A 144179-nucleotide genomic window follows, 5' to 3' on the forward strand; every position below is an offset into this window, starting at 1 on the left:
TAAAGAACTGTTTTGTACATAAACGTGCTTTACAAAAAAAACTTGCCTTGCCTTATCTGAAGCAGAGCAAGGACCGACATTAGGTAAACAAACAAAACAACCCACTTTTTCAGACTGTTCTATATTTTGAGTACTTCTTCCATGTAGTAGTAGAAAGTTAAAAAAAAGGTAATGGTTCATGTACAAGAGTTGTTGTGAAACACCACTTAGCTGCACCTTATGAGCACCGTGTCCCTAACCATTTGAGGATGCAAGCAAAGTGCAAAAGGCACAAGTGTGCAGGAGAGGAAAAAACTTATTTTGCACATGATGACACTCAAATAAATTGTGTTGCTTGGAATGGTCAGTTACCTGAGACTGTCCTCTTCCTATACCCTGACTAAGGTGTGTACATGACTGTACAAAGATGCAGGCGAACATGACAGTCTAGTCTCACATGTAGAAGAATGATAGCAGATGTTGAATGTCAGTAGAGTAACAATTCTGTTGAAATGCACTGAAAAGACATTGACAATACACTGAAAACACATTGAAAAGATGCTGAAAACACATTTAAAGATGTTGAAAAGACATTGAAAAGATGTTGCAACGACATTAAAAGGCATTGAAAAGCAGCTTTGCACAAAATCTAATCAATCTACTTTTTCATGATTTGGAAAACACATTTATTTAAAGAAAGTCTCTCCATTCACGATTTCCAGGTTGCAGAGCATCATCTATTGTTCCATCACAGAGACCAAAAGGAATTTCACATCCACTTATTAACACATGGAGAACCCCACATGTTTCTGGAATATGTGGACACATCCAACCAAACCAAGGCTCAAATCAGTGACTCTCTAATTACAATGATGATGGTCACTGCATCGCTGTTTAAAGGATTTAACTGCACCGCCATTTTGAGGATAATTGTCCTCCAAATTTACATATTTTTCACAACTGACTAAAGATGTTCTCTTAAGTTCTTTTCGGCAAATCAAATATAAGAAAATATATACAGTACACAAAATATAGTACAATATTTCAAATATTTGATCTTGGATTTTTTTTAAAAAGGAAAATCTAATAATCTATATCTTATACTAAATAAACAAAAACAGATTTCCAAAGAGATTTTCATGAAATACATATATATTTAACATTTTTTCCTTATAATATTATTTTACATCTGATTACCTTTAGAAAGTGTTTATCACCTTTTCCACTCACTGTTTTCAAGGGATAATTTAGCTTTATGTAAGTGGGTTTGAATGCAGCCATAATGGGCAGTTTGTGTAGTACCTGCAGCAGACAGTATTCAAGACGCATTGATCCAATTTTTGTCAGATGTTGAAACGCGGCCCATATTTCATTGTCTTTTTAGACTAAAACAAAGGCTTCAACATACTGACCTGATTCATCCATAAAAGCAACACCCACAGATGTCTGGTGTTTGATGTGAAAGTTGTCTTTCCATATGAACACCAGGTAAAAGAATGAAAAATGTAGTTTTCTTTAGTAGTGATTGGTTCGTCACCTGTCCAGCATCTATCCTGTCTCTTACCTGACATGAGTTGGAATCAGAACCAACCCAAAGCTGTTATGGCTGTAGAATAATGTTACTACACCACATAATCTACCAGATATTTCTGTCAAAAAGTGGCTTACAGATAAGGAATGTATTGCTGTGCAATGCAGCGTTCAGGATCTTGCCTTAGGACACATCGACATCTGAATGACGGAAGCTGAGGATCAATCCGACAACCTTTAGATGGAAAGACGTTCACCTTAGCTTCTAGCCATCCTTATGAGATGAAAAAAAGCTTATGTTCATGTTTTATTTTTCAGTAGTTCTTGCACTGCTGGCATTTTTGGCATTGGCTAATGAAAATCGTTCTGGGATTGTGGGGGAGAGAGAGAAGCGAGGGTAAAGGAAAAGGAAATGAGAGAGGGGGAAAGAAAGGAATGCAGAGTGTGCACTGATGGAGGAAATGAGCAGAGAGGGAAGAAAGAAAAAAAAGGAGAAAGACTGACATAAAACACAATTGTTCATTATATTTGTCTCAAGTCTCCTTACAAAACAAAAATTGCATAAAAGGGCTCTGAGACTCTCCATGGAAATTATATAAACTCTTCATTGACGACCTTTTAACTTTGTCCTTCCTAATCAGATTATGCATGCAGGAATAGTTTTCACTTGATAAGAATAAATATATAAAGCCTGTTCTAAGATGTCTTGAAGAGTAGCATCAAGTTTTAAAGTTCACCAACATATTACCTTTTAACTCAGGCCACATTATGAGGACATTGTCCCTTGTTACTTGCAAGTGAAAAAGGTTAAAAACTGTAAGATATTCTAAAAGAAAATTAGTATTAACACCCCCAACCAGTTCAGCTGGAGGCTGAATTATCCTACCGGTGCACATTTCATTTAAACAGGCCTTAGTGTGTTGCACAAGCTCCCAAGTTCCATATTTTTTCAATATTACTTTCTTATTCAGTCTTATAAAACCAACAGTGTTAATTACAGTATTTAACATATGCAATCAACATCTCCCTTGAGAATATGGTTTTATTTATTTTTATTTGTTCACTTTTTATGATGTAACCATATAACGATCAATAGTCATGCTAACAACACAGTATAATAGTCATACCTGTATACAAATAATATTATCCTTATTATGGCACATTATCAATAAGCTTACAGTAATCAGTCACAGTGATAGAGTTATACTACTACAACTACAACTACAACTCTGACTACTACTACTAATAATAATAAGAAGAAGAAGAAGAACATTAACAATAAGAATAACACGAAATAAATTAAAATAATTAGAAGTATTATGACCTCCCATGGACACATGTATATCTAGCAGAATGTCTCGAACATTGTTCACACAGCATCCTGTATAATGGATAAGACTACTACTAATAATAATAATAAAAATAAGAAGAAGAACATTAACAATAAGAATAACACGAAATAAATTAAAATAATTAGAAGTATTATGACCTCCCATGGACACATGTATATCTAGCAGAATGTCTCGAACATTGTTCACACAGCATCCTGTATAATGGATAAGAATTATCCATACAGGTCAAACCATAGTTCAATTGTATATCTAATCTTTCTGGGTAAAGTTATTTAGTCTAAATAATATTGACTATTTAAGCATTTGGCTTATTTATCAGTGCTGATGGGACATTTTGTAAAAACCTAATTAGCAGAATGTGGCTCCAGGCATGGTCATGGCTGCATAGTCGCCCACTGACACATATGACATTCCATGCATGAAGTCAAGGTACTGTCATGTTGTTGCATTCCTTCGTCAGTTTTCTATACTGTACATCCTGTCCATGGCTGTCCTACATATTGTTTCAGATAACATTAGGTATTCTCTTTTTTTTTTTTTTTTTTTTTTTTTTTAATAATGCAGTGCAGCACCTCCTACTATCTCTTCAATCATCCTTAATGGGTCTGTGTTTATGTGCATTTTACAACTTTAAACCTAGCTTTGTTTGCAAACACAAACAGCAGTATTAGTTTTAATATTTTTCTTTGTGCAGTGATAATCAGCCACTGTGTCAGAAGCCAGTACAAAATGGAAAAGGTGGATCTTGGTTAGACTGAGAAATAAACACATATTTTAGATCATTAGTAAACAAACAGAGATGATAAGAATTCTCATCCATGCAGATAGCAAAAGTCAGTGATTTAGTGAAGTTTTTCTGCTGCAAAATGAATCATGGGTTTAATTTTCAGCTTGAGAAGGCAGATTGTTGGTCTGCAGGTGGATTTCAGCAGAACATGAACTTAAAATTTGTCACAGTCACACAGATTTGTTGATGTTGCAGTCAATTGTTAGTTAAGGCTTTATTTCCAGTACACTGGCCTTATTTTCTACCTCACACGTCTAAACAGAAAAAAAAAGGTAATATGTTTTTAAATCCCTCCTTGCCTCATTGCATGTGATATAAAATAGAAATAAGAAATATTTTTATTCTGTACTTTTCTCTCATATAGCTTTTTGATATATTCTAGTTAAAATGATGGATCTGAGGATGCTTATTATCTCTGTTTTTTTGTTACTATTATAGTTTTACAGTAGGCGTCAACTGCTTCCAGCAAACACTGCAGTGATCATATACGGTCTATGGTAGTGATGCACTCCACATTCACAAAAGGCAAGGCAAGGCAAGTTTATTTGTATTTCACCTTTCATGTACAAGAAAATTCAAAGTGTTTTACATGAAACATTAAAGGCATTACAGAAAAAAAAGCATAAAAGAAAATACAAATATCAAAATCATAATAAAATCATAACTTATATTAAAATACAATGCGTAAAGTCCAAAGATCAGTTTTAAAGTATTAAGTTTTTCTCATATTAGAAGAATAAAGAAAAATAAAACATTGCAGATATCATACTGCAGTGACTAAAGCATTTTAACAGCACTCCAACTTTCTGGGGGATATTTCAGATTGGCACATCTCGATTTATGTGTTTTTGCATGCTTCCCCTCAAAAATGTTCTATTTGGATTCAGGTCTTTGCTCTGGTTGGACTTTTACAGAACACTGATCTTCTTAAAACCCCGGTCCCATGTGAAGCAAATCATCCCCAAAGCTTGATGCTGCCACCACAGCACTTCACTGAGGAAATGGTCCTCTTTCAGTTGTGTTGTTTGTTTTGTGCCAGACACACCTTTTACAAACAAAAAACTCCAACTTTGTTTTATTGAACATGAACTAATTTTCTGCATGGTTTTAGGAAACTGAATGTAATTTTCTTTTAAACTGTGTACAGTATGTTAGGCCATAGCTCATAAAGTGTACAGGAGACTCTTTTTAAATGTATTGAGCAACTACTGACTGCATAGTCCTTGTTGTGTACGTCCTATTGTGTTCTTGATACCATAGCAATTATACCCTGTTTTTCTGTGTTTATAATTTTCCTCAGCAGTTGTATAATGACTCCCTATCCATTATATTTTATTTTCCACCAGAGCAATTTGTTTTTACCAGCATAAATTGTAGAGGTGGATGTTTTATTAATCCTCTCCAAACTTGATGGCTTAAAGGTTGCCAATATTGAAGAAGAACACAACGTAGAGATGCAACATACAACAACTGTTTGCCTGTGTATCACAATTTAATTAGTTTAATCTATTCTGATCTCATCAAGGTGATTCTGTTTGTGCATTGTGGTTGTCTGCCGAGGCACAGAATCCCTCCACAGAAAGAAGTATGTTCTTTGCCAGTATAGCCCTGTGCTGGCAAATGCCATGACCCCTCAAAGTTCAGCGACCCGGCTACAGGCAATGGGAGCAAGGCCAGTCCATGATGCAAAGCACCAGGAGGTCTGCTGCAAAATGGTAGAGCTGCTTGCTGCTCTGCTGATGATGCGGACATGGCTCACCAGGAGGCTGATCCACAAGCCAAGCTCCTCTCTGGCCCCGATGAGGAAACCCAACGGCAGACTGAGAGTCTGACAGCTCTGTGAGACTCTCAGTCAACTGAGAGACAGATGGTGAAAACGAAGCGACGTTTTTAACATCGTACTGTCCAAATAAATTATAGTCCTTCCACAGATTTAGCCCAGTCTCCTGATTTGGAGGCATGCTTCTTGTCATGCTGTTTTCTCCCTCCAGTCTTCAGTTAGCTTACTGGACAAACCTTGAGGGATGCGTTGTTCAGCTGTATGTCAGGTCTTGCTGGAACTTTGGCCCACCATAATGAGGAGCACACTGCATGTCTCCATTTCTTTGTTTATCTCCAAGGAACACAGCTATGGACACCTAGCTTTGATTGCCCAAGACTGCACACGAACAAACTGGATCTGTCAATGCACTTTGTCAGTGCAAACCTTTACTGGCATGAAAAGACTTTAAATAAATTCATATTTAATGCATTAAAACTATAGTGAACTATATGAGAAATTATATGCAATAAAGAATACACTGACTTTTAATGTCTTTATTATAATTATTATTATTATCATTATGGAGCTTAATTCAAAACAATCAGTCAGATTTATCCAATGTATAGGGTATAAATCAACATTAAAGTTTTGCATTGAATAGTTGCCTGTTTATTTAGCTGTGGTCATTTTTTTTTTTGTTGTGTACACGGGCAACGTTTGAAGACTGAGAATTCCCCGAATATATACACAATCAAAGTCTGTAATTAAATTTAAGAAAAAAGCTATTAAATTAAATCAGTATGCACAGCTGACAACTGTCACCCACAAAACATACTACTGACAGCAAGCAGTTTTCATCTGACAGATATCAAACCAGTTGAGTCTTTGATATTTTTCACATAGTGCAGAAAACAAATGTGTTCCAGGTTTTGATGCAACATTAGAGGAGCTCACAAACAATTTGCTTGCAAGGGGCATACTTTAGTACAAAGGATTGATTGTACTTGGAACAAAGCCTAAAGGTCCAAAAAAAACATCCAGTAGGTTAGATAAAAATATATATATTTATAAATTGCTGTGTATTTACTTTCACTTTTCATGTTTGCCATATTTTGCCCTCTGATGAAAGAGAATTTTTCAACCCCATTTTTTTCACGTAGCAGCTGAACCTTGAAGGCCTTTATAGATTGATCATATTTGCAAAGACTCACAAGAGATGCTAACAGCTCGGCGAAGTAGAATTCAAGAAAAACTGACATCATATTCAGCCCTTGCTTTAGGTTGGGAATGCGTTACCTGTGCCTCGACTAGTTATTGATATGCTCAACTGTCTCTGTATTTTAATGCAGAGTATGTGGGAAAATCAAGGTGCAAAAACCTAGATATCATAACAGAAAAGCGGAGCGAAATAAACCAGTTCCAGCAGCAGAAACACGTTCTGGCAAAAAACTAACTTTCAGATGTGATGCGCTAATCTAAGTTGACTACCTGTTGATTTAATCCTTTTCCTGATTTGTGATGGTGAACAATATGTGTTTATTAATTTGCCATTGGTTTAAATAATTAAAGAAATCAGATACACTGAACAGCATTTAATGCATTTTGTTGATCTCATCATGTGAAAATAAGAGTGTATAAGGATATGTATGCAATAGACTCCAAGAACAGGAGAGAAATTTGAACGACAAGCCTACTTTTTTAATCTTGGAGTTGCTGTATACTCACTTTGACTCATTATTTCTGTTTACCCTTACAAAAGCATGAGCTGAAATAGAGTGCTATTTCAACATCACTTCTTCTTTTTTTTTTAATCAAGGTCTATAATGTGGCTGAGGTTATTAAATAAACACAATGGCTGTATGCCATTACAGAGTGAAAAATGCCAGTGACAGAAATATAGCTCCTGACGAAGTACGGCATGATTAATTACAAAAGCGAAACCTTTGGAAAAGGTTTTTAAGACATCAAGACTATGCCGTCAGTGTATTTACAAAATAAAATGAAGAATTACCTTATAAGTTGTAAGAAGTAAAATATTTCAAATTCCTAAATGTTGTCTGCTGTTTTAAGCAATATTAAAATATGTGAAAGTATTTTTTAAAACACTGGTTGCAAAATAAAGCAGATAAAAAACAGAATGAACTGATGTATTCATTATTTAAATCTTGGATTTAACTGAAAATCATTCAAAGACTGCATATCAAACTTGCAGTAACGCAGACATTTGTCCAGATTGTGTATCAGAGATAATAAGTTCCCGTCATGCCTTACCATTTTATGTTGAGAAAATCGTGAACACATATTCTTTTCGAGGGGAGTTTTCATTGCCGTCACAACTCTCTGGGATGATTTTGCTGTAGTCAGACAAGTTACTGGCCTGCTGCAAATTATTTGGGAGATGCTTCAGGTAGTTTTAGGAATAAGAGACAATATGACAACTTTTAGCTGACAAGTGTGCAAGCAGCTATGGCAGGCATGGCAGAACCAGAGTGAACATAACCCACACATCACCGTCAGCTTAGTTTGCTGCTAGTCTCCCACTTACATCAGTCTTTGTGCCTTGTTATCATGCAGAGATGCTGTATCACAGATTTCATCTGAACCTTTTCCCCTTATTGTAGTTGATGTTTTTTTTTGTTTTTGTTTTTTTTTTTTTTCAAAACTGCATACCAATGCTCTGGCCTGCTGGCATGCAACTACTCCACATGAGCCATGACACTGAAATAAAACAGAAAAAAAAATCTGTAACTTGGTAGGCTATGAACATGGCACGAGCCTACGTGGCTCTTGTACACAAGGATGTTCAAACTCAGTTAGTATTCTATTCTGTTCTATTCTACAGTCATTTATTTAACAAAACCGGACTTTTTAATATAACCCTCTTATTCCTAATTATCGCACTACTTTTATAAGCTATTTTGTGAAATTTACTGGGTCAAAATACTGGGGCAAATGTTTCAGTAAAAAGGATCTGAAAGGGACCTATGTATTCTTATAAGCCAAAAAGTTCATTTGTTGAATGTCACTTGAAGAAATTGTTAAGACTGACCCTTTGCAATGCATACTGGTTGAGTCAGTAAAATGTTGTTACCCAGACTCCCAACAAGACCATCTGGTTTTAGTGGTTTATTTATCTGTGCTAGATGGGCTCGCTTCATCCATGTACATGTACAGCCCGCTGTCAAAATTGCACGACGAAAGGAAAACACCTAATTACTGCCTAGTTTATTTCCTTTTAAGACCTAAAGTACGTACACAACCACTAATTGAAAAATATATTTTAATATGATTTAAATATGATCTGATCCGCATGCTGTGAATCGCTGGTTTACATATTTACTCATTTGCTCCGCCAAATTAGTTCGTTATCGGTATACCCTGGAATTTATAAACAAACGCACCCCACAGACGTCATGCATATGACGTCAACGCGCTGCAATTCAAACTTCAGGAAATGAAAGTGTCGGTCAAACAACGGTCTCGACACAAATAGACTAATTTCAGTGAATATCTTCAACTTTCTTCAACTGTGAGTTTTATGTATTTTGTCTTTATCTGCGCCAGTAATGTTTTGGTAAATAGTACGTACATTAGAGTATTTTTACCTTATTACTTTATGTTAGGTTATTCACGAGGAGGGTTGACAGGAAATTAATTCTTGCGTTCGTAACTGAGCTATCCAGTTTTCTTTTTAATTTTAAAGCACTTTATGTTGTATTTGAGTACTAAATTAATTTGCCAATTTTGACCTTTTGGGGTGAGAAATACGAATGGTGTTCATTTGGTTAAGACGTGTGTAAACAAATGCCTTGGTTAGATATGGGTGTGTGTGTCTGTGTTGTTGTTTTTTTCTGATTTGTTTATTTGTTTATTTTCATTTATTTATTGTACTATCCAGATCAATAACTGCACATGCAGTGACCTGAATGGACAATTGTCAGACATGGGACAACACGCAGATGTTGCGTAGCAGTTTGTCTGAGCTGAAAATATTGGAGTTGAGATGAACAGGCAGATTTGCTCATTTGGGTTAAAATAGCTCTGAGGCTACTTTAAGAATCTTTGCTCACAAAAAATTTGCATATTTACTTCCATTTCTATCACGGTTGTTGACTTTTTTTCTGTCCAGATCATTTTATTCCAACTGAGCCAGACAAACCAAATGTAAAATCTGTCCCTCTTTGAAATTGCCTGTCTCCGTAGACCACTCCATTTTACATTATTTAGTACCAACAAAGAAACCCATGACGTCTAAAGGTGCCAAAGAGATCATTGTCTCCAAGTTGGGTTTCAAATCCAGCAGCTCTGCCTCTAAGGCCGAGGCGGAGCTGGAGAGAGTCAGGAAGGAGAATGCTCACCTGAGGAGAAAGATTGATGATCTGGCCAAGCGACACATCAAACCACCTGACTCAGACAAAAGCAAGCTGCTGGAGGTAAATATGTGTTCCCAGCTACATCAGGGAATTGCAGTCCCTTATGACTGTTTTTGTGTGTTTACATGTGCATTTTGTTTGTTTGGGTTTTTTTTTTTTTTTTAGAGGATCCTTTCCCTAGAGACGCTGCGAGAGAGGAACAATCAGCAGTTGCTGGTTAAAGAGCAGGAACTGGAAGCTCTGAGACAGCAGCTGTCAGCTAAAGGAGGAGAGGTATGTACAATGACACCTCTCTGCAGAAATATATGGTTCAAATTTACATACGTGGTCAGCTATCCATCAAGAAATGCCCTGTAAACAAGGGCACATCCAGCTCAGAGTGAAACCCGCACAGCATTTTCCTCGATAGTACGTTTCAACTTGGTAGGATTTGTTGCACTCTTGGTATTTTGTTGGTGGTGTATGTGTTGCTGGCAGCAGACAACTGTCAGAGAAGGGAGGGGAGAATCGTACTAGAATCGCAATGAGCTGCCACAAACAGTTGGAGGGAAATGGCTTCTGTCCCGTTTTGACAGCAGCTCAGCAAAGCGAAGTTTAGACAACCAACAGAAGCTGCATTCTAACACATGGTGTTATGTGCCATTCACTTGACATTTATAAACTGTTTGTCAGTTGTGGGTGTGTGTGCATATTAGCATTCATGACTTGTTACTGTTTGACACTGGTGTAAAAATTTATGTTATCTATTTGCAGCCGTTGCTTATCCTTGTGTAATCTTTTTTTCTATTGTTGCAGAAATAGCTCTCTAATTTAGTCTAGTCAGAACAGCAGCGGGCCAAACTCGCAGATGACATGCTGGCACATAGAATATCAGCATTTTGCTTTGCCCAGACATTAATCACGCTTCCCTCCTCCTCATTAAGTTTCATCAGCAGAGGTGCTAAGTGGGCAATGCCACCTGACTTCCAGCCATGTAATGTCAACTATGTGATGAAGATAATTGTGTGGAAGACATGAAACAAATTTTCTTTGCAAATTACTTGTTTAAACAAAGACAAAAGGTGGCGGAAAAAAAATCAGCTTAACATAGTTGTTACCGAAACGTCATTTAGTTGTGCATTTCAGGTGGTAGCATCGCTGCAGGCCCAGCTGGACCAACGGAAGAAAGACATAGAGCAGAGAGACGCATTGTTCCAGAACTTGTCACAGGAGACGGAGAATCTGAAAAACAAGCTGACCACTGTTTCTGCCCGATGCCAATCCCTGGAAACGCAGGTGGTGGTAGGTTGACCTTCCAGCCTTTGTACCTGTCAGGAGGTTATAATTAGTCTGGGGGGAAAAAAATAAAAAGTCTCTTCTTCTGCATGATCTGTGGCATTATTGGGAAGCGGTGCGCCTCCAATGAAATAGCTGCTTTTAACGCGTCTGGCTACACCTTTGTGCAGGTGATTAAAAATGCATCACGGTTATTCTGCCTTTGATTATATATGAATAACCCAGTGACGTCATGAGCAATTTTATTTCAAAATGTGAGGAAATAAGACAGATGGAGGTTAAACCTGGGTAGCCACTCCCTCTCCTTTTTCTGCAAGATAACAATGTGGAGCAAAGTGGGTTGAGTCGTCATATCCCACATCTAACAGCATATCCACCTTCCCCTCCCCCTTTGTTGGAAAAGGAATAATTCTTTCACTGGTTTTCTGTGCTCTGCTTCCCAGTCTTACATCCTCTTACAATTATTTCCCTTTCTGTGAGCACTCCTCTGCTGTACTGCAATATTTTTGACAAAAAACAAAACAACAAATCTGTTTCAGGAATCATTTGTCTTCTCACATCAGAGAAATATGGTTGAAAGCAGCAAATGCTTAAATCATGATTTGTGTGATGGGTCAGTGGACCTTCCTGCTTTTATTGTACATTTTCATTAGTGTAATTTCAACACATTTGTTGTTCTATCAAAGCCTTTTAGTTTCATTTATGTAGCTGTGCAGTTGCAGGTCTTCCTTTGCCCACCAGGTGGCAATGTTTAATCTGTTTTCTTAAACATCTGACATTACCTTCCTCGTTTAGCAGCCCAATCAATCTGTTCTAATGGAACTTAAATTCCCAATATGCATTTTTATTATTATTATTAATAATAATAATAATATTTATTATTATTATTAATAATAATAATAATAATAATAATAATAATAATGATAAAGACATGAGCAAAAACACTATATTAGTTTATGCTTTTCCATGTTCCTTTTTCATGTTATTACCAGGACAGTGCTATGCTGCTTATTGAATCTTTCTGTGTCAGATGTATAGTAAGATTTCCATCTTTATCAAAATGATAATCATAAGAACTTTTTTTTTTTTTTTTTTAGCCACTTTCCTCTCAAATTTAAAATGCATTTTCTTGCACTTGGTAGACCACTGGGATTTTTGTATTCTGTAGAAGCTTGAAAAGCTTAACCTTACACTCGCCTTTATGGACAAAATAAATCTATTATGGCCCCATTGATTAGTTCAGTTTGAGGTGATATATATTTATATAATGAGGAAAGGGAAAAGGTTCTCATTTGTTTATATTTTACTTTCTCATTATGTTTATTTTTTTTTAACTTTTTTTTAAATGATTAGTCCAAATAAAACACCAGGCCTATTAGTCATTCATGTGTAACAGTTAGTTTATGCAAATCTCGTTCACTGCCCTGCTCTCATTGTGGATATATATCTGCATCAGTGGAGGCTAGAACTTAAAGAAAATGGGAGTTTGAATAAATTACAGATGTTTGTTTATGTATGCCAACACTTTAGGTACTGTCTTAGAATGTAAATGTTCTTAGCTTTTTTGACGTTTGATTTTAGATCCAAATATTCGATTTCTTTTTTTTTTTTTTTTTTTTTTAAGTTTTATGGATATGGGATGTCATCTGGTAATACTCGTCTTTCTTCCAGCCTCTTTCATACATACAGTAGATGTAGCAGTGACAGAAAATCACAGTATGTGTGAACAATAGTTCTTACAACTCTGATTTTGTCAGATGCTTCACTTGGCTGGTAATGCTGGGGCACGTTCCATAAAGCAGGTTATGTTGAAACGTGTATCTTAATCCTGAGTTGAAGAGAATCTGGGTTTTCTCTTCAAGAAAGAAATGCAAGACTCACCCCAAGTCTGTTACTATGGTAACTGAGTCCATAAAGTAAACCTTGTTAGCAGGTTTACTATAAAGAACTCCTGAGTTTCTACATGTCTCCTCCCAACTGAAGTATGTTGTTAGACATGGGTTGCTTGTACCAACACAATTCCAAATATTCAGACATGCCGACTTCAGGGTAAGGGTAGCAGAACTGTGAATTGAACAATGGTTCCTGTGGGATAAATAGTGTTGATCTTTCTCCAAGGTTTGTGTCATAGGTCAGGTAGCCAAGTCTTTGAAAAACACTGCATAGATTGATCACTTGCTCCAGTGTGTTTGTCCTGAATTATTCAAAATAAGTTTGAATAATTCAAGTCTGTGTGACTCTGAGCCTGTGGCAGACCTGCAGTTGTGTGTGGTTGTTGAGATTTTCTAACAAAAACTGAACAGAAATGCACAACATGAACACAAAGTAGCTTATTGTAAAGGTAAATTAGTGACTTTTTTGTTTATGAGTAAATGCCAAGAGTTGGATTTTTCTCTGAAGTGTATAGAGGTGTATGCACATTAACAAGGAGGTAGAGATGCTAAGAGCTGCACAATGTTAGGACTGGTTCATTTAAACTCAGTCATCCAAAAGGAAGTATTTCTTTTTATTCTGAAGTTTTTGTCACAAAGTGTAACACCAGTACTTATCTTGTATCGTTTCAAAACTTTTCTTCTCCTCAGAACGGACAGGCATCTTCTGCAGACTCGGTATTGTTGCAGGATCAGCTGAGAGATGTAAGTCCAGCTAAAGATTTGCTGTGTTTCTCTGTGAATGTAATTTAACCAGATATTCCTCCTCCTGCAGAATACTGTTGTTGTGCACCATCACTGTGAAACTGAAAGCAGGTGATGGTGATGGATTGAAGTTTTTTTTTTTTTTTCACAAGCTGGCATGATTTATTGGAGTCTTAAAGAAAAGCTTGTGACATGCGTTGGTCAAAATAATGCAGACACTGCAGCAGCTCTTTTTTTTTTTTTTCTCCATTAATTTATACCTTTTTTCTAACAGATTACTGTATTGTAGGTGCATTGAGTGAGCCATGATTCTCAGTCTACCCATTTTCTCCTCACTTTATGCTTCTGTCTGTAGTACCTAATAATACTGCTAACATGTTTTGCCCCACAAAAGTGTGTATAGTACATGCATTGAGAGCTCAGACACCAAAAATGGCAATTAAATATCGATTCCTTCTCAAATACCTTCTTTTTCCTCATCTGCATTCTGAAGAAGATCGGCTGGTACATTACATATCCCATTTTCAAATGCAGTTCTCTCAAAGTCTCAGACTGTTCATTAGCATTTAAGGGGGTTATATAGCTTCTGATTACTTTTAATGTACTTGCAAACCTGAATTAGACTAAGTGGCTAAGACAATGGATGGATTTTTTTCATGTTAATGTTTTAATTCACCACCATGAATGTAGAATCAATTAAAGTTGAAGATGGATAGCTCCAGAAGGAGGTGGCTGGACAACCGTGTAAAGTTTTGCGTCATTGAAAGACATGCTTTCAGATATAAGGGCCCAAAAAAACAGCAGGTCTATGTTTTTCTGAGTTTGGGCATGTCACCACCAGGCTCTTGAAAAAAACCAGCAGTGGCTGGTGTATGACCAGCAGAGAGAGGCCTACGTCCAGTCTGTTGTTGCCCGTACACTGGATCTGGAGCAGCAGCTGGCTCAGGCAAAGCAGCAGCAACCCAAAGCAGAAGATATTTCAGGGGGTAAGAATACCTGACATCCTCATGTTGATGATATAAAAAAAGCTTTCAATTGAAGGAAAAAGAAATTAAATTAAATTTACTGTGTGTGCATACAGCATGAAATGTGAAAGGGAGGAAGTCGGGAAAAGATATGAAATTTGATTTAAATATGTTTTGCCAAACCATTAATTATTGATAAGGTAATAACATAGTTGTTATCTATGAGGAACACACTGAGGCAATATGACCTTTAATATCTTTTCTGGGGTTATTTTTATATATTTATTTATTTTTTAAGGTTGTTGTTTTTGTTTTTTGTTTTTTTTTTTTTTAGAATGTTGCAATTGCAACATTGAGTGAACAATGATCACTGTATTTCCTGACCGATCGCCAGAAATACTGCAGAACAATTAGGTGCATTAGGGGTGATGACAGAACTGTCCTTTAATCTTCTACTATAATACTACATAAAGATGAGTAGCTAAAAGTTTGTTTTGTTTTGTTTTTCCCCTCTCTCTTTCTCATTCTTATATCCAATGTCTTTGGTTTGGTTTGATTTGATTAATGATGCTTCCTGTCTCAACTCCAACAAACTCTCCAGCTCCTGGAAAGGAATTTGAACTGAAAAGCCACTATGACCAGCTTCTGTCAGGAGTGCAAAAAGACCTGGAGAGCCAAAGAGATCTTACTGCCAAAGCCCAGCTGGAGCTGAATGTCCAGAGGGAACAGGTAAATGATGATAAAAAAAATAAAATAAAAAAAACATTATCATTGTTTTTACTCATATGTACCTCACTATCTTTCATGTGGAAGAATTCTTCTTATCTAATGTGTTGTAATGATTCTTACATAGTGCATGTTGCGGCCTGTGATGCATACATTAGTGGCAAACCTTGTCCTTAGTCTCCATCTGAAAGTGTGAACCAATTCATTGGCATTCCCTCTGTTCAAAAGGTTGGTTCAGTGCTGAATCAGTATGCAGCTGAATACACACAGTCCTTGGATTCAGACATCTTTATAATTGATCTGCAGAGCTCGATTGAAGAACTGAGTAGACGGAAAGTATAAACAGTTTTGCAATTTTGTTTTCATCGGCTGAACAGACCTTGAAAGCTCAGGCTGAGCTGCGGTGTCAGAAGGAGCAGGCTACCAGAGTCCAGGAGGAGATGTTGACGCTGAAGAGAAGGTATGAGGACAAGTGCCGGGAGTTGTCGGCCTTTCTGAGGAAGTATGAAGAGAAGAGCAAAGAGCTGGAGGAGGCCAAGATGCAGCTGCAGGCAGAGCGAGCTGGCAACAGGTAAAAGAAATCTGCCGTGGTTATTATTGAACTCATGGCTGTAAGATCAGCACAGTCGCTGTATATCCATAAATCTGGCTTGTGCAAAGAAACTTCACAGACCTGTGTGCTTTACTTCCATGAAATACTTCTGTAATTCGATTTAGCATTAGAAACAGAAGCCATAACTTATTTGTCTTTTTATATGGATCATGTAAACGTGCAGACATGCAGCGAACGAAGAAAGAAAAGCATCATCTGAGCGGACGGACAGAATGAAAGCGGAATTTGAGAGTATGAACACCAGATTGGAGGAGGAGAGGAAGAGATCTGCTGAGCTTCTGTTGCAGGTGACTCTCCTGTCATCTGTTGGCATTTAGCTGCTCTTCACTAATGTGCTTTGAAAGTAATTTATCAATAATACATGAAAAGAAGTCTGCCAATGGAATGCCTCATCAATCAGTGATTATATGGGACAGAAAAAATACTGTTGATTAATAAAATATAATTCCAGGTATATTGGAGGGGAAAAGAAGATCTGAAAAGTGCATTTGTATTTTACGCTTTAAAAGGATCCCAAAATGCTTCATCATGTTGCTTCACAGGTAAACGTGCTGCAGAAGTCTCTTCTGAGCCAAAATGAAGAGCAGAGGAGGATTGCAGCACTGGAACAGCAGGTTACATTCAATTTCCATATGTAACTCACGGCTGTGGCAATTGTTTTAATGATTGTTGGGTATCTAAGATGTTCCTGTTTGTGCTCTCCTAAGATCCAGCTGTCTGCCAAAGACTTTGAGAATGAAAAAATCGATCGGCAGAGCATGCAGCAGCAATTACACAAGGTGCTGAAGGAGCTCCGCAAAGCCCGCGATCAGATTGCTAAACTGGAGTCAGCAGTAAGTGCTTTGTTTCACATCTAGAAGTTACAGGTTAGAGTAGCAAACAGTGGCTTCTTGTCATTAAAGAAGAGTCGGTGTCAAATGAAAATGTATTTGTTCTTTTCCACTGAAACTGATATAATTCAAAGTCTTCCTTTGTGTTGCAGAAGCAACCAAGTGCACGCTTCTCAGAGCCCAGCTCGTACAATAAATTTGAGTTTGAGCGCCTTACTATTGATGATCATCATGGACCGACATCCCCGTCTAAAGTCATCAACCTCTTGGATGAGAGTTTCCTGGAGTGTCCAAAATGTCATGCTCCTTATCCAACCAGTCGCCACAGGGAGCTCCTGGCACACATTGACTACTGTCTGGCCTGATCTTGCTCTAATCAGTTTGGCAAGCTAGACGTAGTCTTACTGTCCTCACTCCAAAAGAAGCATCAAACACAGATCTAAGAATAAAGATAACTTATTTTAAACTTTTTTTTTTTTTTGTCTTTTAGATTAAAGGGAAATGAGGCCTTTATAAAACTGCATGTTCTCCTGCGTTGTAACGGTTTTGTAGAGCATCAGAAAACTTTCCTGCCTCCAGTTATTTTTACTGTTAAAGCATCACCCGGCCTGCATCTTCATTTTACACTTTATGAAGCTCTTAGTGTGTTTTGTATATAATTTGTCTGCATTTGATCTGAATATTTATTCTTAAGTTTTAAAATGAGCTACTTCCTTTTTTCTTTTTTTTCTTTTTTTTGCCCCTATTTTTTAAACTTTTACCCTCCTTTTGTGACTTGTCTGTGTGTGTATAATGTTCTGCATTTATGGTGGCATTTGGATAATCATGGGATGTTCATTTTTCTTTTTTTTATTCCATATGAAAGTTTACAAGCCTGCATAATTTTTTGTGTCGTTCGTTAAAACTCCTGTAAACGCACCATGTGTAAACTTCTAGTTTCAGTAACCTCAGTAACATTTTCCTCACTTGTGCATCGTTCTGTAGAAAAACACAGAGCAGTGGTAAATGACTGTTTTAACAATATCGATGTGAATGACAAAATCAGATGAATATTTTTGTGCTCGAGCGCTCTGCTTTCAGTTACAGTAAAAGGCACTCCTGTTTGCTGACAGCTATCTGTTGCATATTACATTACCGTAGTAGTATGTCACAGTTCCCCTGTCTACCATGTTTGGATCAACTTTGCTGAATCATGTGATTCTAACCATGACTAAGATCTTTTGCTTTTATTTTGTTGAACTTAACCAGACTTCGAACATGCATCAGTGAAGAGCTTAACTGGTCACATGTGGCGTGTAGACTTGCGTATTCTTCCCATCCATCTCCACCTTGACTTTTTGAGCTTGCAGTCCTGTAAGGCTGGAATGAGATTCCATGAGTTAATTCCTTGTACTAAACTATTTACAGTGGGGATTACCTGATGTCTTCTTCGTAGGAGAAAGGGGTTAAGGTGTCTTTATTCCTGCAGCCTTGGCAATGTGACTAGGTAGATTTAAGACTGGTACATCTCACCTTTTTCGTTTACCATTTTACCTTGGGTTGTGTGTAATTGAGATAAGTACGAAAACGGGATTATTTTGATTATCTTTTAACTTTTTTTTTTGTTTTGTTTTACTCCAATCATGTGTTCTAAAGCTGTTTTGCTGTGCTGTGTACTGTACAAAATGTGTGCAATAAAGACATAGATCTCCTTCCTGCGCAACACTTTTTGTTTACTTTGTCATATCACTGTATTTCAAGGCTAATTGTTTATTTGAGTGGAGCTTTGAGCAAATGTCAGCATACTAACATGCTGCTGTTCAGCAGGTCTAATGTGTGTTTATCTTCTTAGTTGGAATGGGATCATTTGCTAATTAGGGATACACACACAAACTGCGCTGAGGCGGATGGGGAAGTAGTTCAGCTGGTATTAAGTAATGTAACAGGCAAATTAAAGTTTCAGTGGGAGAGTGGTTGCTTGGCTTTGACAACATGGAAATGTGAATGCAATCAATCAAAACAGCAGATATTTAACTTTAAACTAAAAACACTCAAAACAGGATCACAGGAGATAAGAGTAACTGTAGGTGCATTAACACAGTTTGATAGCAATAGACTGAAAATAACCATTAATTGGTCCTTTTAAAATATTACAAGAATTTATTTTTTTCCTGCTCCTTTTCGAGCATGGTGCTCTGAATTCTGTTTTTGTACTGTAAAGTCTTGTTTTACCTTTTGTATGACCATGAGAGAAATAATGGGGGAAAAAATAGACTGAAAAGCTGTCAGTATATTTGACTAAGTGCAAATTGCTGACATTTTTCAAGTGGGGATAAATAATGAAGCTACATTATTTAAGGCTATTATGTCGTCTACGGAGCTGTGCATAGCTGTCCCGGTCAGTGTGTATATATATATATATATATATATATATATATATATATATATATATATATATAAAGTTGATACAAGAAGTTCATCTTATATCCTCCTTTTGTTCCTTACAGTATTTTTATGTTTGTAACCTTATGAGTTGGTTTAGCTTGTGGTGAATGCTGATCATTTCAAACATTTTCAAGAACTGAGTCAGTGTGGTTTGAATGTTTTATTTCAAAAAACTGAATCAAGACGTATACATCAAGAAACATGCAGCAGATTAAGGTAAGACTTGTAAGGAGTTTTTGACAGTGTTGGTCAACAGAAGTCAGATATTTCATGTGACTGATGATAATTTCACATTTCTGTTTGAGTTTTAATCAAAAGTAATCCTTTTTTTCTCTCTCTCTTTCTATCTTAAGATATAAAATAAAAAAAAGAGGCAGCAGAGGTCAGGAAGAGGTGGGATTCAATCTGAAACCAGCAGAGGGGAATACAGTCTTTGGTATGCAAACTTCAAGAATCCTGAGGGCTAGCAGGTGGGTTGTTCTCGCAGAAACCTGCAATAAAAAGAAGAGGAACGTTTGCGTTCACCTAAAAGAGCATGGCGTCACACATTCACCGTTAATGCATTGCCTTAAAAGAAATAAAAGTCTGACTGTAACCACCAGTAAAACTAGCATTTTCGATCGAAAGTTGGACAGAAATCACAAATATTTACACAACTTGAGTTAATTATTTACTTGCTCTTTTCGAATGACGCACATCTGACAAATAATCCTGGATCAATAAAGAACAGTGTAACCTTTAGGTTTTCAGTGGAAGGTAACTTACCATTGTGTGCAACACGTCTGTATTTGCCTAACAGACAAAGGTCGATCTTTTTCTGGGTGATGATGACTTGGTCTTCTGGCCTCAGGCCAGTCGGATGTCGGGAGAACACGAAGGAATAGCTGTCTAAGCAAGTGCCATCATCATTTTTTAGTCTGCAGGAGTAGTGGATGGCGTAGTTGTCATAGTCAGTGTCAACAACCCAGTGTTCATCATCTGAAAGCGAGCAGAGTGCGAGACGAGTTAGCTTCAACCAAACTACCTTTCTAGACTTTATGAATAACTAAAACTTACAGACAAAAAAAAAAAAAAAAAAGTCAGAAAAAGAACGTTAATGAATGCCTAAAAGTAAGTTGAAAACTGCACATTTACATTTTGAGAGTTTTGAATGATGTATATGGTCGTGGTGGGGATGCTCATTATATGAATAATTCTGTTAAAATGGAGCTACACTTCTTTTTCCTGTGAAAAAGTTTTACTGTCTGAAACCAACAGTGAAAATAAAACATAATCTGAGACTCACTATCCTTATTGTTCCAATAAGTATACTTAGTCTCAGTGTGTCAAAGCCTAAACAGATCCATGTGGACCCTGTTTCCAGTAATCATCTAGCTTGTTTCAACACAGGCTTCAACAAAAAGCATCCAGTTTAGCACTATGTTATATCAGCAGTTAGCCTAAGGCGCATATATATATATATATATATATATATATATATATATATATATATATATATATATATATATATATATATATATATATATATATGTGTGTGTGTGTGTATATGCAAGAAAGTAAAGTTCTGCTTACTCCCAGTCTGAAGGTATGAAGCAGCTCCCCAGTACTTCATCCTAAATTTGGCTGGGTTTTCAGTGTCTTCAAATGTGGCAAACATGTGGGCACACATTTCCCAGTTGCTAGGAGCAAAAGAAAAACATGAGAAAAGATGCCAGATAAATAGCTGAGCAACATATCAAGTGGTATATGAGCGGGCCTCCACAGGACCAAAAGACACCTACTTGAGGATGATAACTCTCCCCTTAGCAGTGGCGGTCATTTTGCCATCTTCCTCCACAACAAATTGGGCCACGACATTGTCAAGTAAAAACAAACCCTCTGGGTCCTTCTTTCCGACAGCGTACCAGGTTCCTGAATACTTTTATTAAAAGATAAATAAATAGAAAAAAATAGTATGTCTGCTACCATCATGATGCTCTTCATTAAACATGGAAAATATATTTTAAAAATCATGAAAGCTGAGACACACTTTTTTTAAAATCATTATTATTTCCCTAATAAGCCGTGACTGACCTAACTGACTGTCTAATAATATGAGGCTACTTTTAAGGATGATTGAGGAAGTTAACAAATTTGAGTCGTGTTTCATTAATATGCAGATCTAACACTTTATTATGTGTCCTGGACCTGTGTATGTATGGTTTTTTTTTGTCTTTTTTTTTGTTTATGGTGCTTGTTCCATATGTGTTTTTTGTTAATGTGTATAATATAAAATAAATAAAAAGTTGATTTAAAAAAAAAAAAAAAAAATTCACTAATAAATTTGAGACCCACAATCTAAATAATGCAACTTCCAGTTCTTTGAGCAAATATAATCTATTACTAACCACAAAATTCCCAATAGGGTGAAACGGGTCTCTTAACACCACCAACTCACCCTGGTTCTATCAAAGTCCTGCTTGACCTGGAAGTTGTCTACTTGACAGTCCTGTGCCCAGGAAAACGCCAGAAAACCGAGGAAAACAGCGTACCGCAGCATTCTGCCTCAGGAAGAAAGGAACGAAGAAGAAGAAGAAAAGGAAGGACAGAGAAAACATGAGGTGCACAGCAAAGACAAATGGAGAAGACAATTTGTCAGCAACATTTTCCAATGATTTCCATTAATGTCCTCAAGTAAAGCAAAGTCTGATCAAAGTCCATCACAGAGCTCCAAAACATTTTTCAGTACGTTTCAGAAAAAGTCAACAGATTTACGAAAAATGGAGTATGTTGTTTTAAATGTTCAAAATGTAAATGAGAAAACCCAATCCGCTGTCAGCGCATACCTTGTTACAAGAAGGAGCCTGCCTACAGAAATCCTCGCTGTACAGGGTGGGTCTGGCCTTATATACATCTGGCCAGTATTGCATAATAACTTTGGGGGGCCTGAACCTCCCCTGCTCTCCCCACAGTTAGCCTGCCCTGCATCGCACAAACATTTACGTAACTGCTGGTTCCAGTCCAATTGATTTGTGTGTTTTGCAAAATTTAGTTGACCACCCCTTTGTATCTTCCCATGAGTGTTTTAATGTTACCCTCTTAGTATTTCTTAGCCGTATGGAACCACAAGCAAAGTCAAGAGGAAGCTTCAAGAGTGGGTTCTGTCCTTGGGCAGTGATTCAGCACAAAACTACACCAAAAAATGCTAAATGATTTAGTTTTTATTGACCAAAAACTTATCTGTTTCTGCACTTTCTCAGTTGATTTATCTATGAAGTGTCACGGCAGTTTTGAAGACCCCCTGTAATCATCAATATGATTGCATCAGTGCTGTTTTATCTCCCAGCACACTGTTTGCATCAAACAAGGGCAGAGTCCACCTTCTACTGATGTAATGTCATTTATTTAAGAACCTCAGCATTTCCCATTTAAAGATGTTCCGTTATACTGGGTCTACCTCTAACCTTTTTAAACCCAATGTTTGGTGTTAGCAGGGATAAATGTTCACCAGCATAAGCAAGGTATAAGAAATGTCTTCTCAGCTCTCCAGTACAGATCTGTTTTTCATCTGACTTAAATCTTCAGTCCAGATTCCTTATATATTGATGCAGCTATTTTGCAATGGGATCATATAACAAGTCATCTGGGGGATAAAGAAGCATAACAGAGCCAAACATCTGCAGCTTGCATAACCAAACTCTTGCTCAGTAAAAAAAAAAAAACAGCACTTTCACTCCTGAGCATAAATAACAGAAGTTGGAATTTAGCCAGAGGCAGTGAAACATTTCACAATCTTGAAACCAGGCAAAAAAAAAAGAAAAGAAAATTTGATGCTTCACTGCCAGGTTTGTGTGTGCATTTAGCATTTTGGGCAGTTTGTTGGCAGCAAGAGGCAGATGGAGTGTGACGATCGAATTATTCAAGATCCCCTTAAACTGCGGGTTGAATAATATGCCTCGTGGCTAAATGCAGCTCTTTTACCTAAAACTTGCAGCTACCTTTGACCTAAAATAAAATCAATTCAATTGTTATTAACCTTTATCATTAAGGTGTAAAACAAACATTTATTCTTGTCTGTTTTTCTTCTTCTGCACACTAACAAATAGATGATCTTGCTGAGAAATTGGCTACTTTATTTCAATAACACACACACCTTTCCCAGTACTGCCTTTGTAAGCTCATCTAAGTCCTTGCAGCAAAATCTATTCGGGAAATTCTTCCTTTACCAGCAACTAACTAGACAGTGCATCCCGGTTAATAACAGACACCCATATATGCTTAGAGCCATGTCTCAGTTATCACGATCCCAATAACTGGCTGGTTTCCAGTACCAAGACTTTCCAGGTAAAACTGTGATGATGTCATTTAGGGGGCTGCTTCTACACAGAGAACATTCATGCTGCCATCATAGCTCTGCAAGTGATGAGTGCTGCTGAATGCAAGACTTTGCATACTTCCTTCACTTTGATTACAACAAGAATGATATAATTTGGGCACTAGCCAGTGTTGGTTTGGTAGGGAAGTTATTTTAGGCCAAGGAAGATCCTATCTCTTGATTGCCAAGATTGTTTGAACAAATAATAGTGCACGTGCATCATCAAGGAGCTGTAAGAGACTGCTGGTTTAAGTTAAGTCGTTGGCTTGGACATTGGAAGCCATTTGCTGTCAAGGGCTCACACTCTGCCAGGAAATAACAGATGAAAAGCTTAAAATGAGTAGAAATCACTCTGAAAGCATGCCTGAGGTGATTGCTGTTCGTATGCAATGCTTATTGACTGAGTTTGTATTTGACTACCACATGGATGCATTACTTTGGTGGGATCTGGGAGTCTGGACGAGCCTTTTTGGGTTTAAAATTTATAGAATTGTACAAAAATGCACAAAGCAGTTAAAAGAAGATTTGAAATTATGCAAAAATGTCGAGGAACTAGAAACTTCAAAACTTTTATAAATAGATATAAAATAGCTATTCAATCATTTCATTTTCTATACCAGTTTATTTTATTGCAAGTTTCCCGAGGGCAGGAGCCTGTCCCAGCAGCTACCAGGGGAGAGATAGGATACTCACTGGACAGGCTGCCACTCTATAGCAATGCCAAATACAACAGATAAGAGAGAGATTAAAGCTGAATGCGAATAAAAAACACTTCAAAGAAGGTCAAACTAGCTCAAAATGAAGACAACAGTACACCAAAAATGAAGCTGTTATGCAATTAGTCGTGAAATGATCATAACCATAACATAAATGGGCACCAAAAAAACCTAAATGAATCAAATTCAACTGAGAGATCTACTGCAAAACAATCCTGAAATCACTGCCGGGACATGCAAACACCTCTGAGGGACTTGGAGAAGCATGCCCATCCTTGCCATTTGGTGTTGCTTTATCTGTCTTCCAGTATAGGTGACCTGCTACAACAGTATATAGGAGGATGTGTAGGCCTTTACAAGTGTGTGTGTGTGTGTGTGTCTTGGGGCCTGTTTGACTATAATCCGCCCATGCTGTAACAAGACACTTAAGCCTCCACAGGTCCTATGTGGTCAGACTTCTCTGAATTACAGCCATGTAAACTGAAGTATGTTTAAGTTTTGTTGTCCTCCACCATGTTGCTGTCTTAACCCCCCTCCATCATATCATTACTGTGCCGATGACATTCTATACCAGTACGTAGCCCAGATGTGCCACCATACATCTGATCTGTCAACAAGTAACTTTCCTTGAGTTGGGTTGGACTGCCTCATGCACAATGTTCAGCGTTGGGATTTGCGGGTTAAGGATGCTTAAAGAAGGGGTTTTAATGTCATGACGTCACATTAATTAGCAGCCACTTTGATCCTTTCAGCCTCTAAGCCGCACTCTGCCCTGTTCTTTCTGCTGGTGGACACGGGATGTGTCTCTAGAGGAGGATGCACATCCGATCAAAGGGACGCTGCTGATCCAACCAACCCTGAGGACCAGAGCACAGCTCACATCTCCATTTTAACATTTCCCTGCAGGTGATGCTTTGGTAAGAAAATCCATACAGGGAGGACACATTTTGAGTTGAAAATGGCAGATAAGGATAGCGTGGAGAAATACCTGGAGAACAATCCGCAGTTCGCCAAAGAATACTTCGACAAGAAGGTGCGCGCGGAGGCTCTGACCGCCGCTTTCTCTGCCACCCTTGACATTAAAGACACCGCTTCCTTCAAAGATGTTAACTCTATGCAAGAGGCCACCATCATCTTTGAAATGGTCCAGGAGTTGCAGAAACCAGGAGAAATGGAGAAGAGTCTCCACAAAGTGTTGCAGAGAATCGCTCTGATCCTTCAGGCAGATCGGGTTAGCTTCTATATGTGCCGCTCAAGAAATGGAACACCCGAGCTGGCCACTTCCCTCTTTGACGTTACTCCAACATCCAAATACGAGACAAACCTGATCAACCCACAGGGGGAAATTGTCTACCCAATTGAAATGGGCGTTGTGGGTCACACAGCGAGTACCAAAAAGGCGCAAAATGTTCCGGACGTCACAAAGGTAAGAAAGTTCCCGCTCTTTTTTTGAACTTGACTTAAAGGAAAGCAGGAAAAATGAATGCAGCATGTTGTTTAATGGGTTCAGACTAGACCCATACAAGGATTAGCTTTCATAAGGTGCAAAATGTGCAAAACAAATGTTTGTCTGCACCTGAGAAACACGTTATTGGAAGGTGTAACTGCTACACATAAGCTAGTAGTCAAAAGTTATTTCCGTATTTTTCTTTGTAATTCAGTTCAGTGGTTTTTACAGAATTTGGCATGCATGTATATTTTATTTAATTTTTTTAAATTGCTATCCCTTACACAGACTGTATTTCATTCAAAGTTAGCTGGGAAGTGCAATAATAAAGCTGATTTGAAATACAGAATGGAATTCATTTACCTAAAAAAAAAAAAAAAAAAGAAAATTGCGCTCATGAAAAGGAAATGACCAGTGAAAGTTTTGGAATCGGTACACATTCTATTCATTTTCTTTTAATCCAGAATTCAAAGTTCAGTGACTTTGTGGACAAACAGACTGGATACAAGACCAAGTGCATGCTCACATACCCTCTGGTGGCTGATAAGGAGTGTATTGGTGTTGTCATGGCACTTAACAAAATAGGAGCTGATTCCTTCTCTGCAGAGGATGAGAAGGTAAGAATAGACACCTAAACACACACAGAACATTCATGTTTATCCGTTGGAGCACAACCTTGGTGTGTTTTGTACACGCTGCTGGTATTAAGCAGTTTGTCTGACAATCAGAGATGCAGGAGCGCTAACTGCCTTAACAAACCCTCTCGCTCTCCTCAAAGTCAAACACACACACTGCATTTTGCAGAAATTCTACTTGCCACATGATTTCCATCATTTCTTGCATGGCTCTTAATTTTAAAAGCTTGCACTCAGCCTTTTGAAATGTTCAGCTGAATAGAGATCATCACTGTGATTACGTCTATCAGTAAGGCATAAAACACTTGCATTACGTCAGAAGGAGCCAATCCCATCTGCCTGGCTTTGAGTGTTCGACCTGAAAAGAAGCTAAATACTTCAACAAGGAATATGTTATTTCTGCAGCGTGTATCAGAGCATATTCCCTGCAGCTTCTGAAGTTGTCAACACAAACTGAGGCACAGTCCCCTTAAGAATAAAAATGAGTCTGATGGAAGTTGACTGTCAGTTCATAGATTCAAGGAGAGGGGCCAGTAGTGCCTTTAGCTGCTTAGTTGCTATAAAATATCTGCATATGTCTCTATAGAGTTATTTACAATGTTGCATATTTCAGTTTCAGTATTTAGGAGGAGACATAATTGCTCACCTTAATCAAGCATCAAAGGGAATAATAATATCAGCCGTTGTGGAAATCTATCACAGAGAAACCTATAATAAGATGCACATCTATGTATATCATGTGAACATTGTGTAAAAAGATTGTTTGAATACTTGATTCATAGGGAGCAATTTGTTTAAAGCCAGTGTTTGAATCTTTTTAATGTCAATGTATATATGTGTAGCCAGAGGTTGGGTACATAGAGCACACTCTCTATTATTCCTCTGCTGCTCCCGAACCAATGTCTTTGCCTGAGGAAATGTATCTAAATGCTATTGTGCTCAGAAATGGCCCTAATGCTTCTTTAATCCACTGCTGTGTTTAAATAAACTCTAATCTGTTTTGGTCTGTAGCTCTTCCACAAATACATGACCTTTGCTCAAGTCATCACCCTGCAGCATCACACAGCCTACATGTACAATGTGGAGTCTAGGAGGAGTCAGGTAAACTCGACTGGTACTATTTATATCGTAAAGTGAAGTAAGGAAATGGCAGAGTTGGACAGGAGAGTGGAAATACAACACAGTCCCTCTCATCAGAAGGCACTCTGCTGCTAATTGCCGACATTAAAAATGGGCTTGTTCCCACTTTCACAATGGTTTTCCCGGCTCTAGGTGCTCCTCTGGTCCGCCAGCAAAGTGTTTGAGGAGTTGACAGACATTGAGAGACAGTTCCACAAAGCGCTCTACACCGTAAGGACCTATCTACTATGCGACCGTTACTCAGTGGGCCTGTTGGACATGACCAAAGAGAAGGTTGGCTCTGGGAGAATTGATTCAGTTTTGGATTTTTTTTTTTTTTTTTCATTGATGGCTACAAAACAAACTTTTTATGTGTGTATACTTTTTTTGTTGTTGTTTTAACCCTCAGGAATTTTATGATGAGTGGCCTGTGAAACTTGGAGATGTGGAACCCTATAAAGGACCAAAAACACCTGACGGCAGAGTGAGTGATTGTTTTCTTTATTCCATTATTTGTGACACTTCCAGTATGATTTTCTTTGACCATTTAGTGGATCATCTTGCAATGGATCAACGATTTATACAAGGCTCCTGCTATTTACACAGGAAATCATCTTCTACAAGATCATTGACTACCTCCTGGAGGGCAAAGAAGAAATCAAAGTCATACCGTGAGCAACACTGCTGCAAACACAAGCCAGTACTTTTCAAAATGCTTTTTTTTTCCAGTTGCAGTCAAATATGAAACAGGCAGGTCAGCAGAGTTTAGCGTTCTTAGCATCCCACCTCACTTTCCTCCATATCTTTTACACTTTTTTCCAGTGGTCCACCTGCAGATCACTGGGCTCTGGTTAGCGGGCTACCAACCTACGTCGCGGAGAATGGTTTTGTAAGTTGCTTATTTGTGTAACACATAATAGATGTACACAACAGGTAAAAGAACATACCAATCTACACTTCTGGCAAACAAATGAAACCGAGAAAAAAATTTTTTCTATGTTCTCACTGCAGATCTGCAACATGATGAACGTGGCTGCAGATGAGTACTTCACTTTCCAGGTGAGCTTGGCCACATGAAGTGCACATCAGTGTTTTTTGGTCTTTCTTGAGGATCACATAAAAAAAAAACCACGGCATCAGTTTGACACGGTCCTCTCCACTTTTACAGAAAGAAGCCGTGGATGACACAGGCTTTGTTATCAAAAACGTCTTGTCGCTGCCGATTGTCAACAAGAAGGAAGAAATCGTGGGAATTGCAACTTTTTTCAACCGGAAAGATGGCAAACCGTTCGACGAATACGACGAACAGATCACTGAGGTTAGTCTTCTGACTCATACAGCATGTGGCATGTTGCATGTTTCCATATTTTTTTGCCCCCAGTAGAGTTTCCTAATTCTTTCTTGTTTGAGTTGCATCTCTCTTTTTGTGTTCCTCACATTCATTCTGCTTGCACCAGGCCCTGACACAGTTTCTGGGGTGGTCAGTGCTGAACTGTGACACCTATGACAAGCTGAACCGTATGGAGTGGAGGAAAGACATCGCCCAGGAGATGCTCATGTACCAAACCAAATGTACCACAGATGAGCTGCAGTCCATTCTGGTCAGTACCAACAGAACTTTTTTCCACGTTTTCCCTCCTAGAGCACACCTTTGATCTCTTCACAATTGCTCAAGAGGCAGTGAAAGCAATTTCAGGTAACACACTGAATAGCTTTTCAAAAAAAAGCCGTTATCCATTAGCAGCTTTAATGGAAAGTCTGATATGTTTACGTGGCAACTAACATTTTAAAAAAATGACATAGAAGTTTACAAGGTTACCGTAGGAGGACTTCTTTGCAGTCTCGGAACACATGGCGGGATATCTGTGCTATAAACTGCTCTATATAACTACAGCATGATGGATGCAATGTAAATGTCATTTTAAATGACTGCTCTCTCTTTTATACCCAGAACACCAAGGAGAAGTTTGACGCAGACCCAGAGGACTGTGACCAGAAAGAGATGTACAAACTATTGGTACGATGCCGGAAACAAAACATAAGTGATGTCTTTTTTCTTTTTTTTTTTTTAATTAAAGCATGATTCCAGGATGCCCTCCATCTGATCTGGGTTGTGTGTTTTTGTTCAGAGAGCAAACTGCCCCCCAGCAGACAATGTCGATGGAGAGAATCTGTACAATTTCGGCTTCAGTGACTTCCCTGTTTCTGAGCACGGTCTCATCAAAGCTGGCATCCGCATGTTCTTTGAGCTCGGTGTTGTTGAAAAGTTTAAAGTTCCTGCAGAGGTGAGCGGCCTAAGGTGTCACTTTCAATGAATTGCCTCTCACAAGGTGTTTAAGGGGTTTTTGGTGGTATTCTCTGCCACTTACATCTAAAATTTTATCAGTTTGCTTGTTTTTTGTTTGTTTTTTTGTAGAAAAAAAGTACTTTTGTGTGTGTGTGTGTGTGTGTGTGTGTGTGTGTGTGTGTGTGTGTGTGTGTGTGTGTGTGTGTGTGTGTGTGTGTGTTTTTATGCTTGCATTTTAAGTAAATTGAAGCTTCAGTACAGCAGGCAGACAGTTTTGGCTGTGATCGCTGAAGGAAGTTGTGCTCAGTGCTCCGTAGAGTGGCTGTTGAAGCAAATGATGAAGCAGTTTCCATCCTTGACATGCTGTCTTTTGATGTTTTTCTCTGAATAATCCACCATGTCCCTTTCAGACGCTGACCAGGTGGATGTACACTGTAAGGAAGGGTTACCGTGCCATCACCTATCACAACTGGAGGCATGGTTTCAATGTAGGCCACACAATGTTCTGCCTGCTGCAGGTAACGGTTTTTTTTTTAACTAAAAGTACACTTTCGTTGATGTTTACACATATTTTGCATGCATTCTGCAAAGTCATGATTTACCTCTGTGCTTTGCTATAGACAGGAAAGCTGAGGAAGTACTATTCTGATCTAGATGCCTTTGCCATGGTGGCTGCAGCTTTCTGCCATGATATTGACCACAGAGGGACCAACAACCTTTACCAGACAAAGCAAGTCAAAATGCTTAATATATGGATGGTTTGTATGCATCTAAAAAAAAAAACAAGAACTTAATTTACTTACTTAAACCATTTTTTTTCCTCTCTGTAGGAGTGCATCTCCTCTGGCTAAACTTCATGGCTCTTCCATCATGGAGAGACACCATTTGGAATACAGCAAGACACTCATGGGAGAGGAGGTATGACTCATCATTGACACATATATAAATGTAAAAAAAAAAATTCTCTTATTTAAACAGTGCCTGATGTGAAATCATCATTTATTTTGACTGGGTTTTGTCATCTATCCCTTTCAGAGCTTGAACATTTTCTGCAACCTCCAGAAGCGTCAGTTTGAGACTGTGCAGCACTTGTTTGATGTCTGTATCATTGCCACAGATCTGGCCCTTTACTTCAAGTAGGTTCACAATAATGAATGAATGAGTGTGTGAAAGTATATATAACACGGCTTTTGCCAAATAAGAATGAAAAAAAGATATGAACTTCAAGTTGCATCCTCGCTCAAAGGCAGATTCTGTTGCTTTCTTGGCAACGAGAATTTCCCATGTTGTTCACTGCTGTTTAAGGTTCTGTTATATATATTTTTTAAAATAGCTACATATATATAAAAAAAAACATGAAGGACTTGAAAGGCGAATACAATTAATCTTTTCTTTCACTGCTTTTTTTTTTTTTGTAGTTTTAATGGAATTAGTCTGTGTATTTGTTTGAATTTAATCAGTCATCTGCTTGTCTTTATACAGAAAGAGAACAATGTTCCAAAACATTGTGAATGCCACAGAGCCAATGACAGATGAAAAGGAGGCCACTGCTTTTGTTTCCAACAACCCCATCAGGAAGGAAATTGTCATGTAAGTAACTGTTTTCAGTACAAACACCAACTGCAGAGAAAAGCCTTTCCAGCTGACTCTGTGAGAAGACTTCTGACACAACAGAACCTTGAAAGCTGTCAGCATAACTAGCAAAGTGTCATCTTCTTTAGCCTGACTGTCTGTCTCGAACCTCCAGGGCCATGATGATGACAGGCTGTGACTTGTCAGCTATCACCAAGCCATGGGAGGTACAGAGCAAGGTGAGTGGCCTTAAGATGAACACTGCAAAAAACTTTTTTTTTTTTTTTTTTTTTTAGAGCCTTTAGTGAGCTCTGCAACAAAAATATGCTACTAATTTTTTTTTTTTTTTTTTTTAAGACAACCAGATAGGAATTTTATGACTGTCATTTGTTTAAACCTACCTGTTATCCTCTTATCAAGCTTTTAAAATGTGTCCAGTTTGGCAGGACTTGTCTTTGATTTGTTAAGAAGTGTTCATGGAGGCAGCAGTCTGTTTTTAGATTGCCTTCTACTTTTATTGTGCCTGTTGTTATTTTGAAGTTTCAAGCTGAAGCAGACAGATTGTAATTTTCGCATTTATAAATGATAAACACAGACATGTAAACGGTGTAGTTTTCGAGGACTGATAAAAGACTGATTTTTAAGTTATATATCCTCCTGACTACCAGTAGTTCAGTTTGTCCTCTGTGGAGGACCTTTGTAAACCTAAATATTTTCATCTCCCTGAATGCTACTGAACTAACACTTTTTGGTCTTTAAAGAGAACATTTAGTGCTTTTAAATGGTACCTCATTTATGGGGTTGGGGATTTGTGAACTTTCTTTCTCTCTTCAAGAAAAATGGCCTCCATTGCAACAAGCATGTTTTATGGGAAGAGCAAAAGTGCAAAATACTTTTCTTTGTGCTGATTTTTACTTGAAATGTTGTAGTTATATTTTCATTGAATATCTTATAAACACTTTGAATAGTTTCTTAGATAAATATAACTATGTTTTACCACAATATTTAAAAGTTTAAGCGATGTCCTCCGTAGTGGACATTTGTAGTTACACATTTTTTTTTCCTGCTAGTCAGGAGGATATATATATATATATATATATATATATATATATATATATATATATATATATATATATATATATATATATATATATATATATATATATATATACACATAGGTATACAGTACATATAAATATTTTCCCACTCATTTGACATGCTTGCCTTCCCTTTTTCTGTTTCTTATTTTCCATGTCCCATCCTTTGTCTCCCTGTGTGTCTGCTCTCTCCAGGTGGCTCTGATGGTCGCTGCTGAATTCTGGGAACAGGGTGATTTGGAAAGAACTGTTTTGGACCAACAACCAATTGTAAGAGCTGCACTCCTTTGGTGTACCCCCCACCCCCTCCCATCCCCCACCAACCTTTTTTTCCACAATGTTTTTTCAAGGTTCCAGAGGGCTGCTTACTCCTCTTTTTTTCACATGAAAATCTCTCCTCTGTCCCTCTCAGCCCATGATGGACAGAAACTGTGCCGAACAGCTGCCCAAGATGCAGTGCGGTTTCATCGACTTTGTCTGCTCATTTGTGTACAAGGTAAAAAAAATATTTTTATGTTTTTAGAAGGTGCAAATGGAAAGGCAGATATGATAACTCAGAGGGGGGGGGGAGAAAAAGAAAAAAAGGAACAAGCAGATTTTGCAATGGAGACTCTGCTTTGCAATACTCGGCTTGTCTGTTGAAATTCAGACTCACAGTATGATCCATCACACTTCACGCTGCATTTTCAGAAAAGTTAAACATAGAACATTTTGACCGATTAATATCAGCAATTCCAAGCATAAACTACACTAAATTAAAACTGTTATCCTGTGCCTAAGTGGCATTTGGCTACTTGTAGCTCACCCTCCTCCAAGTCAATAAATGCTTGTAAAGCCATTGTGAACATTTAATTTTCAATTATTAATATTTTTTCTGAGATTCGGATTTAACTTTGAGAGGGAAATAACAAAACCTGCCAGTCTTTCAAAATCATTTCTCATGCAGACTCATTATGAGCTCGACAGAGGTGTTACTGTACCCCTGTAAACATACAGAACTCATGCTTCACCAGCGCAGCAGTTAGTATTTGGACCAGCACTCACACAGAAGGCATATTTATATAAATGTAAGTTTCTGCTGTTCCTGTGGATGAAACCTGTGAGAGACATACCTTATTACAGAGCTAGGAATTAAAACGATAAGCAGCCTGCAGCATGAATAGATATACAACCCCAATTCCAAAACTGTTTGTTTGGATTTATTTGTAAAGCTCAGAAGCCAATATTTTACTAACATAAATTCTGGAAGAAAAGAAAGTTTATTGTAAAGTCAATGGCTGCAACATAAAAAGGTTGGGAAGACAGCAAAAAGTGGTTAGAAAAGCAAAAAAAAAAAAAAAAAAAAAGTATCTAAAGTACAAGTTGTAAATAATCATGTTAATTGTCACAAGTCATTGACATAACTGGGTATAAAAAAAAAAAAAGAGCACCTCAGAGAAGAAGAGTCTCTCAAAAGTAAACGTTACGAGATGTTGAGCAATCTGCAAAAGATTTTAGTGTTTTTTTCAAAGTCAAATTGCACAGATTTTAATAGAATATTCATCATCAGTACAATACACCATTAAAATTTTCTGAGATTTAAGAGGCATCTCTGTCCACACTGGACATAGTTGAAAAGCAATATTGGATTCCCGTGATCTTTAGGCTCTATTGCATTACTGCACTGAAAACAGGCAGAGTCATTCTGCCACATAAATCCCAGTATGGGCTCTGGAGTAACTCCAGAAATGATTGTTTATGAACTCAGATCACCATGCCATCCGCAAATGCTGGTTGAAGCTCTCCCATGGCAAGAAGAAGCATGTGGAAATATGAACCAAAAGACACAACCGTCTGTCTGTTCTGAGCCAAACTTAATTTAAAATGTTCTGAAACAAACCAAATAACTGTTCTGGGGTCAGATCATACAGATAAATAGAAATTTGCTGTTATTTTTGGAAATCATGGACACAACCTCAAAAGCCGGCGTATCTGATGTTACGGCCATGATTGCCTGTGGGACTGGTAACTTGCACATCCAGAAAGGTAGTTTCACTGCAGAAAGGACATCTTTGTCAGGGAAAGCCTTGCATACTTTTTTTTTTTTTTTCTTTTACCACGATAATATTAAACGAGAAAGTGAAAGTACTACAACATCAAAGGCTTCGTAGCAGATGAGTCCAGGTCAGCTAGAATCTTACATCCGACAAGGAGAGGATTTCTCTTTCAAAGTATGAACATCTGATCTTCTTACTTCCAAAATGTTTAGGGATTGTTATGAACAGGATTGCGAAACAGCATAAAGAACACTTTTACACACATTTCTGCTCTCAAAGTGAAAATAACCTCTTTTTTTTTTTAACATTCGATGTTTCCTATTTTCAAAAGTGAATCCAAATTTATATTTGATATCACTGAGTCACTGTATTCTGTCTGTGAACTTTAATCATCCCAACTGTTTGTGGAAATGGGGTTGTTTGTATTGGTTGAACTTACCTGTTTATTTTTATGGGGGGGATGTGGGAGTTTAGGAGTTTTCCAGGTTCCACAAAGAGATCCAGCCCATGTTTGATGGTCTGAACAACAACAGGGCACACTGGAATGAGCTGGCCGAGGTGTACAATGCGAAGATCAAGGCAATTGAAGATGAGAAGAAGAGACTAGAAGAGGAGGAAGCCAGGAAAGGTATGAAAAATGTGTCTTTGCAAAATCATCTGAGAGCAGGACAGATACTGATCACGTATCTTACACATCTTTCTCTTGCGTGTTTGTTAGCTGGCGGCGGGGGAGATGGAGGGAAGTCAAAGACCTGCACCATCTGTTAGGGTCTTCTGATGCTTGGATCTGGACTAAAGGAGTCTGATTAAGACGGATCATTACTGGTCTTTACTGGTATGACACGTCATCTTTTGGATCTATCCCTTGGTCTGGTTTCCACCCCACCACCGTAGTTCACTGGTTATTTTCTGGTCACTTCTGGGTACTCCAGTTCAACCCTGGGTGGTATGGTCCAGTTAAAGTACCCAGCTAGTCATGTGTAGTCATGGCCTGGCCTGCCATGCAGTTTGGAATTTCATCAGCATTTCTTCAAGAAGGAAGGAAGACACTTTATCAAGAGGGAATGTCAGGACTGCAGAAGATGTTTGACTGCGAAGATGTGACATGTAAAAAAAAAAAAAAAAAAGCTTCCCTACTCTGCTTTGTACAACGCACAGCCAGAATGTAACATATGCATTTTAATCCCCCCCTCCCCCCCTCAACACAGATTCAGCTCAAACATCTAAAATATTTCTTACATGGTTTGACATCATGGAATGTCTATGCTAGTCATGCTAAAAGATATAAATTTCTTAGTTTACGAAGTCAAAATAGGCGTAGCGTGAGCTTTGTGAAGGTTGTAAACATGCCAAAGAAGTTTCATTCAGACAGCATTCTTATTAGTACATTAGCACATAGCAGTGCTGTGGCTTGCTGCTGTTGTAGCAGCAGCAGCCCTGAGCGAAGACAAGGAGGGAGAATAACAGTAAAGTGGAACGTTAAAAATGTTAGTTTTGTCTCACAATCAAAGGGATGTGCATTTAAAATGTGAAAAGACTCCCCTCAGCACATAAAGAGGGAAGGATAAGGAAGTGATATTGCTCAACAAATAGAGGCTGATGATGTCTTGCCTCTAAAGTAACTAATGAGTTGTGTGAAGGTTTATTTATTCCAATATGCAATTTATCTATATACTTTTATTTAATTTTTTTTTTTTTTTTTTTTTGAATCTTTGAGTATTTTGTACTTGAACTTTGTTCATGAACAGAGAGCTTGAGCGTTGACGGAGAATGTTCTGAATCTGCAAACTACTCTGTGACTGTATAGCTTCCCATTCAGTTGTGAAACTATATTGTCAGCTTTGATGAACACCTTGAAGCTGTTTTAAACTGGAGAATCGTGTAACATTTACTGCAGTATTTAGATCGAATTTACAATTCCATATTCCTTTTCATAAATCCACATGTATATAGCTGATGAAATAGAAATTGTAAAGCGTAAATTGTGTGAACTTGATTAAAAACTGAAGCATTAAACTACTATGAGGGTAACTTTTGCTTCTTCTCAGAAGGCAAGAGTCAAACAGTTCAGTAGACCTACCTCTCCTGTAAGAAGCTTTGGTAGGATTTGATTGGCAGCCAGTGTTTGAGATCCACACAGCTTTAGACTTTAAGCACCCTTCTTACAGAGGAAGCAAATGAGGCAACACAAACCTAATCATATGTATGTGCAGACAACGTGTTCGTTTGTCAAGAACAGCTGTTTGTTCCATTGATTGTACGATGGCATGAGCAAAGTTCCCTGCTTCTCTCATTCATCAGCTGAGTGTGAATCAATACTCTTCTTTGCAAAACTAAACTGAAGAGACGTGGTCAGGTATCGGAGCCTACAGTGCAACATCAGTGCTCCTTCCGTCCCACCAGGGAAAAGCAAGCCACTAATTTCCTCTTACGTAATGTCATCTCCTCTAATCAATGAGGGATCAATCAGAGGCGTTTAATCCTATCAGCATGGCTTTGGGACAACGTGGAATCTCCATGTTTGCTTCCTGAGGTGAAGTTAGGAGCTGTTGTAATCACTGGAGCCACAACTGTGCAAAACCTTTCACACAATTCAGCTCCGAGTAGTTTTTTTTTTCCCCAAATATTTAACCCCATTGTTGCTGCTTTGCATATTTTATATTAATAGTGACACCTCCAGTTCTGTCTCCAGTGTTAAAAGTGGCTCCTGACTTTACCTTCTGGATCTTGTGTGATATAATGCACTATTTGCTTTCTACTAATCTCAACCATTGTCATTGAGACATTAGAAAACTGTCTTTTGATGTATGAAATTACCACAAATGTATGTATAAACCATGAAATGTGTGTAAGCAAATGTAGGATGTCATGGAGGTGTAAATAAAAAAAAAAAGTATCATATCACTTTTTCTCATTATAAAAGTCTCGCAACCAGAAAAGTGTCAGCTTGTTTTGTACTCCTGCTCATGCATATGAAGGTTGGACAGAAGCTGGGACCGAACGCAAGGATCTCCGGGCTTAGCTGCGACAGCGCGCGCTCTCAGCTATATATCGTGCAGGATCTTAAAAGGCTCCAAAGCTGGATGAGCCTGTGGGGAAAGAGGATCAGTGGATTGATTTTCATCCCTGCACGATTCAATGCTGCCTGGCTGTGCCGTTCACTGTTGTTCGTGTATTCAAATGATTCTGCATGCAGAATAGTGGAGATTGCACCATGCTTGACAATCTTTTTTTTTTTTTTTTTTTAACAAGGATAAGAATAAGGAAATAACCCAAATTGTGTTTTGAGTAATAATGCAGCAGAGCTACCCAGTATGGTCATTATGTACAGACAGTATGTTGTTGTTGTTAAACCAAACAAACTCCAAAATGTTTTATTTTGTTTGGCAAGAAATGTTATACTACACAAAGCAGATGTTAACATGATCCAACAATTGTGAAGGCATGCAAGTGCATAAGTCTAACCTGGAGATGGATTGAACCCAACCTGCATGCTGGTTTTGGTCAGTGTATTATATTTCAGCACCTGTTAGTTTCCACTGCAATGAATCATACAGTGGAAGACTGGGAAAACAAATCAGAGTGAAAGCAAGACAGAAAGGGACATAACAGGGAAACTAACTGTCTTTGCTGAGATCTGTAATCTCAAAACAACCTCATGGAAATTTCTTGACAAGTCAGTCCTGCTTCGGTTTCCCAGTAAAACAGCTCAAACCTAATCCTTGCCTTTATTTTATCCTTTATGTTTTAAAGATCTTTAGATGAAAACGCTTTGCTCAGAATTATTGTCACATTCAAATGTAAACACAATCAATTATCAAGTGGAATAATTCTGTTAAACATGAATATTGAAAGAAAAAGTGCTCAAAATTACTGAAGCTTTAAAATTCAGTGTAACCAAAAGGAAAGAGGATTCTATATAGAGAGAAGAAAAAAACTACAACTCGTTGTATCCTTTACATTCACTGCAGTCACTTTGTTAAAAGAGCGGGAGAAATGACCAATGTGCAGTTTTATTTATTTATTATTCTGTATGTGCTCAAGTGAATTTCTAAAATTTTGAGGTTTAAATGAACAAGTAATGGAAAGGCATAAAAAAAAAAAAGAAATGAGTGTTTGAGAAGAATTATTTTTAAAGCAGCTTATGTTTGTTCGTCTACTAGTAAAATATTCCCTGTAACAACGGCTGCAACACAAACATGAAGCACAACTGATCCAAACCCTCAAAGGCATCAGAGTCTGCTTTTTCTAATGAAATACTCTGAAAACAGCCTTGCTCACGGCCAGTTCCATTTTCTTTTCAGCCCACAGCCCCTTTTTTTCCAAAGACAATCGGGTTTGTTCAGATATTCATTTGCAACTTGTAATGCTGAAGTCTGTACTCAGAATGCAGGAATGTTTTACTTAGATGACGACCATGAAACTGCCACTATATAGCAGGACGACCAACAAAGCATCTCTCAAATCTAACATCTTTTGATGTTAAAAGGATGGTTTTTATAGGCCTTCTAAGATCCTTTTATGCCCTTTTTAAGTCTTTTTTTTTTTTTTTTTAAATCAAACCACATATTGAATGAATTACTGGATGAAAATGTCTTTAAATTTCAGTATAGTTTTTTTATTATTATTATTTTGCTACTTGGATAACAATGTATTTTAAATTTTCAGTTTGCTAGTAGGAACCAGAGCACATCATTCATCTGAACCAGATGTTTTGAACCAAGGAAACATCTAAAAAAAATTGCAGGGCTGCAGCTCTCTTGCTTGTCCTACAGCTTGTCCTAGCTATTAGTGGACAAGACAAGTGGTGGAAAGTAATTAAGAAGTCAAATCTCTTGGGGTGATTCAAAGCTCCACAGAGCTGACTTGTTCAAACAGTCATTTAAAATGATTTTGCATCATTAGACATAAAATGACAACACGCCCTAAAACATGAGAAGCTTCTTTGCTTTTGTTTCTTTTTTTTTTTTTAATGGTTTTCTATAAAATGACAAATTCAGGTTGTGTCAGGTCAAATCCTGACACAACACGTCACACAGAAACACTTCAGCACTGGATATGGATTTTAGAAGCCCGAACGGATCAAATGATGTTGGCAGCAGTTGTAAAAATAAAGCATTATTCAAGTAATTCATCTCAAAATGACACGTATTTTGTTTCTTTTTTCATAGCAATCAATCAAAAAGTTATGGATAGTTTTCATTCTGGATCATAACTAGTCAGACTTTGCCTTCCCTAGAGCCATGCTGTCTGAAACTTCTTTCAATTATTCTCACATGATGGTGGGGAAGACTGAAACACAGATGATGCCGGGCGTGTAAATAAAAGACTGATAGGTACAGGCAGGATAAACATTATGTTTATTTCATACACACAAGACTCAAAAAGAACATACTTAATGTCAGTGGGATTCAAAAGAAATGTAGTCACAGCAGGGTTGCCGCTGACACCAGCAGATTCAAAGAAACATGTCTTCAAAGTACTCATCAAACTCTTCCTCCCTAAACAGATAAAACAACCAAAACACAGAAATGTCAGTTCCTGTCATGCTCAGTGCTGACATAAACGATTGAACGCTTCACAAGGGGAAAGACCCTGAATAACTCTGGCAGTGTCAGTAATCCACATGATATAAACTGATGTTGACTTCCTAAAATGACGAACAGCACAAAGAGTAAATAGCGGGGAGCAGAAGGAAGATAAATCTGACTTAGAAAAAACTTAAAAAAGCCAACAGACCTCTTTAAGGGTAAAGGTTTTAGTGGCTTGTCTGATCTGACAGTTTAAAACAGCTTAGTGTGGGCTAGGCATGTAAGTGGTCCAGTATGCTGTTATACAGACAAAAATAATCCATGTTCACTGAGAGGTAACAATTGTCAGTGATGGTTTTACAGGAGCTTACGGGTGAGATTTAATAGAAATTTTCACTGTTAACCTCACCTTGACTTTTCTTCCACAGCAGGAGCGGGTCCCCGCCAATGGTCAGCTTCTGATTGGTCCTCTGGCTCATCCCCAGCGTCTCTTTCTATTCGGACAGAGCCAAACAGCGGTCAGTTGCACATCGAAGACAGAAGACTCACTTTTAGTGTAGTAATTTTCTGTGTGGGTGTTAAGAGGGTGGGTTTGTTTGGATGCACTGACAATGGTTTTTATTTTTGACAAATTTTTTATGAGTTTTGGGAGTGTTTTACTTAATATTGTATTTTGATGTATGCATGTGTGTGTGTGTGTGTGTGTTTTGTATGTCTGTGTATATGCACAAATGTATATATACTTTTTATTCTTTTGCATTGTAATGTACTGTGTATACTTATTTGTCCAGTGTAAAAACCTAACTAGGGACAGACATTGGCAAAAGTGCTGTTGTACGTGATATACACAAAGCATGCTTGTTCCTATCAAATGAAGAAGTAAAAAATAGGAAAAAAAGCACCATTGCTATTTGAACAACATGTACTTATCAGCCTGACTTCGATTTTGTTTTGAAATTTTGAGATCTCAAACACCTGATCTGAAAATCAGTTTCTATTCAGGCAGCAAAGTGGAAACTAAAACAAAAAAGACGGAGATATGACTTGCTCTTTAATTATATCATCCTTTTCTTAGTGTACACTGATTTATTAAAAAAAAAAAAAGAAGAAGAAGTGTGATAGATAGCTCAAGATAGTTGATAGTTGAGGCACACAAATGAACAGTTTCCATTAAAAGCCACATGCTGTCAAAGTTTGCAGGTCAATGGCAAATGTTGACAGCAGTTAAAGTGATGAATCCCAGAAAGAATCTTTGTTCTTTGTTGAAGAACAAAAAATTTCAGCTCTTAAAAAAAAAAAAAAAAAAAGTAAAAGACTCAGGTAGTTTGCTGTTTGCAAAAAAATTTATATTTTTGCAAATATGAGTGGAGATGTTTGGCCAGAATGCACAGCACTGTGTTTGGTGAAAAGCAAACATAACACAGGAACCCTTCATACCAACTGTCTGGCACGGTGGTGGAGGGACTTATGATGGACACCTTACAGCAGAGGTGTCCAAAGTCGATCCTCGAGGGCCGCTGTCCTGCAGGTTTTCAATGTATTCCTGCTTCAACACACCTAACTCAAATGAAATGGATCCAACAGCCTATGAACTTCAGCACAACACTTTGAGTCAGGTGTGTTTGAGCAGGGATACACTGAAAACCTGCAGGATTGTGGCTCTCACAGACTGGAGCTGGATACCCCTGCCTTCCAGTCACTGAGTCCACTACTCTGTTTATCAAAGTATTCTGGAGATAAATGCAAGACTGTTTTATAGCTGAAGCTTTGCTAAAAATGGATTCTGCAACAGGACAGTAATCCCAAACACACCAGTGTTACAGAATGATGTTACAGCAGAATGATGGAAAAAGAAAAGAATGAAAGGTGCCTCATGTTCCAGTCACCTTGTCAAACTAAACACCTTTAAGTTAATGGAACTTTGTAGCAGGACCCTGAACAGAGCTGGGCTTATATGAATGCCTGCAAACTTTAATGGCTTGTCTTTATTACCTACCAGTCGTAGCCCAGATGTCTCATTATATCCAATCATAATATACGACGGCCCAACCCCATCCCCTCCTTGGTGATATTCACAGCCTATAGATTTTGAAGTGCTTCATATGCGAGATCGTTCGTGCATGACTCTTAACGCACGCTGAGCTCAGAGACAGAACTTCTGCGCAACAAGAAAACCGTTTCTGTGTACACCTCCACCTACTCACCCATTCATCAAGCAAGACCCTGGAATGAAGAAAACAAGCTTATGAAGCAAAGAGATGCTTCACTTCATGCTGCTCACAAAAACAAAGGAAGAAAACAGACCTGCTGTCAGTCTATTAGCATCAAAGCTGATGGATGTGGTTGTCAGGGTATTTTTATTGCAGAAGTTTAGAGGCTTGAAAACTTAATGTGTAGGAAAGAGACCCGAAAAATACTTTGCAATGTGCAGGGCTGTTTAAATTAGTGAAGTACGTTTGTGTGTGTGTTTATTAGTGTTATTTACAGTACCTTTGTCTGAGTTTTGTGACTCTGAGCCGCTGGATGAGGTAGAACGATCTGTAAAGAGTTCAAATTAAGTGGGAGTCGTAATGCAACCGTTTAATTTCCAATAGCAAAACGTAAAAAATAAAGAAAGCTGCTTCCAACAGCCTTAAAGGGGAGGACGTTCAGTTTGGAGAGGACAGAAAAGGCCTTTTACCTCTGTGCTTCTTGTGTTTGTGCTTCTTAGAGTCAGAAGATGATCTCAACCTCTTCTTCCTCTTCTTGCTCTCCAGTGGCTTCTGGTTCTCCTCCGATACCCTTTCAGCCTTTGTCTTTGTTTTCACTTCCTTCCTTCTGAAGAGTCACAAATTGACCACACATGAAGCTACAGCATATATAGCCAGCTAGGAACATCACATCACAAGATGTTTTCCATTATAGTAAATATGAAGCTTACAAAGGGATTTTGCTTTTTTTCTGTTTGTATTTTGGTTCTTTTCTGACTTTGCTGTGTAAGTACTGCCACCTTACCCAGCTTAAGGTGCATGAGAACATTTAAGTTAAATAAGTTAAACAAGAAATAAAGGCTGAGATCAAAAAAAAAAAAAAAAAAAAAAAAAAAAAAAAGACTTAACCAGTCTGGTTGAGTCAGACTGGTGTTACAAGTCATGGGTAAAATTTCTAAACTCCTGCATCTCTCAGAATAGTGCAAGCTCAGTGTCCATGGTGATCTGCCCTACTTTCAGCAGATAAGTGCACACTCTGAACAGCTAAGTAAAAAAAACATGCAATTCAATGCAAAAAAACATGGAATACAGTATAAGTTGGCTTACTTGTGATGGTAGTTGAGTTTGAAGGAACATTCAGGGCACAATCCTAAAACAGAAACAATACTGTCAGGTTTTCCGCTGTCATCAAAGCCATCACCAGGGTAACAAAGGGTTCACTCTTACAGTTCTTTTACCAGCTTTATGAATGAAATGAAAAAATAATATTTATAATTTTTATGTATATATATATATATATATATATATATATATATATATATATATATATATATATATATATATATATACACTACTCACAAAAAGTTAGGGATATTTGGCTTTCAGGTGAAATTTATGGAAAATGCAATATGTTCATGCTACAGTGATATAATATCATAAAAGTAAGACATTTAAGTAGAAGGATGCACTACTGATTTCCTCATCTCAAAAAATTCATTCAACACAAAAGGTAACAACAATGGTAGTTACACCACAACAAAAAATTTGAACGTCTCAATATCTCGTCATGTGCCCTTGAGCATCAATTACAGCTTGACAACGACGTCTCATGCTGTTCACAAGGCAACTTATTGCCTGCTGAGGCATGGCATCCCACTCTTCTTGAAGGGCAGCCCTCAGGTCATTGAGGTTCTGGGGTGCAGGGTCTCGAGCCTCTACACGACGGCTCAGCTGATCCCACAGGTTTTCAATGGGATTCAGGTCTGGAGAGAGGGCAGGCCATTCCATTTGAGGTACACCAGTCTCCAACAGCCATTCCCTGATGATGCGGCCTCGATGAGCAGGAGCATTGTCGTCCATGAAGATGAAATTAGGCCTGTGCTGTTCATGTAGGGGCACAATCACTGGATTAATGATGTTATTCAGGTAGTATGGGCTTGTCACTGTACCATTCACAAAGTGTACAGGCAGTTCTGTACCAAGTGGACACCCCTGCCCACACTGTAACACCGCCACCACCAAAAGCTCGCCTGGTGACAACAGTGGCTGATGCATAGCGCTCTCCCTGACGTCTCCAACATCGTTGCCGGCCATCATTTCTGCTCAGTGTGAATCGACTTTCACCAGAGAACAGCACTGAGGCCCACTGGTTCCTCGTCCAGCGTAAATGCTCCCTGGCCCATGCAAGACGATGATGCCTGTGCCTGGTGGTGTGGTCAGGTACCCGTGCAGGTCGTCTAGCACGCAGACCACGCTGATGGAAACGGTTTCCAATGGTCTGACGTGACACTTGGGTGCCTCTCACCTCTCTCAAACATGCCTGGAGTTGAGTGGCATTCATCATCTAGTTTTTCAGGGCAGTGTTCACAATGTAGCGGTCATCAGCACGGGATGTGGCCAAAGGACGTCCACTTCTAGGCCTTTCTGTGACTCTTCCAGTCTCTCCATATCTCTGTTGCAACCTGCTGATGACACTCTGTGACACTCCAAGCTCAGTGGCCACTTCTGTCTGAGAACGTCCTGTTTGAAGCATCGCAATGGCAAGGGACTGTTGTTCCATTGTTAGGTGTCGTCTTGGTCTCATGATGTCAAAATGTGAACAGCATGATGAGGACAACTGTTTAAACAGCAGCTCTAATTGAACCAGGACATTTATTGGTCAATTCAAGGATCACACACCTGCCGTGATTTTTGCCGTTAAGCTCCTTGTTAGAGAACAGCAACTTGTGCAAAATTTATTGAAACATTTAACAGTTGGACATTTAAAAACTTAGAGAAGATCACATTAAGTTCACCTGTACAGGTTTGAATGCATTTTAGGCTTGTTGTGAAATTTCACCCAAAAGCTGAATATCCCTAACTTTTTGTGAATAGTGTATATATATATATATATATATATATATATATATATATATATATATATATATATATATATATATATATATAAAAAACTATATATATAAATGTACATAGTAATTTTGCTTTTATTCTTTTTTTTTTAAGTCAGTGACTAAAAATTTTGTGTTTGTCAGGGGAAATGCATTCATTTGTTTTACAAAGGCCAAATTTCAAATGTTAAAACAGAATCATTATTTATGTTATTAACAGTTTTTTTTAAATAAACAAGATGAAAAGGTTTTATTTTTTACCACTCTGTTGTGTAGCAGAACTCTGCAAGTCTGACTTTTTCTCATTCCTTGCTCAATATAAGATTTCAGTGCTGCAACTGTCTGGGGCCTACTTTGCCATCATTTTTTTTGTTTCGTAATGTGATTAATGTTTTCAGTGGGTGACAGGTCTGGACAGGCGCGCCAGTTTAACATCTGGAAATTTTTACTTCAGACCTGTGCTTGTAAAAGGTGCAGAAAGTAGTCAGACCTGTTGGCTGACAGAAGCACGCCTCACCCTGAAAAAGATCTGCAACCCAGTAACCCCAAAGGTGCTGACAATGTCCCTGTCTTGACTGAACAAAGTATCCTATTTTGGACATTAAAAGAAATATAGATTTTGATCCATTAGACGAAACGACAGGTCTCCATTTCCTCACAGTCCATTTTAAACCCACTCTTTCAGGCTCTTGTTCTCTACTTTGCACTGAGGACGTAACGATTACTTAATGTCACAATTAATCACGGCATGAAACGCCACGAAGATTCATCAATATTATTTCCCATTCAAGACCATGTGTGAACCATAACAGCAGATCAGTATAATAACCTGCACATGGTGCCAACCCCTAAATGTTAATGCTTGAAAACTGTCAAACTCTCCATGATTAAGGAAAACAAAATGTTTTTTGGTGGATTCAGAATCTAATATATATGTATAAAATAAATTTGCCTCATCAAGATAATACCAAATTTGGATTTTCACTATAGCATGAGTAATAACTTTGTTCTGTGTGCATTATATGAAAAAGAAAAATGTGATTTGTCCACAGATGAATCTCTGCATTACCATGTTCTTTTGACAGCACCTACTTAAAACTTAGAACCTACAAGGTTCATGTAATTTTACACATTTAACATATTAGAAAAATTAACATAAAACAACTGTGGTAATCAGAAAATCATGATAATATCTCTAAAAAAAAAAAAGAACCTATAATCATAATCATTATAGAAGTGAGAGGCTTCACTGGGATATAAATCAATCATCTGTAAAATGCAAAAGAGGAGTGGACCAACGAGGGTGACCTGTGGAATGCCTGATTTATTCTGACAAGAAAGACAGAGTTTTTGTGTCTATAATGAAATGAGGTTTATAGAAAAAGAGGAAGGATTTGAGAATCTACAAAAGCTTAAATACTTATGCAATTAAATTACATAAGAAAATCACAAAGGGACATTTACTGAAGCACGTAAGCATCACCCTTATCCACTGAATTATTTCAATCAAGCAACGGGTTGCCAGGTCTTGTTTCATTCCTGTCAAAACACTGGATTTAAAATTAGCGCAAACTGGGAAATCTTTATAGTTGAGGACAAACAATGTCTCTGGAGGAGACCTGTCGCACTTCCTTGTTGAGCGAGACCATTATTCTCCACTTGACTGACTTCACTCTGACTGGTCCTCAAATTACAGTGATTATCCTAACAGGCTCTCTGCAGTCTGTTACATAAAGTTGGGTGCAAAGCCACATGCATATGTACAAACATTCCTCACTTAGAAAAGATCATTTAGAAAGCATGACTTGTTTTTATCTTACTTAGTTTGACCAAAGCGTTCCTCTTCTCCCCGTGTTCGACATAGGCAAAGTTCACCTCCCAGCTTTTGAGGCCATCCTCCTTCTCACAATGTTTGTTTCCACACTGAAACTGACCTGGAAGAAAAAAGAGCTTTCATGCAGCACCCATCCAACTGCTTTGCACCACTGTTTACACTTAAATAGTTTAGCTACGTATCCCAACTTCACTCTCTAGAGATAATTGTGCAGCAGGACATGAAGATCAAACGGCTTCGGATGTCCAACAGCGAACATGCTGATGCTGTTATAATTATAAGCAGAAAACAAAGAGAACTGCACAGACACGGAGACAAAAGTTTTATTTTAGGAGAGGGGATTTCAGACAAAACTCCAAACCCTGCAGCTCTCATTAACTCATCCTCCCCCCAATCTCTCCATCCCTTCATCCTCATCCCTGCTCCTTTTCATTTCCTTTTTCTACATCTCACCTTGTGCCCTGAGGCAACCTTCCAGCCACTTGCCCAGCCTGACTATTATCCCCAGAGGAGCTTAAGGTTGCACTGATCTGGTCTCCAGGGTTCCTTCAGATTGTAACAGAGGGAGTGAATGCGTCAGCGCAGACCATTCCTGGCTCAGGGACAATAACTGCCCCCCCGTCAGGGGAGAGGGAAGCTCGCTCCACCTGCCAGGCCTCAGCACTCTGTCAACATCCAGGTGAAGTGATGCTGGCCGCTGTGGCTTGCAGGTCACTTGTGGCATAAGGCAGACTTTCTCTGCACGTGCTAGCTTAACATCTGATGACGTCAGTTAAAAAAAAAGGCACTTAAGGCTCCAGCCGCTGCTCTAACGAGGTTCCCAGGATTTATGCGCAAAGACCTGATACTGTATTTAAGAAGCAAACAAACAAAAAGGTTAGGTTAATAGTTGAAATTAAATAAGTTATACATTATTTTACAAAATAAAATGTGAAACTAAATGGATACCTATTAATACTTTTGATTCAGTTTTGTATTTTGAATTTTTCTGATGACGAGCTGATTTTTTTTTCACACCTTTAACAGTCTCAAGTGTGTAAATGTGAAGAGTTTGTAAACAAGTAAACAAGACTGCAGCCATTGAAAGATAAAAAGATTATTCTTTTATTCATGTAGGATGAGTTAAAGGTCACAACTAAATATAAAGCTAGTATCAGCATACCGATATTATCCGTTGATAATGGCCTTAAAATGCAATATTGAAAATTATCGGGATTAGTTTTTACTTTTTTAATGACACAACTTTGACACAACAACACATAATTATGTATATATACATACATATATATATATATATATATATATATATATATATATATATATATATATATATATATATATATATATATATGTATATATACATACATATATACATATATATATATACATACATATATACATATATATATATATATATATATATATATATATATATATATATATACATATGTATATATATATAAATACATATACATATATATATATATATATATATATATATATATATATATATATATATATATATATATACATATACATATATATATATATATATATATATATATATATATATATATATATATACATATATATATATATATACATATATATATATATATATAGAGAGAGAGAGAGAGAGAGAGAGAGAGAGAGATAGATAGATAGATAGATAGATAGATAGATAGATAGATAGATAGATAGATAGATAGATAGATAGATAGATAGATAGATAGATAGATAGATAGATAGATAACTGTGTTTCCTCTTACTCAAAATGACAAAATATTAGAGTATAATTTTCCAGTTAATTTTATTTGTTTGGCACAACTTGCTCTGAAAAATATTGGTATCGGCTGATATCAGTGTCGGAAATTAATAGTTGGACAGAATCTGTATATCGGACATTGGTTTAAAAAAACAAAACAAAAAAAAAAAAACACAACAACATTGAACGTCCCTCATCACAGAACCATTAAAGTTATCACAACTCACAATAACTTCTGCTCCAATTTTACCAACCTTTGTGATATAACAGTCAAATCCACAGCATAAAAGCACAAAATGGTCTCTACAAACAGAAATCTGTGTGGATATGGGAAATCTACAGGCATTCATGACTTAATCAATTACCAAAGTCATCAAAAACTCAGGGGAGACAACATCAAAAACTATCCAATAGAAACTGAAATACTTCAAGACCAAGTGGTGACAAAGCAAGCAAACAATCACTGAGGACGCTAAAATTAAGAGGCAGTCGCAAAAGTTTTTTCTTCTGTGTCATTTACCAAAAAGAAATACCTCTTTTGAAACATAGTACTTGAATACTGAAGATGTTTCTAGTAACATTTAGACAGTTTTTGGTCTCTTGTCTGTATGAAATCTAAATATTAATCATGGATTTTAATGAGAAACAACCACTCTAAACAGGAGAGTCCTCCATTTCCTCATTCGTATCTCAATGGAAGTCAAAGTGGTACTTCTGTGCTTAGGGTCACATGAATTTGGGGCTTTGGCTCATTAATCGGAATGCTGTTTTATTCATTAACGGATTAACAAATGATTAAACACCACTGAAGGTTCTGAATCCCTTCAGTGCTAAAAACAAGCAGTTCAGTGTGAAATATAAAAGATATATTATGTGATATATTCAAAGGTTACACCAGTGTGGGTCTGGACACCCTCAAGCTACATATAACCTCAACCCTGAAAAAGTGGAATTAATTTGACTTTGTTTGTAGGCAGTTTCTTCATCTAAATAAATGCCAAAAACTAAATATGATCAAGGCCAGAATCGCTCGCTTATTTCTGACAGATTTCAGCCCCCAGGCCCTACAATGCCTCATATGAAAGCTAATAAGAACAACTTCAGTCGTTGGTTCTCTGTTAAAAGGCTTTTTTTGAGAAAAAAAAAGGATAAAGGGCACGTCTGCTTTACATAATAAGGTTTTGACTTCTCTTTGGGTTCCTATTCAAAGAAAAAAGGGGAAAAGAAATTAAATCCGCTGCGCTTTGTTGACATGCGTCAAGTCAGGTGAGCCTCACATGCACCGTGACAAAAAAAAAAAAGCCGACAACAGGCTGGCTGAGTAAATCAGTTAAGAGAGGAAACTCCTTTCCTCCTACGTCAATGGTTGATAATACCAGCAGCCAGCAGCCTGAGATCAAGATGGGTATTTACCATTCGACAGGTGGTAACATGATTAACAGTCAGTGGATGAAGTTAAAGGTCTGTGACCTGAGTCACCATGCATTAACTTTCATTCACTCCCAAATAAGTATTAAAGTTAATAAAAAGGATTAATTATAATAAAACTAAATTATGAATATGGCTCATTTTTCTTACAATGTAGCAAATTACCAAAAAATCATCCAGGTTTAACAGGAACATTTTACAGATAAATATTTTTCCACAGAATATCCAACCCCATTTTGAAGTCTAAGATGCAGAATAGAAACCTATTTGCTCACCATATTATATTAGCATAAGACGGAAGAGCACAAAGTGAGACACAGCACCTCTACTTAGACTTACTTTTAATGATTTTTCACCTTGGTCGCTATATTAAAGAAAATGAGCTTTTGCAGTGAGCGCTGATAACAAACTGAATGACCTCTCTCCTCCTGAGCCCAAAGCAAAGAGAGCTTCAGATTTTTGATTTCTAAGACCAGAGGACAGGTTTCCACATCACCCCAGTCCATTCATTCATTCATTCATTTTCTAAACTGCTTAATCCAATTCAGGGTCGCAGGGAAGCTGGAGCCTATCCCAGCTGGCTTTGGGCGACAGGCAGGGTACACCCTGGACAGCTCGCCAGTCCATCGCAGCACCCCAGTCCAATTATTTACAATCAGGAGGGGAATTTCTGGCCTTTTTTCCTTTCATTTACTTGCTAACATGATAAGTTTTGCTGGATACACAGACCTCCAGTAGCTTTTAAAAGTGTGTTTTTAAAGCAAGACTGTTTCTAATACTTACAACAGCTTGAGGATCGCAGGTTGCCTTCTAAGGCTGTGACGATATGCTTTTGTCCCGATTCGATTTGATTCCGATTTTTTTTGGGTGCCGATTCGATTTAAATTGCGATTCTCACAATTCTTCGATATTGCTAATTTTTGTAGATTAGAATAAAAAAAAAAATTTACAAAATTTTTGGGGTTTTTTGCTCATTATTTTTCCTGATTTCAATTAGGAAAAACATGGATTATATTCATTTGAGAAAAATTTTTTTTTTTTTTTTTTTTTTTTTTTTTACAAAAATTTGATTTCAAAATTTTGAAGCAAAAAAAAAATCCCGATTTTTGTAACAGATTATATGGGATGATTTTGCTAATTAACTTCAATGTTAGTGAGATGTTTCCCTATGTGGTTTTTGAGCATTGCCTGCCAGCCCCCCCCCCCCAGCTGATCAATGGGATATTGTTGTACTTTTACCACAGTTTGAAGCATATTAAAATAATGCATTTACTTATGTTTTTTTATTTGCTACAATGTCTGTTTTTTGGAAATGAGGTAAATCTTTGGGTAAACTGGCCTCGCTCTGTCTGCCTGACAGATACAGAATCCAGCTGAAGCCTTATGTGTCATCTCACAACACTGTGAAGCAGCGAGCGGAGTAAAAAGTCACTAAACCCTGCAAACATAACACCACAAACTGTATTGTTTTATACAATGATGTAAAACCTAAGTGTATATTTAATCATGCAGGAAGAGGTGCCGGTGAATGGATTTTACAGCAGTTGCATGAGATCATTATGAACCTCATTGTCTTGCTCTCAGTTAAAAGCATAAAAGCAAATAACCCAAACTGCTGAGCTGCTCGTATCATGTCATGGTTATCACAATGCAGCCCCGATACAGTCATCACCTTCGACTGTTAGCTGATGTGCAGAACGATGCCTCATTGCCTCATGCCGAACATCTCAAATGCTGGAAATGCAAGTGGCAACCAAATGGGCTGCTTCTCCAACACACAGTGTTGGAGTGGAACAGATTTACCTCTTTCATGTCTGTCTCTTACGCCGAGAAGCGGTCGAAAATGTTGACCTGAAGTTCATCCCTTTTTTTTGCAGATCAAACAGCATCACACACCGCAGATTACATGCATTACAGCTGTTGCTGCTGTCGCCTCCATAAACCATTTAGAGACACTCCGGTTTTTTTATGTGCATCTTTTTACACACTCGCGAATGAACAGGAATGGTACCACTCGCAGTCTCCGCTGTTAGTCTGAGTAAGTTTAAACGCTTTGGAAGTGTGAGCCAGTAAAGCAATTACTTGCAATGCTTTAGAAATACACCCAGTTATTTGTGTGAAGATGAAGTATTTTGTCTGGTAAGAGGCAAAAACAAACTAGGCTTGAACACCTCATCCTCTAAAGCAATCCTCTAAAGAATACATCATCTCCCCTTTAACTCTCCGTGTCACTTTTATTTGACTTGAATAGATATCCAAAAGAAATCGGACGTGCATCATCGCTCATCTAGTTGTGGACAAATTGCTTTCTATGTCAAAAACACAGTCTATCTCGTGCTAGACTTGATGTTAGAGGCCCAAAATGCTATAAATTAAGTGGAAAAAGGTTGAAAAAACCATAATCGTGTCAAAAACGGACTTCTAAACAACAAATATCAATAAAGTCAGCAAGTCAGTTAACCCATGAGAAGATAAATGTCACTTTGTACACCTGAAGTGGCTTCGTGCTCCAGCTAACAGCATTTAGTCACTCGAAGGCAGCTCTCAAAGAGTGGAAGGGAGCATGTGATAACATTTTTTTTTAAAGCAACAGGAGTTACATAAGCCGAGACCCCCTCTACTTTATACCCCACTTACTTTAACAAGAGGCCCACGTGAAGGGAGTGCAGCCCCAAACACCTTTGCCCTCCTTCTGACTGAAATACTAAACTTAAATTTATACCAGAAAGAAAAGCCAAAGTTAAAAAAAAAAAAAAAAACTGCACTTGGAAAGAAGCCTGAAATGCCTCTACAGCACAGAAAAACAACTGCTCCAACTCATCTCAAGATATGTTTACAGTCTGGATCGCTACGTATGACTAAATAGTCGTTACCTTAAAGCACTTTGTTATTGGGTCTCTGAAGTGACCATATCCGTATTTTGCACTGTACCTTGGTTTTATATCTGTTGTCGGGGCAACGGTCTTACTCTGCTTCACAGGTGGGAATGCATTTCATGCCAACAAGCAATAATGAAGATAAACTAGGAGGATCTTGCAAGGGCTCAATGACAATCACGCTGCCTAGCACTAGCAAGGACAAACACAGATTACCATTTCTGTGGATTTTCCTCCTTGGACAGCAAAGGAAGAAGTTATTTAGAGCAGACACAGATGTTACCTTCATGCTCTTGGATGTGTTGGTATTTGCAAAGTACTTGCCAAAGGCTGTAATGCTATTAAACTGTCTTCACTTACACTGGAGTCACACACCAAATGTCTTTTGTAACAAAGAAAAGACTAAAGTTCTGCAGTTTTGCTTTATATTTAATATCCTTATCCAACGCAAGACTTTCTTGCACAGAATGCACGGAGAAGATCACTGCAGCGTCCACGTTTGAAAAGTGAAAATGACCTTAATTATTACTTCATGTGATGGCTGAGTAAACACTTCAGAGTTTAAGCTCTAAATTCTTAGTTTCAAGTCTGTTCTTTAAACATTTTGATGTTCAGTTTGCAAATAAAGGAGGTCTAATCTCTTATTAGACCCTGTAATGTGTCCCCGTGTCGTTCACAGGGACACATTTTCATGAATAACTTGTTACTAGCATGGATGCTTAGTCTGTGAGTTCTTAGACACGTCAGTCACTCGCTCATATCATCCTATTCGAAACCTTAAGAAAAAAAAAAAAAAAAAAAGTCTTTACATCCACACACAAATCTGTACACACAAGCAAACATCACAAAATGCTATATCAGTTCCTTGCAAAGATCTTATGTAATCTCTCTCTGAAGACCATAATACACAGAAAGCAAAGGCAACAAATAAGACAGCTGTAAGGAAAAATAGGTGGAAATAGAAACTGGGTATTATTAACAATAACCCCAAACCCCTAATATGTAATATGCTGCTTTTATAAAAAAATAAAATAAACAAAAAAGGAGGAACCAACATGGTGTAGAATTACATCTCATTCTTCAATAACTCCATAAAACATAACCAACATGGTGTAGAATTACATCTCATTCTTCAATAACTCCATAAAACATAATGAAACTTGACACCCGAGATGACCCAAAAAAAAAAAAAAAAAAAGACAGTTTTTCCCATTTTAAAGAAGACGGAACAAACTCTTTGGGTACAGCACACTAATTGATCCCATATCGGTGTGGCCATGAAACGAAGGGTCAGAGTTCTTAGCCGTCCACCTTATTGGATGGAATGTGGTCGGTATTACCTAATACTACCATGACCTACAGTGCACACACAGCAAAGATGATAAGGTAGGTGCTTACAGCATAGCTGATGTGTGGCGCCCCCTTACATGGAAATAAAAGATAAGGTGAAAGTTCGAGTTTTGTGCTCATTGATTTGCTTTTTAAGCACCTGTAGAGCGAGGTTTATTCTGGCCATTTAACAAGTGCAACACGTGAGTATGGCCTGACAAGGTTTAGTCCACATGGAAGTAAGCTACCAATCCTTTTTATTGATTACTTTGACATGTTTCTTGTAAAAAATAAATTCCATTTAAGTTCTTATTTTTGTTCTATGTGAGCTTATAAATCAAATCAACCTGATCGAGCACTTTTAAGCCTCAAGTATCTCCACATCTGAATGGTAGCGATACATCTACCTCACATACTCCAATTAGTATTGATTTCAGTGGAGAGCTCAGTGTCCCCAACAGCACTTCAGTGTCTCTGGGAATCATTAATGCACACAAATCATAGAAGTAACAGTTAAAGTGAAGTTCTTCTAACCTATCTAATCCCACTTCCTGAGGAGCATTGCAACGGGGGATGAACTGACAGAGACCAGGATTACACTGTCTTAATCTGGAACAATATATTGGCTTAGTCAGCTTTCTCAGACAGACCACAGCGATATAAACATAACCAAACTAGAAGACCTCAGTTGAGGTCAGCAGCCTTTTTTTTTTTTAATATCTTCGCATAAAAAGAAAAAATAACTTTTTTGTCCAGATTTCCACCTTGTTTCATGAAATTCTGCAGAGTAGAGCAGCTATTTCAGAGTCTTTCTGACAAACAAACCTAAGCAAAGGAATTATTTAAATGCAAAACATATCCTTTTTTTTTTTGTTTGGTTTTTTTTTGCCCGGGCTCAACGCATATTAATGAGCAGTCAAGGCAGGTTTACTCTCTCTGAGCTGCCGGTATTGTCCTTCCCTGGAAACCTATAAATATCTGCCACTGCCAGACGGAGCAGAAGTTGACAGAGAGGAGGTGTTATGCTAATCCTTAACAATTAATAGACAGTAACCATCAAAGCTCCTCCAAAATGGCTGGTGTGCATTGAGGATAAGATGAGAGGCTTAAACATAGAACTAAACTGTTTAGTGTGAGTCAACATAGCAGGTAAATAGAGCTTTCACTGAGACTAGGAGCCACAAAAGCCAAACAGGAAACAAAATAAAATCAGAAAACAGATAAATAACCTACAGAAGAGAAATATATGCAAAATAATGATGGAAGCCAATAAATCAAAATTGTTCTTTATGAGGACAGACTTGTAATGGGGGCGGTTATCAACATGTTGTGTACAGCTTTGTTGAGACTCTTTATCTTTGTCGCCATCTAGTGGTGAAGTTTTTCACCGTGGGAAAGTAAGTGATGTCAAATGTTACATAAGATGGATGATGGATGGATGGATGGATGGATGGATGGATGGATGGATGGATGGATGCATGATTTCTTTTAGCTTTATGTATTTGGATGTTAATATTCTCAACGCTTAACTTTGTAAACCTAAGATGTGCTTCAGTTTTCATTTAAGAGAGAAAAGATTTTCTCCTGCCAATCACGGTATATTTCTCAGTGTTTTTTACTTGTTTGACCATGAACTTAAACATAAGAGCCAGTTCCTCTGAGAACTGCACAATCTGACAGCTGGGATGTCTACTGTAGAATGATAGACTCCAGACTGATTACAAAGGCCTTTATAACCCTTCCTCATTTAATAGATAGCAGTAGCTGTTTCTATAAAATCACTACTGATGCCTTTGCTTGGCATTGTGTTAACACACCTAAGAGCTCCAGACAGGAAAGGGACTAAACATTTACCTTCATATGAACCCTGACACTTACTTAGAATCAGTCAGCATTTGAACAGGAGATCCTCACTGCTGTTTCTTTTTATTATTTCTAATTCATATGGAAGAAGATGGGGTTAACTTAGTTTTCTCCACAGTGCTTCTGGTTTTTTGCTTCGGTTTTGTTTAATTAATAACAACATAATGTGATTTGACATGTGCTTTTGTTCATCCAGGTTTGTATTTCCTAAAATCTAACACATGATTAAAATAGCTTTTTTTTCCCACATTATGTCTTTATACTCCAAACCTTACAGTTGGAGTTAACTTCATGTTTCAGACGACAAAGAATCATTTTATTTTCTATAAAGCCGTCACTGTGTTGTTGTTATGGCTATTGATCATGATATAATTCCATTATGAAAAGAAAAACAAATTCTAAAAGATGATATTAATTGCATATGTTTATTATTGTTATTAGCACTGTTGTTTTTATGTAGTACATCGTAGTAACTGTGATAATGGTTTCATGTCTGAGAATTATTGTGATTACTAGAGTAGGGATATATAAGCTTATGCTTCCACCCACTCCTTATGCACTTTTTGTGCTTTTTTTCTTCTTTGGTCGTATGATTTATTTCTATTTTTGTTTTTATATCTGTCATTCTCTCCAAATAAACTTTGTCAATAAATAAAAAAAATGGTTTAAATGTTTCACCTCCATAGCAGGAAACACAAAGGAGTCAGGTGTACCTTTGCCAGAGACAACTTCATTCTCGGTTCGCCAACGAAATCCAAACTATTGGGCAAAGATTGAGAAAGATGTGTATTATTATTGTAATGATAACAATCAATAAAAATCATTTCATAAAATTACACAGATTTTTTCTTTAAGATAGTGTTCATTTAGGAAATCATAACTTAGTTCATATACAAATGAGAAAATTGTTAAAAATAAATAAATAAATAAACAACTATATTTTAGTTATGTTTTTATATCATTTGGTTGTTTGTAGACTCATTTACAGTCTTAATGCATCACTATTCAGTCATCTGTTTTTATGGATTTATAACTCAATATAAGATCCTATGATATCAAAACAGTCTTGAAAATAGCAAAACGAGTTCAAAAGAGATCTGAATTAAAAAACTTGTCAGCTCCAAAGTATAAAGGAGGGGGAAGCATATTTCCACTAAGTTTAATTCACATGGACCGACTGTAATAAAACTTGGCTTCAAACCAGAATGGCCCAGTGGCCACTAGAGAAACAGAGAGCAGAGCCAAAGCACATCATTCCACCAACTTTTGTCTCCAGCAGACAAATGATGATGCAGATTAGATTGAGCTAGCGGATATTAACCTTTACACTCGGCACCCGCAGTGGGACAGTTAGCGTAATCTTTCACAAAAACTGGAGCAGACCATGACGATGGATTACTCTGCTGTGTCCCGGTAGAGATGGCTGAAGAATTTATAGTTTTATTTTATTTCCTTGTGTGTGCTTGAACTCGTGTTAGAGCTTCTTTAAAATTGTACTTGTTAATCTCACCTTGTTTTCTTTGTATCTGCTGAGGTCAGCTATGCAGTACTCCTTAAACAGCTTGTCATAATACCTCTTGGCGAGTTCTTTTTCCCTGGAGGAGAATATTTTGCATAAGCCACTCATGGTACCCTCTTCCAACGTGCATGTTTTCCCTACACAACAGAATACGTAGAAGCAAACTGAAAACTAAAGCTGTGCACGTGAGCAGCAGACTTCAGATGATCACCATGTCATGTCTTCCTCGTCTTCATCCCTCCAGAGGAAGCGATGATTTTCCCGCAGCACGTCCAGATCTCGTTTGTCTTTGGCGCTGACGGAAAAAAACGGCCAAAAAACACAAAGTTGATGAGAACTGATAATCAGACAAATGTGTGCTGTTATTAGCTGTAATTAAGTATTTAACGGGAGTAAACAATGGGGATCCAGAAGCTCTCAACAGTTTTGCCTTTGCTGACAGCAGCCAACAGATTCGCAGGCTGTGAGACTTAATACTCACGTCGAGCGTCTGAAGTCGGCCATCTGTCCTCCATAGTACAAAATGTAGTCGCCGACAAACTTCTTATGACGCTCAAACTGCAGTCGTTTGTTTAGGAGCAATCTGTCTTTTGCACACTGTGAAATGCAACAACTTCCTTAGTTTGAATGTCTTCAAAACAAACAGATTTGTGTTCATTAAACGCAAGTCTCACTTGAGGCTGAAGTTATTAAGAAATGAGGTAAAAGGATACAGCATTCATTGATATCAGATGGGCTCTTCTGCTCCTGGATTCCTCTCTGAAACACAACAAAGCATACGCATGAAATGAAAGGTGGAATATTTAGGTAAAATATAGGATGCTTTTCATACAGAATGTTAAAAGATTATACATAACTGTGGTTTGGGAGTACAGATGTCCGATATTATCGCCAATGTCAACATTAAAGTGCAATATCAGAAATTATCGGTTTCAGTTTTGACTTTTTAATGGAAACTTTTTTACACAATTTACACATTTTATATATCAAACTCTTCAGCTACGTCTCCTCTAACTCGAAATGACCAAATATTCTTATTTGGTACAGCTCATTCAAAAAAAGAGCAGTATCATTATTCAGTATTCATATCGATGTTGGAAATTAAAAATTGAACAAAATCGGTATATTGGATACGAGTAAAAAAGCCTACATCAAACATCGTACATTTTAAGTCATCCTTGCTCATTTAAATCAATTGGTTAATGTTTTGAATATTTGCTTCTCTAAAACACAGATCAAAGGTAAAAAGGAGAAAACACTCAGATTTTGTAATGAATCTATACAACCATATTCTCTGGATGGAGAACTAAAGCTTGAATACAATTTAAACTACAAGAAAAAATCTCAAGTTTTGACATTTTTCATTTTAAAAACAACAGGCAAATGTTGTTTACTGCAGCTAATATTAAGAATAATATGTAAAGCAGTGCAAGTGATTGAAAAGAAAAAAGCACATTTTAAATGCACAAAAAAGGAAGAAACTTTTCCACACGAAACAAACAAATTTAATTGTTTACTGCAGCAATACTCTACCTGTCCACTTCATCAGAATGAAAGCTGCTATGAGCAATCTTGGAGTGTCGACCTTTCTGGAAAGGCTTCTGCAAGATTTCTTCCTCATGTTTCCTGTCAAACATATACAAGAATCCAGAAAGCTTGTATTAGGCTGTCATCTCAAAGTCATCCCAGTTTAAACTACAGGATAATACTAAAATAACAACTTATTTTTTATTCAGGATATATTATCCTTAGTATTACAAATGCAGTTAACATATATTAGAATTTAGTAAGCACACATGCACGTGTGTGAGTAAATGATGTCATTCTTTAGACTTTTGCTCGACCTTTTAAGAGCTCTCTCTGAGGGCTCCCCCTGTCCATCATCATCACTGAAGTCAGAGTCATAGCCACCACTTCCATGGACCTGAGGAAAGACAAGAACGCATTCATACAAACCGAGTCAACTTCAAGGGTCATTATGTATTGAGAACATATCTTCTAGATATAGAATGTATAGGTAGAGCTTAGTTTATGTGTTCCTACTGACAGATCAGAGACCTTGCTTTGGGCTGAAAACTAAGATTTTATACACTGGGCAGTACATTTCAACCTACTTCTTATTACTGTGACATCATCATTCCTTTGATATATTATCTGCCTTCACTGCAGGCAACAAAATGGCTCCTTGTCATAATCATGCATATAAACAAGACAGCACACTGACTTAAAAAACAGACCACAACTTTGGTTCAATCAGTTTATGAAATAGTGTCCTGGAAATGCACTGGATTATTGGGAATCTTTCTTGGTCCAGTGTGCAGCTATGGTAAAAGTGGTAAACCATTACTTCAGACTGATCTGGATCAACATGGAGCATAGTTGGTGTTGTTTCTCTCTCTCCCTCTCTCTCTCTCTCTCTCTCTCTCTCTCTCATGCATTTTCATCATAAATCGACATGGATTTAAAGATCTTTGACAGTAGCAATGTAGCTCGTGCATTGAATGTTTTGGACCAAAATACGTTTGGCTTCATCACCGAGAAATAAACATGAAAATCTATTCGTTTAAAGCATATAATCAGTTCTGCACCGATTGTCGAGAACATAAAACTTTAACTGCGGCCATTCCGACCGTGTTTTCAGCATGTCCAGACATGCCAGTTTATAAATGGCGATGTATAGTAATGTAGCCTAAAGCTGTTAACTAGATGTGATATAAAACTTGATTAATAACCCGTCCTTTTCTCTGAACTAATGATACAGGAAAGAAGCCACTGAGAGGTACACAAACTGGAAGAGATCAGCTTGTTGATGTTTTACATTATCCTGTCACGTCTTTTATAAACAGACATGGGCATAAATGAGCCCGTGTGATAGTTAGATTTACTGTAGTATTCATCAATAGACTAATCTTGTAGATAATAGGTTTTATTCTGGAATATCTTTTATTAAAGAATAACTGTAACCATTAGAGCAGTCGGGAAACTATGCTGCAATGCCTTTTCTTTACGCTGACGTCTCATGCAAACTAAAAACATATTAGAGCACTACAATATTAAATAAAACATCTCACAAATATGTGAGATTATAGTTCACCTTCACAAGATTATCCATGAAGTTATTTGCTGACAGTCGCTTCGATTCGAAGTGTTTACAAAATGAAGTGAATGTCGCGACAACATCACGACGCAAGTCGCATGATGATGACGTAGCCTAGAAGATTCGAACGAATATATATATTTATATATATATATATATATATATATATATATATATATATATATATATATATATATATATATATATATATATATATATATATATATATAGATAGATAGATAGATAGATAGATAGATAGACAGATAGATATTCTTGCTTCAAGCTGAATTCTAATTCATTTGTATATAACCTTGTTTGTCTTATATGTATTGACTTATTGTACCTATTTCGTTCAATATTGTATATTCTATCATGTGGGATTTTAATAAAGTTTTGTTTGATGAAAAAAAAAAAATAATAATATATATATATTTATACACACACACACACACACACACACACACATATATATAGAATATATATATATATATATATATATATATATATATATATATATATATATATATATATATATATATATATATATATATATATATATATATATATATATATATATATACATATTCGTTAGTAGATTTGTTGGGTTTCCTTTTCCTTTTGACAGTGGACTGGTTGATTGATGATATGCAAATCATCTATCCAGCCTTTCCTAATACTGAGACCAGACAATGATCACATCACACACAGCTCAGTGGGAAACAGCATATTGTGAAAATTACAGGGGGTTAACAGGGAGCTTAAACATCCATCTCGGAACAAATAGCCCAATTACAATGACCAGTTGCATTGTTCCTCTTCATATCGTTCATCTCCACTAAGGAATAAACAACCTAAATGCTTCTGAAGTGTAGATTGAAGATAAAGAGAGTATTATACCATTTGCACGTCTGACTATAAGTCAGACCTTGGATTATGATGAATTGCAGGAGCGAAAGTTCACCACAGTCTGGAAACAGAAGTCCAGTGTTTCATGACTTTCAACTGGACTTAACAAAGGACTTATAGTGTGGTTGCCGAAGAAAGCAGAAGGAAAAAGGAAGGAATCCTCATTATTTATTGTCTGAAGAAAAAACAAAAATATTCATGAAATTCAGTGCTGTGTTTACTATGTCTCGTGTCTCCATCTTATTCCCTTGAAACCCATCTTCTTTTCATCACTAATGTCATTATCATGCCAAAGCAGCAAAGAAAGGAGGCGGCATTTAAATGAGTGGGGCAGGTGCATTTGCACAGAGCCTGATGAATAGCAGCTTCCCATTAACCATCCACGGCTCTGAAGCGCGCATAAATAATAGCTGGCAGAGCTGATAAAAAAAAAGCGCACCTTAGGGGCTCTCCCCCTCCTCCCCCATCCCTTTCTTTCTTCCTCTCCCTTTCTCTCTGATGGGTTTTTTCTTTCTTTTATGAGGACGACATTTAGGTTACAAGGCTACTTCTCTGGAGGCAGTAAACTAAAAAAGCGCACGATTTCTTTCTTTCATTTGTTTTATTTATTTATTTATTTTCTATTCTTGTCTTGCACTTTTCAAGGATGAGATCATTTTTTTTCTTGCCAAAAAATCTAAGATGTTATCCGGTCTGATGTCCCGTCTGCCCCGCATTTGTAATCCTGCGCCTTGCAGAACAAATCTGCTGGAGTGGTGCCTTGCTGTTGAGACGCAAGCGGCATAGTGACAAGCTGCATCAAAGCTTATCTGCTCAATTTTTATTTTCTAAAAAAAAAAGAAGAAGAAGAAGAAGAAGAAGAGGAGAAAAGGGAGGGAAAAAAATCTTTGTTGTTGTTCGCGATCGTCTGCAGGTTTGTTCTGGAAGTTGCGCGTGCAGGGATGACAGAAGTAACGGGATACCCGGGTAGAGGATGGAGAGGATGGACGCTTCTGGTTTGGGTCGTTTCTCTCAGCTTGGTGTTAACAGACGGACGGAGAGTCAGGCAGCCCCGATGTCCCACTGGATGTACTTGCACTAAAGATAATGCCCTGTGTGAGAGTGTCCGATCTGTGCCTCACACTTTCCCATCCGACGTCGTTTCGCTGTGAGTGATGCTGAGCTCGGCTCTGGATTCCTGAGACTTGCTTTCTTTGTGTCAAGTATTACCAACTAGCAGAAAGCTACGACATTTTTTAACATTTACTACTTCTTCAATATTCAATCCATTTAAATAAGCTCTCTTTCTCCAATTATACAGCTCTTTTGTCAAGTCCGGATTCAATGAAATCACAGGAAGTAGCTTTGTTCACACACCTCACCTGCAACTGCTGTGAGTATCTATCTATCTATCTATCTATCTATCTATCTATCTATCTATCTATCTATCTATCTATCTATCTAGAACAATGCAATGGGATGTCTCTCCAAGGGGCTCTATAGAGGCTGATATGCAGATTTAAAGGGGGATTCTCCATAATGGTGTCATGATTATGCAATAGACCACATGGCTAGAGCAACTCAGCAGGGGGTTGGTTACAGAGGAACAGTTTGTATGTGTTTGGGGTGGGAAAGGGAAGAAAAAGACATTGAAAAAACAATAAGCTTGTTATGGATGATGTTTTAATTTAGAAACATTGTTCTAGGCAATATTATAGGTTTATTAAGCAGTTTGACAGTGCAAAAGTATAATCTGATGGCGAAGGCTTAATTGTGCTTTCACACCTTGCAATGTACATCTTAGCAGGCTCAGCATCCCTTTGTCTCAGTCAAATATTTGTCTTAGCATCAGTTCCTGTCTCTTGCATGAGACTGGAGACTGAATAGGCTGGGAATTTTAAATGTGATATGAGGAAGCATCATGCATCAAAAAAAGGATTGACACTTTTTTGACCCTTTGGTGCTAATATTTGAAAAACTTGCGTGCAAATGCACTACAAAAAAAAAACAAAAAAAAAAACAAAAAAAAAAACTCTGCAATTCATCCGAAAATGTAACATGGTAACATAATGATGATTAATTCTGTCACTCAACATCAATCTTAAAAAAAAAATCGCAAACACACAATTTCAAATTACATTAAAGTTTCTCCTTGAATCAGTCAATACAACTATGTCCCAATATGTGAGATGATAAAGAAGTAAACACAGATTTATTCCCATAGTCTGCTGCTATATTAGTTTTTGTCTGTTTTGATATCAGAATAACATTTATCTCAGCACATGTCCCTTAAAAGATCTACCACAGTACATCACTAATAATGTTTTTCTTCTGGTTTACACATTTAAATTCTACACAACACAGTTAAGAAATATGAAGAAGTGGTTGGGAAAAAATTGTCACTCTTTGTAATATTTTGGGAACTGTGCCAAAATCATGAACTGCACTTTTGACTTAAAAAAAAAAAGAATAAATAAATTTAAGATTTTCTTTTCAGATTATTCACAGCAAACTCTTTTGACCTGATTGACGAGGATGCATTCCAAGGGTTACCACACCTTGAATACCTGTAAGTGTTTTCTTTATCATGTATGAACAGTTAAAATATATGTTTTAGATTTTATTATCAAGAATATGAATGCCATGGCAAAACTGGGCCTTTAATGCAATCTTTTGTTCTATTGACTGAATTTCCTCTATGATGTCCTGCCAGTGGTTGAATCCAGGTGTGGCCATCTTTATCCAGTTTCTTAGAATGGTTTTCTTAGCCAAGAGAGATAGAGTTGTAAAGAGATGTGTCTCCTTCATCAATTAGTTCTTTTGGTATCAGTCTAAGATACAAATACCAGGGATGATTAGGAATGTTGTATCCCAAATAGGGATGTTCCCCATTGGCATTTTTACCGATCTCTGACATACCAGTTTTGTCAAAATCTTAATTTCCGATACCGATGTCAACTGATACCAATACTTTTGGAGCAAGTTCTTCCAAACAAACAAAGTTATCTGGAAAACTATCCATGACATGTCTTATATTTTGTTATTTTGAGTTAGAGGTGACAAAGTTGAAGAGTTTGATTATAATATGTGCATATTGTGTCAAGGCTGTGTCATGAAAAAAGTTAGAACTGACACCAATAATTTCCAATATTGCATTTTAATGCAGATATCAGTCAATAATGTCATAGGCCAATAATATTTGACATGTCTTGTCCAAAAGTTTCTTCTATATGTCTGAGGACCCCTTCCCAAAATGATTGTATTTTTATAAATAACCATACTATATGAAAGCGGTTGACTCTCACTTGTCCACATTGTCTTCATTGTCTCCAACTGTTTTTTCTTTTTATTTTTTGGTGTCATGAAGAAGCCCATTAAATTTCTCCAACCAAATTTCTCTCTAGATGATAATTTGTGTTATGTATTGTTCCACTCACATTATAACCCAAATACAGGCTGCAACACCAAAATACCATGATAGCACCTCTATGTGTTGTAATTCTGTTGCATTATTGTGGGTTATAAAGCCTAACTTGTACACAAAGGTCAGATGTAAATTTTATTTGATCTTGGAGATGTTGACTTTTAAATCAGGGGCTTCAGTGACACAGCAAGCAGCTAGAGTGATGTTTTTGAAGCTTCTAAGTCATGTGCTTTGTTGTATAAAATATTATTTATATCTGTTCAAACAGTTTTATCGTAGGAATGACAGTCAAGGTCTTCTTCTGTGTTGTTATCAAAGTGGTTTCACCTTCAAACTGCTTGTTGTAATGCACATTTCCTGACTTGTGTGAAACAACAACCCTCTTTCTCTCATGTGCGCTGAGCCTCTGAGACCTCCCCATCACTATTGTGTGTTTTTTAATCCAGCAAGGACAGTTAAACCCCTTACTGAAGCAATCAGAAGCAGTAAATGATGGACAGCAGCAGGAACATAATTAACTCTGGCATATTTACATGTGATACTTTGCATATTTTGATCCTGTATTTACTCCAGGAAACTCCGCACTCATTTAAAACTCTATTAAAAACCCCTGAAGGTCTAATGTGGTCATGACATTCATGTTCAAGAAGCGTATATGTAAACCTTTGTGCAGAACTGTGGATATGTTGATTTGCTGAAGAGCCATCAGATTTTGGGGAGGAGGTGCTGCAGAAAACTGCAATTCACGACAAGGCTGTTTGAGCACATCTGCATACATGTTTTTACTTATTCAGCTCAATTATGGAAGGATTTTTATTAGTTCCAAATTTATGCTGCATTAATATAACTCCCAGCTCAACACCAGCTCAGGCGGATAAGCTCAATTAACTGAAAACACCTGCATTTCCGTCATGCCAGTTTCATATGACATTTTCCATTACATATACTGCATGCCGTATTGTATGTACATCAGTGCTCCATATATGTTGGATGAGGATGCAGATGTTAGGGTCACTGTGGATGATATATAGTTATATCTGTACAGGATCATTTGAAAGTGTTTATTTTTGCTGATCTGTTGAAATCTTGCTTGTCATTTACAGATTCATTGAAAACAACAGAATTGCATCCATATCCCCTTTTGCATTCAGAGGCCTGAAGGCACTGATACATCTGTAAGTAATTTGTCTTTGCAGATGTTAGGTTGGAAAAATGTAACTTCTCTGTTTTCTCCCAAACTTTCTCAGTCTCTCGAAAGCAGCAGTGCGAAGAAATATTGTTGGGTGGTCAGAATATCTTAAAACAATCTGTGCGTCACTTTCCCTTTTCTGTCACTGTATCACTTTGTGTCTATCTGGAATGCAAAGGTAGACAGACAAACTGCTGTCGGGGCTCAGCTCACAAGGTGACTGCTGGATCACGTTGCAGAGGGGCAAACCTAATGTCTCATCGCTTAGAGCATCAGAAATCTGTCTGTAAACAGGAATTATTCAGTGGTTTGCTGCATTTTCTCCCAAAGCCAGTTATTATTGTGAACAGATTATCAAAGTATATGTTTAATTAATTACAAAATAAGCCAACACACGAATAAAAGTGAGAACACTAATGGAACTAGTGTCACTAACTCTGATTTTGCGTGGTGTGAGTGCCATAAATGAAGCACAGGACATCATTTCCTAACAGAGAAATTCTGTTATTGAAAAATAATCAAAGAGGAAAACTAAATATATATATTTTTTATGCTAATGAATTGCAGAGTATAAGAGTAGCTGGGAACGTGAGGGACTTGTATGTCAAGTCTAAAAATAGTTGTACCGTAACCATAGACTGGGTGACCTATAATCTGTCCCTGACTCTAACAGGTTGTTCTGAACATGTTCTGAGTGAGCAGCATCAGCCTGCACCAGATATGAATAGGTGGCGTTTCATAGCTTCTTTCAGAAAAAGTAAACTTAAGATGGCAAAACACTAAGAAGTTGATTTATTTTGGGAACAAAAATAGCATTAGTCAACCAACAACTGGTGTCCTCAATCATCAACATTTTTTCTTATTAAGACTGGGGTAGGTAATGTTGGGGAGGAAGCCAGATGTGAAAGTGGCACCCTGTCTTGGCTCCTCCCCTTTTGGTTTTGCTCTTTGCGTGATCCAAGGCTTTTTTTAATATAAAAAATGAACAACTCCATTTCGGTCCGAAAGTTTGGATTGGTCAGAATTTTTACAAATTTACAGTAAACTGAGGGGTCTAATGATATTTCTTCTTGTTCATGATTACAAAATGTATGGACTACTATCAGGACAAGGAACCACTTCCCCCTGAGTAAAACAAAAAAAAAATCTCTGAGTAAGATTACCTCCCCCAGCTTTAATTTTGTATGAAAACCTGTATCACTGTCAAAACATGGTGGTGGCAGCACCATGATCTGGTTCTGCAGAATGAATGAGACAACTGAGACAGAGGACTATGTCAAAAACTCTTCTGGAGACTAATGACTCTGAACCCTTTTTTTCCTACAAGCAAATTCCCTACTTTTATCTATATACTTAAAAAAAAAAATAATGGAAGACGCCTTCCTGTTGCCAAGCTGATAGACCCGGGGTGGTGCTTCTGAACCTGGTTCTCCATTCCTGGGTCTGATAACGTCATCTTTACAATTCCAAACTTTCTCTTGTCTTCTCAGAAATGTTGCACTTCATGAGGTTTAATTCAGCATCCTTCATCTACTTGTCAGCAACATTATATTTAAGGTTCTGTGTGCTTTTAAAATGCAGGCTGCTTCTTGATGGGATTCTTTTCTTTTTTTTTTTTTCTTTTGGCAAAATAATAAAATGCACATAAAATGTCCATACACACAACCGTAGCATCGTTTCATGCATCTCATGTTCATTCAGCATTTGATAATCCAGTAAAGGTGTCAAGATTTTGTACAAATCCAAATGTAATTTGGAGAGGCTTTGGACTCCATGTGGTTTCTGTTGGGGAACAAAATAATTCAGCTGCAAGTTAGAATTATAACAGTTTAGTGCTCCAGCCCAGTGTCTTCAGCATGTTCCACTGTATACTGTTTACACAATATGCAAAAGTAAAACCTTTACAAAACTAAATGATGATTTTCACTGTCTATGAGCACTTTAAATACAACCACTACAGTAAATACATTATTAAAGGCCACAGGCAGGGTTTTTGTTCCAACTCACTCTGTTCTAACCCATCTGTTTGGAATGGGCTTTCTTGCTCAAGCTCAAAGCAAAAATGGTCTCTTTTCCCTGAACGGCAGTCTTTCAAATGAATAATTCAGCTTTCATCTCTTTCTGTTTTGCTGTTTTGGAGTTGAGTTCAGTTCTGAAACAAACCATATCTGTGGGCCCTGTTTGTTGGCTGGTCTTAAGTGTCTGAAAGAGATGCCATTCACTCCAGAGCACTTAGGCTGGCACTGTTCTAGGTGGCTGAAAGACAAAACAGTGGCACAGATTTTTAGTACAAAGTGTGAGCCATAGCAAGAAAATTCTGTTTCCAAAAAACACACCTGCACACTGTGCAAAATCTGTGTAACAAGTATTGTGTTGGAATATTATGTTCCAAAGAAGTTGCAACAAAAGCTACATTATCACTTTTCTGCCTCAAACCTTTTTTTTTTTTTATTTTTTTTTTTTTTATACCATTTTAGATGATAAAAATGTGAAATGACAAACAATAGTTGTGAAAGGTTTTGTTATTTTTATTTTTGCAATATTTGCTCACTATGAAACTGCAGTCAATCATTTGTCATCATGTTTGGATTCAGGTCTGGGTTGCCCGTCGACCAATCAAGATCTTTTACCATATCAGAACAGCAAGCTCTTCTCTAAATATTATCTGGATATTCTCTGTATTACTGCAAAATAATGCACCCTGATATCATCACCGATGCTGACTTTTTACTGCACAATGAAATAACACACCTGTTGGTATTTTTTCGATTTTCTAAGTTTCCTGATATGGATCTCATGTATCTGGTTTTCAGAAATACTCCATAGTGCACGGGATGATTGCTTTTTTATTTTAGTGTTGCCTGAGTGAAGCACAATATACATTATCATATATTTCTAGCAAAACCTTTAAATTCTTAAACATTTTTCAGCTACATTTCATTAAATGTGCTGATTTTTTTTGCATCTTTCCATGGAACACTATATTTAAAAGATTTACAAACTTCAAAGTTAACATTTTACAGTGTTCCAATTTCAGCTCTAATCTATAAATTGAACAGATAAGGAGGAGAGTGTAATCAAATTTCCCATCCTATTTAGCATTTATCAGTACACATATTTTACATGGCTGTGTGTCACATGAACACTGTCAGACCTCATTATTATGGAAGCATGCGGTTGCTTTTTTATCCTGACCTTTTTAAAGCCACTTTCTGAACAGCCATGCATGGATGGATGGATGGATGGATGGATGGATGGATGGATGGACATGTCTGCTGTCCAAAGAGGTACAGTTTACTTCTAATTCAGTTAGTATACTTATTTGTTCCTCTTTGGTAATCAGGAGTCTGGCCTACAACAACCTGGAGACGCTGCCAAAAGATGTTTTCAAGGACATGGATGCTTTGACCAAAGTGTAAGTCTGCATTTCATATGTAAAGTGTTTTTGTATATATCTAAAGTAACTGTAATATAGTTTCACTTACTCTTTCAACATGTTCAGATTATAGCTTATGAGCCGCATGAGTGCAGCAAAAATCTAATATTTTTCGAAGGTAGTTGTTGTTTACAGTATATGATGAGTGATACGTCCATTTTTTTTTTTTTTTTTTTGGCCATAGTGCTGAAAATACAATGAGAGGTGATGAAAAATATTACGTAAAAGCTCTTCCACATTATAATAAAGGGAATACAAAGGAGGATACAATACTGAAAGAAGCAAGGGGACGCTTGGGTTAGGATGCCAGAACATCCGAGTAAATGGTAAAGAAATCATGGAAGCAAGAGGTGGATCCTGCATTTGGTCACACTGACATAACCAGCTGGAACAACGCCTGTGTCTGTGGGTTCAGTACTCTCATCCAAGGTTAATAGCTATTCAGACTGTGAGTGGGTGATGAGCACAGAGTACTCTGGAGATAGGACACTTGTGGTGGCTTTGTTGGCCAGACGCCATAGTGCAACTGAGTAGAGAAGAGGCAGGGATTACAGCAGTGAGCTGAACCTGGCTGCACAGTGGCTGGAAAAAAAAAAGCAAAAGATGCCAGTTTTAAGGGGAAGTACTGATGATATTACATTATTATATTTGTGCATGCAGGGATCTGCGAGGCAACAATCTCATTTGCGACTGCAAGCTCAAGTGGTTGGTGGAGTGGATGCATCATACCAATGCCACCCTGGATCAGATCTACTGCAGCGGCCCCCCCATTCAGCAAGGGAAGAAGATCAATGACCTGCTGCCACATTCTTTTGACTGCATCACGGCAGGTATCATCTTCTAACGTCTGCCCCTTTTTTTTGTACAAGAATATTGTCACACAGAAACCAACCACCTGGTATCTCTCATATATCCTCGCTCTCCTTATCCACAATTTCTGTGCTGATGTTAAAGTAAAGAAAGTGCATAACAATGCTCTTCCTTTGTGTTGAAACAAGAATTTGCAAGCATGAATCAGTTACTTGAAGGACAAAATGAACTGTTGTGTCATACTTTTCAGAGTTTGCCTCCTATCAGCTGCTGAAGTTTGAGTCAATTTCAGTGGAGGCCTTCACCTTTGATAACGAGCAGTACGTTGTGTTTGCCCAGCCCTTTGCTGGGACATGCAGTTTCCTGGAATGGGATCATGTTGAGATGACCTTCAGGACTTATGACACCATTGAAAGTGAGTTTAAAAACAAGTGAAAACCAGACAGCACACTGGAAACTTTCCTGCCTCAAATGACACTATGTAATTATTGTTGAGGGCATCATTGACAGTCAGAACAGTGGAACAATCTTTACATCAATTTAAACATACTTAAATCTGAGTGTTTGCGTTACTTCTCACTGATAAAACTGACATATTTATTTCAATTCAAGTTTAGCTTTATTTGTATAACACAACTTCACTACAATGTCAACTCAGAGGACTTTGCAGACACATCAATTCCAGTCAGTTCATAGTAAATAGCCTAGTTTAAGAAAACCAACAGGTTTCATTGACTCGAAGACATCAATCAAATCCCACATCCAGAGCATACACAGAGTGACAGTGGTTTAAGAACTAGTTACTTTCACATCTATACTCAATAAATATAGTAAAACAACACCTCAGAAAAACATGACATTCCAGTATGTATATATGTTATGTTTGTACCAGGAATGTAAAATGAAACAGTAAAATGCAGTAGTTATAGGTTCAGAGAATCCATGGAAAATCTCTACAAAAGATAAGAACAGAAAACAAAACTCAGCAAGTAGCTTCAGTAAAGATAGTCTGTTGCTGCATCTTGCAAAAAAAACAAAAAAAACAAACAAACAGACATAAAACATTGTCAAGAAAAATCACATTTTGTTCGCTAAAACTCATTAAATATGTTCTAAATGAGAAGCTGAACACTCACTTTGTAAATCAACTAAAATCTAAAAATCTTGAAGCAAAATGTGGATACTTTCTCCCCAGGCAAGAGAGTAGAGGGTTCAATCTGAGTTTGCTATCATTAATGCATTAGTGCACATGGCATTTTTAACTTGCAAGCATGTGAAAGCAGAATGATTAATATGGATTTTGGAGAAGATGATGCTAAAAAATTCTTGACATTAATTACAGCCCTGTAACAGATTCTGTCACCCACCGAAAACTTTTTTGGGCCTTTTTAAAACAGAAAACATGACACAGGAGAAGCAGAAATCTTACATGGAATCATATTTTTGCATTTCACAATACATATATGGGTATCATTTGCCAAAGACAAAAACAGATTACAGAGGTAAATATGTACCTGCCCCAACTCTTTTAAAAAGCATAATTAACATCAAAGCGATACAATTATATAAACTTCATTTTACCCTCACTGTCTGATAAAATATCCTAACTCATTTACTTTTATTTGGTGAGCTTTTACAAGAATTCATAAGTTTAGATTCAGACCACTGGATTAAATTGATCAACTGTGCAAAATTACTTACAATTAACTCCAAACTAACAACCAATAACAGTAACTTAGTCCTGATGAGGAGGAAGCTATAATATGTTGTTTCATCACAGTCTTTTTTTTTTCATACAATCATCCTATTTTAAAGTTTGCTGATGGTTTTGCCCTTTTATTTTTTAATACAAATCTTTGTTAGATATTTTCTTTTTCATTAATGTGTACCATAATTCAATTATAGTGTAACTGTATCCTGCGGCAAATATTTTTAAGTACTCTTTACTGTTGCAAAACAAAGTCTAGATTACTTTCTGCCACTAATGATACTATTATTACCAGCTCTTTTCTTTCTTCTTCATTTCTTATTTCTTTGACTTTTAAGGCACCTCCACTGTGGTCTGCAAGCCCATGGTGATTGACAACCACCTCTTTGTCATTGTGGCCCAGTTGTTTGGAGGCTCACACATTTATAAACGTGACTCTTCTGCCAGCAAGTTCATCAAGATCCAGGATATTGACATCCTGAAGATTCGCAAACCCAATGACATTGAAACATTTGTGATCAATGGGGAGTCTTTCTTTGTGATCGCAGACAGCTCTAAGGTTGGGCTTTTTACTTTTCTTCTCCACACTGAAAGAAAAAACTGTTTTGGAGTTAAAACATAAACATTATCTGACATTTACGGACCGGTAACAATTAGGCCTTCGCATTTGATGCCAATATATTGCACAGATGTTACTGTGTCCCCCGTGTGAATAATGTCACAATGTCTGCCAGTTTTTCTCCCTTCTGTTCTTCTGTGCAACGTGTTGTCTCACGTCTACTCCTGCTTAGGTTCACATTGCCAAATCTTTGCACATGCTTCTACATATGCTTTGGGGACACCCTGGAACATGCATGCTTATGTTTAACTGTTTAGTAATGTGTAATATTAGTCTTTAAAAGCCATTCTGAAAAAATGACTTTTAAAGAACATTTTTTTTTTTTTTTTTATGAAAATTATTTTGCATTAAGGACATGCTTTGAGGGAGACTAATCTGAGGTGATATATGTGTTCCTTTTGCAGGCTGGCTCCACAACTGTGTACAAATGGAACGGCAATGGCTTCTACTCCCACCAGTCTCTCCACCCGTGGTACAGGGACACAGATGTAGAATATCTGGAGATCTCCAACAAACCCCATCTGATTTTGTCCAGCAGCTCTCAGAGGCCTGTTGTGTACCAGTGGAACAGGAGCCAAAAGAAGTTTGACCGCAGGACTGACATACCAGACATGGAGGATGTCTTCTCTGTCAAACATTTTTGGGTAAAAGGTGAGAACTGCAGCTTTTGACAATTGAAACTATGAGAAGACAATGTACAGTGTGATTTCTTTCTCCAGATGCTAATAATTTAATCCTCCAACTGAATGAGACTGTGGTGTGTCATAAGTCTAATATTTCATGTGATGGATTTGATTTAATATTAATATAAATGTGTCATGCTTTAAATGTAATTTATGACAGTAGATTCTCCTTGCTTGGAAATATTAAAGAGCGGGTTCGCTTTGAAGTTAGTTTTATGTCACTCCCATAAAACCTTCACATAAATAATTGTTGTGAAATATGACCTATACCTTTTCCTTTCTTAAAGTGTGATTAAATTATAGGGGGCTCTTTACTGAATTGCTTTTGAAAACAAGCAATGAATTATTTTTTAATTACGTAAAGTGTTTTCTAAGCTTTTCTCCTGCCCATCCACATTTAGTTGTTGAATGTCTAAACTTTGTCCTTTTCAAAGGTGATCTGTTCATATGCTTGACAAGATTCATCGGGGACTCCAGGGTGATGCGCTGGGACGGTGCCATGTTCAACGAGGTCCAGACATTTCCCTCCCGTGGCTCCATGGTGTTCCAGCCAGTCTCCGTCGGCAACTGGCAGTACGCCATCTTGGGCAGCGATTATTCACTGACACAAGTCTACCAATGGGACACTAAGAGGGGCCAGTTTGTACCATCTCAGGAGCTGAGTATCCAGGCACCTCGAGGGTTTTCCGTTGTTGCCGTTGACAACAGGGTGTTTCTGCTTGCATCCAGCTTCAAGGGAAAAACTCAGATATATGAGCATCTCATGATCGATTTGAGTAATTAAACACAGTGTTTGTTTGTTGAGCATTGCTTTTCAGATGGCTTGTTCTATTATTTTGTCGGACTTTTCAGTCCTTTTTAACCCCCCCCCAAACTTTTTTTGATCATATAGCTCAAACAAAATGAGGTTCCAGGCTAAAACTGAAGGGATTTCTACTAATAATATCTGAACTTATTTTTTATCGGTTGTGATCATCAAGTTTATTTTGAGATGACATGACCCCTTTTTTTCACAGTTCCTTATATGTAATACTGGCAGCTTGTTTAAACTTGTTGATATTTCCTAATATTGTCATCATTTTTAAATTCTTTAGTCACAATTCAAAAAATTAATATAAGTATTTTTCATGATAAGAAAGTCATGAGGTTGTCACTTCTATCATTCAGACCACAATTGCTACTATTGTTTAATGTTTAATTTTTTCAGAGCCATAAATTACTTTCTAGTAGGACTTTGTGATAGGAAAGGTCTAAATAATTGATGATGTTGATCAATGCTTGCTAAAGAGGAAAATATTTCTTTTAAAATGAAAAGGAGGGCAGTTTTTGTTGTCTTCTTTAACTCAGCAGTTTGTTTCAGAAAAATTAATTATAGTGTAAAACCAACTGCTGAGTACAGATATGTGACAATTGAAAGGAAAGTGATGTCGTTGTATGATGTTGGGCAACAACTTCAACACAACTTGTTTTTTATAATGAGCAAAACACGTTTTACCTAAGGTGTTTTGAGTTTTGATTATTATGATAAATATGACAAAGTAAAAGGCCAAAGATAAGACTTTTGAGTACTTGGCATAGACTTTGTTCCTGTTAAGCTATCGAATTCAACTAGTGATAAGCCAGCACTAGCTTAGGGATGCTAGTCGTTAGCCTCTCCAAGCTAATGCACCGACAACAATGTAATCTAGCATGTATCGATTCTGGCTTATCATTTGCTAGTTACATGACAGTCTTACTTTGACTGTGATATAGAAGAAAAGTTTCTGTCTAACACATTGTTTAAAGCTCTTCCATACTGTAATATTCCTTTGGATTGAAATGTTGTGACTGGGAAGGCAATAGCCTTTGATTCATACTACTCATTGATCCCTTGTGAAGACATTGTGAGGGCAAAAATTTCATCCTGGAATTATCCACTTCCATAAAAACATTGTACAATGTTATCATTTGGATTTAAGACAATCACTGTGAATAATTTATTTGCAGTGAGCTTTCCCTTTAAGGACAATTGGACAAGAACACTATAGTCCAAAAGATCATTCAGGTCCCTTCTTCATTTGGGTCAAAGTTTCCAGTTTTCAACTTTGTTTGGTCACATTTTTGGATTTGTGTTTAAAAAACTTACATTGCCATACTGTAAGGTTTATTATTATTATTGTTATTGCTTACAAGAGTTGAACAGTTCAAGGCTTTCTAAATACCTGCTGAATGACTGGAAGTCACAGTCACATATCTTGCATAATTTTCCGTGGCATTTGATAGTACTGGGCAAATACAAGTGTACAAATAACAAAAACAAATTCACCTACATTTTAAAACAAATAGTTTGCAAAACTACGGTTAGAGTATCAGTATAAGAACTAACTTGATAATACATGCTTCCAACAATACAAATTAACAATCTTAACATCCTTGACAATAATCAACATGCCCTCCTCCACTCTTTACTTATTATTTACACCTGATAAAGTGTATTCAAAATATGAAAAAACACTGTGAGAAACTACATTGATTGCTTGTGTAATAGACACTCATAGTGTTGGTTTCTGATGAATGACTCACTAGAAGCATCCCACTGTGTAACCCACCCAGCCCTCTCGCTTTCACTGCACTCTTACCCATTTTCTCCCTCGTTGACAAAACAATTGTTGTCTTTACTCCACAACTCAAAGCCAACCACTGTGCGGCATATACTACCTGTGCTTTCACACGGTCCTCCTATTCTCAAAAAGGAAGCCTTATCTTGATAACTGTTAAAAACATCCCTGACAACAACTTGCCAAATATAGTGTTTATGTGTTTACAATACTGTGTAAAGTAATTACTTTTGTATGTAGAGAGAAGCAGACTCAGTGTTATTTTTGACAGTGTAGAATTTATTCTAGAAATAGAAAAGCAAATATCACTCCTTTAACATGCCATTCTGCAAAACAGTAGATTTACTCATATCCGTCTTATCTAGTTTGTTGTCATCTAATTAGTTGTCACCTTGCTCATTGTACTTTATGTAAAGTAGCAATAAAGTGCTGAATTAGAACTTTCTTTCAATTGTTGTAGATATGCAGTTATGCTTTTGCATCCCTGATTTTGATGTTATTATCATCAGTACTGATGTGACTTACTGCTCCCCCTCCCCTTCCATCCATCCCCTTTCAGTAATAATAAATGCTTCTCCAAAGTATTTAGACACGGTTTGGGCACTGTTTATTTTATCAATGCAATCTTCATATTGCTGTTATGAATACAAATAAGGCTAATATATATACAGCTCAACCCCCCCAAATTAATAGCAACAGCATCAAAAAGCAAGTACACCACAACCAGGATACTTATCAAGCTCTAGTCAATGAAAGAATGTGAGATTTTATGATTTGGCTAATTATGGAGGTCCACACCATTACTCCTTGCTATATAAAAGGGGCGTGAACGTTGAGTAATATTTTAGTTTCCCATCAGAGGTAAGGTGAGTTCCCTTCTGCCCCCCTGTGGGTAAAGCAATCACCGCATGGGAGTCTGTAGTGAGACACCAAGGTTAGTGATTAACCTTGCCTTCTCAGTCTCTCAGAGCAGCGGAGACAACGAACAATATTCCCACCGAGGCATGCTGCCGCTTAGCTGCCACATCTTAACATGGGCGACTGCAACCACTGTACACACGACCGGGCTTTAACCGAAGAGGACGACGTCACGGTGGTGTTTCATAAAGTTGTCAGCCATGACAAACAAAGCTGCCACGGACATGAAGACGAAGTCGGCGGCGATGAGCAGACAGAAGAGAGAATTCATCTGCGAAGTAATTGCCTTCATGTTGATGATGCTGAAGAGGAGGAAGCGAAAAGAAGTGGAAATTCCCTGGAAAGCGGCGAGAAGGAAACGCTGTGTCTACCGGCGTTTTGCGTCAGAAGCAGGCGCGCTTCTTCCCCAGGGGGACGCGCACGTGAAGGTAAGGGAGCTATCAATTAAAGTGTAATTATCCCTCACCCCACGTGCCGCTGTTTGCGATACTGATAGATGCAGACACTAAAGTCAACCATTAACTTCCTGCTTAGTTTCACGTTATACAACAAAGCTACGTCACGTATCAGTGATAACATATCACGTGAGCGCTATTAGCCTATAAACGGGGATATACCTTGGTAACAGGAGAGCACATTGCACATGTTTTATAGTATTCATTTCCTCCACTTTCAAAGTCCATTCCTTCTTTAAAGCAGGCTCAAATAATTTCATTATGATTTTATATAGTTGTTTATTCGACTATATTAGATTACATCAATGCTATTTGTGTTAATAATTAACCTCATTTTTAGAACCTCACTTATTCTTCCCCCTTCCAGTGTTCACGTATATCATGAGCAGCTGGGTTGGCTAAGTGTGTGGCCTTCTGTTTGATAAGCTGCTGTAAGCCAACTTAACATTTTCCATCATCCTTACAAAGGATGGATGACTGTGCACTTTTACAGTAACAGGATCAAAAGACCTGTGGGCTTTTGATTAAAAGAGAGAGAAAGAAATTAAATATATAAATTTGACTAAATATATATTGCTGAGTTGATTTTAGTCTTAATCTACTTTATTTCAACAAGAAATTGCCTTTCAACCAAAACGAGATGTTTCAAAGAACAAATTAATGTTCCCATTGGTTTTACATGGTTTGGAAAAGTGAGATTTTTCGGTTTTAGTTTCAGAAATGAGAGTTGTATGGCTACCTGTACCTGTTAGTTGTTGTCTCTCCTTTTTTGCAATTAAATTTGACTGCTTTCCTGAAGTTAAATGGCAATTCCAGAAATGACACAGATGCTTTGTTTAAAAGTGTAGGTTCCATCTTTTCTTTTACACTTTCAGGGAAATTCTCGTTGTCAAATCAAAATCAGATCTAAATTGCCCTTGAAACCAGATTAAAGTCAATATGAAAGTGGAAAAAAAAATACCACTGTGCACATGAACTAAATGTCACAGTGCCACCTCCCAAAGACAGGAAAATGACATACTTCAATCATTTGCAAGAAGTCTGAACAACCTATTTAACTGATTTATATTACAATGACAATATTGGTTGAATCTTAGGATTGTCTAATAGCAATTAGTTGAATTTCTCACTACTAATTATTGCCCAACCCCTTAAGCCCTAAGCACATTTTCAGAAAGAGGAATTACCTTACTGTCAGTGCCAAGGGAGATCTTGGCCAAGATTATTATACAGAGAACAACTGAGGCAGTGCACCAAATTCAGAGAAAAGAACAAACAGCTTGAGGAAATGATGATGGTGTACAGACAGTTTTTTTAATTATCACTGAGCAATGCACAAAGTGGCAAAGACAACTATCAGTTTTGTGGTCTCTCAGAGAGGCTTTGACAACATCAACATAGGCAGCTTTGGCACATTTTGCGAGCTTATGGAATATCTTCAGAGATTGCTCATGTCATCAAAAGCTTTTATAGCAACTTCAGATGCCGCATTTGGAGCAGCAACATCCGCTTTGAAGTGGAAAAATGACTTGAGACAAGGATGCCTCTATGTCTGCAACCATTTCCAATATCATTACTCACTGGATCGTGTGAAAACCAACATAAGATTAACACGGAGGCATCAGATGGACCCTCATTTACGACTTAGAAAATCCTGATTTTGGAGATGATTTAACACTTATGTGTTTTATACACACCAGCACATGCAGAAAGAAACAATTTTGCAGACCAGGTGGGCCTGATGATCAGCAAGAAGAAAACAAAAGTTATGACCCTCAACATCCCTAATTCGGCTCTGATACAAGTCAATGAAAACCGCATGAAAACCGCAGTCATGAGGCTATGCTGGAAGTGGATTGGGAATGTCATTAGGAACATTATGCAATTAGCTTCACTGGACACCTTAAGGCAAAAAAGAAAAAGGGTAGGGTCAAAAACACATGACTTCAAATGGTGGAGTAGGAGATGAAGACCTTGAATCACACCTGGGGAATGGTTAAGATGTTAAGCCAAACTCATAGCATGGTGATCCTTCATTGCTGACATGCATGCCAACGAGGCATACAAAGGCAGAAGCAACATATTTCTCAGAACAAATGTCTAAAAAGATATAGTCACATGTATATGAAGAACTGCCACACAATTATAAGGTTTGTACTTGTTCTCTTGATGTCTAGGTTCATGTAGGGACCTCAAGGAATATATTCTCTGTCAAAACCTTAGAGGGTAACACCATTAATTCATTGCACACAGATGCCATGGATCAATTTCAGCAACAAAATCATTCGTCAACAGTAATGTCTGCATTAATATACTGTTGGTCTTGGTGAGCATTAGGGTCTGAACTTTGAGTAACTGTGGAAAATAAACACTATTGTCTTGTTTTATTTATTTATTTTTTTTATTTGGTGATTCCATCCAAACATCCATATAGACAATGGATGATTGAATGAGTGCTTATTCCAGACAAGGGCAGCAAATAGCTGAGCCCATGACACACTGACCAGTCCATTGCAAGGCCAACACAGAGAGGCTAAGAACAAAAAACACCCACTTGTTGGAAGAATATAAAGATACAAATTAACCTAATATGCATATCTTGTTCCTCCTGTGGGAGTACACTGTAAGAACCTATTCCTGTACATGAAGAACGTGTAGATTGTACACAGAAAGGCCCGATTCCAACCTCCTCTCGGCTGAAGAGGAAAAACATTCATGTACTGTCATATGCCACACAGAGGATTTTCTTTTGCCAGGTTAATGCTTTAACATTTCAACAAGACAACGCCAAACTTCCCTCTGCTGGCACTACAACAGCAGGGAGCCAGAAAAAATGCCCAGATGTTCAAGTAGTATTCCAGACTTGTCATTTATTATAAATATCTAGCACATTAAGAAATTGAAATACTACAAAGAGGTCTCAATCTTGTGACAACAGAAGTTCTCCATCAAAAAAGAATGGGAAACATGATGAAAAAGATGCCCCTCTGTTAATATTTTCAAAAAGGGTGGTTAGCATCAAGATTAAAATGATATGTTTTCATAAACACATTTTTCAGAATTTGATATGTTGTCAAAACACAAGGACAAGTCAGCAAATACCATAAAAATGTTTGTGTAGTTTCAAGTTGAAATTCAATCTCTGCAAACCTGTCAGCTTGTTTGTCCAAGAGGAGGTTGTTTGAAGGATTCACCACAAGTTTGAAGGTCTTTTGTTTTTTTTTTTCAATCCAAGTTGCCCATCGGAATAGCTAACAGGTTTTAAAATGAGAAAGGTTGACGCTCCTCTTGGACTTTATATTCTACCTTCTCATATCTGTTGCAATCTTTTTCTTCATATGTCCAGAGGAACCAAAGAGATGTCCAGGTCTGGGTTTGTTCTACGCATTCCTGTCTACTGTTTTCTTCTCCATCATTGCCCTCCTGGTGAAAACCATCCACGGAGTCCACGCCATCGAGATCAGCGCGATACGCTGCTTCTTCCAGATGATTTTTATAGTGCCTTTACTCATCTACCACAAGTAAGCATGACCTTAATAACTGGTCTACGCATGCTGTATGCTCCTATACTGTGTTTTTGTGGGCAGATTGGGAACATTAAACCTTAGAGGTAGCACTTAACCCTGCCAGTAATTTTCCCTGGGGATTCCTATATTTTTTGTGTTCATGCCTTTTCACTCACTTTGAAGACAAATATCCTGACTTCCCTGCTCAAACATTAAGTTGTCAAAATGTTGTGAGAGATATGTATTACTCCTCTCACGCTGTTATCGGAAAAATATACAGTATAATCCCCTAAAATAGAATAGCTCAGAATTACGCCTTCTGGCATGAAATTATAGCTTGTATTGTCAATATGCCAATTATTCCCATATAACTGTTGGCAGCTGTAAATGCCTTTCTTTGTTTCCTTGATATTATTAAATACGTTTTAAGAATTGCACCCAGAGATAAACTTGAATCTCAAACATTTCCAGCAGTTCTCGTATTCATTCATCAACTTATTCCGCCATCTAACTTTTCATCCTTTTTATTGGTTTTTGTTTTTACCTTAATTAATCAACTACAAATCTGCCTCTCCTCCTTTATTTCAGCCTCATGCGTGCAGCCATTCGTCACTGTCATTGCCGCTTAAATCTATCAGTTTCTTCAGCCATCCCTCAAATTTTCTCCATCCATCCTTTCCTGAATTTTTTTTTTTTTTAAGTCGCTTCCTCCATCAGTCAGTCTAGTCATCCATCCTTTCAGTCATCCATTCATCCATCATCTTCATGTATCTGCTCCTCCAGGACAGGCTTCCTTGGTCCCAGAGATAAACGTATTTATCTGGTGCTTCGAGGTTTCCTCGGCTCCAATGCAATGATCATGCTCTTCTATGCAGTTCAGCAGATGCCGCTGGCAGATGCCACCGTTATCATGTTCAGGTTGGTGTTGCTACAAGCTTAATTGTTCCAGGTTGAAAATGAATGCATCTACATTAAAAGCACATTTTATCATTTTAAACTTGGTTTTGTCAGTTTTTTCAAACAAATATCTTGCAAAATAAATCTAATCTAATAAATCTTGTTTCTCTTAAACTATTCACCCATATTTGTCCTTTTGTCACACTCTCTGACCCTCTTTCTCTTTATCTTTTGACCCCCCCCCACCTCCCCCCCTCAGCAATCCTGTCTTCACCTCTCTCCTGGCTTGGATCTTCCTGAAAGAGAAATGCACCATCTGGGACTGTGTTTTCACCGTTTTCACCCTCACCGGAGTCATCCTCATTGCTCGCCCCCCCTTCCTCTTTGGCGAGCACCTCCATGGCATTGAGGGCAATTACGCTAACCACGTCAAGGGGACTATTGCTGCTTTCGCAGGTGACATGATGAACAGTTAAAACTTAATCAGGGAAAACCACTTAGCTTGAAATATGATGCTGGCACTGTTCATACACTGGGTTAGGATTGCCATGGCAACCAGGAGAAGTGAATATGGTACCCCTCCCTCACAGCACATCCGACTCAGCTGGAGGATTCACTCTTTCCAATTAAAAATGTCTCTTTTCAGACGAGAGGTCTTCTTCATGTTGTGTTGCTTAATAGCTTCTGTCAAAGAAGTCCTCCATGATTTACAACCAAAACAAGTTGAAATAAGGCAGTTTGCTAAAAGAAAAAGAAAGCTGAATTAGCTGCCTGAATGTTCAACCTAGCAGATATGGGTTATTTCTTTTGTTTTAGAGCTATATAGATGTCTTGATGATAGTCACAGATAAGTATAGAGTAGTTAAGTGAGTTTTCTTTTCACCGCATGTGAACAATCCTGCTTTCTCACCAATACATTGCAGTGCAACATTAAGCATGTAAAGACAGTGATATGTATGTCTGTGCTCACAGTGATGGCTACGATAGCCACAGCTGTGTTAGTTCCCCAAATTTCTGTTTTTTTCTTCTGTAAACTGAGATTGTCATTGCTGGGTTTGTTGTGGAGAAGAGTGGGGGAAATTTCGGACTATTGTCCGACACATCTTTTCATTGTTTTAGTCAAGTTGATTCGTGGTTTGTGAATTAATTTACAGACTTCTATCCCTTTGCATCTTTAATTACTACTGCATTATTGTGTTTTCATGCTGTGTCATATGAATTGCTTTCATTGCAGGAGCGATCGGAGCTGCTTTTACGTTTGTCGTTCTTCGCAAGATGGGGAAGAGTGTCCACTACTACCTCTCTGTGTGGTATTACGCTGTTATCGGCCTTATTGAGTGCGTCATCGCCTTGTCCGTCCTCGGGGAGTGGAAGCTCCCATCCTGTGGCCGCGATCGCTGGATGATGATGCTGATTGCTGTTCTGGGTATTGCTGGCCAGACTTTCCTTACAAAGGCGCTGCAGATTGAGAAAGCTGGACCCGTGGCCCTGATGAGGACGGTAGATGTGGTGCTGGCCTTTTTCTTCCAGTTCATTTTTTTTAACCGAGCACCAACCTGGTGGAGCCTCGGAGGGGCGCTGTGTGTGGTGGCGAGCACCAGTGGAGTAGCACTTCGGAAGTGGTATACCAACTCTCGCAAAAGCTGAGAGGCAGAAGTAAATTATTATATCACTAAAATAGTATCATTTTTTCTACTTTTATCATGTTTCTGATTTGCTCTTAGTAGGGTCCGAGCCGTACGAAGTATGGCAAGGCCCTATTGTTTTCCAAATGTTTATTATTCTCCTTCTCGTTCTAAGCACAACTCGCTCAATTTTGACCCCCTTAGACCCCGTGAAAAGTTGCGAAACTTGGCACACACCTCACGTCCGGTGAAAATTTCGATAATCTGGCATTTGTATGCACGCCAATGCAAAAATGCCTCGACAGCGCCCCATAGAAACGCCAAAAATGGCCTCTAGAATGGGGAAAAAATTTTTTAGTTTGACGTAGGACGACGAAATTCGGTACACATGTCTATCACATCAAGACAAGTAAAAAATTCATTGAAACGCCTGTTGTCATGGAAACGGGCTGTCCGCCATCTTGGCGTTTGCGGCCATTTTTTTGCCTGTTTTTTCAATTTGGGCGCATCGCATTTGAACAAACTAGTCTGAGGGGATTCATGCTATTGGCTCCACATTCGCCATGGAGCTTCGTGACAAGATGGGGACCAAAAGTTATTCAAATCTTTTTGATAGCAGAAAGCGTGTTACCGTGGCAACCCATGGAAAAAAGCGTTCTCGCCATGAAACATGGTTCACTCATATCTTCGCAGAAATAGATCCGATCGGAACCAAAATTAAAATAAGTCATATTTCGAGGGTCCTTAACGCATTGTAATATGTATTGTGGGGGGGGCACATTTTGGGGGGGGCCCCTAGGGGCCCGATCGTCTACTTTGAGTTAGGGCTACGAAATTCGGTACACATGTATAAGTAACCAAGACGAGCAAAAAACTCAATTAACCACCTGTTACCATGGCAACGGGGTGTCCGCCATCTTGGCGTTTGTGCCCTTTTTATCCCTTTAAGCGTATCGTATTTGAACGAACTAGTCTGAGGGGATTCATGCTATTGGCTCCATACTCAGCAGGAAGCTTCATGACAAGATGGGGAGCAAAAGTTAGTGAAATCTTTCCAAGAGGACAAAGCATGTTACCGTTGCAACCCATGGAAAAAAGCGTTCTCGCCATGAAACACGGTTTGCTTATATCTCTGCAGAAATGCATCCGTTCGGAACCAAAATTAAAATATTTCATATTTATTAGGTCCTTAACGCATTGTAATATGTATTGTGGGGGGGGCGCATTTTGGGGGGGGCCCCTAGGGGCCCGATCGTCTACTTTGACCTAGGGCTACGAAATTCGATACACATGTATAAGTAACCAAGACCAGCAAAAAAACTCAATTAACCACCTGTTACCATGGCAACGGGGTGTCCGCCATCTTGCAAAAAATCCTTCTCGCCATGAAACACGGTTTGCTTATATCTTTGCACAAATTCATGCGATGTGCACCAAAACTGTAACTATTCATATTTGGTAGGTCCTTAACACATTACAGAATGTATTGGGGGGGGGGGGCACTTTTTTGGGGGGGCCCTTAGGGGCCCGATCGTCTACTTTCACCTATGGCTACGAAATTCGGCACACATGTGTAACAACCCAAGGCGAGTAAAAAAGTGCATTGACCACCTGTTACCATGGCAACGGGGTGTCCGCCATCTTGGCGTTTACGCCCATTTAGCGCTGTATGTGCATTGTTTTTGAACAAACTAGTTTTGGATTCGTGCCTTTTACTTCACATCCACCCGGAAGCTTTGTGGCGAGTTTGGGTGGAGGGTTCAGCATGAGGCGAGGACCCGATGGATGCCGCTTGCGGCTTTAATTTTCTTTTGTTATTTGACTACAAAGCAGTTCAGCGGTTCAGGCTCCTTGGTGGTTTAAAAGCAGAATTATAATGAAGGACACATAGAAAAAGATGTGATTATGAACCAGTTATAGTTTGAAATTCAAAACTAATTTCTTTACATTAGTACATGGTGATTTTCATGAATCAATGCATGCAGTTTTTTGAATGCATGCATAAACGCATCTCTAAAGGGAGTAAGTGGAAGACAACTGCAGCGTGAAGGCATGTCATGCTCTTTGGAGCCTGTATGGCTGCCTGGCCTTCTTTTTTCCACCTTAATGGAAAAGCAAAAGAGACTGAAAGTTAAATTTCAGTTGCGTTACAAAGATGTAGGATGTACAAAGTTCTTCTATTTGTTCATTTTAACCTGGAATTGCCAAAGTAAGACTGGGAAATTTCATAAATAGCTCATTATTTAAAAAGCATAGAGAACTGGGATGTTGCAATTACATTTGTATTCAGTACTATAAAATAATTATCTCAGTTTAGGACTTAAAAAAATATTTATGACCTATGACATAGATCAGCTGTTGTTAAAATACAAATTTATTTGTATAGCACCTTTCATGTACAAGACAATTCAAAGTGCTTTGATGAAGAAAGAAATTTACTAACTTCATTCATAAAAAATGATAAAATATCCGATAAAGTTCCAGCTTTGGACACAGGAGTACACTTGAAAACAAGTTATTTCTGTATTAGTCTCTCAGGGGTTTTTCTCGTTTTATTATAGAAGAGATACACTCTCATTTAAACCTGATTTAACACACACTAATTGCTACTCATTTTTCCATTGCTGTACTGTATATTAGAAGTGCCTGATGCAGGGAGTGAAAGCCTCCAGCTTCCCCTGATACAACTGACAGATAACCAGCAACTTGTACCGTTCAGCTGTCGGATCACTGTGCTAATGTACACAAATTAAATATGAGATGATTCATGGGCACAAGAGTCATACTCATGTTAGTTTGCATTTTGTGAATGCTTCGAGCAGCAAAGCTGCAGCAAGGACCTTCTACTGTTTTTCTTCTGCTGTTATTCTCCACTGAAATGGTATATTCAGCAAAAATGACAAGAGTAGAAACAGGAAACTTGGTGGCATGGCCATAAAGTTTCCCCACTTTTCGGACCCCAGAACCTGATCTTCCCATTGCAACCATCTTAGCAAAGGGTAATGGCGTTGCCTGTAACAAAACTGATTTAGTACCTTTATTCATTCAAGTCATTTTCATTTCCTCGCCTTTAACCTGCTACTTTTATTTGATGTTTTCTTTTTAAACATTTATTGTTTTACTGTATTTTGTTCTAACCGTTACTTGGGATGAACTACATAGATTATGTTTTTCATCATATTCAATCGATTTGGATTTTACAAGCCAAAACAATTTTATTGATCCATTTACAAGATTTTCTGTAACTTCTCATGTATTTAGACATTGAATGGCCCTAACTGAGACTTACGATGAGGAGTCATCATTATGCATGCAAACCAAAGCGCATTGCACTTTACCACTAGGAGGCAAATGTGAAACTGATTGAAACATGTAATTGATTGCTTGGATTAAGGACATTCGGTTAAGTTCTTGTAGAAAATCAACTGGAGTATCTGTGAGTCTTTATTTAAATACGACTCCAATTAACTCAGATATTCTTCAGATAGAAGGTTTTACAGAGGAAATGGTGTTCAGAAATGGGGATATCTGTACTTGCAGTACCATTTATCTGTTAGTATTATATGCACATTGTCTACTTTTTACTAATGTCTGATTAAAGTTGACACAAACATTGGCAATACATGCAAAGCCAGGTGCTTAGTAAACTCTAGTTTCCTGAATTTAACCCAGCATTGTTTGAATGTTGTAAATATGTCTAAACAGACAAAAATATCCCAGCTTTGCACAAAATATATATCCTTAAAATAGCCTACTTCTCTCCAATGGGGCTATAAGTCACCTTGCATGCAGTTCCAGTTATATAAATCCCCCAAAAAACTGCAGCAGTTTCTGAATATAGTCTGTTTTAGAGAGACTATTCTTGTTTTCATTTGCCTGCCCGAGTCCCAGTTATTGTGGCCTCTGGCTATGTTCTCATCTTAAAACTAAATCGTAATATTAATCTTCTTGGCAGTCCAAAATTTACTTTCCATGATGCCCAAAGTGAGACATTAATGGTAGAAAAAAAGTGTCAGTAACCTGCCAATATACTGCTGCTGTTTAACAGCAAAGATAGCTTCAAGCTATTATGCGAGGAAAAAATCCTGAATTAAATCAAATACCTAGCACTCCATTATCAGGGTAAAACTTCTGAGCATAGCGTCAAGCTGTGAGCATAAACATCCTTATTACATAGTCCATATACTATATGGCATATGGTTTGATAATAGAAAATCAATCCTGCGTCATTAGATGAGGTTTTACAGTGGTGTATTATTGTTTTTGCATCAACCACAGCAATTTAAGATCCTAGTCGTACCTGATTCTTGTGCCAAATTGAGGTCCTGTTGTATGTGTCTAAAAGTTAGTTTAGTGTTGATACATTAAATTCACAGGGAAAAAAGACTTCAGTATATGGTCTTTAAACGTATTGCATTAACATATTTTAAGCTTTTAAAGTATATTTTTGACTATTTCAACTAAAGTTGTTTCGTGTTTATTCTCAGAACTGTTCACATTGTCATAAATCTACCCTCATTTAAAACATGATGGGTTGCTAACTTTGAAACATGTGTGCTGTTTGTATGCTCTGTATTTAGCGCTTTAGATTGGTTAAGTTTTGCACTTTCTTACATTTAGGCATTACAGTATGATAAAGGGCAATATAACTAGTGAACTGATGGAATTAGTGCTTAATGCTGCTACACAGGTAGTTCATACCATCAACATTCTCCTTTGCTATATTTTAATGACTTGTTTTTCTGTTTTCAATAAACCTGTTAAAAACTGTGTCAGGGAAGTTGCATCTCTGAACAGATTCTGATCTAATTCTTTTAGCATTTAACTGATGTTGTGAAATGTCACCTTGATGATTGATTGTTTATATATCCCTTTTTTTGTCTTTAAGAAGTAAAATCTGATCATATATAGTCCTATTGTGGAAGACCTCGTGTCATGTCACCGATACTGGTAGATGGAATTCACTAAAAGAGTCTTATCTTTTTGAAAAATTTGCTGTGGTGTGAAATAATTGTTGATTACTTGCTGTTTTTTTTAAATCAACAAATTAGAAAATAAAAAGCACATATTCTTTAATTGGAATTTATATATATATATATATATATATATATATATATATATATATATATATATATATATATATATATATATATGTGTGTGTGTGTGTGTGTGTGTGTGTGTGGTTATAGTTATTCATAGATATTGTCTTTGTTGTTTTGTTTATTCATTTTTTTGCATTTTATTTGCTTTAGCATTGATTTTCTGTTACTCAGAATAAAGGTTGAACTGACTTGAATGCCAGCAATTAAAGCACTTTGTGTTTTATTCCCAGTAGCTGGCTAGAAAAGTCTCAGGACTTTCTAAATCCACTAAAGCAGTTTGCAGTGTTTTTATATTTTGATGCTTTCATACTCTTAAGTATTCCTGTCTGTACATCAAATGATTCTTTGAGAAGTATGTAAGTCTGTGTACTGATGGAGAACATTTAGTATGTTATGATTTAACAATAAATTCTTAATGAATTTATAATGCTCGATGTTTTCCTGACTTTCATGGTTTATGTTCATAATGTCAGCTGAAAATTAAAATCTAGCCGTTGAACCACTTTCTGGGGAAAGTATACTTCATTAACTATTTAAACATTTAGTGAAACTTGAAAAAAACACAACCAAACAACAATGAAGCACTGCCTTTACCTTGAAGCATTATGGGATCAAGGCATTAAAAAAAATTATTCAGGCGGAGGTGGGGGGGGGGGATTTTGTTGTTCTGGGTGTGTTCACACTATCTTTGTTTATTTCTAATTTAAAATTTACTTTGTTAATAAACTTTTTTGTATCATTTCATTATAACCATAAAATATTTTCTTACTGTTTTATCAGTAAGATTACATTGTCACTGTTAATCAGTATAAATGATTTATTCAAACATTAGAAGTAATCCTTTATTTCAAGGACACGGTTCAGAGTATGTTCCAAATAATGTGTAAATGAAACCGACATGCAGGCAGCAGAACGGCTTCCTTAACATAATGCTGCCTCTACCGTGTCCTACTGTTGGAAGGATGTTCTTTTTCTTATACTCTTATTTTAATTTTCAGGCAGAAAGCCTCTTAAAATATATAAAACCATGTCAGAAAGATTGTGCATTGTTTTCTAATATAGCAAACATTTTTGCCATTTTATACTTTTTATATATTCTTTTTAGTGTCCTGCTTGGTCTTCAAGTCATAGATTCTGTTTTAGTTCAACCTTCAGCATATGGTTGAGCAAAAGATGAGGCTACCAATTGTTTCCAACAAACAGTTCAAGAGAATATTTTTTATTTCACTAGTTTTTTGTTTTTTTTTAATGATTTGGAATATTCTATTACAATTATTAAGAGGTTACTCAAAAGAATTAATCAGCACTTATTTCTGAAGATGAAAAATTTGCATGTAATTCAGGACTGGCAATAACACTGAACATGACAGTATAATTGTACTGCCTGTATGCAAATGTGTTTAAAATTTTCTGACAGCAGAGGGCAGAGTCCACAAAAATAAGGATTTTCTCTTGCCGCTTCAGGAATCTCTCTGTCATAATCCAAACACTGATGTCATAGAAGCAATTACTTACCATTAAAGTAAGTAAATATCTGGTCTATCATCACTGATGAGTTGTGACGTCCTTCTGTTGCTTGCCTTTAACATTCCAAAATGCCATATGATCAGCTTGTAAAATACTGTCTTCTCACTGCAGACCAGTACCCTGTCATTTTCCTGCAAACGTGCAATCTGTAGATTTTAGATAAGCCTGCATCTCAGAAAGTGTGTGTGTGTGTGTGTGTGTGTGTGAACAAATGCTGAACACATATTTCATCAGTTTGTGTGTTATCTCATGTCATTTTCTGACAGGATAATATATCTGAAACCTTGTGTGAAAGCAGGGATGTTTCCTCTTTTGAATCTGATTACTTTCCCTCTATTTGCACACCTACAACAGAGATCCTCAAACCCAGATGTATGACATTTAATCACTAACAACATCTCTGACTAAAATGCTGTTCAGCATCATATAAAATGCCATGGCAATGACAATGCAAAGATCTTTTGGAAACAGATTGAATAAAACTATGCATAATATCCAGGAATGCCTCAAACACATGGTGATGTATAATGCAAGATAATGCCTGAAAAGCCACCCGCCCACCTTTTTTAAATTAAAGAGGAGGGGATTCCCAAAGGTTTGCACGCTCCTGGGTGGAGGAGAGCAATGGAAGGGTTGCACATTCCTGTCAGATGGCATAAGACTTCCCATCAGTGGAGCCAGAATGAATTGGAAACTAATCTCTCATTTTCCAAGTCCAAATAAATGCAGTTGTAGTTGCCAAGTGGGAAAAGGTATCTTATTCATGCACATGTGTGAAGCAACTAACAATAATGATGACGATGAAGTTGTGGAGGGAGAGCAATAAAGAAAAAGGCCATTGACCCTTGAAGTGAAGCAAAGAAGTATTAAGTTCTTTCCATTCACTGCATGAATTAGGTCTGTTGAGAAGAATGGTTGTATAGCAGGGTAGAAAATGCACAAGTTGTGCAGCATATAAAGTACAAAACTGGCCACGGTGAGAATGGTTGCCAGACATTCCAATGTAGTGACACACACACACACACACACACACACACACACACACACACTCACGCACACACACACAGCAGGCTACTATAGAACCGCAGTTATTGTCCTCCTGTCCACAGTTCATTTGGCTACCCAGAGGGAAAGTAAGGATGCCTTTGAGTGCTGTTGGACATATGACAATTCGTCTCAAAGCATATTATGCATGATGAAACCATGATTAGGAACTGTGTCAAAACAGTTTTTTTTTTCACCCAATGTGAAATGTAACTGAACCCAATCACCTTTTCATTCTGTGTATATCTCACAGACTTTACATTAAATTTGTGCAGTTAATCAAATTAATGTAATCTGCGTTTGAGGGAATAATTTGCTCTGGAGCATTTCAATTCAGAGATAATATATCAGGTTATTTGTCAAGACAGGTAAATGACTAAAATAGATAATGACCACCACCACCACCAAAAATAAATAAACAAAAAACTTTTTTTTTGTACCCAATAAAATCGAAGAATATTTTCAGAGTTGGGGCAAAACCAATGCAACACAGCAATAACATAACAGATAAATTTCTGACATAACCAGTGTCTGATGTTATATAAACTGTTAAAGCAAACCATAGGAATCATAGTAAATAAGCGCATCCCTAGTTCATTGTTTTGATAAATAATTGAAAGACTAAAATACGTTAAGCTAAAAAGCCTGTTGTTTGATTATTAATGTTTGAAAAATGTATTCACTTGATGACTGTAACAAGTCTGAATAAAATATCAGACAGCTGCAATGGATTCAGGCCACTGCTGGAGTTCTTTCTGAAACCAGAACTGGGTCATATTTCACCAGTTATGAGGCATTCATACTGGCTTCATGCCATAAAAATGTTGAATTTAATAAAAAAAAAAAAAAGAAAAAAAAAGATTTATTTATATAAATATTAAATCGTTTAGGGCTACAATGCATTTAAAATTTCTGGTATGTTTTAGTACTTGTATACTTGTACTTAACTGAATATCTTCTCCATATTTTTATTGCATTTACCAGTTTATTTTGAAACCGGTTAGTTTATATTATAAATAAATTAATGTGCCTTGCTTTACATTCTAATGCTAATATTTGACAGACTGTTTTTTTTTCAAGTTTACAGTCTGGAAAATAACGTTTAATATCAGCAAAACCAAAGCCACACAAGAGCGCCGATGCCAAACTTCATTGAAGAACGATCAAATATTCCGAGCAGCACTTGAAGGCAACAGCAGGACTGCGCGTTTCCCACCGCAGCTCGAGCCGCTGCGTCAACTGTCTCCGCCAGAGTTGCGAGGCGAGTCCAGTACTACCAAAACTTAGCAGAGCGCGTGCTGAACAAGTCCTCGCGCCGCGGTTTGGTTGGATGCTAAGCGGACCAGACAACGCTGGTTGGTAAATTTTGTGTCAAAAGCTCACCTCATTGCAACCTTAGCTTAAGTTTTCGCCGGTTGCTTCGCACGACTACTTTATTTAGTTGTTTAATGGGGGTTGTGTTCAGTGTTGTCCAGTCACCCCCAAATCAGCTCAGTAGTGAAGTTATGGTATTTTCTGTTCTTACAAGTAAATGCACCTGAATTGTTGTGATATATACTGTGAGTTTCAGCTGTCTCCTGACAGAACATGTTCTGAGGATGTGGTTTGTCTTGTTTGTGAAGTCTATGAAGGCTCCCCGTATTGTATGAAAAAAAGAAAAACACGTGCTGCGATGTGCCGCCGCTTTATGGCGTTTACATTACAGCCACAATCTCTTTAAGTTTGTTTAGCTCAAACTGAAGTAATTCTCTCTAAGATTTTGGCTCATTTCCTCCACCATTCCCATTCCCATGGCAGGTGGTGTGTGCGCAATGCACGTTCGCGTTAGCTTTTTAGTTTGACAGCTGATGTCTTTGTTTACATTGGAATCCCTTTGACATCCCTGGGGAATGATGACTTTTAACTCCCTTGTATGTGATGTTTCTGTAGGAGAAGTAAAGACCTTAATCAGTTCCACGTGGAAATAAAAGGGAAACACTGCTGATATTTATCCAGATCAGAATCAACCTTACAGAAAGAAGTTCAGGAATTTTGCTTAGAATGGTAAAATGCAGACACATGGATAAATAAGCAGGGTCGTTCCCAGTGCAAAGTGAAGGGGGGCCTGCAAGGACGAAATATGACCTGTTACTTGGACTGTGTTTACCAAAAGCACACCATGAGATCTACATGTTGCCACAGTTAGGAGATTGTTGGTCTTGTTTTAGAAAATAAAAAGAGTTTGTTGTGGTTTTATTTGGTTCAGAAAGCAGCTGGAAGTATATTAAAAAAAAAAAAAAGAATACATTTTTACCAGCAGGATTTTTTATTCTGTGTATTATATTTGATATAGTATATGTATTGGAACATTCTGACATGTTCCTGCGGCTGAAGAAATGGTGTTGTGGTGTGTTGAGAATGAAGACTGGTTGGACTAGTTTCCAAAACTGCTGTTTCCTTAGCATGTCTGGAAATTTAAGTAGATGCTTTTCTTTTGCTTTGATTTTTGTGAATGACAGTAGACTTTGGATAATGAATTGTTTTACCTGAGTTGATCTAAACTCATTGAAGTCGCAGCCCAAATCCCTTTTGCTGCGTTCCAAACACACATCTTCCAGAGTTAATTACCAGCAATCTGAAATTGAAGTTGTACAGTAGTTTGAAGTTAGTTGCTGTATTGGTTTGCATTTTTTTTGGGGGGGGGGGGTTAAGCGCTTTACACACCTACTCCGAATATCTTGTCTGAGTAATTAGGTTGGGAATATTTTTTTTAATCGGATCAGTGTAAAGTTCATGATAACACTCAAATCAATAACAAAATTCCGCCCAGTGATTTTGCTCATTTTTTTTTTTTCGAACTGAGGTTGATATTTTTAATATTTGTATCCAACAGCTGTTTGATAACATTGTAGAAAGTTATGATGGTGATACTGCTTGTTAAGTATCTTCTTTTGGCACTTTGAAAAATGACTCCATCCCTGACATAGCTTCTTCAGGGAAACACCCCACAATGCTGCATTACTTTCATGTCACATGCCTAACCAAGTACTGCAGGATAATAATTATAATAATGGCAATAATAATAATAATGATGATGATAATAATAATAATAATAATAATAATAATGATGATGATGATGATGATGATGATGATAATAATAATAATAAGGATATTAATAAATGTGTGCAAGTAAGAGAATCTGTTTAATGTATTTAAATTAGGGGGAAAAAAAACAACCTAAAATGTTTAAGGCAATACATTTAAAAAGAACCTTGCTATGGTGTCCCTGAAAATATGTTGACCCAGAAACTGGAACCTTGTGAATAGTTTTTGGCATTTGAAATGTATACTGTTGGAAAACCTGTTTATTTATCTTTTGAATAGTGCCATATTTTTTAAAGGAAAATGCATTTGTGGATTGGGCAGCAGAGTTGAGTGTGTGGGTTGTGCGTATATAAAAAGAACTTGACAATTCTTCTTCACCAAACGGCTTCTTCTGCTATTGACTCTTGCTTTGATCTGTTTTTTTCCTTTTGGATCGGATTTTAGAAGTCTGAAGAAGACATATTACAGAATCTTATTTTGATATGCCATTGAGATTGCTTCCAGTGATGAAAAGCCTTGTTTTTCCAGTGGAGCGATGTCGCCTTACACCATCACAATGCCTCCACCTAAAATGATTACCCTACCGGTGTAGCAATCAGCACAACATTCTCCACATCTTCTCCACACTTTGACCTGTACACCCATAAGCAGAATGCAAACTCATTGCATAACATAACATTCTTCCACATATTCAGGTATCAGTGGACATGTTTTTAAAACCAGCTCACACAGGCCTGACAGTGAAGGGTAACGCATATCCTAAACTCTAGTGCTCATCCCACAAATCCTTAAACTTTTACAAGGGGAATAAAAAGGCTTTTCAGTTTAAGATTCATTACCAAAAACCATTGTTACAGCAAAGAAACAATCAAATAATAAAATGAAAACGTCCTTACCTTATATTATTGAAGTTCACACACTTTCCTGCTTAGGCTGTATCCGGTGACGTGTTTTAGCAGTTTAGCACACATGCTGCCTTGCATATTTCAGAAATGTGTGAACATGACCAAAATGTTAGGCAGAGGTAACTAATGAATGCAACCTATATTGCATGTGACAGTGCTGAAACAAAAGATTACATGAAGTAGATTTTAGTGTTGAACCCACCATTGACACAGTTGTCTCTGATATGAGCATATTTCCTTATTAGACTGAAAAGTGGGCACTGGCTAATGGGTTAGCAGCACAAAATGAATAGTTTATTCTAACAGGGAAGAAAAAATAGAAATTGAATGTACTCGAATCACAGAATAGACTCACACAGAGTGGATTAAAGAGATTATTTTGATTTTAATTATTAGCAACAAGTTTGTTCTTGCATGAACATTGTCATTTCTAACGATCAGATAACAGTTAAGCACCATATGCATGGTGTAATATGGACGTCACATTTACTTTGACTGGCATGTTTCATGTGTGTTACGCTACTGCCACACTGCCTGATGCTTTAGATAAACACACACATAAACACACAGACTCAGGCATTCACAATAAGCTATTTTCTTTGAATTCTGCAGCCTTCTCCCTCTGAGGTGTCCCTATTTTTTCCTTTGTTAATGACCTCATGCAGACAGTTCGCATACACACACATTAAGGCACTTATCTACTGTGACAAAACAGCCTCTCCTTGAGTCAGCCCTCTCTCTCTGTCGTTAAACCGATGTACACACTAACTGATACAGAGCTCTACTCTCGTTCTGTGTACAGTTTCCATTGGCATCTTTCTCCGCACTGCCCCCTAATCAAAGCCATATGTTCCCCACATCCCTTGCATGAAAAGTCTGCTCTGTTTGCAGCGGTGTTCCCTGTAAAAACCCACATCCTACTTTCTGACTGACAGAGGGGAGTCGTTCACAGTAAAACATGCAAAGATTGCAGACTGATGCTTCATCATATTTACTTTTCTTTTGTTGGAATCTGTCTGATAGAGTTTGAATCAAGATAATATTGTGATATCATTGGTATTTTTTTTTTCTCACATGTAGACTATTGGGGAGTTAAGCATTATGGTTTATAGGCTGTACAGCTGGTTAGTTCAAGTGAAATCCCTCATAGTTTCTTGTTGTTGGAATAAGCTGTTGGAGGATGACTATGCAGAGCATTATGCATGATCAGTCTACGAGCTTTAAAGGTAATGAGAGTTTGTTACTTTTTTATTGACATACATTTTCATTTTATTTTTACATTTAGCAGTTATTTCTGACTTACATAGCTAAATTGGTTAAAGAAACACATTTCTAACAAAACTGGCAGAGATCTGAAGGGAAGTAGTCTATAGACACAGGGCTTTGGTAATGTTTACTTTTAAATGAACCACACTAATCCCTGTGTAGGATCATTAAATTCCTTCGCAGCTCATTCTGGTTTTCAGCGTCTCTTGTCAGGGGACATTTAGGATTTTTAATCACAGTTAGTGCAACCAGTGACAGCCAGTAAGCTGGCCATTCTGGGTAGAAACTAGTATAATCATTGAGAAAGCTGTGATCAGTATAGTGGCCACATGACTTTAGCAATACTGCAGACCACTTTTTTTTTTTTCAAGTGGAAAAGAGGTTAGATGCTGAGATGGGGAATGTTTCTCAATAGAAAAAGAAAAACACAATATGTGAAACTCAAACACCTTCAGGTCTTTGCACTGAATGGTGGCTTTCTTTTTCATCGTTTTCTTTCACCGGGGAAACCTTTAAAGAATGCGACTCCATTATAGTCATGTGATGTGTCTTTTCTTTGACCCTCTGTGTTCAGTGATGGAGGGTTCATTTTCTAACTAACTGTATTTTTAACCTGAATGAACTGTAATGAGATTATATAATAATTTAGTTTCATGATGTTAAATTAAATTCTGCATATATAAAAATTTACAATGTGTAACTGAAGCTTTACATCCAACTTTAGCCATAATCGTTCCAAAGTTATTCTTTGTTTCCCTTTTTTTCTTTCTTTAAATTATTCACCTATGTATTTCTAGGACTTCATGCATTGATTTTTGCTTAGAAGTGACAGAAGTCACTGACATCGCTGTGTCACTGATGTTGTGACTGTTGAAATATCTTTCTACAAATCTTCACATCATTTGCATGCAACTGGATCGCATGCAACCCTGTTGTGTACAGATGGCTCACCTTCATTTCTCTTAGTGCTGACAGAAAAGAGGGATTCCATCTACCCCTGCCTTTCCCATTTCATTACAGGAATGTTCAAGATCCAAAACTAAATCTTTGTGTGAAGTATTAAGTGGAGTAAATTGGAGGTTCAGGAGGATAAGTAGCATTTCAGATCTGTTTTAATACAGCTCTCTGCCATTTAGTTTTACTCTGCTTTGCCTATTGATTGTGCAGTATTAACGTAAGTCTGAAAATAATTGTAGGTACCATCTCTAAAAGTTTCTATCAAAGCCTCATCATTGCTTGCTACCTCTTTGATTGGGCTTAGCTTTCCTGTACAGCATGTTAGGGTGGATCTAATCACATACCAAGCTGTGAGTCATCGTTTGGATGAGTTGTGAAATAATCCCTCATGAATGAGCGTTAGAAAAAAGGCTTTCATCTGAGGGTAAATCCCCCTCTATTGAGGGGATAAATGGTGATTTGGGCCAGGGGTTCAAAAATTGTGTCACCGTCTGCTGAAACACAAACTCTTTCAAACAAATATTTTCTCATTTTGGATTAAATATCTTAAAACTAAGAATTATTACACATAAAGAGGTTTAGGCTTTTTTCAGTCGCTCAAGGTCTTATTTATTAGAAGACAGTTTTTCACTCAGCATTGTCAGTTGAGCTTTAATAAAAAAAAAAAAGAAAAAATCATCCCATTACTTTTCCTTGATTATCTGTGACACGCAATCTCACTTAAGAATAAATAAAAATACATCATCTGACTCTTGTTATATCTAGTTTCTTCAGTGCTTCTTGATGTGCTGACATCATTCGCTTCGCTTTGATCAACATGTGTTGCACTTCATTGCAGCATGAGAAATGTTGGGTTTTATTGGACAGACTAGAAGGAATATGCAGACAACTGTCTGTCCACATTTAATCAAATATCTCTGTGCTTTGCTTCACAATGTATTTTCCTTGGCTTCTTTTTAAGTGTACATGCTTTCTTAAACTGTCTGCATGCTCATGCGATAATCTTTCAGCGAGTCATTTAACTCAAACTGATGCAATGAGTAGCTTGTTATTTCCTTCAGTTTAAGAAGGGTCAAATCATTGGCAGACATAAGGCAGAGAAAACATTTAAGGAGATTTATAGAAACTACTGAAATTTTTATTAAGAACTGTCCAATGCATTACTAAAAACTGGAAGGATAGTGGAAGTCCCATTGTCTGTGAGGAAGAAATGTGGTTGGAAAAAAACTCCTGAACGATTGTGATCGCAATCATGTGAACATTTGGTGAAATCAAGAAGAAAAACAGCAGTAGAACTCAAGGTTGTGTTTCAGGGATTGGGACAGAACAGCTGTGGAGCCTTAAGAGAGCATAAAGATTGTACTGAGGAACAATGGAAGAGGGTCAGGTGGTCTGATGAGTCTCGATTTAGCTAGTTTTGGAGTAGTGGGTGCATCAGGGAAATAAGAGAGGTAGATGAAGTGCTACTGATATCATGCCTAGTGCCTACTATACAAGCCTGTGGGGGCAGTGCAATGATCTGGTGCTTTTGCACTTGGTCAAGTCAAAGTTCAGCACATTATATTCCCAATGGATGAGGTCAACCTGATGGCAGGATTCATGGGCTAAAATTGTGAAAGAGTGGAATGGGTCTTAATTTTCACACATAGGTTGGCCACACAGTGTCCATAGAATACAGAGACCATAGAGTCCAAGTAATGAGTGTTGCAGAAGACTTTGCACAGTGGTTCATCATCATCATCATCATCATACTAGATTTTGGTGAAAAATGAACGCAACACTTGGATGAAAATAAATCTTATGACATTGCAGAAACTTATCGAAACAATAGTAGTGTTAGTTTTCTCGTCTAATTCCTGGCAGGACAGTTTCTTAGCAGAATGAATAAACTCCTCCACTGATGCTTTGAAGGACAGAAATTCAGTTTTTTTTTTTTTCTTCATAAAATTTCAGACAAAAAAATTCATACTGAAACCATTCGTAAATATTTAAAGTGACTGAATAGAAATTTGACGGTGTGGACTTTTTGTTTAGTTCTGCACCCGCCAGTCCAATGACTGTTGAGGTGAAATGTTTATGTCAATAAATTATGTGAATAGTTAAAATAAACATTTTGATTGGCTGTTGAGCTTTTCATGGCAGGCCCATATTTCAAGTCTTTTTTTCACGGCATCCCTCTTTCTCTGCCATACACTTTTTTTTCCTCTCTCTCACACTTAAAGCTGGGGTAGGTAATCTTGCTCAGAGACATTTTTTTGTACTTTGTGTCAAGATTTTCCTTATCCTGATAGTAGTCTATACATTATGAAATCGCGAACAATAAGAAATATAGTTTCACCCCTCAGTTTACTGTAAATCTGTAAAAACTCTGACCAATCCAAACGTTCTGGTTAAAATGGAGTTGTTCATTTCTTATATTTCGTAAGCTTCTTCTCCCGGCCCTCCTCCTTCCCCTCCCGCAGCGCATACCCTGCATATAACTAACGTGTTGGATGAAAATACAAAGTAGTGAAGAAGAAACTCGGAAGGCAAACATGGCTGAGAAAATGCTGGAAGGATTCCCCGACCCTGCTCGATTTATTTGCCTCCTCACGCTAAACAGCCGAGAAACAGAAAATTGTCGGATGAAAAAGCTGCAAACTAGAAAAGCACTTTGAGAGCACAAACCTCCGCAAAGGCCTTTTCATAAGTTCCTGGAAACAAACGGTGATCCGGATCGTCACCAAAATTAAATCAGTTCTTCCTTTTCACATTTCCAACAACTCCTGAAAATTTTATTAAAATCTGTTGATAATTTTTTGAGTTATCTTGAACAGAAACAGATAAACAGATAAAGGCCGGTAAAAACATAACCTCCTTGGCGGAGGTGAGAAAAAAGCCTTGGATCATGCTAGGAGCAAAACCAGAAGGAGCCAAGACAGGGTGCTACTTTCAGATCTCACTAACTCCCCAAAATGATCTACTCCAGCTTTAAAGCAGGAGAGTATGCTTGAAGCCTAGCTTGAACTGATGTGTTTGTGAAGTGGCGTAATACAGATAAAGCTGAACTGAATAAAGCTCACTTTCCAACTATGGAGCATTAGAATAAAAACAAACTAACTAAAGCGAAAAACCCTTGTTTGGAGCCGTGAATGTACGTATTATATTAATTTTTTTGCATGATAGAAATTCCATGATTTGAAGAATTTGGTTGGAAGAGAAGCTTGGTATGATGGTGGCCATGTGTTTGACAATACTGTATTTAATGGGCCAAGTGAAGTAGAAGGGATTGAACGTTTGCTTGGTCAGTGCACTTGTCACTCTGTGTGACCTGGTTTTCAGTGTGTGGGTGTGTTTGCATGTGCCTGTGTGTGTCTGTCTATGTTTTTAGCCCTGGGCTGAGATTTAGCCTGGAAGAACCATTAGATTTCCCAGCAAGAGTCAGAGTTCAGCTGATAACAAGAACTACTTTAAAACAGTGTCATGAGTTTGTGTTTAGTTTATGTTTTTACTATCTGTAGCAATGAAACTACTCCTTTTAATTACTTGTTGTATGTGGTGTGTTTGAGACGATTACAGCAATGTAAATGGCACTACGTGTGCTATTATAAAAAGTAATTGCAGACACATATACTGCATATCATGCATACTAAAATATCACTTAAGATTCCCATGTATCAATTTTAGTTCGCTTCTGATAGGGCATGTTGTTACATAGCTACATTCATAAAGAGTTAGATTTGGCCTGATGACATCACAGCTTCCTGCTCAGAACATAGGTGCAGAATTAAAAGCTCCAAAGGGCATCTTCTTCCCTTGTGTAACCAAAATGTTGTTCCAGGATAGCCTCCTGACCCATAATATGGGTTTATGTCCTAATTTGTCACAGTTTGTGTCCTCAAACTGCATCAGCTTCAGTGAAACGACAAACAGCAGGGCACACACAACATTAGCTGAAGCAGCAGGTGAAAGAAAAACAGATGGTTTACATTTAGAAATACGATGCTTTACTTGTTGTCTAGAGCACATTTAATCTGTCTGACCTTTCATTTTTCACCTTTTTTTAAAAAAAATTTAATTAGCAGATGCTGACATGACTTATCTGTGCTGTGATGGTTTAAGGTCAAAAAGTTTAATTATGACATTTAACAGGAACGACAACAATAACATGGGTGCTGACAGGATATGATTTCACATTTTGTGACTACAGTTGCACAAACTCTGCAAACTTTTGATGTATCTGGTCAGACCTGTTGGTTGACTATGAAACATACAGGGTGCATTCACCCATTGTTGATTCGCGTATCAACTCTACATGGTGAAATAATTCAGTCTAGAAATGTAATCTGGCATTATAACTCGCTGCTGATAACAGGATCGATTTATGATTTTACAGCTTCTTATTTTCCTGACAGTACTCAGAAATTGAAACGATGATGTTTCTTATCATCTCTAATGTGGAAGTAGGTCAGATGTCATCAAATATTTACACTCCTTCAGTAATGTCATTCCAGGTGAACAGCTGCCATGTAAAGTAGTTTCAGTTTAGAGGTGAAGAATAGATTGAGTTTCTCAAGTCTTACATGCTTGTCTTTTAAATAATCATACATTTAGAAATGTAAATAAGTTACAAGTAGTTCTTAGTGGTTTTATTCTGAAATGTCCCCAGTAGTGCTAGTAAAAAAAAAAAAAAAAAGTGATGATCAATACACTGAGCTGTGCCTGTTGTGTGCTTAAACAATGCACTGTGTAATCTCACATTGTACTCTGGCACTGGGCTAAATCAAGTAGTGTTTCACTATAGATCTTTTTTATTTTATTTTTATTTTTTGTAGCAATTAAGCTAGTAACAACAAGAAGCTGCAATTAAGCTGCAAAGCATCAATGGCTTTTTCAAGCTTTAGATGTCAGTTTTTGATTTCGAATGAAGCACTCGTCTGTTTCATCCTTTAGTAGACATGCTGTCTGTGTGAATGTCACACGGAGCCTTTAAAAGAGTCTCCAGACAAGCAGCACACACACGCATACTCCTTGGTGTTTTTGTGTGTATTTTGCCCCCCTCTTTTTTCTGTCGTTCTGTCCTCAGTGAAAACACACTTACACTAAATGTCAAGCTGCCCCCCTCTCTGGGTCTGTCCCACATTCCTACTGTGGCCCACACATTCTGGCGGGGAACTAAGAGCAGTGGTCACGATAATTATAAGGTTTCACCTTCTTTTTCCTTTTTCATCTCATCATTGGCCACCATGACGATACCAGAACCACACAATTAGTATGTGTGGATGTTGTGGGTGAATTAATCTGTTAAAGATGTATTTCAGTGCAGCATAGTGCATTAATATTCGCCGCACAGCTCTAATTCACCTTAATTGCCATTTTTATAGAGTTGCATGGACAGAGAACTGTGTGTGTGTGTGTGTGTGTGTGTGTGTGTGTGTGTGTGTGTGTGTGTGTGTGTGTGTGTGTGTAACGTATGGGCATCAGACCTTATTTTTTTGTGTGTGTGAAAAATGCCAGCCATACAATAAGCATTTTTCACTGGCAGGAGTATTAGTGTCACGAATGTTGATCAGTCACTTTTTTCATGCTGTTTTGTGCCTTCAACTGAAAGTCATGCTGTTCACCACTGCTGGACATAAAAAACAGGAAGAGCTGTAATAACAGCAGGAATAAACCCCCTCAGAAACCTCAGTGGTAATCATCCAAAGAAATTTAATTATTCAGATATCCCAAATAACTCCCGTTCCTAATCCATAATCACGAGGAATGCGATGTCTGTATGCCATTGAGGCTCACACCCTGTGCAGTGATTAGGCTGAAAATTTGTTGGTAGGAGAGTTGATGAGAAAAAAAATTAAATGAAGGGACATTTAAGTATTTAATGAAACATTTTTTCCTTCTTTTCTTCTGTTAGTCAGTAGATTATATTTCCTGAGCATAGGATCATATCTTATTTGGATATTCTAAGATATCCCATGAAAGCCTAAGATGGAAAAACCTTAGGTGTATTTTTATTAATGTGTGTCTGTCTTCTCTGTTTTTCAGGACTTGCAACTGGATAACTATTCCACAGATCTGTATTCATGTTTCCATCGAGCTAGCACACACAGGGACACGCATCGCCCTGTAAGCTGTGACTGCAGCCATACTATCAAGGAAATTCCTCAGTCCTCCAGGGTCACCTCGGTGGGTTTTTTTATCTACTGGTTTGTGCAGCTGCACAAGCTTCTGTATCCACAACCCACAAGCACAGAGCACACTGTGTATGGACAGACTGTCTTAGTCATTGAAGAGGTTATTAGGAGCTGAGGTTATTCGCCTTGACACAGGCCTACATCCGTTAACAGCGCACTGCATTTGAGTTCAGATCTATTTGGTAATGGTTGCAGATTGGAAACATTTAGGACTGCAACCAACGATTTTCAGCTAGAATGACTTTTAAATTTATTTCTACTTGAAAATATCTTTATATTGTTTATAAGTGACTGTATTGTGATATTAAATCCTCTGTAGGACAAACGTGTATCAATTCTTCACATTAGAGATGCCAGGAAAGTAAAAGTGAAACATTTTTTGCTTTCGAACTGCCCAAGATAGTTTTTTCATTATTAAAATGTCTTCTGGGCAATCTCACTTCATGTTTTATATTTCTTTTTAAAACCACAGCGAGACAAAGCAGAAAGCAGGACGTCACAGATACATGGGATGGCCACTGAAGAGGATAAGACACAAGCAGTAATGGCTCAGCGTGTTTCACCTTTATCCACTGGAGGGAGACCCAACAGAGAAGCCAAACATGCAAATGATGGCCAGGAAGTGTGGCGCGGCCCGGACCAATTGTGGCTTTCAAAACAGCGTAGCAGCCCTTCCCTCCTTTTCTACAGGAAGCTGTCATGTGATAATATCAAAGGGACTATTTTGGATGAAGAACAAGTGGACTGTAATTACAGCTCAAAGATCCTGAGCACCAAAGAAAAGCTTTTTGCTGAACTGTCAACTGGCAGGAGTAATGAAGGAAAAATAGTAACTAGGCAAAGTTCAGAAGGATCTCTGTCTCAGCAGGACACACCTCGGGACATTGTATATGCAGGGGGTGACAAAACTGGCAACGCCCACCACTCTTGTACCCCATGTGGTGGGTGTTTGGATGCAACTCCAAACATTTGCTCTTGCCAAACACCTAAATCCAGTCCAAGCCAGAGCACCAGTCCTGTTCAGAGTCATTGCCCCAGTTCCAGCCCCTCTTACCCCATCAAGAGACACATCCGTCGCAGCAGCATGCCCGTGTCTATGCTGGCTTTCCACAAGGTACTAAAGCAAGCAATTGATATGCCTTTTCCTAGGAATGTAAATCTAACAACAACTCATGATTCAATTTGATTCAGATTTTTGCAGTGATGATTCGATTTAGAATGGATCCTCGATTTAAACAGATTTTCGATTCCAAATAATCACACTTTAGAAACAAAAGGTGCTAATTTTCCAAGTAACTTCATTTTTTTTATAAGCTAGAACTGAGAAATTATTAGGTTATTTGATTTAAATTGTGACATGTACAAAACACATAATGCCCAAGAAGACAAGTAGAAAGATCAATAAAAACAATAAAAATTCCAAACATTTTTATAATGAATTATATTTATTTATTTATGCAAAAATATTGATTTTAACATTGTGAAGCAAAAAATCCAGATTTTTTTTTCTCTATTCAGTTCCCCACCCCTATTTTTTTCATAGCACAAGATAATAAACAAACAATAAACATAGAATAGTTCCACTGTAGACTGCTCATTTGAGATAAAACTATGAGATATTTATTCTGCTATGTATCCCCTTGTCTTTCACCTCAGGGCAGTCCCTCAAGTGAGCCGAGCTCCACAGCGTCATCTCCCTCTGGTTCCCCTCTCCCCAACCACCGGCAGCATCATGAAAATGGACACATTCACCTCCACCGCCTCAAAGATGGATTCTCAAGTTTAGAAAGGCTCAACAGAAAGCCCCGGGTTAATAAATGTTCCTTAGAAGCGCTATTCCTTAGACGAGCATCCCTTGAAACCCTGGGAGGGATCAAGGGCTGTAGCAGGGGCACCAGCAGTGATGAGGGGGATGAAGAGGGACTGTTGGACAACAGAGAGTTTGTCAGGAACCGCAAAGAGCGTTCCACTGTCCTGGTGAGGCGGTTTTTGAGGAATAACCAGAAGGTACTTAAAGGCAAAATCACATTTCTCTGTCTCATTTCTGATTGGTAGAATTAATAAAATAATAATCAGAAATGTTTCTTTCCATAAGGTGACCAAGTCGGTGTGTGCTGGAACCAAAGCGATTGTCAGAACACTGCCGTCAGGACGCATCTCAGAGGATATCTGGGGAGTTGTTGTTGATCACAGGTTCTGGAATCCCAGCAAGAATGATATCTGGCATATTTTGATGCGAGGGGAGGAATTCAGAGGCTGCAGAGGGATGCAGTGCTTCAATGGTGTTAACCTGCACAAGGTAAGGCAATAAATAAAAGTTATGTGTACAGAAATTTATGAGACATTTAATCAAGCAATCTGAATATTTGTTGTTTAGCCTTCTGGCAAGTTTCTTTTACACAAGGTGCAGTTAAGACACTGATAACAGAAATCTGAATCACTGCATCTAATCAGATGTTTTCTATCAGATGGTTTTCAGGCCTTCTTTTGAATTAGTTTAATAAATGTGTTTTCACTGGGAACTTTTTAGACCTTATCAGGGCTTTGTAATATGACTGATAACTAATAGATTCCTTGCAAAGATGCAATACAGTTAAAGTGGTCCTTTTGTTTCGGTAATAGAATTTCAGAATACTTTATGGACTTTCATCCAAACCCAGATATTCAGTGTTAAATTTTTTTCTCTCTAATATGCTCTCTGTAATTATTTTTACTCAGACTTGCACAGACCAAGAGACAAAAACAGGTTTTTATCTTATCCAGGAATTAAAAGTTGCTGAAATCCAATGTATTTTACAGGCCATTGTCATATTCTTATATTATAGGATTTCTCATTGGCATTGGGTTTGTAGTGCTGCATAGTTTACAATTTAAACTCTCCTCTCTGGCAAAACTATAATGCTTAATTGCTGCAGTGCTGCACAGTTTGGTTTCGGTGGGGAATTATTATTCTTGGCTGTATTTTTGTTGAAATGCTATGCATGTAATGCACGGAAAATGGATAATTTGTACAAGGAATATGTTAATAGACCAGCACAAACTTCATGCACACACACCAAAAACACTTGCACACAGGCTCTTTGTTCAGGGTAGGCCTCTGCAGTGGAAAAATGATTTATTCTCTGTTAGTTCTGCTACCCATATTACAGACATACTGACTGAGCGAGCCCTCTCTGTGTGTGCGTGCGTGCCTTTGTGTATGCAAGCATGTGTAAATTCACTGTGCCGAGTTGGCATCTGCATTGAATTTACAGGCGCAGAATGGACTGAGGGTGAATTAGCATGATGGAGTGAAATGTGCAGAGATCGAAGACGGTGGATGAGAGATGGAGTAAAGAAAGAGAGAGAGAGAGAGAGAGAGAAACCTACAGTGGTGGGTTGTTATCAAGTTTCCAAGCAAGGGAGTGTTTTACAAACATAAAAACCTCTCACAGGAGCAGCTAAACTTCAGCAGGCTTGGCAGCCACCGTTTAGAGAATACACAGCCTTTGTCTTCCCCCCAGCAGAATGTAATGAGTAGTAAGCCATACTTCTGAGCTTTGGAGGTGCAAACATAATGTTGGGACTGCAAAACAGCAGCTTTACACAGGATGCCCTCATGTTGTTTTTTTGTTATCTTCTTCCTTCTCTTCCTGTAAAAACTGGTAACACATGGAGGGCGAAACTCAGTGCCTTGAGGACATAGAACAATCTGAATTATTCAAGATTCTATGGTGTTCATAGTAACATTTTGGTTGTCGTAGTGCTGAACAGAGGAAAACTAGCTAGACTCTTCTACTTGAATCTCTTAATAAAGAGCTTTTCATTTAGATAAGATCCCTATAGGGTACAGTGAGCAGGCAGATAAGTATGCATGGGATGGTGTGTTTCTGATACATAATTGCATATGATGGAATTTAAGTCTAGTCATGCACTGTTATAGACGTGGTTTGACTTGATATATACTTGTCTTTTTACTGGTTCATGCATAGCCACAACAGAGCCAAGCACTGTCTAAAATCTCCCATGTGTGGAGGGGGCGCACATGCTTGCACCATTAAAAACACACACATTTACATTCATGTGCATGCTGCAGTGTGGTTTCTAACTTGAACACACTGGTTTTATGAATCCTTTGCGGTCATAGAAATGGGGCCTGAGTGAAGTCCAGGGAGAGTTGTTTAATAATGAGCCCATTGAAAATGGTAGAGTCGCCAGCAGTTCTGTTGTAAAAACACTATCTAAGCTCCTCCAGTAACGAGTCACCTAAGAAACTGACAACACAGAGCAGCAGTTGAGGAGTGAAGTTGTTGCAGTATTTTCATAAGGATCAAGAAAACGTTTCGAAAGTAACTGAACGCAAGTTCATTTGATACAAATGCAAACAGAAGTTGTTGCAGAAACACAGTGTCATCTTTTCAGTAGATTTGTTTTTTTATTGCATGCAGCAGAGGTATGACAACAAGCAGAGCATTGGAGAGTATATAATACAGTCACCGAAACAGCACGTTTGCCTCATAAACCAGTTTTTGTTAATACAAGTCGGATTTTACGATATGGGCCCCTATTGTGACATGCTAGAATAATTATGTCAAGGAGTTTTATGGAGGTATCCTGAGGCCTTGTGTGTTTATTGCTACAGCTAATGAAGTGGGCCAAAGAACACAGGATTATATGAAGGAGGGACTTGAGCAGGCCGTCAGTGACACAGAGCATAACGGAGGCGTCTCACCAGGAGAGAGAATGTGAGAAAACGATTTTTTAACAGCAGAAAAAGAAGAAAATCTACCATGGGAGAAAAGTGAGAAATTTGTTGGGGGAGGGAGGACATGGATTATTTAAGATAAAAAAAACAGGAGAGCAAAGGAGAGAAGGCAAAGAAACAACTACAAAGTCATGAAGTTTTAAATGTCTTTATGGAATTCTGAAGCTTGTATAAAATGAGCAAATTTCACAAATGATACGGTAGTTTGCTCCTGTTTAGCTATGACAAATCCCACAAGCTGTGGCTCAGATCTTTGTGAATTTAATCTCTGCAAATGCTCTGAAATGTCAAAAATGTTACACAGCTCTCTTAGAAGGCTAAAATGTTCAGGTTATGGCCTTCTTGTAGTATAATGCATCCCAAGGGTCCTTGTCTGGACTTAACATTGACTATATAAAGTATAATGACAATGTCCACCGTAAACAGTGTTATTTTTCTCAACTGATTTCCTTTTAAAAAGCTGTTAGGATCCTGGCTTTAGTGAAGCACTCTCTCTCTCTCTCTCTCTCCCTCTCTCTCACACACACACACACACACACACACACCTAGGATAGGAATCAAACAGCCACTGGAGCATTTCATTGTTTGAATTTGTGCAATCCACCTGTTATTGCCCACTTGAGTCCTCTCATTTACCTCAAGTTGATGTCAAAATAAACAGTAAGTGACAAGCTAGCTTCCTCCAAAACATGTAGTTTGTAGGGCTTTAAGGTGGATGCTTGTAAATATAGCTACTCCCCTTGACAGAGCTTGCAAATAGTTTTTAAGCACAGGGACCTATTCTTCTCTCTTGGGATGCTCTTTGCTTTCCTGTTTCCCGCAGTATATTTTGTAATAGGTCGACTCTGAGCCAGAATACTTCCAGCTCGGGTTCAGGATTTTCGGTGGTGGGAAAGTGAATAGAAAAAAAAATAGCTTTTGCTGTCTGTCATGCAGACAGCAGCAATCCTGATACCCATGGGAGTTTTTAAAGCACTCGCAAGGAGCTACAATTGTATTACAGAGTCAAACTTGTAAACTTTAAAGAGATTTTATCATTTTTCAGATAGTATCTGGCTGTTCACTCTTTGTTTTGATAATGAAGAGAAAGCCTGTTTTGCCTTATGTTTGCTTCAAACAGCTTTTAATACCTTCAGCTCCTTTCCTTTGAAACCTCTTAAAACACTGCTAATTAGGCCAACTATTGTGTTTAAGTCTTTGTAATCACATATTTAATTCCTTTGCATCCCACATGGTTTTCTGATGCTGTAGCTTTCCAATCTGCCATGCAGTAGTTATGTGCAGTTTACAGATCGATGATTTACAGGCTTGATGTTTTTCTTGACTTTTAAATGTATGAATGGAAAATGTCATAAATAGCACTTTCAGGGAAGATGTCGGTTACATGAAATTATCTCTGCTCTGGTGTGACAGAATAGGTTTTAACTCTGACTCCTTGAACGTAAGCTGTTATTCCTTTTACATTAAGTTGAAGGCAACCAAATACAAAAGGAATGTCATGTTTGATTCAGTAAAACAACATTTTTTTTTATCATGTGCATCATTGCCTGCCTGGGTGGATTGATTAGCAGAGAAAGTGGGAGCTTATCAGCTTCCAGCATTTTTCTGTGTTGTGATAATGAGAGGCACACACACACATACGCACATGCATTCTACATCAAGCCATTTTTCCTTTCAGTTTGAAAGTACAACAGCTAAATTACTATTCATCAATAAGGAGCCTTTAGCTCTTTTTTTTTTTTTGTCAATAACATGGCTTCGTTGGAGTAAACGTTGCTAAACTTCAATTTCTTTCATTAGAGAAACAAAGTTAAGTAATTGATAAAAAGGTGTACATAACATATAAAGATATGTAAATAATCCACTCTGTTGCTGTGAACATGATGGAAATAAGGCCTTCATATTTGAATGAAATGGAAAAAAACTGTCAACTTTCCACAAAACTGTAGCTAATGTAAGTGCAATCTGAAGTTAGCTTTGATTCTTTCTGATGAGAAGCTATTAACTGGGCTGTCCCAAGCAACTCTATTTAAAATGCAGTCTTCGGCAAATGGAAATTCTTGTTAAACTTAATTTTGTTTGTTCAGTTGAATGCTATGTTTCCTCAAGTCCTTTGTTTAACGTCTACATTGTACAAGGGTTTTTAGACGCTCAGGTAACAACTCCTGTAAACGTATCCACATTGAGGTTGCCAATTAGCACTTGTTTGCAACATGACAGTTCCAGATAAAATATCCATCAAATATCCGCTACTTCAACATGGACTTTGTGCCACAGGTTTGAATAAGATTAGGTTTGAGTGATTGATTTTTACAGGTGTTTGCCTTCGTAAAAAGGCCGTTTGGATCCATGAGACAGCTGGCGGCATGCCTATCCTTGCTTGTTTTTTGAATTCATATGTTCATGTGGCGCCATATGGTTTAAAAAGTTGCTATATAGTTGTAATCTCTAGTTTTAATTACAACACTGATTGAGTGACATCACATTCATCAGCTGTTTGTGTACTATAGAACTGTATTCACCAAATGACTGCTTATGTTGTGTTGCACTCATACAGCTATATATTGTGCACAGGATGTGCTCAATTAAGAGCGAAAATAACAAGGGTAGTTGAAAAATTAAACATGCAATGTGTGTAATTATTTTCAAGGTGAGCCATTTATGAATGACTTACTAGTAAAGGATATTGTTTTAGGATAAATATCCTAGATTTTGTCTTGTTTAGTGATATTAATTTGTCAAGAAACTTTCACAAGTGTCACTGGGTTGGCAAAGACTGTTCTTAAAGAAATTATAGATGTCATTTGATGGTAAAGAGCATATTGGAGATAAATTCAATGCCTTAAGTAGTAGACAATACATGTTGATCACATAAAAAATACACTTAAACCCACAAAAAAACACTGGAATGCCACTTGTGATTTTCATTTAGTCACAGTTATGATTTATACAACACAAAGATTGTCATTAACATTAGTCTTAAAATAATGTTATGTAATTTTTTAATTCTTTTCTAATAAATGGGCTTCAAAATTCTGGAAAAAAAATCACAGTCCTCATTTTGTGCAATAATACAAAGCTTAATCTTACATCAGTGTCCCAGAACTGGTACCCTGAAAGCCACTTCATTTGTATAACTCTTAATCCCCCCATCATTAAAACAGGAAGCCCATTTAAAAGGGATATTTGTGTCATTACATCATGCAAATATATTTTTTGGTTTCCACAGGGGCAGATTAGTATTATGAAACAGAATAAAGACATACCCATGATTCTATCTTTTAATTTTTATGGACCCTGAAATGACCCTTTTTAGTAAACAACTTTCATTTAAAAAATAAAAATCAATTTAAATAACTTAAACAATGCATTCTGATGACCCGGCCCTAACCCTATACAAAAACATACACAGTCTTACCCTCCTTAAATTTCACACTCATTTAACCTTGTGTCTATCACTCTCATGTTCTCACTGTGTGTTGTGCCAATACAAAGGAATGTGCCTAGCAGGCCACTTTCTTACCCAGCTGGGTGTTATGGCTTAGGCAGAGATTAGAGTATGTGTGGGCTGGTGTGTGTGTGTGTGTGTGTGTGTGTGTGTGTGTGTGTGTGTAATGAGACACACTGTTGTTTAATCAGATACTTGCTTACACAAAATAAGGGTAGGACAGTAAATATCTGACATGCCATTGTGAGGAGTTCTGTTTTCTTTGAAAAATAACAGCATCTGAAACAACATCATTTAAAACTCTACAAGACTCCGTCGTTTGCTGCATCGCTTTTAATAAACGTACCTTTATGTGGGACACAAGAGCACACGGCTGCTGCACCTCCTTCTGTTGGAACGTATGTTGTGTATTTGCTTTTGCAGAATGACAGATGGGTGTGAAAACTGCATGTGGGTGTCTTTTTGCTTCGTTAGGTTAAAATGTGTGCGTGTGTGTCTGTGTTCGTTGTTAGCTCGGGCCTCTCACGCCTCTGTGACATTGTGAAAAATTGCACTTCTCCTGAGCTGGGAATGTGTCGGTGCAGATATCCAGAGGATGGAGTTGTTGCATTTCAGAACCGCACATCCCAAAATAACATTTTAGGATACAATAGTTACTATCTGAGAATGGTACGACACACTCCTCATTTATTTCCGATTCTGTGTGTGCTAATACTTACAGAACTTTATCCAAAGACTTGGCACGATGTCGTATTCAGGCTACTTATCTGTGATAGAAGTGTAATACCTGGACAGGTTTTTAGTCTCTCAGGCTGACTAACTAGGAACTGTTCTGTTTATTAGACCTCTCCCGGTTTCAGACATGAGTTGCACCATCTCTGCTCTCAGCTTTATGCCAACAAAACTGATAAATGAGTCACCATGTAATCGCATTTTTAGTATTGAAAACTGTTTGGGTAGACGTGAACCATCAAAATATCCCCTAACCATAAAACTTTTATGGGTAAAACAGTTGTGGCTTTGGAGAAATAGTCAGCCATGTCCCTTTCCTAAATCTCTACTCATAAATTGAGAATTCATGATGAAGGGATTTAGTCACATATGATAAACAAATTCACAAATAAATTTCTAAATCTTGCAAGATGATGACGAGATGCTTTTAAATACACCTCATCTAATATAGTAGCATAAAAACACCCCAAACAAGAGCACAAGAGGATTTTTCTCAGTGGATAAGAAAAGCATATTTTTATGTAATCATTTAAACACTGAGGGTTTTCATCATAGAGAGAACCTCTCCAATCATGAGCATGTAGGTGTTTATTCCTGATCACTTAAGAGTTAACTCAGTGTGCATATAATCTGTGTGCTTTATCTGCATTAATGAACATGACTTTAATATCCTCACTTTGCTTATCTGCTCTTTTTTTTTTTTTAAAAAATCAAATGAAAATACAATTTTTTGAAGAGTGAGACACCTGATTTGAATAGACAGGATTGCTTTCATATAATTCAGTCTTTGCTGCCATCTAGTGGACACAAGTATTTCACCCTTCTGATCAAACGTACTATCAATTGCTGAATACTTCAGGTGTGTTGGTACCTATGACTCCTAAAACAAATTGTGTTTTAGGGCCTTTCAAACTTGGGATAGTTGCTTTTTTAAGTTATGAGTAAATAAAATGCAGCAGTTGTCTTGAGATGGAATAGTTACTGTAATAAAAACTATTATTTCATCCATTCATTTTCAAGATTAACTAAGTAATAAACAAACTTCCCATTATTAATCTACTGGTCTGTATAAAGTTAAAAATAGATATTAGTCCTAATATTTCTGTGTCTCAAAAAATTTTTTTTTAATGACAGTTTTTTAAGAGGTAATAAGAAATATGCTACATATCAGTAATTATCTTTGGTTGTAGATTCCAGTAGTTAGACAGCTATCCACCAGAGGGCAGCATGGTATTTAAATCAACTGAGAATATCTATTTTTAAAGATTATCTACATAAATTGTGTGTTATGCTTCCTTCAAAACCTCACAATGTACCATAAAAAAAAAGAGCACAGCAAGGGCTGTCTGGTGTCTTTTACATAGTTGTTAAAAGTTCAAGTTTGCCCGCAGCTGGATATGTTGACAACACAGTCCCAGGCTGCATTATTATGTATCATTGCCTTAATTAACGTTTATCAGAGACCTTATGTATTGTGAAGAAGATTAATGTAAAACGAGTAGTATTATACATGAATCTCAGGCCTTATTACAGGCTCAACAGACCAGTCTAATTAGCAGACTGTTGATCAAAGAAATGCAAAGTGGGGGCAGGCCAGCTGTTTGCTTTGTTTAGTTGACCACTTTGATGTCAACTGGGCGTGCAACTGATTAATTTTTCCACTTGAGGAGGCAGATCCAGTGAGACATTGTATATATTTAAACCTTGATTGCTGTGATTATGTGGATCCAGGTGTGAGGATCCTCTTTAATTCCTTATTATAGAAGGAATTACCGAAGGGATTTGGTTCCAGTAGAATCTGAATAGTTGCTGCAATCATAAGTTCATGTTCTTTCTGTGGATTTGTGGCAAATCCTTATTGTCCATCCATTGTGTTTTAGTAGATGTACTACAGATGATGTCATTTGAGCCTGAACGAAAATTAAAGTCAGGGTCAATGACAGCGTGGTGTTTCTGCTTCCTTGTCTTGGAAGGAGATTGTAAAGAGATTGCACAAATTCTTGCATAAAACTGAGGTAGACTCATTCGTTTATTGACTTCTTTTTATCGAGCGTGGTGTAGAACCTAAAATACTTACTCAGATGCTTCACACAATGACTTTGCAGGTGAGGATCCTCAGATGTCTTAGCAAATGTTCTGCATGAGTCTGCAAAGGACCAAATGTGTGCAGCCCGAAAGTTTGTTTGTGTCCAGCTCTGAATGCTTTTCATCATCAGAGCACGTTTGGGTCATTTTAGCAGGCCAAAAGCAGTTTCTCAATGTGTGTGTGTTTCTTTTTATTCCTGTATGCAAAAAAACAGTAGAAGTCTCAATAGCATGCGTATTTTGTTGCGCTCATCTGTGTACACTTTGCTTCAGTAAAATATAAATCCAGTTTGTGCAGTAACATTCTTATCAGTACATATTTTACTAAGCTTCAGTGGATGTTTTAAAGCTGATTGGTTAACTTCAGCATGTATATAAACTCTGTGTAATTGGCCAACACAGTGTGTGTTTATGCGCAAAATATTATTATAGCCTTTTGTTTGTGTAAACTGCAGGTACTGAGGGCTACCATGTGAGAGCTGTCTTTATAAAAAACAGAAAAGCTGCAAGACAGGTCTTTAATTGGAGGTTGTCATAGAAACTGGATCAAAGCTAGCAGCAAGGAATCAGGAAGCTGTAGTTAACTCATAACTTGTGTAAAATGGTATTTAATCATAAATCCAGTTTGTGCAGTAACATTCTTATCAGTACATATTCTTTTTAATAAGCTGCTTAAATGAATGTTCTTACTTTACACTAGAAGCATCTTAGCTTCTCATATTTCTGAAATTAAAAAGGTCCACTTAATTTTTTTATTAAAGATAGTTTTGAATAATAATTTAATCTATTTTGATTTACCTGAATAAAATTTGAACTTATTATTGGAGGTAAAATGGCAAGTCCATTGGTGTTGGCTTTAAGTAACAGGCTCTCTTGTCAGGATTTGTTGCATTGCCCGTAATAAAAACACAGTGGCCTCAGTTGAGTTTTGCATTAGTTGTACGTTGGAATGGGTCCAAGATCAGGTTCAATTGAAACCTTGTAGCTCAGTCGCTCCTCCATCTTTCTGTTTGAAGCATTTTTGATACCCCCCCCCTTTCCTTCTTGCCATCTTGCTGTAGCGGTGTGATGGGTTAGTTGCATCATAACCTAATATGGGGGTACCCTCTGTTAGACAGCAATCACCAGATCTCTGTCTTCTTCCCATCTTCTCTTGTTTTCCCCCCTTCTTCGATCTCTCCCTCTGTTTTTCTTTCTCTGCTACTTTGAGTGTGATGGAGATCTCTTACACTCCCTCTCTTCCTCCAACTCTCATGCTCTCTTATGCTCAAGCCTCCTCTCACTTCTGAGAGTGTACACAGTCTGAGAGGGATTGGAGCTTACTGTTTTTTTCTCCAGTCGATCAGGCCTTTTTTTGTGCGTTACGGTAAGTAAACTGTTTACTTTGAGTCTTGCTGCACTTGTAGAAAAACTTTTCATCATGTTGTATGGCTGTACTTTAAGATTTATACTGCTGTCTGATCAGTATTAGAGCAACAGGATTTGTGTAGTACATCAAGATGAATGTTTTCATGGTAGTGCTGTCAAGAGACATTTGAACTTAACTGCGATTTAGTGCTTTTAACATGGAGAAGGAGCAAGCTGAGCTGAGTTGTGCAGAAAGACATTTTAGATTTTAAGTTGTGTTTTATTATATTATTAGTTTAAAAAAAAAAAGCCCAAGATAGTAAAAGATGGTAGATGAAGAAAAAACCGTGGGGTCAAGTGTATGCTTTCAGCTCAAATTCAGAACAGCTGATGGTTAAAAGAAGCATTTCTTTCTATCTAATACAACATACCACTGTTAAAGGATTACCCCTGCATTTCTTTCTCTTTTCTGTTGAGCATTCAACAAGCAGCTTGGTTTTTGCATGTAGTACCAGGAGAAATTTCTGCGTCAAACTTTCTAAAGTGAAAAACATTCATCAGGCTTATCTCTGGCTGTCTGAGCAGAGCAGAGCTGTGTGCTGTTATGCAGGAGAGCATAGTGGCTCGCTGTTGTATGACATCATGAGAACTGTAAGTGGGGGAGTGTGGCGGTGTTGAGGGGTCCCAGTAATGAGTTCCAGGTTGTTTTGGCTCTCAGGATGACCCTGCTTTGTTTGTTTTTCTCTTTTTTTTCCACTTTCCTTTTCAACTTTTGGTTCGTAATTTTCTGTATCCCAGAGATGAATGTCATAAAAAAAGAAAAAAACTTTCTACACTGAGATCCATGAGTTAAATCTTTTTTTTTTTTGTTATGTTTTCTGTGGCTCTCCACACTAGAAAACTGTTGCCATTTTCCCCGTCTCGCTCCCCCTACTGACGGCTTATTTGGCATCCATCTTGCATCCTACCCAACCTGTTAGCTCTCTCCAGCCAGCAAAAGACAATCTAATGATCACTCTTGTTTTGTTTGCATTTCTTCCTTGTCAGTCTTCTTGCGACTGTGTGTTGAAAAGCCAGTTTCTTACTATACCGTGAAGCGAAACTCTGCTGTAAAGTCCCGTCGTGTCTCGGATGAAAGAGTTGTATAGTTTTTCAGCCTCGGGACGAAATGCACATGATAGATGTCACTGCGTCATCAAACAAGTCTGGGACACAATGCTGATAACTCTCTTCTTCAAGATTCTTTGTGATACTGCATATTATAATTTCTATGACATCATGACCATACACTTTACAGTTGTTACCAAACAGCATGTTATTCTCTCTGTAGCCCCTCCTTCTTCTTGGAGAAGCCCCTCCTTCTTCTCCAAGGGGTACCCCTTTAAATCAGTGCTGGCCAACTTCAGTCCTCAAGAGCTGCAGTGTTGGAAGTTTCCTTGCTGCAGCACACCAGACACACATCAGACACATTTAGCAAACTTGTACAGAGCTTGACAAATGCTGCACAAGTCTGCTCATTAGGTCTTTTATAGATTTTTTTGTTATTAAGACTAATACTGCATGCTTCTTTTTCTTTTGGTTTAAACCTTTCCATTTTCTGACTTTACAATTGGTTGATGACCAGCAAAGGCAGCCGTAGACCAGTAATTTCTAAATCTGTTGTTTTGTTTTCATTTTTTAAATATTGTTTTTCTGATCTAATTTTTTTTTTTTTTTTTTTTTTTTTTTTGCAGTTGTTGAAGTTGCTGATAGATAGAATGGATGTTATTTTTTTTTTTTCTCTTTTTTTTTTATTTATTTTTTTTTTATTGTGTGCATGTGCTGTGGTGCACATGCGCACAACAGTCCACATACAACAATAGCCTAAGCTTGTTAAAGGTGTGAAGCAGTGCTCGGGAGGTGGGCCCAGCTCCTGGATCTGTGGTGAAACGGCTGCTTATGAAATTCAGCAGGGGATTAGAATTCAAGTCACCCCTGGTCTCACTCTCCATTTCCTTCATTCTGCTCCCCTGCGTTTTTCTCTTTTCACCTCCTCTTCCTTTTCCTGGTGTGCTGTCTTTTTTCATATCCTTTCCCCTCTTCTCTCTCATTCTTGATTTTTTTTTTTTTCAGCTCTTTCTCTTCCTTTTTGGTTCTCACGTTCATCCTTCTGCTTTTTGCCAAAACTGCATGTCCTGTTTTAGTACATCTTCCTCCAAACCTCTGGAACTCTTTTTTTAAATTTTTTTTTATTTTATTTTATTTATTTATTTATTTTTTTACACAGCTTTTCTTTATGTAATTGCAACCTCCATGACTGTCATCCATTGTCATGAATCTACTCTAATCTCCTGTGATTGGATTGGGCTGAAATCCAGTAGCTGGTCTTTTTGTGTAGTTCTGCACAGATCATCTTATTTAAACCACTGTACATTTATTTCCACACAGGTTAGTTTCTGTGTTAAATACTAAAAACTACACACACTCTAACTTTGGAATGTTGATTCAAATATAGACGTGAATATCAATCCCAGTTTAAATGTGCTATAAACATTCATCCTGGTATCGTAGAATATGGGTTTGTGAAATGGACGGTTGTATAATTGCAATTTTATTTTTATTGCAACGTTCTTATTGTTCTCATCTGAAGACCTTGGTGAATCTGAAAAAGTCAGATTTATGTATTGTTTTCCACCTTTTTAGTAGAATTAATTGATTGACAAAGTTGGTGTATGATCAGGGTGCAGTCTTGTTGTCCTTTATTCAGCTGTAGATGTCTGTTTTGCCGTTTTTAGTAAACCTGAAAATGGAGACACACACACACACACACACACACACACACACACACACACGCACACACATATTATATAGTTAGGAAGTTCATTTCATGAACTATAAAAGCCTGTATAAAAGCCTTCATAGTGTTGTGTCACTCTTTGATTTTATTGGCAGACTGCAAACCAGCGTTACGGCTGCTAGCTTCTATCTGCTTCTTATACAACAAGACTGATGAGGTGAAAGTGCTCTCCTTGTAGGAATGAATGTTAGTGTGAATGTCTAGGTCTGGCCTGCAGTGACTAGTGCGTTGTGCCAGAGGAGTTTACTCTGTAAAAAATACTTTGTCAGTTTTCATAGGCTCTTCGTTCCTCTTCAATTCCTCTGTAGTTCCTCTGTAGTTCAGTCTGTCATTCAGCCATTTCCTCCATGTTGGCTAAGTGGATGTTGTTGGCAGTCAAGTTGTCACTGCATACTTTGATGTGCTGCAAACTTTTTTTGTCCTGACTTTCATCTTTTTAATGTGGGAAACAGTGCTGGGTCTATCAGAACAAATCTTCTGTCATCTTGGCACCATGACCCTTATTCTGCTTCAGCTGTAGATGTTTATGTGTCTAAAACTTTGACATGGACAAGTCAAGAGTAATTTTACTTACATTTCAGAGGTATTGAGGATTTTAATATTAACAGATGACATAAATATTACATCGACCATGGTAGGAAAACAATAAGCAGGATCACATTTGGTTAAAATAACTGTTATAAAAAGCATGGATGCTTGGGATTGTGTGTCAGATCTGGCAAAAGTATTTTTGCCAGTATGGAAATTTGTCACAGTCCAAACACTTCAACAGAAAATATATTCTATAGCAAATTGAATCAAATCAAATCAAAATGTATTTGTATAGCACCTTTCATACATAAAGCAGCACAAAATGCTTTATTTATAATAAAACAACAAGTAAAATAAAACAATCATTCACACACACACACATACTGAACACACCCCCAATCCCATGCAAAACTCTAAAGTAATCTTCTGTCTCTTTCACTAATAATAATAATAAAAACAATAGGGCCCGAGCCCATACTTTGTATAGTTCGGACCCTAATAATAACACTACTACTACTACTACTGCTACTGCTACTACTACTACTGCTACTAATACTAATACTACTAATACTACTACTAATAACAACAACAACAACAACAACATATTACATATTACATATAACAACAGCAGTACAACAACAACCACAAAAAATAAAATCCTCCATGACATAGTAATTGAAGAAATAGTGGACAGTCCCTGTCCAGAGTTTCTATGTGAAATATACTTTCACTATACTATAGACAAGTTCTTCTGATCTTGAAGTGATCAGTATGTGAGACAGAGTGGACATGCTTACATCTGACTACAGATGCATATGCAGCATCTGGGTTATAGCATTTATACTTGTCTTAATTAAATTTCTCTCTTTTTCTTTCTCCTCTTTATGCTTATTGCTCATCAGAGGTTGCATTTACCTGTAATTTTCCCATGAAGCAGCACTGGATAAAGGTACAGGAGAGCAAACACTGCATTGTAAAGACAAGCGATGACTGTAAAGGTTAGAACAGAATGAGACAAAACAGAGAGGTTGTCTGTTTCTTAGTGATGCAAAGCAGGTTTAGAAGTTGCCTGGAGAAATACAGCAGTGCACAGTGTCCATACACATAAATCTAAACCAGTGATTGCAACCACAGGTTCACACTGACTGAGGAGGTCTTGACATGTTTGGGTGTTCTTGGTTTATGTCTTTTGATTCGGTTTACACTCTCTATGGGTGGGGTTAGAGAGTGTCTGGGTGTTGGGATACCAGAGCTGCTGAACATACCTGGCTCCTTACAGAGTTTTCAAATACTCTGGATCCAGCAGATTTAAACCTGATTGTCTTGTTGGCTGGGCAGCTTGCACATTTTTCTTCATTCTCTGAGACAGAAATGTTGAAATCTCCTCTTAGATATTTGACTTTACTCTAAAAAGGGGGAAAAGGGAAACTTAAAAAGTGTACTTAAAGTTTGAGACCTTTCATGAGATTGTAAAGTGATTAGCACATTTTCTTACTTTTTTTCAATACAGATTTTTAAAAAACAAATTAAATTACGCATGTTTCCATCAAACATGCTCTCCAAAAACACAACTGAAAGATGGCTTTAAAACATCCAAATAGCAGAAGCACACAGAGTCAGTGACCCCAGCTGACCCTGGCTAACCTCAGCTAACCTTGACCCACCAAGATGCTTCTAAAAGTAGATTTAAAGCGAAATGATGTGTTTCTGTTTCTTGAGTGAGAGCATCGTGGGATAGTTTGTAAGTGGGACACTGGTCGAAATAAATCTAGTCTAATCTCATGTTAGCCTTTGATTTCCTTTCAACATCATAACAGATAAAACTTTGTGGCCTTGTTGGTGTTTGGCTGCATACTATAGTTAGATGGATATTCTACTCATTGTTGCAGCATTTCACAGACAGCTGAGTGCTATGATATCACAATACCTAACGATGACATTGCAATACCTAATCAAAGACTACTACGAGGTGTGTATTCATGCATGTTTCATTGAGATGGGACGGTCCATATGGGAAGAGAATGTCATCGTGTAAATATGTGAGTTTGTGTAGGGCTGGTCGGAGGCATCAAAGTAAAGAGTTCAAGATGTGAGGGGTTGGGTTTCAGGGAGACAATCTTAGCTTCTCCAGTGTCCTGCATGCTCATACTGAATGCGTCGGCTATGATGTGCATTACGGCACGGGCATGAGTCACAAATTGTTTGCACGTCTGCTGTTTAGCATTTGCATGTATGCGTGTGTATTTGTGAGTGTGTGCATTCCAGCTCAAAGGTCAGTAGTGTGTTTGTGGTGCACCACTGTCCCCCTTTCTAATCCTTTCCCACTATGGCTGTTGCAAGGCAGAGAAATGACCCAACAGGGGAATAATGTAGCTTAATAAAAGACTCATTCATAACTGTGAGTTATTTTGTAAAGTTATCACTCATATGAGGTTTTTTCTTGCACTATATATAATATCACAAACCAAAAAAATAAAAAACCTTACAACCACACTGGACCACACAACCTTGTCATTGCTGTCATTTCGTCAGTGTTTATTCAGAAAACTTGCTGTCCAATAAAAGGTAGACTGTTGGAAATAATTCAGGAGTGTAGTGTACACGCACTGTTGGAGAAGCATGCAAGCTCTCAGTAGCAAAACTACAAGAAGGTTGTACTGTATTAGTGCAGCTGCCTTCATTAATAACAGTTTCCCCATCCTCAGCTTAAGCCATTAGCATTTCCTGTGCACACAGTGTAACACGAGATACAGCGATGTATTAGGGGCAACTGCCTAATACAGCTTCAGTTCTGCTAACTATCTGAATGGCATGATCAGTAGTAATGTAATATATGATGAAGAAGAACATGCCTGACATACTGATGTTCAATGACCTGTACAACACTTATGTAATAGAGCTGAAATACAATTATTGTTCTCATGTCTTTTGTGATTGAAACTACATGAATAAAGAGGGTCCTTTCTCTCTGTCGAGCTTCCTGTCAACATCACAGATCTTGTTTTATGAATATTAAAAGTGAAAAATCCTCATGGACATATTTTTTTTAAATTAATTTACCAATCTGTTGGCTTCCTTAGTTATTCAGCTATTACTTATTAATCAGTATACTTGAACAGAGTTTTTATAATATATATATATATATATATATATGTCCACTAAAAAAGGTGAAACAATGAAATTTCTCCAGGAAAAACTGGGAAATTTATTGGAAAAGCTCTTTGCCTAATTAGTGAGGATTTTCTAAGTAGGAGTTATTTGTAGGAGGTGTCCTCCTAACTTTCTAACTATTTCCCTTTTTAAACGTGCAGCCCGGTATTCGTCCTTTCCCTAGGGATGGCTCCGATCTGACAACAGTTTGGCCTACACCCCTTGCAGGAAACCAGTCCCACTGAGACTACCGGTTGGCCTTGTACTATATTCACTGTATGTGTGTGCACGTGTTATGTCAATGCCAGTCTGATCACAAAACAAATGAACTGCAGATGAATAGCATTAAAAATCTAGCTTAAACCCATCTCTTTCCTGGCAATATTATGAAGAATCTCCAATAGACACTGTTACTGGTGATTACATCCGAGCGGTATTTCCTCAATAAACTTGTATTGCGCTTATCCCATACTTTGTCATCGGTATTGATTTTGTCAGATTTTGTTATATCCATCCCCACTGAAGGCATAAGTACCCACTTACAGTGCCACAAAATGTTGCCTTAATGGCTTTTCTCTGAAATCTGCAGCAGAAGAGGATGTGTGCAGGTTCACTCGGGGACACAGAGCAAGTCAGTTGTCCTGGATAAGTGTTTCCTTTTATGTTTGATGGATTTTGTTCCAAGACAAGTTTGAACTGAAAGAGTAGCGTAGAAAAGCTTTCTTTTAAAGGTCAAAATGTTCAGTCAGTCAGAGCTCCTCAGTGATTTCTCTTCGTTTTCTTTCTGCTTTTTGTCTGCTGCCTTCAGCCTTCTATTCTTAAGCCTCCTCTTACTCACCCTCTCTATATTGCTGCATATCTGTCTTTGTCACTCCGTGTGGATCCTGTTCCCACCTTTCCTTCTATCGGTTTTGTACCTCCATTTTATTTCTTTCTGTTAAGTATTTCTTTTCACACTTTTATTAGTTGTCTTTCAAGAGGAAATTGTTTCTGAGGATCACCACGGCAGAGGAGCTGATCACAATGACTTCTCATATAAATGTTATGTAAAGGCTTGAAATGTGAAATGGCTTGGTTGAACGGATGCTTTATTTTTCTTTTTCTCACCTCCATACGTAGTTCTTCATAAGGACATTGTACTTCAATGCTTTACAGTCTCTCTTGCTTTTTCAAATGATAATTGAAAACTCAGTCCAAGCAGATCTGTTCAATCTATTTTTCATTGAAAATGTTTGTACTTAATGAAAGTACAGCCTTGCAGCCAGACTTGCCTATTCCATGCAGTCCTTCACATTTTTCTGATAATGGATGTTTTTTTTTGTTGTTGTTGTTATTTGTACTATAAAATTAATCACACTGAAATTTACAAATTATTGTTGATTTACGCACATTCAATAGGCTTTTATCAAGTTCCCACTAAATGATTTCTTTTCCTTGGCTTTGTCAACAGGTCAACAACTATGTGCAGGACAGAGAAAAGATCAACCTGATTCACCCCGCCATAAAGCTCCTATTGTATTGGCCCGGCTATTTCCATCTCAGGGAGTCTCTTGATCGACTGCATGTTGTCAGAGCTGACCCAGCCATATTGGATCCGCACCTCTGCCTCACGCCCCATTGTTTTCATCCCTCTCATCCACCCAGGTTTGGCTACAGTATCACCTGATGTAGTTTGCATGCAGAAAGTCCACACTCTTTCTTTTTTTTCCTTAATTCTGTTTTAACAGCCTGGGTCTTAAGCCCCCTTGTATTTGGATGTAAATGATGGATTGCACTGGAATCTTAGCAGATAGATCCACATTAAACCAGAATGCTAGGAGAAGCATCTGCTAAACAGCTGCAGGGCAAAAGAAAAGGGCCAATCATGCACATCAGATGAGAAGTCCTTGTCAGCTGACAGTCTCCAGTTGGAATCATAAGTCTTTTACAACATTAAGAAAAAGATCTCCGCAGAGACACTGTTTCATGTCTAATTTTTGCGTCTTCAGATCTTTGTTTTCCAGTCAGCATTGCTCAGTATGACTCCAGTGTTTTGTTTGTTTGTTTTTTTTTTGTTTTTTTTTTATTTGTTCAAGATGTAGTTATATCGTATAACTTGATCTGGCAGAAGATACCAGCCCATGATGATTTCTTACAAGTGTTTGTAATTGGCTCTCTTCTGTTGGTTTACGCTCTAATCTGTGTGTGAACGCGATGGGTTAGAGATAGTAGGTCAAGAAGCAGAAGGAAGGCAGACTGAATAATAAACCTTAAAATTTGGATCCAGTCTAGTGGACAGGGCCCACTTTAACCAATTTTCTTGGAATCCTGGAAAAAGATCATTTTATTTGGTGTGTGATGGGCGTAAACTTATTTCATCTCCAGAACCTATGATGATTTAGAGTCATTAATGTTTTATTTAACATTGCAGACATTAAATTTCTGTTTTGTGAATGTGACTTCTCAGGGCTTCTTTGTTAAAGCCATGTGATAATGACTGTTCTCAAATGCACTTGTTCTCAAATGCAAACTTGTTAAAAGAAGTTCTCTCTGCACAAAAAGCTCTTGGCCTTTTTTAGCCACAGTTTACTTTGGGCTGTCCTAATAGTCAATAATAACATTTTTAAAAAAATTGCAGAAATATGCATGCTTCAATGGCCAAGGGCTCCTTGTTCCATTACTCTGTAAAACTGTACATGGTAAAAGGAGAATTCAGAGAAACTAATTAAAAAAAAAAAAAAGGGCAAAATTAACATTTTTGTAGTTCATTTTGGGACTCAAAAGAATAGCATACCGATTGGACACATTACGGAAACACTATTTATTACACTTTTTTGTTCCAAAATTAAAATAGCAAACAAACTAAATTTTCTAGGTGGTATCGCGCTTGTGGCCAAAGGACTTCGGTGTCTTCCCTGCTGACTGGAGCTCTTCTAGAGGCCACAGTTGCTCTCGGTGCCCGCTCTGCTCTACCCTCCCCTTTGCCTCAGTGCCCCAACAGCCACGCTGTACTGAAAGGTGAGTATTATACCCAAACTTTTATGTGCATAGGGACATTTATTTGAGTATTTAAATGTGCTAATCTTGTCTAAATTACTATTGATCTTTTTAGGTAAAGTTGTACATGTTCAATATCAGAAAGGATAGTTAGAGCAGTGAAAAGTATAACTTTTTAGACACTTCCTTAGTTTACCTCAGTTTTTTTAACCTTATTATTATTATTGTGTTCTGCTATATTATGGAGTTTACATGAAATATCATGTTCAATAATCTGCATCTCCTTATGCAGTAATGAGGATGTGTGCATACTGGATAAAAGCTGAATCAAGGACCTGAGAGCTTCTCATTGTTCCCAATGGTCTCATCCTCTACTCTTTCTGTTCCTCTTTGCTCTTTTCCAACTCAGCTCTTTATCCACGGCCGGATCTGTCTTGGGTTATGTAGTTGCCCTTTTCCATCTTCCCTTTTTCTTTCTTCCCCTGCCCTTTTTCTGCCTTATACCCATCCTCTCTTTTTCCAGTACACTCTCTGATTAACACAAACATTCACAACAGAATGTCACTTGGCATATGAAAACCATAAGGTTATATCTTAACATTTGGAAAGGGCTTATACACACTTCAAAAATGCAGATACACTGTATTTCCAGCTTTTGTTGTACTTTTGTTTTTCCACCAAATATACCACAGAGCTGCAGCCAGCTCTGCCCCTGAAAAGATGGACATTTATCTCCAGTCTGTTGCTCAGCTGGTAACTGTCTGTCCACCGTCTCTAGAATGATGTTACGTATGACTTAAATGTAAGCTGATCCTGACATTAATTTCCACTGGCAGTGAGCCAGAGGACAGGCTGTCTCTGGCGACATCAAGGAGACATGTACTTTGGTGCACACACAAGCACACAAAATTATTAATTTCTGATTCTTTCCATCAGACATTGATCTTTCTAATCATTATTCTTTAATATTTGTCAGATAAGCTTTTTTTTTTATTGCCATTTGTTGCCATTTATTGCCACACTATCACACACACTGCTAATATCTTTAACATTAGTTTGTATTTTTCTCTAAGGAGTTTTGCAGCAAATAGAACTGAGCCAAACATATGCACAGAGAGTTTTTCAGGAGTTTTGGCAGGAGAAAAGGATTTGACACTTGTGGCATTAAAAGGTTTATTGTCCAATTTACACAGTAACCTAGGGTCAAATCAATTCAAACACTGAATGTGTTTTTGAAGCATGAATACTGCTAACAAAAATATCTCATCTACTATTAATGCGTTTGGAAGCTAATTCAGCAGCTGTGGCATTTAAAGGGTTCATGGCATCTCTGTTAATGGATTCTGGCTAATCTGCTCTGTTTAAACAATGTCACCAAAGGTGACATTAAGGCGACAAAACTTGTCAATTATCTTGTCATAGTACCTGGATTTCTTGTTATGGTCAATTCCTCCAAACAGTGCACATCAACTAAAGGATGGATGTTGTTCCATGTGTTCATTTAAAAAAACTGACATTTTTTGGGCCATAAGGAACAAATACTTCTCTGAGCACGGGACTTTTTTTTGTCTCTGACATTTCATCAAAAAACTTAAACTAAACATCAGCTTTGTAGCAGCCAATGTGTCGTTTATTTTGGGGAAGCTTAAGCTTGTTACCTACTCCACGAGAAACAAGAACTGAGTTCCTGTTCTCGAGGCTGCAAGAATAAGAAAAAACGTCTTGTTCTTCAGGCCCATACATACTCCACGACAAGCACGTCTGCAGCGGGAAGGGGTCACAGCGGGGAGCGGGGGCGATGTCTGCTTCTATGTGCAATCAACTCAGTTGTTACCTCCGCCAGGTCATGTTTTTACCGGCGTCTTTTTGCTCAAGATAACTTAAAAGGTTGCGGAGGGATTTTTATAAAAATTTCAAGAGTTGTTAAAAATGAAAAAAAAAAAAAGCAAATTAAATGTTGGTGGTGATCCGGATCACCGTTTGGATCCAGGAATGTTTTAAAATGATTCTTTAACATTCTGCTTGGCGGACGTTTCCGCTCTCCGAGTGCTTTTCTAGTTTCATATGTAAGGAGCAGCTTCGTCCGCGGCAGGGCGGGTTGCGCACGCGGCTGGGTCAGTGTTTTAATGCCACATGTAAAAATGTTCGTACTTTCTCACCACCTCGATCAGCTGTTTTATCAAAACAATCCGTTTTACCTGCAACAGTAAAAACGTGGAAGCAGCAACTCTGCTTCATGCTTTTTCATGTTAACGACGCCCACCTCAGATGTCCGACCAATCACACGATGCTTCTCTGAGCCCTGCAAGATAAAAGTTCTGCCAGCCCGGTGTGTCAAGAACTGTCTTCAAACATGTCCGCGAGAACAAAATGACATCATTTGCTTCTCGGAGCCTCGAGAACAAGAAAAAAGTTCTCGCTTCTCGTAGAGTATGTAACAACCTTTAACGGATTGACAGATGGCTGGTGTCCAGCACATCTGTCAATCCACAGAGAAAATGATAAAATATCTGTTTGCAGAAATGATGAAGAGTGATACTCATTGGGCACATTTACATCAGCTCTTCTCATCTGAATTTGTTTGTTTGCACAGAACACTTGGGGCAAATTCTTGGTACATTGACACTGGCACTGTTTGGACTGGGGCTGGGTGATATGACCAAAATCTTATAGCTCATTTTAAATCCCCAGAACAATATAAAATTGTTTTTGTGATTTTATGTCAGTCATCAGTTATTTGTCAAATGTTCTTGACAACGTCAGCAGCAACCTCCTTCCATCTGCAGGAACTATGGCTGTATGTCGTTTTATGGGTAAAAGCCTGCTGCAGCGTTTGTGTCTGGACTTTATTATGAGCACTTTTGCCACCATTTAACGCGCCTTTTGCAGCTTTTGCTTGCTGACTCTCTGTATTCTTTGTCCTGATTTAAAATGAGTTAGTTGTGTCAGAGTTCATATTTGGGACTGTTACCTAGTCTTTTGTTTTTCCTCGTTGGTCTTTTTATATCTAAACCGCATCCATGCGACAGAAATTTCCCCTGTTTTAGGAACAAGCTCATCATTTTAGGTTGGCTCTTCGTCTTTTAGTGTATTACCCTGCTCTGTATTGCAGTGTGCATACCGTAAAGTGCATCTTGACTTAAAATACTGCAGTAAAGCACCTTATCGTGGCGTAAATGATCGAGCCCCATATGAAACTATAGACATTTTCTATTGTCCAAAGGATATATATTGTCATATCACCCAGCCCTAGTTTGGACCGCTTCCATTATTGTATGGTTTGCTTAGAGCAGCATGAAAGTTCATTCAGACTCTGCTGCAAGTGAAACCCGACATGGTTCGCTTACAGTGTGCAAGCAAACGGACTGTCCAGTGAGCCAAAGAGAGAAAATGTTATGGGACACATTGTATTGCAACATGCTGGATATTAAACTGCCTCTCCTACTCATACTGCAGAACCTCTTGTGAAAACTGTATTTGATCACCAGAAACTCCAAGATTGTAGAAACTCTTTGTTAATTGTTTAATTGTGGTAATTTTCTGCTTTTTTCTTGTTCATTAGCGGTAGTTTGAGGAAGAATTGCCCTGCAGTGTGTACTTTTATTTATGTAATGTTACCCAAGCAGTTGGTTGTAAGATAAGTTTTTGTAAAGTAGTGCAAATAATAATTAAATAGCCAAAGGTGCAGCCCTAGACAATACATATGACTTTGTGTTGGAGCTTGAATTGAGGACATTTTTTGGAAGGTTAAAAAAAACAGATATGTTGTAATAAAAAAACATTTCATTATCCTGAAGTTTGGGCAAGGTCTGAGTTGATTTTCCAACTTGGACAGCATTAGTGTAGTTATTGCTTTCTTCCCATGTTTGGTATTGTTCCTCTCTTTCAGAGTTTCAGTGTAACAAGCTGCTCCTAATCTACTCCTCAGTGAAAAATGCTTTTGTCTCAATCTTGCTTATGTAATTCAGAAAAGTATGTGAAAATGATTTGAATGCAGGCGTGAAGAGAAGCCTTAAAACTTAAAACTTAAAAAAAAAAAAATAAAAAAAATAAAAAAAATAAAAAAAAAACCAAAAAAACCAAAACGTTTGGTTGTGTTTTTTTTTCACAACCATTATTTGGATATTTTGTGTGTCAGTTCAATGACAACAATCATGCATTTTAATGCTTATAATGTTTCTCAGCACTTCTTTCTATTTTTTTCTTTTTTGTCCAAAATGATGATGCTAATTGGCAGTTGCTGCTGACTTGGTTTGAAGCGATAACAACACATGAGAAACATATTTTGCTTTACTTGTTAGGTTTGGACACTTTTTCTGGAAGTCAAAGGAAATGTTTTCCTCGGTGCCGACTGATTCAAATCTACAGAAAGACTTTCGTGTCATCCCTGTGATGTTTATCTCATCTCCCACCCCTTTTCTGTTTACTTTCACCATCTTTAAAGTGAAAATGCATGTTTTCTTTTTGCTTTTATTAAGTTATGTGAAATTTAAAAACACCACTGGCTATTCCATCGTGCAGCTGTCAGACTGTACAGTCAGCTCTGTTCACACAAACACACTGCACCATCACTTTCCACCTGTTTGCATTTAACTTATGTGCCAGGCTTGTGTATCCATGAGGGGGCACATATAATAGAGTACAATCAGTAAAATGTGCTGTGTTCTTTTATTTCCCTATTATTACAATTGCTACCATTACTACTGTAACTGATTTGAAGGTTAAGATGTATATACTGTTATAGCATTTCTGTAAATACTGTATTTTAATCCTAATATAGTTGCATATATGTACACATTACAAATTATTCCCATAGCACAAACACACCTGGATTTCTTTTATTCTCCTTTGTAATCATATTATACTCATACATTTTTTAAATTTTTTATCTTTTCTAAGTGTTGCTACGACTGGAATTTCTCTAATGTGGGACTAATGAAACACTATCTATATTTATATTTGAGTATTTTAAATAATGTACAAAAAGGGTTCTTTAACAGTTCATTTAGTCATACAAAATGGATCATTTCTAAGTGGAGTGACAAATACATATTTGACTGGTAATTTCTGATTTCCTGGCCTCAGTGGAACAGTAAAGTTGGAGTTTGATATAAAAGAATAAAGTAGAAGTGGTTCTGATGTCATGCTAACCTTACTGTGATTGGCAGGGGATGCAAGTGATTACAAAGGTAAATAGTGTTTTCAAAACTGACATCTGAACACTTATAATTTATTTAACTTACTAAAAGCTCTAGAATGCATCCATAGTGTAATATTTCCCTTGCATTAATGACATGCTTGGCTCATACAATAGTTTGAGGAACCTTAGCAGCTCTCTTGGCACACTTTCAACAATTGTCTGTAACTTTAAGAAGCACTGCTGCCACTTTAAGAGAGAGAAAAAGATTAAACGTGTTAATGATTAAACAAACCTTTTCCATTTTTAACATTTTATATGGTTTCTTTGGAAAATTCTTAATTAAATGTTGGGCTTAAAAAAACTTTTTACTCATAATATGCACATTTTCTCTGCTCCTCTGCTCAATTCAGTTCATGGCTCCAGCAAAATGATTTTAAGTATCACCGGCATATCTTTTTTTTTTTTTTTACTAGTGTTGCAGTATTCTTTGAGTGGTGAGCGATGGAATGTTTTTCCAATCATTCTCTGCATGCCAGTGTCACTATAATGAGCTGAATGCATTTTGCAGCTTTCTCTGATGTATTCTAATGACATCCTGCATGTTTATGATGTCAGTTATTTTCTTTCAGAGGCAGGCAACAAGGGATACTTCAAAAATGATAAATAACATTTAATAAGTTGAACTGGCACGTATATGGGGTTCAGTATTCCAGGCTTTTCTTGGGAGGGGGAACTAGTGATGTCCATAAAGACTAATACTGGTGTTGGAAGGCAGTGTCAGCTGACTTGGATGAGGTCAAGGATGAAATCCAGAAAAAAGAGAGACCATAAATCATTACTGAATGCAGGGGTGATTGCAGGCAAGTTTATGTTTCATGGGGCTTGTCTTTGTGGATTATGTGAAGCCTGATATATATACAGAGCCCATGTCAGCTGAAGCTCCATTGATGTTTGACAAAGTTTGCGTTGCTTTTCAGACCGACACAATGTGTGTGGAAAATACAGAAACTGACTCACTGATTTCATGCTTTAATTTGTATCTACTCCTTCTTCTTATTATTTTCAGCTTTTACATACTGTTTGTAGCCTGAGTGTTTTTTTTTTTGTTGTTTTTTTTTTATTTGTGTCGGCCCTATGATGGACTGTCAACTTATCCAAAATGAACAGTATCTCACTTCTCACCTGGTAGCTGCTGGAGTATGCCTATGACCCCTGTGACCCTGCCTTGGAATAAGTGGGTGTAGACACTGGATACATTGCATTGCTGAAGGAACACAGTATACCTATAGTACATACAGTAATAAATTAAAAATATGTAAAATCAGTGTCCGTCTGATCCAGAGCACATTCCTGGGCAATACAGGTCATACATTCATACATCTACTTTCTATATGGCTTAGTCTAATTCAGGGGTGCAGGGAAGCTGGAGCCTATCCCAGCAATCCTTGGGTGAGAGGCAGGGTACACCCTGGACAGGCCAACACAGAAGGACAAAGACATTTATTTTGAGGGAGAAATTAGTGCTCTGTTAACCTAACATGCAAACCGCGGTGCCACCAATGTCATGAACTGTGACTTTTTACTTCTCTGCCTTCTTCGCTATCAAAACTGACATAGTGGTCATTCAGACACACACAGAAACAATTTCTGCAAAGGACACCTGGGATTTGGCCACATTAATGTAATCTATAAATGATTCTTGTTTTAAGTGATTTTCTTGAGATCATTTCCTTTTATAGCATATTCTAATGTGTTGAACTGCTGCAAAGGAAGTGAGCAGCTCAGTGTAGGCTGCCATCCTTACAGCTCAATCTTAGTTTCTTTCTCAGAGCTTCCTTCTTTTTTTGTCTCTCTTCCTCTCAGTCGTCACTTTACATTGTGTTGCATTCCAGCATTTTGGACTTATTGACAGCAAATGTGGTGGGGAATCAAAGTGAAGGGAAGTCTCAAGGATTTCAAGAACACATATTGTTTACATGGCCATTATTATGGCTAAATATACTCACTGTAGACATTCCGCACGGTTCTCAAAATCTCTCTCTATATAAAGAGTATATACATATTTTGACACACATATTGCTGCACTAACCAACATGTATAAGGCACCATGTTTAAAAGCAGTAGGGTTGCTACAATGCTACAATATGGAACATGATGCTGCTCTCCAAGTGCTCAGTACTTTATACTAATTTCAAAACTGTGGAAATGAAAAACCAATTTCGAGGCATCATCCTTTTGATCTGCAGTTAATTCTCATATTTAATTAATCTCACCAGTCTAAATGTTTTAGTTTTTAATTAATTAAAATCATTATTATGATTATAATTGTGTTGTAAAGGGCTGAGCAAGGCTGAGTGAGAGTGACAGACAGCAAGCCAAGGGGACACAGGTACATGTTGACCCACATGTCTTTGTTTGTCTCCCACCTGTTCTGTGACTATGACAGTCAAAATAACTCCTCAGTCTCTTTCACACAGGACACGTGTGGACACACACGCAGATTCTTGCTCACTCCTGGTGCTTGATACATGTTATGATGATTAAAGGGATCTTAAGTCTCATGTTCAACTTAAGTCACATGTTGTGACCATCTGTGATCATGCTGTGCGTGGCTAAAGTTGACAGCACACACGTGCAATGCAGCTAGTACCTTCAAAGGGTTTGTCCACAGCCAAATAAAGTGTTAGCTATGATGACGTTCTTATTCTTATTGTTAACATTTATTATTATTTCATATGTGTTATTATTGGAAGTATATATCATACAGCAAAATGTAAAGTCACGTTAAGATATTTATTTATGCTTCTGTGTGAATTTACACTGTTTAAATGAATGAAATGGTTTTCAGACATGGACATTGAGATTTACCCCTCAGTTGCTGTTCACACAATGGTTTGGCAGAGCAAAATGTTCTACCAGAGATGTGCTCTGGTTATGTTGATATCAGTACTGTGTGTAGTTCTACATATCCATGATATGAGGAGCGTGATAACAGCAGAAGAGACTCTTGCCATCTTTCACAGACTCTTGCAGACAGGCATGAAGTGATATCAAGGTGAGAATATTTTGTGCAGTGCGTGTGTTTTTAACTGTTGTTGGGTTCACCTGCTTGTACCTTAATGACTTATCCACTCAGTTATTGCACTTTAATGCCAGCTAATATGTCAATAATATGCTAAATTATTAGTTGTTTTTATTACGTTTTATTGTTATAACGTAGTTTGCGGTTGTATTTTCTTATTTATGATATATACTGCTGCCCTCCAGATCACCCTTGCAGAAGATCTTGATCTCAGTAGGATTTTAATCTGGTTAGATAAAGGTTTAAAAAAAAATCAGCCAAGTTTACTGAGTGCTGGTTAAAAAATCTTTATACGCAACCCAGGAATAAGTGATGCATTTCAATTCACACATTGTGGATTGTAAAAATATGATTATTTCTTAACCCTAAGAAGATGATGCTTGATACTTTTATTTGATGTATTTTCAAAAATTGTTCTTAATAGTTTGAGTTCTAATAAAATCTCAGTATTGTTCTATGGTAAATGTTTACAACAAGACTGATGGGACTAGCGAAGAAAACATGGACTTTCAGTCTAAATCCTTTTTTTAAAAGTAAATTTATGTTTTATTGTAGTAATACAATCCCTTTCCAAATGCACTATAATGCAATATTATGTAATAGAGTGAGTAATATAGTAAATAATGTGACCAATGAAAGCAACCTAAAGTTTGCAAAAGTTTCAAGTTTCTGCATAAAATGAACATCTAGCGACCGTTTGTCAGTTCCTGCATGCTAGATGCAGACAAAAATACCTCTGTTAGCTGATTTTGCAACATGAAATGAGCCTGCTTCTGTAAAAATGGACAAACCAATCTTACCCACCTATCAAGAAAAAATTACCATTCAGCATTTATCATCAGTCCTTTTACCCAGATGTGTCTCCACTGTAGGAAAACCTCAGATGTTAACAGTACTCTTTGACCTGATCTGACTGCCTTTTCAGTTTTTATTTCTTTGAGACTATCTCCTTGTCTGCTTCTTTGCCAGTGTTCTTTGCCAGTCAGTTTTTATTTTTCTTTTTCAGTACATTTTTTTCATTTAAGCTTATATTTTTGTTTATTTATTTTATGTTTGATACCTAGAAAGCAGCCTCATGAAATATATGTTTTAGTTCAGAATTACTGGAGATTATGTAAAGAAATGTGTAATTCTGACTAATTCCTTGTTCCTAAGTGTTAGCACAGGTATATGAATTCTGAATCTGTGTGTTTGTGCAGTGGGAAAGTCTTGATGGTCTAACTGTGTTGCATGGCTGTGAACTATGTATGGTGTCAGTGAGGAGTGGGCGGGAGACCCAGAGATAGAGCTTACGTGTGTGTGTGTGTGTGTGTGTGTGTGTGTGTGTGTGTGTGTGTGTGTGTGTGTGTGTGTGTGTGTGTGTGTGTGTTAGAGAGAGAGAAAGTGAGAGAAGAGTAGCAAATGTAGTCAAGCGAGAGAGAGTGTGAGGAAAGCGTTTGCTGTTGAGGGCAGCGAGAGCAGCCGCTGCGAGTTAGAGAGACTTTAAGTTAGAAATAGAGTGAGGGAGAGAGAATTAGAGTGGAGAGAGAGAGAGAAAGACGGAGCAGCTGTGGGAAAGACGGGACTGCCGGCTCAATGTGGATAAGTGTATCTCGCTTACCCTGGCGCTGAGCTGTCAGAGTGCAGAGTGGTTAGCTGTGTCTGAAACCATGAAGCACTCGCACCGAACGGACTTCAAGCTGATCAGTGAGTAGGAAATACGAGGTGCGGTGTTGCTACAGGTCTGCTCACAGCTGTTGCGTAAAACTGCTCGTCAGTGACTCAAAGTCAGAAATGGACATCTGATATGAATTTTGCCTGCATGTGTGTTTCTGATCTTTGTGAACATAATATTTTAGTGTTGTGAACGCTTTGCATTCATATAAATGGCATTTTAAGCTCAGCTGTTTTCTGCAAATAGGTTTTAAAATGTGTTTCACATTAATACACACATGGTTCTCATCTGCCATTCGGAGTTCATTGTCTTGCCCAAGGACACTTTATCATGTGTCAAACCATTTGATTTGCGATTACAGGAAAGGCCTGTTCACTATCTTAGCCACAAATGTCCCTGACTGGTGTGGTCGTCAGTTGTATATGAGACCATTGGAGTGTGTTTTACTGTGCAAGTTGTGCAGATGAGGATTTTTATTCAGATTAAAATTAGATTTGGCTTTATTGATGGTTTCAGATAGCTGCTAGTCACGTAATTGCTGGATTTTTTGTTTGTCATGTGAGAGTGGAGAATTTGATGTTGTAAAAAAAGTTGTCTTTTCACATTATGTTTTGATTTTGTTGTCTAATTTGCCACAAAGTTAATAACTTGATATCATTGTAACTTTTGTGCTTGAATTATTTGTCTTTAATAGCAAATTGTGCTATTCTTTCTCTTCTTTTTTATTTATTTTTGCATGAGCATCTATAGTTTTTATTCTAAGATTTCAGTCAGAATTATACTGTAACTCAGTTCACTGAACTTAACTTAAAACAATGAACAGAAGCAAACACACATGTTAAAAAGGTAGCAAGTGCATTATTTGATTATGGAATTTATCATGACATAACTGTTTATATCACAAACCTGATACCGTCACTTTTAAGAACTTTTTTCTGGTTTTCGGGGTAACTTCACATCGTATTGGGCTTAGGTGTGAAGTGCCTAAGTTATACACGGCTCTAGAAATGTTTTGTCATTGAGGGTAAACTAACCCACCTTGCAATGAAAAACAAAACTGAATATGTTCTTTCACTGTGTGTTGTGTTTAATAGTTAGCTTTGGTCTGATGTTTTAACAAGTAAATGTTTAGATAATTTGTCCAAACTTCTGTGCTCTTCTGTGCTTTTGTCACCATCCTCCTCAACTTACAAATGAGAGCTCAGAAAAGCCCAAACATGCGAATGGTTTTGTATTTGTATTTGTATTTGTATTTGTATTTGTGTGTGTGTGTGTGTGTGTGTGTGTGTGTGTGTGTGTGTGTGTGTGTGTGTGTGTGTGTGTGTGTGTGTGTGTGTGTGTGTGGTAAGTCAGTGTTAGGGTTAGTCAAACTGATTCCTGTTTATTTCTTTTGCTGCATAGTTTACACCCCCACACCATTTATATATGTGTGCTTGTTTTTTGCTGTTTACGTCTGTCTGTTTACTACATTTTTTTTTATTTATTTATTTATTTCTTTTAGTTTTTTTTCTTTCAGATGAGTGTTTAAGTAGTGTTTAAGGGTGTTTAAGTAGTCTTACTTGTATGTGCTTGTGTGTGGTTTCATGTGTGTATCCTAGTGAAAGGGCAGTACCTGATTTATTGCTTGCTCTTTTTTGTTTTCCGTTCTCTGCAGAAAAACTGGTACGGTTACGACGATGTAATATTTTCTTAAAGATAACGTACATAAATGATTAAATGCAAAGGCTTTAAATCAAGCCTTGCTTTCACAGATTTAGCACAGGGAAGGAGGATTCTGGAGCTGCAGGCATTTTTTTGGCCAAAATATGAGATTGTGTGGATTTTAACTTTTGTTCTTCCTGTTATAGATCTATTCTAAGCAGAGATTTGTAACAGTCATTTGTCTGGGCTCTTTGCATTGCACCTGTTTAAGTGCCTGCATTCTCCACAGGGAAACTTGTCATCAGTTCTAAACATGCTTGTGAGGACATTGTGCAATACATATGCAGATGGTTGGTCAAAAAAATCACAGGGTCTGTGTTCAAGGTCCCTCTCTTTTGACTGGTATAAATAACTTTGATTAAATGATAAAAACAACTCAGTATTTGAGGCAGTGCTAAAAGCTTTCATTTTCTCAGTTTCAAGCCCAGAAGTCATTGCTTGACCAGGCAGTTTGTTGACTGCCTGGTCAAGCAATGACTTGAGGGTGGGCAGGACTCTCCTTATTTTGATTTGGTGTCCCATTGGTGACATTAAACATGAACTGATGAGGAAAATGAATGATAAGCAACACTAAATGTCTGGTAATGTGCAGAACTTCCATATTTTTACCAGAAGAGCTCATGTTTTACTTTTACTTGACTTTGATTAAATACGTTTCTGGAGAAAGACTGGAGGGTGGAACACATTTCTTCCTCAAGATATTCATTCATGTAATATTTTGATGGTGATGAATAGTGCTGTTTGACTTATCTTAATGGTCCATGTGAGATCCCTTTATTCCATCCATGTCTACCTTGGATTCATACCTTCCTATCTCCTCGTTGTTTATTTATCTTCTGCATTCCCAAGCTCCTTAAATATCTCCCTCCATGCACATTTAGACAGACTGTACCTGTTGATACGTTGCATGTGCAATAACTTTACATTTTTAATCAGGAAATATTACTCTTCTGTCTTTCTTTTTTTTTCCTTCCATATCTGTCCCGTCAAGTGTTTGGTGCGTTTGTTTACTTCAAATTCCAACCCAATTTACCAGTGTCTCCAAATGTCACCTCAGTCCCAGTCTTACACTAACTTAGCTATCTGTGTGCAGAAAGCTTTTATTATTTCTGCCTTAACAAAATTCCTTGAAAATCACATCATCTATATTTTCCCTACCTCTCTCAATGTTGACTTGTAATTAAATTTGTGTTTACAGTAGTGTTTAAACAACACTACAGGTATCTTATATCATCTGTTCACTGAAACAGCAAATATGTGCAGTTGCTACCTACTGTATTTGCATTTGTCATTTGCAGCAGCGACAACATGAAGTGTTGTGTTTCATGGTTAACTTGGGAGATTAAATTCAGAATCATAAAAAATAGCAAATGAGAAATTCAGAAATGGAAGCTTTATTTGCTCATTTTTGGAGGAGAGTTAGCTTTAGGGGATGACAAACCTTTGTTTGAAAAGGATGAGAACGGCTAAATCAGGGGGTGCCCAAAGTCGGTCCACGACTGCAGGTTTTCCATGCATCCCTGTTCCAACACACTTGGCTTCCAATAAATGGATCCAACAGCCAATGGAGTTCTGCACAATGAGTGATTAGTTTGAGTCAGGTGTGTTGGAGCAGGGATACATGGAAAACCTGCAGGATTGTGGCCCTTGAGGGAGCTGGACACCCCTGGGCTAGATAGATAGCTCATGCTATTTTAGTTATAGTTCTGCAGGTTCACAGTCACATCAACAGAAAATAAAATGGATAGCATCATTTAGTCTTTTTTATGCTATTTGTCACAATCAGAGGGATATGGAAGAACATGGCCATTAAACAGGTTGTGGTTTGTATGGGAAGCTTTTGGTATGATGTTCACAGTGCAGTCCAAGCCTCTGTTCATTGACTTCAGACATCATGACATCATAGGCAAAACATTTATTTCTCATTTGTCAAACACACTCGCATACACAAAACCAAAAAAAAAAAAAAACCCACCTCTGCTTCCTGTTGTCATAACTCCAACGACATGAAAATGGTAAGAAGGATGTTCAGCTAATCTGCTCCATCCACCGCCACAATCTGAAATGGTCTTATTACCATAGATACACACACCCATTCATACACACATGGGATATCTGTATTCAGCATGTATTATAGATGACTGAACCCGTGCTTAGAAATCACAGGGACATCATGGTCAATTAAACCTGAGTCATGTTCTGTCAGTCTCAAAGCGCAAACACTCCATATCTGATATTACTCACAATTGGTTATGATGTGAAATAGATTGGGGGTCTTTTTCATGTGGCCTCTTGACAGATTATATTAGATAAACTTAACATGCTGGAATCCAAGACCCTGTTCCATTTGGTGTTTATTTGAGGGATTTTGTGCATGTGTGTGTCACTGTTGATATTACATGTTTTACTGAAGCTTTGCAAGTACAATTTGTGGCTGTGAGTAAGCAACTATGCTGGATTTATACAGCACTTTTACCTCGACACTAAACAGGGGTTTCTATTGCTTTAGATGGTTTTTCTTTCAATATTGATGCATATTAGCATGGGATTTATTCTTCAGACATTTTAAGATCTTTTTGTCGCTGTAGTGGAGTACAGCTTTCTCAGCATGTGCATTTTTTTCCTGTTCAGAGAATGAATAAATGAATGAATGAAGCGGCTGCATGATCATGACATTAATTTGAATATGCTGAGGGTGTCTTAATTTCCACTTCACAAGAGGAGCTGAGAACAATGATTCTTAGTGAGAGATGTCAATTCGACAGAGGTTGCGTTAAACTATACCACTTTCCTCATTTTTGTTTAAATACAATATAACATTTAATGCAGTGTCTTGGATCAATTAGTGTACTTCAGCTAATTTCTTGAAGCCCTTATAATAGAGCATGATATTTTAGTATTGGTACTTTCAATTTTTATTCATTCATTCATTTTCTGAACAACATAGTCCGATTAAGGGTAGGGGGAGTTTTAATTGGACTTTTTTTTAAAATTAGGATATAGTCATTATTTATCCGGAGGTCATAAATTTTGTCTTTAAGACTTGATCCCTTTCCATCATATCTTTGTCTTCTCTTTTCTTTAAAGTATATGAAGAATGCAACGGATACCCCGCACTTGTTCTATTATGTAAAAGCCAAAATCTATCCAACTACCTGTCTATAGTGTCCAAGCTATCTATCAAAACCTCAGCCCAGGTGGAGTCTGTCTTTTTTTAGATTATTCTTTACCAGTGGAAGATAAGTATATTTTTTCATCACAGTTTCTAACTTGGTAGATAATTCTCAAATTCACTAGCCAAAAAAAAAACCAAAACAAAAAAAAACAGATGACATAGTTGTTAAATACACCAACAGCTACCCAGATTGCAGCTGACCTAGATTGCCACAGTTAAAGAAAACATGAATTTATTTAATATCTTCAAGACTATTATACCCGTTTCCTTCATTTTGATTTCTAAGGGTATATTTACAGATTGAAAATTTATAAATAAAATCTGACATCTATTCCAATGATGGAAATCTGTAGTAATATTCACTTGAAGCATGCATAAGAGTGTTAGCATGGGGGGTGGTAACTGGAGGGGGGGTTCTGGTGAGTGACTCTATGGCTTGGTAAAGGTCTGCGCTCTGAGGGATTTTAGCGATAAAATGTGCCTTATTTTTGGACTTTTTGAGTGTATGATTATTGTGAGGGTGTGGTTATTCTGCACACACACACACATGCAGGCTTGCACACAGCATGCACCAAGAGGTCATTACAGAAGCTGTGGGGCCGGATCCACAAATCAAACTGTGTAAATAAGCAAGTTTTGTTCCTGCAGAGCAGTCACTGCTGTTGCCATGCCTACCTGTTGTACATCTCAAGGGTTACCAAGGACAACCTTTAAGTGTGTGTCTGCATATGTATGCATACGCAGTTTTGCGTCCGTGTGGTTGCAGGAGAGGGTAGATGGGTTTCACTGTGTGACAGTTGACAATGACCAGAGTCTCTCATTCCTGGTGTTTACTTCATTTGATGTACTTCTCCTTGCTTTATAGCAACATTGTACAAATGATTTCAGCACATTAGACTGCTGAACTGACTGGTTTGTGGCAAACACTTAGACACTAGCATCTTCATAAATTTTTAATAAGAAATATTAATGATGTAGTCTTGATCCTAAAGTCATCAGGATTATGTTGTCTGCAAAAAAAGTTTGTCATAACTTCAGTGTGATCAGTTTCTAGCACTGCAGACCTCACTTGGACATCTAGTTTTTAGAAAAAACATGTTTTTATAAGTAGATATTACATCCCACTGACTGTAATATGAACCTCGTCACAGTCTCCCTTGAAAAGATTCCTGGCAAAGCTCCTGTGGCAGAAAGAGTCTGTTTATGTGATGTTCAACTCGACAATGTGGCAGCTCCCGAACCAGTGTAGGAACTGTCCATTAGTCCTTTGTTAGCGGAGATCATGTGTGTGTGTGTGTGTGTGCGTATGTGTAAACAGACAGACTAATGGACCTGACTGAAATCCAAACACAGGAACTCACAGGTGATCAGTGATGTTTACCTTCAGAGGGTGAAGTGGGCTTTAGTCTACTGGCCGAAGAAGAGTATATGGTATACAGAGACTGATGGATCAACCGACTTGAGACATCCAGGTTAATCCCGAAAGAGAAAAACAATCCATTGAGACTTTAAACTTTCATAGAGAAATGGAAGAACATATCTCACCTTTAATCGCTTTGGCTCATTCCTGCTTTATGACCTTTTTCTTGATTAGCATTTGTGTGAGTAGTCTCTGCTTCCCTTTCCCACCTTCCCATTTCATTCATTCTCATTGTCTTCATGCTTATTTCTCCGTCTTGCTCTTCCATAAGATGCTCGCTAGATGTTCAACCAAGCTAAGCAAACTGTAAACTTATGATCTCTTGTCTTGTGTCTCCTATCTTATTCTAATTCAGAGCGTCAGCTGGCCAACAGCATGAACAGCAGCAGCTCTCTCCCTCCCAGTGTCAGTGGGATCAGTAAGGAGCTGGCAGAGCTACGACATCTTGTTCAGTTCCCAGAGGAGATTGCCTTCATTCTCACTGAGCAAGAACAGCGGCTCTACCAGCAGGTAAAAATGAAAGGAAATACAGATTGGAAATGACTCAAGAAAGAAAAAAAAGATTCAGCGTTTTTTTTTTATTGTGAGAAAAGAATGTGTCTTGTTGAAAAAGAATCGCAGGAGATTATCAGTCTCTAATACAGGTGGAAAATCCAAAGTCATTCAGTTTAAGAGTGAGTGTCTTTCTGCAGGTCTTCCCCTTGGACTACCTCTGTTTCCTCACTCGAGACCTGGGCAGTCCTGAGTGTCAAACTAAACGCCACCAAAACCTCAAGGCTTCACTGTCAGCACCAGCAATGCCCACTCAGAGTACTAAGCGGCATAATGCTGTGGAGAACCTGGTGGCGCGCTTCAACGAGGTAAGGAGGCTGGCACAAATCAGTTGCTCTTTATTACTAACATTCATTTTTTTTGCTGTACTTTTAAAGTTTATATGTGGAAAGAAATCACATGTCAAATGTTGTGAAAATCTAAATTAAAAAAAGCAGCTCTTAAACATGTCAGGGGCTCTTTAGTGACTTCCTGTTAATTACATAATCAGTGTCCATAAAAAAACAGATCTTTCTCTTGACATTGAAGTGAATGGTTAAGAAGAAGAGCTGATCGGTAATTGAGTTTTCATCCCGCTGGATCTTCCGTGTTGCTCTACCATGCAAGCCTATTCCTAACACCAGAGGCTCTGTGTACGGCAGCACTCTCTCGCTGTGGTGTAGTTTGGCTAAAGTTACACTCCTGATCTTCGTGTCTTCTGTGGTGAGTCACTTTGAGAATAAACAATCACATCACTGCACTGCTGAGAAAGAGAGAGTGTTAGCGGGAGAGAAATTGATTGGGAATGATGAAGTCATCTTTAAGTTGCATTCCTTCAGCATCAGCTGGTTTTCATTTAAGACAGCAAGAGGAGAGACATGCAAAATGCTTCTCCAAATGTGCAGTGTAACCATATTTGGGCATGGTGGAACCAGAGTCAAATGACAACAATGATTCTCTTCTGAAGACATGAAACCCTGTCTTCAAATTGTAAACTCTGGGCTTGACTTTGACAGAATACCAGTTTTCTCCAGCATTAGTGTACAGTCTCAAGTTAAGCATTCAGCATTGTTCTATTATTATCATGCTTTGACTATTGTAGTTCAAAATTAAATTATTTGTCAATGTGTTTTTTTTAGTTCTTTTTTTATTTGTCTTTATTTTCATGTGAAAAGCATTCCAGCTTTTATCTTTTTTTGCTCAGTTTAAGTCTTTGGGTTTGTTTTCTAACAGGCTGATAGAATAACTATGTGGAAAATAACCATATGATGGTATGCAAAGTGGCTGTTTTCTAGGTAATATCAGGATGTTGCTTCCTTGTTCGTTATTCACTATTTTGAGATTGTTGATTTACTATCTTTAGGTTTCTAACAATTTTCATCCGGTTCCTTTTCAAGCCTTGTATGGGAGTGAATTACTGTGCTGTTAAAAAGATATCCTAGAAGGGAAAACAGGGAGGCAGGGAATGGTGAGAAGTTTGGGCCTCTTTGTGTGTCTTGAGTGTTTAGTTTTGACAGAACCAGTATGTCCTGCGTTGAGTTTGTAAAGGTTCTCTGTCAACCTCGGTTATGTAAGTCTTGTATCAAGGGGAAACTGACCCTCACAGTTCAACTATTAACAGATGGAGACAGACAGGCAGTAAGACAGTCAGACAGATCAACACATACGCAAACATCAAAGGGGGATCAGTGTGTACCCAATTCTAGTTCTCTGTGCGTCTGAGTGAACTTTTCTCTGCTTCTGATAAGAACAAGAACAATGCTCTCTCTCTCTCTCAGGTAGTAAGAGTGAGAAAGAGAGAGAGAGAGACATACATACATACATGTGTGTGTATATACACATGTATGTATGTATGTCCATATTACACATGGATGTAATTTATGTTATTGTACATTTTTGTCATTTTTAATAAGCTCTTTTCAAGTTTTGTTTGCTTTTTGTTAAGTTTTTTTTGCTGTTATATGCTTTTGTCTTCAGACATCA

The 144179-nt window shown here is 37.6% G+C and overlaps 7 protein-coding genes across 7 annotated transcripts in view; 5 read left to right on the plus strand and 2 right to left on the minus strand.

Annotated features, from left to right (window-relative positions):
* Positions 1–9654: 9654 nt before the first annotated feature.
* Positions 9655–17193, plus strand: cep55l (centrosomal protein 55 like; the record flags this gene model as incomplete). Its single annotated transcript, XM_079261261.1, has 11 exons — positions 9655–9843; positions 9949–10056; positions 10909–11064; positions 13641–13694; positions 14536–14680; positions 15261–15388; positions 15763–15956; positions 16162–16285; positions 16541–16612; positions 16706–16831; positions 16981–17193. 11 exons carry the CDS (start codon positions 9655–9657, stop codon positions 17191–17193), a joined length of 1509 nt encoding a protein of 502 aa, XP_079117387.1.
* Positions 17194–19397: 2204 nt separating this feature from the next.
* On the minus strand, positions 19398–22126 carry rbp4 (retinol binding protein 4, plasma). The gene is made up of 6 exons (XM_079261259.1): positions 22078–22126; positions 21690–21792; positions 21034–21170; positions 20825–20931; positions 20018–20230; positions 19398–19743 (listed from the first exon to the last, which is right to left on the minus strand). Exons 2-6 carry the CDS (start codon positions 21789–21791, stop codon positions 19700–19702), a joined length of 603 nt encoding a protein of 200 aa, XP_079117385.1. The 5' UTR covers position 21792; positions 22078–22126; the 3' UTR covers positions 19398–19699.
* A 3154-nt stretch (positions 22127–25280) lies between these two features.
* Positions 25281–35283, plus strand: pde6c (phosphodiesterase 6C, cGMP-specific, cone, alpha prime; the record flags this gene model as incomplete). Its single annotated transcript, XM_079261489.1, has 22 exons — positions 25281–25748; positions 26234–26386; positions 27416–27505; positions 27677–27817; positions 27933–28007; positions 28130–28194; positions 28346–28412; positions 28535–28582; positions 28692–28841; positions 28981–29124; positions 29475–29540; positions 29653–29808; positions 30221–30328; positions 30431–30540; positions 30641–30728; positions 30846–30946; positions 31293–31400; positions 31558–31621; positions 32675–32749; positions 32892–32975; positions 34990–35143; positions 35234–35283. The coding sequence occupies 22 exons, from the start codon at positions 25281–25283 to the stop codon at positions 35281–35283; spliced, it is 2565 nt and encodes an 854-aa protein (XP_079117615.1).
* A 4611-nt stretch (positions 35284–39894) lies between these two features.
* fra10ac1 (FRA10A associated CGG repeat 1) lies at positions 39895–60909 on the minus strand. The gene is made up of 14 exons (XM_079260331.1): positions 60832–60909; positions 59582–59661; positions 59271–59363; positions 58451–58496; positions 58219–58295; positions 57949–58032; positions 57729–57813; positions 56932–56977; positions 46944–47057; positions 43343–43385; positions 42727–42863; positions 42537–42584; positions 40456–40540; positions 39895–40016 (listed from the first exon to the last, which is right to left on the minus strand). Exons 1-14 carry the CDS (start codon positions 60847–60849, stop codon positions 39974–39976), a joined length of 999 nt encoding a protein of 332 aa, XP_079116457.1. The 5' UTR covers positions 60850–60909; the 3' UTR covers positions 39895–39973.
* A 1772-nt stretch (positions 60910–62681) lies between these two features.
* lgi1b (leucine-rich, glioma inactivated 1b) lies at positions 62682–74372 on the plus strand (the record flags this gene model as incomplete). The annotated part of the gene is made up of 10 exons (XM_079260537.1): positions 62682–62887; positions 63041–63112; positions 64217–64288; positions 66247–66318; positions 69676–69747; positions 70429–70598; positions 70829–70993; positions 72625–72845; positions 73310–73556; positions 74023–74372. The coding sequence occupies 10 exons, from the start codon at positions 62682–62684 to the stop codon at positions 74370–74372; spliced, it is 1647 nt and encodes a 548-aa protein (XP_079116663.1).
* A 2582-nt stretch (positions 74373–76954) lies between these two features.
* slc35g1 (solute carrier family 35 member G1) lies at positions 76955–85051 on the plus strand. Its single transcript, XM_079260330.1, has 5 exons — positions 76955–77531; positions 80905–81079; positions 81848–81982; positions 82221–82417; positions 83196–85051. Exons 1-5 carry the CDS (start codon positions 77219–77221, stop codon positions 83606–83608), a joined length of 1233 nt encoding a protein of 410 aa, XP_079116456.1. The 5' UTR covers positions 76955–77218; the 3' UTR covers positions 83609–85051.
* A 20772-nt stretch (positions 85052–105823) lies between these two features.
* Positions 105824–144179, plus strand: part of plce1 (phospholipase C, epsilon 1) — a 63941-nt gene continuing 25585 nt past the window's right edge. Inside the window, exons 1-5 of the mRNA XM_079260538.1 lie at positions 105824–105943; positions 123968–124161; positions 125372–125514; positions 142021–142175; positions 142358–142525. Of these exons, the coding sequence (XP_079116664.1) occupies positions 105878–105943; positions 123968–124161; positions 125372–125514; positions 142021–142175; positions 142358–142525 (726 nt within the window). The 5' untranslated portion in view covers positions 105824–105877. The remainder of the gene's footprint in view (positions 105944–123967; positions 124162–125371; positions 125515–142020; positions 142176–142357; positions 142526–144179) is intronic.

Source organism: Telmatherina bonti, assembly GCF_933228915.1.
Source record: "Telmatherina bonti genome assembly, chromosome: 21".
NCBI classification, from domain to species: domain Eukaryota; kingdom Metazoa; phylum Chordata; class Actinopteri; order Atheriniformes; family Telmatherinidae; genus Telmatherina; species Telmatherina bonti.

Excerpts from the sequence above, each read along its gene's own strand:
- rbp4 (XM_079261259.1), bottom strand. The coding sequence starts at position 21,791 with ATGCTGCGGTACGCTGTTTTCCTCGGTTTTCTGGCGTTTTCCTGGGCA. Across the intron at positions 20,932-21,033 it reads GGGAGAGTTATCATCCTCAA|CAACTGGGAAATGTGTGCCC; the intron begins GTAGGTGTCTTT and ends TTTTGCTCCTAG. Across the intron at positions 20,231-20,824 it reads TTCATACCTTCAGACTGGGA|ATGATGAACACTGGGTTGTT; the intron begins GTAAGCAGAACT and ends GCTCGCTTTCAG.
- slc35g1 (XM_079260330.1), top strand. The coding sequence starts at position 77,219 with ATGGGCGACTGCAACCACTGTACACACGACCGGGCTTTAACCGAAGAG. Across the intron at positions 77,532-80,904 it reads AGGGGGACGCGCACGTGAAG|AGGAACCAAAGAGATGTCCA; the intron begins GTAAGGGAGCTA and ends TCATATGTCCAG. Across the intron at positions 81,080-81,847 it reads CCTTTACTCATCTACCACAA|GACAGGCTTCCTTGGTCCCA; the intron begins GTAAGCATGACC and ends CTGCTCCTCCAG.
- fra10ac1 (XM_079260331.1), bottom strand. Across the intron at positions 58,296-58,450 it reads ATCTGATATCAATGAATGCT|TTTGAGCGTCATAAGAAGTT; the intron begins GTATCCTTTTAC and ends AAACGACTGCAG. Across the intron at positions 43,386-46,943 it reads GAACGCTTTGGTCAAACTAA|GATTGTGCCCTGAATGTTCC; the intron begins GTAAGATAAAAA and ends TTTCTGTTTTAG.